Source organism: Gymnoscopelus braueri (genome assembly GCF_963280865.1).
Source record: "Gymnoscopelus braueri genome assembly, chromosome: 20".
NCBI lineage: Eukaryota > Metazoa > Chordata > Actinopteri > Myctophiformes > Myctophidae > Gymnoscopelus > Gymnoscopelus braueri.
This window is the reverse complement of record NC_137622.1, coordinates 28,476,860-28,621,038: the sequence shown is the minus strand read 5'-3', so window position 1 is coordinate 28,621,038 and position 144,179 is coordinate 28,476,860. Positions and strand designations below refer to the sequence as shown.

The 144,179-nt window shown below is 41.8% G+C and overlaps 2 protein-coding genes across 2 annotated transcripts; one reads left to right on the top strand and one right to left on the bottom strand.

Moving 5' to 3' along the window:
- Nucleotides 1-49,212: 49,212 nt before the first annotated feature.
- On the bottom strand, nucleotides 49,213-93,917 carry LOC308075961 (complexin-1-like). The gene is made up of 4 exons (XM_080416009.1): nucleotides 93,824-93,917; nucleotides 92,757-92,872; nucleotides 52,577-52,758; nucleotides 49,213-49,625 (listed from the first exon to the last, which is right to left on the bottom strand). The coding sequence occupies exons 2-4, from the start codon at nucleotides 92,785-92,787 to the stop codon at nucleotides 49,428-49,430; spliced, it is 411 nt and encodes a 136-aa protein (XP_080272135.1). The 5' UTR covers nucleotides 92,788-92,872; nucleotides 93,824-93,917; the 3' UTR covers nucleotides 49,213-49,427.
- A 31,979-nt stretch (nucleotides 93,918-125,896) lies between these two features.
- On the top strand, nucleotides 125,897-127,090 carry LOC308075641 (NSFL1 cofactor p47-like; the record flags this gene model as incomplete). Its single annotated transcript, XM_080415589.1, has 1 exon — nucleotides 125,897-127,090. One exon carries the CDS (start codon nucleotides 125,897-125,899, stop codon nucleotides 127,088-127,090), a length of 1,194 nt encoding a protein of 397 aa, XP_080271715.1.
- Nucleotides 127,091-144,179: the final 17,089 nt, after the last annotated feature.

The window sequence follows — 144,179 nt, the reverse complement described above, 5'->3', positions numbered from 1 at the left end:
CATCACCAGACGCAAGATTTTCTCGGTTGAAAATCTAACCGGCCCAATGGGGATGGGGATGATCCAGTATGAACCACTCGCCAAAGAGTCCCACTTTTGCCACAACCCCTATCTCAGAAAACGGTTGCACTGAGAGGCCTATCAGACTGAATAAGGGAGTGAAACTAAATGAAAATTCAGGCTGAGTGTCAGCAAAATGTATTTCAATAACAGAGAGGATCGAGTTGTTATACATGATCATTTTATTGAATGGAACATTGTAGGCAATTATTCAATAAGCATTATAAACATTTTGGCGATTAGACTCCGTTAACATTTATCGTACATATGCAACATACATATGTATAGGATATGCTTAATAGGGAGAACCCCCCCTGTACATGAGTATGAAATATGATTAAGGGGAGAATTCCGGGAGTCTAGACGCTGGTGGTGGCAGTGCGGAGACGAGACCCTCCTTCCTTCTTAACTCTAGGCGCTAGAGACAAGGTGGAGTTCGGGGATGGAGGTGGGTTGCTTGCTGCATGCTGGAAAGAGAATGACCAGTGTGAGAGGCAGTGATATTTAAAGGCGGAGTCCAACCGCCTGATTGGCTGACTGCAGATTGACTGCAGGTTGGCAGATTGGCTGCAGAGCATATGAACAACTCTAGATCTCCTTTATTGAATTTGCGCTGTGAGCTACATTTCAATAACAGAGAGGATCGAGTTGTTATACATGATCATTTTATTGAATGGAACATTGTAGGCAATTATTCAATAAGCATTATAAACATTTTGGCGATTAGACTCCGTTAACATTTATCGTACATATGCAACATACATATGTATAGGATATGCTTAATAGGGAGAACCCCCCAAAACATCTTACCGTGGCTAGGTGAGGCCTGAATGAAACAGAATAACCTGTTGATTCCTGACCTTCGGGAGTCCTAAGCGATGTCCGCTGCTGTGCGGTGCCCCACCGCGACTAGGATCAAGGACGGCTCGTGATGAAGAACTGCATATGTTCTTGAGCCGTGATTGAGTGTTAAGCAGGGAGTGACACCAGATTTTGAGACGGCAAGAAAGGCTAGAGGCCTTCAAGGCGACTTAATGACGTGAGAAACCGCCACCACCAGCTATATGTCGCTGACGATGGAAACCGTCAGCGGTTCTTAAGCATGTTAAGCTTAAGCAGATGAACTGATCTTAGGCATGTTAAAGTGTTTTAGCTGATAACAGAACAGGATAAATAACGAGGCAAGGCAGGGACAGAAGAACACCAATCCATGGGGAGGAGAGGTGAAGTTATTTACAATGCTGAAGTATTCCTATTGAAAAGGGATGGCCAGAATTCACTGAAGATATGGGATAATCCGCTATAGAGATACGTGTCTATCTATGTGTTCAACAGGCCTGATGAATGCAGAAACCTGTTGATTCCTGAACTTCAGGAGTCCTAGACGGTGTCCTAAAGCGATGTCCACTGCTGTGCCGCATCGCGAGTAGGAGCGAAAAGGACATTCTATCCATTCCTTTTTAAATAGATCTGATGAATATATATAGTTGTGTGAAAAATCTATGTGTAACAGCATCTTGCTGTGGACCTCGGCATTTCATTATTTAACTATACTAAAATAATGCAGCATGCATCTTAAAAGAGGTCATCCTACAATTAATGAGAATGAAGTCTACTACCATGTGTAACGGCAGCGTGCTGCAGACCTTTCCTAACCGCACGGATAAGAGGGATGCAGCATGCATCCGTATATAATCCGCTATAGTGATACAAGTAGCTTAGCGAATAAGTTGGAGCAATTCCTGACGCCGACTGGCAGATACCCATCAGGGGTGGTTGCTTGGTCGCCGACTGAAAGGAGAATGAGAGGTTAGAAGCAGTGATATCCTAAAACATGTAGCTTGATGTTAAAGTAGTCATTCCTGAGATGCTTGCTGACTGAGAAATGACAGATTAGATGCAGTGATATTTTGTGGACTTGCAGTGGAAGTGGAAAAGTACTTGCATTACACATCGTCAACATGGCTCGTCTGTCTCGGGATTAGCGAGTCCTAAGCGCCACTGACACTTAAACGTACTTATCCGTTGACATGACCTTTATCCAGCAGTACGTGCATATAAATATTTTTAACACAATCCTACTATGATTCTACGAAGCTCTGTAGAGCGAGGTGAGGCCAAGTTCGGACCTGCCCTGTTCTCCTCAGTGGCTGGAGCAATTGATCTGAAGTTGAACGCAGCCATTGACCATTACCATGAGCGTGGAACTGCGAAGCCCGTTTTCGATTTCGCCAATTCTCGGCTGTTTAGAGTTTGTGAGAAATATGATGCCATGGTTACGGGGCTGCCCAGCTATGGGACGAACTGCCTCCCGGGTTGCCAGATCGTGTGCGCATATCCCTCCACGGATGTGTCGACCGGGTGCGGACTAGATTATTATAATTCTAACAGCACTACAATTTCCTTTCATTTGATAAAATGAAACCCAGTCGCTGACTGCAGATAGGGAGCAGAGCCCTATTGATTAGGGGTGCTCGTTTAGTGACATAGATGATGCGAGGTGCTACGAGCATGAAGTATCAGATCTTTATTGAATTTGCACTTGGAGCTACATTTCAATAAAGAGAGATCATGCTACTTGATACAATGCAACATTATCTAAAATGTACAGGTTATGGCGATTTGACTCCATTTGCATTTTAATCAAGCAGATTAGGAATAGGAGAGAAAGCCCCAGAACAAGGAGAGTTAGGTTTAAGGGGAAAACACCGTGAAGACAGAAACGAACAGCGAGTGATGGGCTAGAGAAGCCCGGACATGAGATGACACTTAGCGAGGAAATGAGCGTGGCCGGAGCCCGCCACGGCAGAAGCCAGGGAAAATTTAGCCAGCAATGGAAGGCTAAGGAGATGCGTGGCCACCGCGGCCTTTAGAACGACAAGAGAGTCAGTGCGAGCCGGCAAGAAGTCAGCGCGGTTAGCTGTTTTCTTCTTTCAGCTCTTTAGAACGACAAGAGAGTCAGTGCGAGCTGGCAAGAAGTCAGCGCGATTAGCTGTTTTCTTCTTTCAGCTCGATTGGCAGTTTGCTTGAGAAGTCAGCGCGGTTAGCTGTTTTCTTCTCTCAGAAGTCAGCGCGATTAGCTGTTTTCTTCTCTTAGCTCGATTGCCTGTTTGCTCGAGAAGTCAGCGCGGTTAGCTGTTTTCTTCTCTCGCAGTCAGCGCAATTGGCTGCCGGCACAGCGGCCGTTTGCAAGTCAATTGAAGTCAGCGCGATTAGCTGTTTTCTTCTCTTGAAGTCAGCACGTTTGACTGCAGTCAGCACGTTTGACGGCTTGCACATGAAGCCGTGTTGGCAACATGACGCCGCGGTTGGCGATTTGAAATTAGAGGTGAAAGAGAAATTAGAGGGCCATCGCGGCTCATAGACTGACCCATTTTGTCAGGTGAAATTTAGCCAGTACTGGAAGGCTAAAGCTACTAGAAATAGCATAGACTGCTTATACGCCAAATACAATGTAGTCGCCAAGAAGGCTTAAGTTACTAGAAATAGCATAGACCCTTTGAGTCAGGAGAAATTTAGCCAGTAATGGCCATGTAGTAATGAATGAGAAAATAGATAAAGAAAAGGCCTGCTAGGCCAGCAGAAACGGCAACTTGAGCATTAACATTGTGATGATGGCAGCAATTTAGTACGGCAACTTTAGCAATAACGTGAAGATTTGAGACGATGCAGCCATTTAGTACGGCAACATTAACATGATGAAAATAGCATTAGCTGTATTGGCAAGTAGTCGGCCGTGTTAGCAGAATCATGACTGACTGCTTTAGGGATTTAGCAGACGTGAAGCAGCAGGCTGAGTAAAAGTTGCGTTAGCTCATAGCAGCACAGATGAAATAGCATAGCTGTAATTCTTAGCAGACATGTTAACAGCAGTTTGAGTGATGGTAGCATTAGCTGTAATGATAGCCGACCTGATAGCAGCAGGCTGAGTAAAATTTGCATTAGCTCATAGCAGCAGCTGTTGAATTTAGCATGGTTGAAATGCTTAGCATACGTGATAGCAGCAGTTTGAGTATGAGTAGCATTAGCTGTAAAAATTTATGATAGCAGCAGTTTGAGTATGATTAGCTGTAGTTGCGATGCAGTTGGGAGCATTTAGCGGACTCATGGCTGACCTTGAGTTTGCAGTAATAAAACAAATAGCATTAGTAATAGCAAGCAATTTAGAAGCATGGACATGATAGCTCAATTTCCAGCACGCAGCGATGGTTTGCTCTCATCTATCCCTCCTAAAGCTGAAATGCAGAGAGCAGCATGAGCAGACCCATTACTAACCTTGAGGTAGCAACGGTTGAAGTAGTATAGTTGAAAAGTTTTGGACATGATGGCAGCAGACTGATTAAGAGTAGCATTAGCTGAAGCTGTAGTTGCAATGCGGTTTAGACTGACCCTTTAAGTCAGATGAAATCTGGCTCATGACTGCAGCAGTTGACATTGCGTAGTTGACATGATTAACAATAGCCTGAGAAAAGGTACCATTAGCTGTGATGATTAACAGTTATGTTAGCAGCAATTTGAAAAGTTCGCATTAGCAGTAATCATTGCAGACATGAGTTAGCATTAGCTGTAGCAGCAGTAGTGAGAGCAGTCAGCATTAGCTGAGTCATTATAGCATTCATGATAGCCTCACAAACTGTTGAAAGCAGGGCTGGAATGAAGGCAGCCATTGCACCTAAAAGGTGTGTGGCCAGCTTGTTGGATAAGGCTGAAGCACCAGCTGGTGATTGATGGGAAAAAAAAAAAACCTAGTCATGGAAGGAATGAGTTAAAAATGCGAAACGTCAGATCTAAAGTAACCCTGAAAAATTATTGAGAAAAAGCTGATGAGCTGCCGCTTGGAGCTCTGTGTGTGTAAGCTGCAGAGCATGGAGAGCGCGCGCTTTGTTTGAAAGCTCTGTGTGTGAAGCCACAGAGAGAGCATGTTTGCATGCTGGAAAGAGAATGACCAGTGTGAGAGGCAGTGATATTTAAAGGCGGAGTCCAACCGCCTGATTGGCTGACTGCAGATTGACTGCAGGTTGGCAGATTGGCTGCAGAGCATATGAACAACTCTAGATCTCCTTTATTGAATTTGCGCTGTGAGCTACATTTGCTGACTGTCTCCTTTACTCACCAGCCGTGTGTGTGTGTGTGTGTGTGTGTGTGTGTGTGTGTGTGTGTGTGTGTGTGTGTGTGTGTGTGTGTGTGTGTGTGTGTGTGCTCCACCGGGCTCTGCCTGGCCACTGCCAGTGGCCAGAACGGCTTGCAAAATGACAATAATGAGAAAAATGTTGGTTTGTTCGGTTTTTAAATCCCTAAATGGATTCACTGTTCTGCTAACTCCACATTCTTTCCCGCAGTTACTTGGGTCGTCCTCTGGACAACTCCTCTCAGTTCCCCAAACACGCCTCAAAACCAGTGGTGTCTGGGCATTCTCTGTAAAATCCATTTTAAAGACTCACTTTCTTTCACTTGCTTTTAGTTCAGTCTGACGTTGCTTAATGGTTTTGTTTGTCAAGTCCACTCATCGACTCTTGGTTGTTTTTAAATGTGCTATATAAATAAAAGCGACTTGACTCATTGCTGCCATAGACTGTAAAATTAATGGACAAAGCGAAGCCATTGGTTTCTACATACCGTTTTGAAGCCACTTTTTCGGTGAAGTGAAGTCCGCCATCTTTGAACTTCCGGTCCCAAAATGCTGGAATGGAAATGACTGCTATTGGCTGCAACCGCATTGAGGGTGGGTCTTTACTCGGTAGAACTAGTAGAAACCCTAGAAACATACCCTACTTTATCATAAAAAAATGCAATTAATGGGACCATAATTTACTAAACTAGCGAATGAAAACATGTGTTTATGAAAAGGTTTACTAAAGTAATAAAATCAAGTGTAAAGTCTGCCAAAACCTCATTCACTTCTATTGAGATTATATTATACTAACTAGACCATACCCGTAGGGGGATATGAGCACCCAAGCCCCGGTGAAGGGCGCAGGCGAAAGTACAGACCTTGCTGCTTGTTTCTCGCGCTGTGTGCAAAATCAGATCAAGTGCTCCAGCCAGTGAGGAGAAATGGGCACACACCAACCAAGGCCACAGAGGTTACTAGAATTATAGGAGGTTACTAGAATTATAGGAGGATAGGAGGATTATAGGAGGATTATAGGAGGATTGCGACCGGTAGAAGGTGAAAGAGCGACATCTGCTCGGCCATTAATAGGAACAGCAGGCTGTAAGAGAACCCGGAAGAGAGCTTCAATTCCAGCGCAGATTCCTTGGGCCTTGATTGCTATTATCTTGGGCCCTATTACAGGGTAATAGGGCCATTTGGGGTAAACTACTGTTTGAACGACAACAAAAGTGATAGTGCAGGATAAGATATCCTGGAATGAGCATAAAATGAGGGGGAAAAGGAAGAAGACATCTTTTATATTGGCAGCATACTCTCAGTCCTCTGGATTAAAAAGAATAGTGTTAAAACGCATATTTTTGTAAAATGTTAGTGTTGTAGTTTACAATGAAAACTAAATGAATGAATGTACAACAGGTGTGCCTTCAGCTTTGTGTCTCTGTAGCTTCTATCCTCCATGGGCATCAATGGCACAAATCCTTTGATGCAAGACATAAAAGAAAGCAGATGCTCTCTTGTGTCTTTCATCTGTCTTATCTGTCTTACGGTATATGTTTTATTGTCTCTCTGTCCTTGAAATAAAGATGGTGTTTTTCTTTTTTATGTCCACACTACAGACAGACAGAAAACATTGATATGGCTGACCAATGCCATGGGGAAAAAAAGAAACGGCAAGGGAGCAGACAGCCGGAGAAAATTCTGAAGTCAAGGGGCCAAATCAAAAGGCTTGATTCAAGCATTTTCCAAACCATTTGTTTTTCTTTATTATTCCGATGTAAGTCATGATAGTCATCATTATTGTCATCTTTGTTTATTCTGAACTTTTCAGAACAGAACAGAACAAACGGGATAGAGCAGGGATGATGTGCTACAGTGTATCCCTATTAATGAGGTTTGCAAAGAATAAAAAAAGATAAAGGTTTTTTGTGCGTTTCTTTTTTCAACAATTAACTGGAGACACCAGGGTGCTCCAGTTGCGTATGTTAACGGTGGGATCCTCTGTGCTTTTGAAGATTGAGTTGTGGATTTCTAGTAAGAGAATTTCTGATAAAGAAAATAGCTGTGTAATCACTGTTGTGTCTGGGAAGGAAATCTATCATTTACAGTACTTTCATAGCACTACGAATTTGGCATTCACCATAAAGTTATGTTTACATCTGACTGAACTTGAAGTCAGATCTCCCGACCCACTTTTGCTTCCTGACTCCACTGGTTGAGAAACCACCGGTTGACTGTCTGCAATGTACTAACCTCTTCTTGTCATCTATTCTATTTGTTACTTCTTTTACCCACCATGTATTGCAGTACTTGTGTTTTCCTCACCCTTTGGCCTGTGTGAATTCAGTGTACGCTCTAGAGACATTTAAAGTTGCCATAGTGATGCATGCAGTACTAAGGTGGTAAGAGGCATTTTGAGGTAAAAGTGGGGAACCAGGCCATTGTACATCATTGTACATTCGAGGCCACCATTACAGAAAACTGTTATTACCAATTCGCCAACATTATTTGGACCCTCAAAGATGCTTCCAGTCTAGAGCCCGACCGATGACAGATTTTTGGGTCCGATGCAATCTCCAATTTTGGAGAGTCCACCAATTACCGAGATTTTGACAGAGATTTTGTCTAAAAGAGCCAAATCTACAAATCACGGAGTCGTCAGCAGCGGGCTTTGCACGCCTTGCTCTGCGACACGTCACAGGGCCCAAGCCCGCAGCTAACAGTGGGCCTAACTTGCAACATTGAGATACAACGTATCAGTTGTTTGCAGAAACATACAATGGTAAACGTTTCTTCTCTGGCAATTTTGTTGACCTCACAGTGGATCCAGCCATAGTCAATCCATCATGACTTCTATTCACCTCCAGTCTCCTGAGAAAACTGCATCCATTCAAGTAATCCCTCAATCCCTTGCTTTGTAACGAATGTACTTCTGTCAGGGTACTGTTTTTCTTTCTGTGTGTGTGTGTGTGTGTGTGTGTGTGTGTGTGTGTGTGTGTGTGTGTGTGTGTGTGTGTGTGTGTGTGTGTGTGTGTGTGTGTGTGTGCTTGTGCGTGCGTGCGTGGGTGCGTGCGTGTGTGTGTGTGTGTGAGAGTGCGTACAGTGCACTCTCACACACACATGCAACTGTGTCCCTTCAATGCATGTGGGCATGCATGTGCACGCAAATGCTCATTGTGTTCAAATGGGCAGCTTTGGCTGTTTGTGCAACTTTGTTTCTGCACACATGTATGTGCAGGCAAGCATGCACATGCTCATATTTATGCAGGGAGTCTCTTGCATGTGTATGTGTGTGTATAAAGCCAGTGTGTGCAAGCACTCAGGCTCATTGTCATAGCCCTTTGTCTGTAATCATGAGGTATATTGTTGTCATCTGTTATTGTCATCACTCATTTCATACCTGCATCTCTTTGTGTCTCCATACTGATAATCACAATCAAGAGAACCCAGATGATCATTCACATCTAATCTCAATCAAAATGCTATATACACAATGGACAATATCTCAAAAAGAAACAACAGAATGCTACTAGAATAAACAATAGTGGCTCCTGAACTGGCAGAATCATACCCATAAAACACTGCATGAATTGCCAGAGCTCAGCGAGCTGACATACGAAAATTCAAGTATAACATTGAGAGGAAGAAGAAAAACAGTCCAACAGTCCATTCTGGTGTAACAAATGTTAAAAAGCCTGTGTTAGATCATAGCTGACACCTATGCAATTCTATAATAAGCATAAAATAATAATAATAATAACCTATTACAAAAACAGGACTACAGTATACTGCTGTACACCACAGTCACCACCTCAAGCAATTGAGCTCCAGGTGTGTGGCAGGAAGACACCTGAAGCTTGTTTATGAATTGTACATAGTTCTGCAACTTGTACTCATTATGTCTTTATTCATGAATTTTAATAACTAATACTTGAGGGCATATGAGGATATAGCATCAGTGCTCATCTTTTTTTCTTCTTTGGGTACATACAGTAAGTGACTAGCAAAGCCTTAGCATCATTTATGCGCAACATGTTTGAAATTTAAAACCTAGTCATTTCGTATAACCTTCAAAACCTGGAGACATATTATTACCCATGTTCCAAATCACTGCCTTGTTTTCTTGTCTTTTGCCACTTCACGGATACATGCTTTGTCAAAACACACTATGACTGTCCCACGATGCTGCGTGGTATACGTCACAGCCACTTCATAATGTGGCCTTTAAAGAAAGCTGATTTACAACGCATAGTGTCTGACCGCATCCTCAAAAGAATAATGTGTCCAAGTTGTGTGGTTGTCTGTCAGCTTGGTTTTTCATCAGAAGCTACCCCATATGTGTTCGTGACTCATGTCCCCATTCCTCAGAATACTGTATAATGCATGTATTCCCAGAGAACAGCCTCTTTAATCTGTATGCACGCAATCTCACTGCAGACAGCCTGCCTACTGTCTGTTTCCTCCATTGAATCTCATTCTTCTGATTTCCTTTTCTCTTGTTTTTCCTACCCCTGCTGTGCTCTCTCTCTCTCTCTCTGTACTTTACTCACTCCTTCTCTGCACCCTTCTCTTATTTGCTCAATCTTTCATTTAATTGTATTATCTCTTTTTCTCAAACACACAATCACTCTATCTCTCTTACTCTCCCTCCCTTGCCCACACATTTGCTTTTACATGCCACTTTTATTGCCTCTCTCTGTTTGCTCACATTCTTACTCTCCCTAGCTCACGTCTTGCTATCTGTCCCTTTTCTCCTCGGCACTCCACTTTTCTTCCCCACCCCAGCTGCCTCCTACCCTCTCTTCCTGCTTTTGTCTGCATATGATCGACTGTGAAATTAATCAGTGTTTCAAGCACAAATGCAAACTCAATGCTCTGTATTCGGTGAAAATAAATGGAGACAAATGTTTTCATCCACCTAGAGACTATGCTCACTTGAAACACCAGGAAGGAGCCCAAATAGTGTACCTCAAAAGACTAAATGATATTTCCGTGAGGAAACATAAAGAATAGGAGCTTTGAGGATCCACATCGTTTCATCTGCCTTTGTGCTCAGATCGCAGTGAAAGAGGTCAGAGACGCTGCTACGCTGCTACCTCTTCAGGCCGTGAGCACATAAGAATTAAAGATAACGCATAATGCACCTAGACACATTGGTTGCTGGGAAGTGGCAAACAGTGACACGTGCTCAAACACACATGGCAAGCAGCGCGAAATGGCTGGTGTGTAATTTGCAAACATGTTTGCAGGGGTCCCCTCCGGTGTTTAAACGAGGTGTAATGGCTTCCGAAGCAGTGCAGATTCCCCGAAATAAGGTCTGTAATGGCAGTCCTCCAGTGGGATTTATGGACATTATAGAGACGTGACCAGAGGCACGCCCTTGGCTGCTAACACGGCCAGTGACCTCTGGAGCAGGCCAGCTCATTAAGATGGCCATGTCCCTCCTTTACCATTTCACCCAGCTAGGGGGAATCAGAACTGACTTAGATGTTATCAGATTTCCACGCTACGCTTACCACAATTGTATGCTTTTGAGGATACTTTCTTCCCCTCCTATACATACATGAAGGGAAGCCTATCTTTCCCCCAATTACTGTGCTATTTCTGGCTGTGACTTGGAAAGATGGTGTTCGAGAAAGAACTGTGATTAGAATTAGCTTTCAAGGTAGCCACAGAAGACTGCTGGCCTCGGCTCAGTGAGCTGCTGATCGCTGCAATATCAAACCACCACCAGACTTCAAAAAAGTCCTGTGTCGTCATCAGAAAGAATTCCCGATTAGGTGTAGGCGCTGTAAATCTCCCAGGTATAGAGAGGTTTCTCCTCCTCTCCCTGACTCTTTCTTATCCAGCACAAACATGCATTTGCTCACTCAAACTCGTATTCTTTTGTCTTTGTCTCTTTCTCCCTTTCCCCTTTTCCTACTTTACCCATTACAACTTAGAATACAATGCTGTTTCCATTATCAGGGCTGAAACATGGGCAGGCCTGGGTGCAGGCATAATGTAAAAGTAGTTCTGAAGCATGCAGGAGACTTGCCACATACAGTATAAGCTTATAATGTACCGTAACTTCAATTAACACCCTATAGTATATGGCATACATACATTTTTGCATAATTTATTTATATCCATTTTACGTTTTACAATTCAAGGGACTGGCATAGACATTCTTGGATAAATGCCATTGATCTGAAGTGTAGGCCAATGACATTTTAGTGCTCTCCCTAGATTTATCTTGCACAATCAGCAGTCTGCGGTGTCAAGTCAACTAGACAAATTCACGTTCAGTGCAGAGATGTGTGGATTTTAATTGGGTAACGCAACATAAAAACACAACTGGAAATAAAAATGCACAGTAAATGAATGGGGCTGGATGCAGGTAAAAGTCACATCCTATCCTATACTACTACAATATATTACATACTAATATCCTACTATTATCCCACTATCCTACTACTGTATATACTATTAATCCTACTATGGTGCAAAGTTCAGAAGGACTTAAATGCATGGCAAGCAGCAGCAAGGCTGCAGGGCTGGGCTGAGCTACACGTAGTCTTGGTGCACCAATATGTGTAGCCAATGAAGTGCAGAAGCTTTAATTACAAATCGGTGGAAGCATATAGTGGACAAAATGTTAATGAAATTGCAGTTTTGAAAATGCACTTTAATTAAAATGTTGTCCATTATATGCTTCGGGAGCGTACCTATGTTCCCTCAGCCCTATGTTCCCTCAAAACTAACACTGACACTAACTCAAACCAACCCTAACCCCGAGCCTAATAATAAACTGAGGGAACATAGAGCTGAGGGAACATAGACATGACCCCTATGCTTCCATAGATGACTACAATGTAATGTCTTCCAAGCCATGTAATGCAAAACCTTTCAAACTTAAAAACGCTCCAAAGGTCCCATTATACTGCAAAACTCTACCAGTAGAGTTAATTAGTGGCTCATGCAGTACAGGTGAATGGAACATTCTGAGATGAGTCTAGTGTGCAGTGTGATGAACAGTCTGCTGTGCTGTGGGGATGAAAGGGACTGTCCCTTGTAAATAAACAGCCTGAAAGAGAGACTATCAGGACGGCAATTATGTTCTGCTTCAGGCGGACAATTAACATTTTGTACGAGCCCTGGCATCTCTCTCGCTGCGGTGTTCACAACGTGATACGTTGTGAGCTTGTAGATCGGCTATTTTCGGTACAAGACACAATGTGTGACCAAGCATAAATAAGGCATCACACGTCACTGGTCTTATGTCCTGGGAGGTCAGATGTATTAACAATATAAATAAAAGCAGTGGCTCCTCTTTGTAGTCCTTTATTTAACCCAGGACTTGTTTGCAAAGCACACAGGCAGTCCCTTCTTTCTGTTACACATTCATTCATTCACCTTCATTCACCTGTAGAAATGCAAGACTCTTGGGTAAATCTTCTACTCTCACTGAACCAGCTCCATGGGAGTAATTGGGGATTCAATATCTTGGTCAAGGACAATAGCAACTGTTGGGATGTTTTTGATTGGCGACATTGGGATCGCTAAGCCAGTTCAGCCAAATACATAATATTCTACACAATCTATCTATGAGCTTACTTGGCCAAGGGCTTTAAAACAGCACTCGCCCTGACAGGAATCCAATCTTGCACTGCCATGTCAAATGACGGACTTAGGCTAACACCTCAGACATTGCTACAATTTGAGTCCGCATAATTTGACCCTTGGGGGCTTTCTATCATCATAATCTGTTTAATGTCCGCTTTCCAGGCACCGCTGGGTTGGACTGGATTCTCGCTATGGCTTTCTTCCACCGGGAACGGTCCATGGCCATCTCATGATCGATGCCGAGTGCTTCCATGTCAGCCAACACAGTCGTCTGCCAGGTCTTCTTAGTCCTTCTTAGTCTTCACCTAATCATTCTTTTCCTTCCTTACTACATGTCTGTACCATCGCAGTCTGCCTCTCCTCACCACATCCACTATGGCCGCCACTTCCATCTTCTGCCTCAGCTCTGCACTGGTCGTTCTCTCCCTCAGTGACACACCGCACATCCATTAGTCAGCGCTGTTAACAAAAAAATGTGGACACGGCTGACAAAAGCGCCAAATTTTTTCTACATGCTCTCCATCACCATAAGTTTCATTTTGGAAGGGGAGCCACGTCATCAAGATGGCAGAAGGCGGCCATCTTGGATTTCAAAGATGTCCACCATGTAATATCTATAAGTGCCAATATCTCGGCTTCAAAGCCACTTAGAAGGTCAATCTTGGTGTCAAAATATACATTTTCTGGGTCAAGGAATGCAATAAAGCTATTGAGAATACCACTAGATGTTTATTTGTGCCAAGATCAAATAAATATGGTCATTCTAGCAACATATTTACATAATTTTCAACTCGGTTAGCAGTCAGACACATGGAGCATGAAGTGAATTGACATTCAAATTATCTGTCACATTGACAACTGCAAAGATCTGTGCAATTCCAGTGTGCCTTCTTGCATGAGCACCTTGCACCACAACCACGTTTACAACCGCACTTGACCAGTTCATTGCAGGCTTTTGACGCCATCGGTAGAATGCTCCACACAGGAAGCCAGACCTGGTTGTTGTCATCCAATGTCCACCCCCATCCTTCTGGACTGGGTGTCGGCTGCTGGGCCAGTTCAGACGTGGCCCGATCCCTGACTGGTAGGCAACTCGCTTCACGTCTTGCAACAGTGAATCTTGCGTTTTGTTCTTCTGGCAGAACAACTCTCGCCGTGCTTCATTGACAGATTCCAAATCACTTGTCTTATCATACATGATGACTGTGAAACGCTCAAGAAGCTGGAAGTGTTGGGCATCTATGGTCACTGAAGTGTATGGATTTTCTGCCATGTAGTTGAAGGCCTGGGTGACCTCAGGGTAGGACTTCCACGCCACCCATGCTGACTTCTTCCCTTTCCCGCAGAATGCTGATGTTGTGTCACAGCCTGTGTAACAGTGGAAGATGGGAAGTGCTGTGGACTTGTCTTTGCCCAGAGCATGGCAGATGGTGTTTATATGAACATAGGTGTAGTTCTTGCCAGTGCCAAAAGCAACCCAGATGTGTGCAGCTGGATAATTGGTGAGCAGGGCATGGAACTTGCCGATGAGGATAACGACAACATCCGTATCCACAGTGCGTATCAAGCAGGTAGAACAGCCATGTTCCAGGGCATCAAGCAGGTGAATCACTATCCTGGTGTCGGCCTCTTCGTGGTTACATGGCAGCATGGAGTGGCTGGTGTCTGTGCCGACCACTGTGATGCCAGATGTGATGAAGACCAGCTTGCCCTCTGGCCAGGCGGTGGATGCAATCTTCCCAGAGTGCTTCAGTGGTATTTTGTTGGCATATTATACACAATGCCCAATCCATTGTGTGCACAAGACAAGATTGGCAAGGGGCAGGCAAAAATCTAAACTGTGTAAGGCAAGGGGTCGAAAACCAAAGGGGCAGTCAGAGAAGGCAGAGGTACCGGCAAGGGCTGGGCAAAAACGTAGTATAGAAAACAGAATAGAGGTCAGTAAGGTTTTGAGATGCTTTTCTGAGAAGATTTTGAACAATGCTTGAGAGCTTGGGTAAACACAAGGCAATCTGGCAAGAGACTGGTGAGAGACTGAGGCTTAAGTACTGTAGGCATGATTGCAGGTGAGTGAATGCAGGTGGTCACACTGGCAGGAACCAGATCCAGACACACCCACACCCTTGGGGACTAACAGGACACAGGTGGAGATAACTAATAATCACAGGGAGGAGAGACAAGGCAGGTAAACAGTAACTAGGTAGACAGGAAACAATAGGAACGATACTACAAAATAGATAGGAAAAATAGTGTTTAATAAAAACAAACACACACACACACACACACACACACACACACACACACACACACACACACACACACACACACACACACACACACACACACACACTGAGACTGAGATGTTGTGCATAATCTAGCCGAAGCATGCATAATTGTGTACATATATTGCCAGAATTTACCAAATGTTTCTAATATTGGCTGAATTAGTCACTTATTTATATTCCCTATAGTTTTATTGCTTTCCTTGTCCCAGAAAATGTATATTTTGACACCAAGATTGACCTTCTAAGTGGCTTGGAAGCTGAGATATTGGCTTTTATAGATATTGCATGGTGGCCATCTTTGTAATCCAAGATGGCCGCCTTCTGCCATCTTGATCTTGTGGCTCCCCTTCCAAAATGAAACTTATGGTGATGGAGAACATGTAAAAAAAAAATGGCGCTTTTGTCAGCCGTGTCCACATTTTTCAAAAATCTGGTCTTAAGCAAACAGACTATTGCATAGTTGACGATATTGCACATTTTGCACTGATATTGGTGGTTCAGGGGTGAATGTGAAACTTTAACTGGCATTTTCTTGTGTGGGCTACACCAGCTATAAAAAGAGCAATCATCACATGTTTCATTTCAATAACAATAAATAACCTTAAATCTATTTTGTAGAAGGTTTTGTTTAGTTTCCACACACATTTTTGCATTAATAGTAACAAAGAAACAAGTTTGTATCACAGGTTGAGGTGCATTTAGTCCCTGGCCCTTCAGTCCAGACAATATTTGTGCAAACCTGTGCTCAGACAAAGTGCAGTGATAAAAAAGTATGGCTGTTTCTGCCTCATCCTCCTAGCCTTGTCTTGAAGCCAGAGAATACATTGCTTTCTCTTTTATGGCTGGGAATTGACTGCTCTTACTTCATATGCAGGTTTTTAACCACTTAATACTGTACCTCTACTTTGTTAACCGGGGTCCCCCACTCCCCAGTGGTCTATACTTGCTACCAAATGTTCACGTATACATATGCCGAATGTTCGCCGATTATGACATGGCCAGGAGGGATGCTAGGGTTCAAGTGTTTAATACATGTTTGCTATATTAACGACAATGTGTCTGCCCTGAGGTTGAAATATTGTGTACTGATCCTTGAAATAAAGATTATTACTACTATAAATTCTTTGACGCTGCCACAGCATGAATATAACTTATTTATTGGCATAGTAGACGGGAAATACAATATAAAAAAGTAATTTCAATGTTAAGAGAGTGAAATGAAAGAGAGAAAGATTAAGGCATTTAATCATTCCTTCTCTGTCACCTAGCACAATATATGAACAAATATTGTTCATGCAGATTAAAATCTTATTATAGTGATGCAGACATTTACTTTCAATTATAGTGTCATTGCCCCCACACAATAGTTAATAATAATCCCAACCGGCTTGCGCAGGTGCAGTATAACGCCATAGCAAGTACGGTGGCTACCGAGGCACATTAACTACGGAGCAAGCATTAGGCGAATGCTCTACAGGTGTGAAAATTATTGGAATTCGTCCATTTGTAAGCTTCCAAACGTTTCACTCTCTGGAGGGGCAATCCAATAAGTCAAAAGTATTTTTTTCCAAATACAGGCTTATATTATTTTATTTGTCTGAAAACATTATTTCGAGGGTATCTTCTGTCATGCTCTGACGTTCCAAGGGAGTTGAGTGGTGTTGATGGAGGGGGGCGGTGGTTCTGCCCCCTTCCATTTATTCTATGGGTCTCTAGGCAGAGGAGCTTGTTTAGCGTTTAACACTATTTCCAGACTCACATCAGAATGTCCACCCGAGTTCGAGCATATAGATGAGGAATTAGCATTTGAATATGATGGCCGTCCCTATTTATTTGAGCCAGAGAGGAATATGGAGGAATACAGATGCCACGGGAGACTACTACAACAAAAACGTTGTATTGTTGTTGCTTGTTGTTGCTTGTTGCTGCTGCTACTGTACGTAGCATTGTCTCTACAAAAGAAGATAACAAACAATGGTTAATTTTGCACATTCCTAAATTGTGCCATTATTATTTTAAAGTAATTTGCTGTCTTTTCCCCCATCTAATAAAGGTAAAGAAAATAAAGTACAATAAACAGGAATACAGGAATTTGTCATATATATTGTGTATTGCTGTCCATAGTACTTTGACATAGACACAACATATCGGCATAGTAACTGTACGATGCATAATGCTGTATGAATCTGCATGTGCATTCAACGTGGTCTGTTTTGTTCATGATAGCATTTATTTGGCTCTAATACTGTACCATAATTATGTCACACTGAATGCATATGTTTTAAGCCAGTAGCCTGAAGATCAGTGTGGATGCCTGAATGAGAAAAGTCTGGGTGCTAAAATGAATGCAGGAAGAGATTTCAGTCCCTGTTCACCTACCAGCACACTGAGCACAGAACTGAATCCTCAACAGTTCCAGTGGAGATACTCAGTGCAAGACTGTTTTAGTGCTGTGTACAGCTCCCAGCTGTGAGCACTGTGTATGTCTTTTACGTTCCCTGCAACTATACCCAGGGACCTGCTACAGTATAAAAACAAAGCGTTCTTAGTCATCTTGCCTGGTTGGGGTTAAAAAACAAAAAGGTATCTTCAACAGTGAGGACCTATATTCTCCTCCTGCTGCTTCCAGCATCTTACATGTCTCTTCTCTCCTTTTGTCACCTTGTTATCTCAGCAGGCTTACTTGCCTGCCAAACTGATGTGCTGTTTTACTTGCCTGCCAAACTGATGTGCTGTAGATAAATACCCGTTTCTCTCCTCTATTGAATGTGACAGAGGAAGGACAGTACTGTCTGATGATTCTAGGGCTCTAGGCTAAAAACTAAGGGCAGTCGGGCCTTCACCATCAGGGCTCCTACACAGCAAAATCTGGAATATTGATTTAACTTTCAGACTTTAATAATTGACCCCTAAGTCCACTAATTTTAGGCTCATCACCCTGTGGGCTTTGAGCGCCATTGCTATGAGTCATTTTACATTTTAGACATTTAACTGACGCTGCTACTACTTATTAGTGACTAATGATGTAGAATTGGCCTAAATTCATAGACAACAAATCATTAATTAGTCCATACCTGGGGAAGCGCACACCAGAATTATGTGCAGGCTTGAGACTTGGGACAGCAGTTACCACTGCTACCGCCACATATAATAAGGATAGACATATAAACACATCAAGCTTCAAAAAGAAATTGAAGGAAGTCGTGATTAGTAAAATAGTTAGATTTAGTTTGCTTGTTTAATGTTTGAACTATGATTAATTGGACATATACTATGTAATCATTTATAGAATTTGTGAAGCGAAATCTTCAATAAATGTTTTTATTATGTTTTAATTGGATTGTGAAGTGTGAATGTTTGGACCACAGGAAGAGTAGTCTTCACATGGTGAGGACTATTGGGGATCCGTAATAAACAATAAACTACAGATTGCCATAGGTATAAATCAAAGTCCTTTATAACTTTGCGTAAGATTTCAGACGTGGGATAAGCAGACGTGTCAGATGCACTAACTAAACTAGAAAAAGTGGTCCTCAGAGCACCTATCGCTGCCAGGTGAGTGGAATCTGTCAAAGTTGAGGGGTTAATGTTGACGAAGTTATTGCACAGACACAATATGTTGATTTGTGGGAGTTTAGAATAAAATTTTGTGTTAGAGTTAATTGTATTGTTATTAATGACAGACAATCTTTGGGTGGCGGTTCAGATGCTGATTGGCTCTTTCCCAGAATCGGACATGATTTGAGATATTTTGTTCAAAACGGGCCACTCCTGCAAACTTTAGATCAATCTTAGCCAATCAGGATGGAATATGAAAAATCTGACAGGTTCGTCTTGATGACATTACTATACCTATTTGCGTGATGTTGGGGCAAAATCTGTAGGAGTAATATTAAAACAAATGTTTTGCAAAAGTCGGCCTGCTGGTGGCACTATAATATGCCGATGTGAAAAGGGTGGCATTTCTTTCCTCTGCCTAGTGGGAATGTGTGCGCAAAGTTTCACGGCAATTGGACCCTGCGTTCATGATTTAAGGCATTTTGTTCAAAACGAGCCGCTCCTGCAAAACTTTGGATGCCAATCTTAGCCAATCAGAATGGAAAATGAAAAATCGGACAGACCCGTGTTGATCACATGACTATAGAGATAATGTGTACCGATTTGCATGATGTTTGCGTAGCTGCTCACAGACGGACGGACGGACAGGGAGTAAAACTTAATCTCGGCCGCTTCAGCCTGGCGGAGACAGTAACCGTCTTGAAAGATTGAAGCAGATCAATGAATTGTGTAATGTAGTATTTGAGCTACTGAGCACTTATTTTCTGAATATAAAGCCACATCTCTAAACGATCTGGTTTAAATAATGTTATAGAACAGTACAGTGAACAACAGTACTCTGCCCGATGCCCCTCCAGTCATAGGTCACAGCAGGAATTCAGCAACGTTTAAAACGCTAGACCCTGAACGCTAGTCAGTCTACTTTCACGGCAACCTGCCACCTAAGCATCATAACCGTACACAAAACACTGCAAACAAAGCAACAAAGCTTACCAATTTGAATTGTGGATTATGTCTCTGCAATACATTTCAATTCATCTTACAAAAAACTGTGGATCCGACTAAAGAAACATATGTGGGTAATTACTTCCTTGGGCTATTGGCAGTGTGCACAAGACATTTTGGGGCTGATCTGTCCAGTGGTTTGCGAGATTGGCCACGGACACATGCGTACAAATGCATGCACGTCAGTGGTGAAAAGTAACTAAGTACATTAATTAAGTACTGTACTTTAAGTATTTGTACATTACTTGAGTATTTCCAATTTCCAATACTTTTACTTCTACTCCACTACATCTCAGAGGCAAATATTGTACTTTTACTCCACTACAATTATTTGAAAACTTTAGCTACTAGTTACTTTTTAGATATAAATTATGATATTATGAAAAATACATTAACCACTTTAGCCCTATTTTACACCTAGGCTATTTGAAAATAGCCGATCTTAAAGGAGAATTTTGGACTAAGTTTTTCTTACCTTTTCTATGATGTTATGATATCTTAGGATGAATGGTACAGTAGAACATTTTCATAACTCCATCCTTGGTCCGCCACAGCTTAAAAGGTGCGCGGATAGGCCTTGCGTTTTTTTTTAGATCTGACATTCATAGTGACAGAACACTGTCCAAAAAAAAAACAGAAGTCTCGCTAGACGAGATTGAAATCTCGAGATTTCAATCTCGTCTAGCGAGACTTCGATTATTATTATTATTTTTGGTTGCATATGAACGTCAGATCTCTCTCTCAAAAACAAAACAAAAAAGGTATTAAAATATGTGATCTAACGCAAGGCCTATCCGCGCACGTTTTAAGCTTTGGCGGACCCGGGATGGAGTTCTACCGTACCATTCATCCTAAGATATCATGACATCATAGAAAAGGTAAGAAAAACTTAGTCCAAAATTCTCCTTTAAGTAAAATATCTGAGTACTTTTTCCACCACTGATGCACGTGCGCTCACACACGCACGCACGCACGCACGCACGCACGCACGCACGCACGCACGCACGCACGCACGCACGCACGCACGCACGCACGCACGCACGCACGCACGCACGCACGCACGCACACACACACACACACACACACACACACACACACACACACACACACACACACACACACACACACACACACACACACACACACACACACACACACACACACACACTTCTAGACTGCTCGCCCCCCAGGAGCCACGTCATAAAAACAATAGAGATACCATCTTATAAGATAAACCTTTATTTATCCCTGGGGAGAATTCAGGATATATACTGTAGGCTGGACCTGTCAGATGATATGCGAGATTGATCTCAAATGCCATATCAGATATTATATGAATATGAAAGCATGGCACAATTATCTGATAGAGAAAAAAACTGTGTGTGTGAGTGTGTGTGTGTGAAAATTACAAATAGCTCAAAATGTGTATAATCGTATTAAAATAGCCAATCTTCTCAAAACGTGCACATTAAGTACATTTATACTTAAATCAGGGCTGTGGAGAGACATTGCAAGGGCAGGTGCTCAACTGAAAAAAAGGGCACCCTTTCCCATTCCCAAACCTCACGGAATTTTTTTTTTTTTTGGCAAGAGCTAAATGTATTAGATCAATTACGTTGATGCAAAACAGGCAATCTGACAGGTGCTCGGGCACTGGTTAGCTCCCATGTGGGCAGTGGCTCATGCCTGACATAAATAGTTAAGAATGTGCATCATCATAATTATTCACGAAGGTTGGAGGCTTGAAAGCAATCTCCCAGAATGTCTCTCTAGAAAAGAGAAGAGATGAAGAAAATAAATAAATAACAAAGAAAAGCTACAGTATATGAGTTAGCCAAAACAGTAAAAATTTTACAATTCACCCCCCAAAACTGTGTGGACTTTGAAACAGCATGACTGAGAAGATTAGCCTTGTAACATCACTGTCTCCTTTTAAAAAATGTTTGAAAACATACATTTAGAGGCAACTTTGTTATAATATATATACTGTATAAAAAATGTGTGAAGGCTGCATGCCATGAGGTGTGCATTGTGGTCCATCTATTTCTGTAGCCTGCTCCTCGTTGCTATGACAACCAAATTTCTCCTCATCGATCATTTACGTTTTAATATAACTTAACTTAGTCCCAACTCTTGTCACATATTTAATATTGGCTTTCCTTGGTACCTGTCAAGAGGCATGAGTTGCCCTTGTAAATAAGAATGTGTTCTTAAAGGACCATATGGGGTGCAGTTAATCGAATAATAGATTTTGATTAAAAAAATAGATTTAGAGGGATCATTTTTAAATGTAGCTTTTTTTTTAATAGTGAAAATAGCAAATCTACAAGCACACAATGCGCAAAGTGAGTTTGTAGATCGTTATTTTCGCTATTTTTGGGTGACACCATTGTACAAAGAAGTATTAACTAGGTAAGTAAGTGGTTAATCAGACTAATCTATTTACTTGATTATAAAATAAAATACGTTTTTCACATTGATTCATTGATACAAACCTCAACCGTGCCTCTTGATTATTTGAGTTATTTAAAAAGTAAGTAATCGATAGAATAATCACTAAGAAAATAACCGACAGTTGCAACCCTAAAGGACCATACCGGTGTTCAACCCTGCAGGTTGTTAAATGGCTGTTTGTTGGCAACTGTGCAAACACCTAGCGCACATTAGTCATTGTTTCCCTGCATTGTTTACAGGCTTCAGTAAAGCCTCAGTACTGTACAGTATATACAATGAAAGTCATTATACTGTAGATTAGAACAACCCCTTAATACTATTTCTACTCAGCTGGACATCATATACTCTTGTGGAACACCCTGGGGGACTAAAGGACATTGATCCAAGCAGCTGATACTAGAGAGCTGTCACTGTAATATAATCCATCACACCTTGAAAGCTTCTGATGCATTAAATTGAAGACAGGATGAATCACACAATGTCCCTGATAAATCAATGACATCCCCTGCCATAACAAATTGTAAAATAACCCATTAAGAGCTGAGGCCGATTCAAAAAATGCCATCTAAATGAGTAGCTCTCACACTTTCACGATTGTTCTAAAATGTTCAAAAACTGCGAGCTTGTATATCTGCTATTTTTGAATAGCCAACGCAAAAATCTAGAATGACACAGATGCTTTCCCAGTTTTAATGGGATAAATGAATTTGAAATAAGAGACAAGAGCCTGTATTTCTAGTGTTTTTTTTCTTTCTTTTTAGAGTCTACCCAGTGCTGTTCTGTTGGCCCCTGAGCAGCAACATTCTCAGTGTAACTCTGAGAGTGTAGATATTGACCTCATAGTGATCTCATAGTTTACTACTTAACCCAATATACTTCGTTGACCAGGGTCTATATACCCTCCTTTTTCTTCCTTCTATTTTAGCCGAACGTTCACCTATTATGACATGCTCAGAAAGGGATTCATGTGGTTAAGCTAACAATGGGGGTTTTCTGTGTTTGCAGCGAGGATGGCAGATTAGGTGGACTAGCTCAAGGCACCATGAAACTAGATGTTGAGAATGTGGGGTGTGTCTCTTTAAAATTTCTGCACACAGATCTTCACCAGCTGTTTGACCTTTAGTTCATCTCTACTGTACCTCAAGTATAGTTTCTCGATCTAGTTTCTCAACTATCACTACAGCCATTTGAATCTTACGGTCAGATGGGCAAGAGAAAGGGTACCACACTTGCGGATTGGCGGTGCGACGTAGGTGTGAACTCTAGAGGTCATACTGTATAGTCTGTTCATATAAGAAATAACACTGTGAAATACTTTGCATAAAATACTGCTTTGTTCTTTTAAGTCACCCACCTCTATACAAAATCCCGAAACATAAGTAAATTGGGTCGACATTCGTGGCCGTGATGCTGGCCTGCCGTGCAAGTCGGTGACAGATACCTAAATTAAAACTCCAGTAAACCAATCACAGCAGTCTCTGAACTTCACAAAGATCATGTCATTAATCTAGTGTGCTCATTTGTGTCCAAATGCATCTCTGGCAAGCAGTTGTAATTGGAATGCAAAACAACAACACCTCCAAAGTGAGCCATTTCCGTTCAACCTTGTCTACCATCCCTGCACATTATTAACCTATATCACATACAACTTTGATTAGTGTGGTAGAGTGTGAAGGTCTCGGGTTTGAATGTCAGAGTGAAGGTAGGAATAATGTGGAGGTATGTATATGTTACAGTATGTTACAGGTTCGGAAAACCAGTCACATTGAAAAAGGAGTGCTTGTTTTCTTCAAGTTCACCTCCCGCTCTCCCCCGCTTGCTGGTGGGGATATGTTTTATCCCTGCATCTGGTAGACTAAATGTAAGACACTCTTGATGAAGGTCCAAAGGGACCGAAACGTCATGTCAATTTGAATAAAACTGATGCTGCTGAGCAAGAGCAGAGTGTGGGATTTTTGTTCATGAATGTTTGTTCATGATTGCTTCAGTGGTCAGACTAAATTAAATACATTCATTTTTTGGTCTGAAATGTTTTATATTTATGTTTGATAATATCACAATTTAACAATTTGATAAAAAATTATGTTAACTACATTTACCTCGACATCCCTGTTTTTGGTAAATTATTATTATTATTTTTTTCAAATATTGTCGATTTTGTTTTAAATAATAATAAAAAAAAAGAAGCTAAAATGGCCAATCTACAAGCTCACAATGCATCACAATTTTTGCTATGTGTCATACAACTTAGTATTTAGGGCTTAAGGCGTAAGTGGTTCCCCCTCTGTTTTTTATTTTTACCCATCGAACCCTGTGTATATCCCTCTCCACAACAGAAAATAGCTTTACATTTTTTTGGTACAGTACAGTATGCACACCTCTCTGTCTGATGGGCATCCACTCACTCCTCTTTTGGGGATAAAGGGTCAGAGGGAAGATTGATGCACTGCTGTCTTTCATGTATCACTGCCTCCCACGCCTGAATTGTAATCCTGCCTGTCAAAAAACAGACCCAGGCAACAGAGCCAACAGACATTGTCAATTCCCAACTCAAAGGGTTCCTCTGCTACAGTGAGTCTTGAGTGACAACTCTCTGTCCAATGGATGATTTCAGGCAGCATTTCATTGCAGTTGAGCAAATCTATCTACTGTAGAAGCTGGGCGTTAACTAGGGATGGGTATTGGTAGGTAATTCACAATACATATACGTATACGAGTGGCGGAATTGCAATACGATATGTATTATCCCAATATGATACGGATCCAGATACAATCTAGATCTCAATACGATACACATGGGAAAGTATGTAAATTTTGCTATTGAACAAAAACGTGCTACCCTGTGGAGCTCTGATGTCATGTTGACGTTATATCGATGATGTTAGTCTTTCCCAAATATGGAGGGATGGCGGGGTGGTGGATCTGAATTCAGAAAACTAGCGACTGAAAGTTTTCTGCAACCAGCAGAGCTTAGGCCATTAATGAGAACTGCAGTGTTTGCAGTACTCTCGCATTGGCCTCATTTCTTGCAGCGAATGGTTGCCGCCTGGTTCAGCGCCACGGATAGCTCAGGTCAGGGTGTGTTAAGCACCATGGATAGCTCAGGTCAGGGTGTGTTCAGCACCATGGATAGCTCAGGTCAGTGTGTGTTCAGCACCATGATCGGTCAGGTCAGGTGTTTTCAGCACCATGGATAGCTCAGGTCAGGTGTCTTCAGCACCATGATAGCTCAGGTCAGGTGTTTTCAGCACTTTTCGGCATTTGGCCCCATCCTACGTGAAGGTAACTTGGCTCCGCCAGATGCAAAAAGCTTGCTTCACACACATTTGTCTTGGGGAACCTGGTTACTCAATACCGCCCCCATCTCGCAGTCAGGTTAACTTGAAGGCTCCTTCCCCCAACATAATTCCCCCCAACTCCTCCACCTCCATAACCCCCAACCCTCATACCCCCACCCCACACCCCAACAGTCACCCCACCCCCACACCCGCATACAACCCAACTCCCCCCACATCTATACCCCCCACTCCCATAACCTCCACCCACATACACCCCACCCGTACTCTCCCCCTATGGGCCACACGTACACATTTTAAATAAAAACATGTAGCTCTTTCACTTCACAAAAACATTTCAGGTTTATATTTAGAAACATAACTGGTAAACTGGGGAACTGGGGTATCAGAGCACTTCCCTGTGCTGTGATGATGTCTCAGAACAAGTGAAGACTTTGTTGACACACTCGTTACTGGAAAGTTTTGTAGTTTTCAACCTCTTTTTCAGCTATTTCAACATTTGTCATGGAAACGGTAGCTTGTGGTACATTGGATGTACTGGAAGTAAAGCTGTTAGTGCACAACCAGAGTGCAGTGCTCTTTTCTTTGAAGAGGAGACAGAATGTAATTATCCCCTGAGGTCTTCATCCAGGGCGAAGTTGTCAGTTTCATGGGCTGCTTCATTCAGTACCAAATAGGCCTCAAATAAGACTTACAAAGTCTTTAACTAATCTTCTATTATTATTATATACAATTAATCTCTGAATAAATAATAATGCATCATGGGTGGTCCAAAAATCGATAGTACTATTACACAAAAATGTGTACATTGCATTATTACAAAAATGTTACGAGATATATAAAAAAATGTTTAAACTTGACTTACAGTGGTCTGAAGTTGAGACGCGTTGAGTTATGAACTGCTCAAAGGTGTCTACCTTCTTTTCTTACAACAGCAATGGCAGGGTTTTAAATGGACGTCCAATGATGATCACTTGTAGAGCAAGGCTTTGTCTTGAAAAACGTTTAACCATTTAAACCCCAGCACCCGTATTGTGGGGAAAGCTTTTGCAGAAAATAGCAGATCGACAAGCTCACAACGAGTCGCAGCAAAAGCTTTCCCCACAATAACAGAAAACAGAAAATACACTTGTATAGAGCCCTGAGGGACTCCGCTCAACCATGATGTGGGGTTTAAGTGGTTAAAAGAAGAGTGAGGGAGAAGAGGATAGATCGGTACCAGAGGAGAGCATGGTGGGCATTGGTCATCAACGGCGTCATGGAGCCAAGTTGCGTCGCAACAATCCATAATTTTGGATGTCACCCTTTCCAAATCTATCACAGCCACCTAGTATTGACATGCAGAGTGACACATGGTCAGTAAGGTCTTGGGGGAGGTTTCATTTAACAGCAATAGCACAATGATTTTTTAATGAGTTTCATAGACAGACCGCACATGCGTTCTCTCCACACTCCAGTCTGGTAAATAATTTATTTGCCATGTTTCTCTGTCGTGGTTATGTATATAGGCCAACATGTCTGACAGCGCAGTTAAAGACCCCATTTCTATTCACCAGTGGCAAATCCGTGCTCTGTGCTACTATAACATACGTTTGATCTCTTTACATATTAAGCAGCTCTCACACATTATCTGTCACGATCCATGTCTTGTACTGTATCCCTGCTGTGTGTTCTTGTGTTTCTTAGTTATAGTTAGTGTTTTACTTTACAGTTGTGTTCCTTTTTGTATTGAAGTAATGTATCTTCCTTGTTTCTTATTTTTAGGAGGGGTTTTACTTTACACTTGTGTACCTTTTATTTAGTAGTATTGTTCCTGACTGTTTTCATTAGTTATCTGTACCTGTCTTGTCTAACCAGTCCTGTGATTTGACAGTGTTTCCACTTGTGTCGTGGTTAATCCTTTTTCCTTGTGTATTCCAGTGTATTTCTCAGTTTGAGATGCCTTGTGACATTTCCTAGAATTCCTCGTGTTTCCCTTGTGTGGGTTTTTGATTATAAAAACCTTGCCTCTTCACTACTCTGCCTGTGCCTGTTCGTTCTGCACTTGAGTCCTACACCACATTGTGACAGCTAGTATCACGTTTGTGGCTTTGATTGTAAGTCTGTCCACTGGCTGCTTCCTATAAAGAGCAAAAGCCTTGTTAGTTTGACAACATGTCTCAGTTCAGGTGGGTGGACATAAAACAATACATCTCCTAGGTGAAGACCCAGAAAAAGAAAATTGATCAAAGGTGCATGCCCAATCTGGGCACTCCCCTCTGTTGTTATTTGCTTGTCACTTTACAGTAGTATGGCCTTTTCCTGAGGCATGTTGTTGGGTTTTCAGTGACAATTTTGAAGACAGAAACTAAATGTCACCTGCTGTGCGGGGAAAAGCCATGCACATGCAAATTTGGACAGTTTTTCTTGTTGATAATGGCTATTGTACGGAGAGAAGCCTGTGACTCATTTCCCTTGAAACCCATTAAAATGTCATGTATTCACTCGAAGGGACACTTAATTGTAAACTAAAGCTGATTTTATGGCTGACGTGTATCAGCCTAGTAATTTCTATGCAGAATTGATCATCCTTTTGTGTCAATGAAGGACACAATCTCCCCGTAAATGATGTGAATTTCAATGCAGTTGTGGAATATTAAATGTCATTTTCTATAGCCTGCAGACCCTGTAATGCTGTAGGCAGTGCAATATTCTGTTGATTTTGTCCTGATTCGGTGCCTGCTAAGGCACTTAGACAGGCTCTTGTAGAGGCATGTACTGTATAGTCTGTCAACAGTCGTATTGTTTATGCATACATTCACATTTGGCTAGCATGACACAGTTTCAGCAGGGGATACTGTCTTAATAATGTTTCCAAATAAGTACGCTGTTTTAATAGGGCTACAGAAAATAGAAAGACTGCGCTCAGTAGAATATAGCTCTATGCTATATATATAGCTCTATATAGCACTATGCTGGGCTCTATGCACAGCAGCCATATTGGAAGAAAATTGGACCTCTTCCTTACTTACTTCACAGGTGTTACCAATGATACTTATGAAGGCTCAGTTCCGTTTATTGTAGCACAGTGGTTCTTAAACCTTTTCGTTTCAAGGACACCCATAACTCTGACAGTGTACAAATAGAACCAAATGGACCCGCAACACACCCGTAAGGGTGCATTTGGAACCCCCTCAAGGAACCATGTTGGCAGTTCTGGAAAGTCCTTGTGCAATGGTAAACGGCTGTGGAGAATGTCTGAAGAGTGAAAACTGACTGTGGAAAGTGGACTGACTAAGTAATCAAATGGCAGGTGTGGGGAATTTGACCAAATCAAGCTAGGCTGGGGTTGCCATGGCAACCAATTGGCTCATTTGGGCCACGGCCAGAGCCTTTTCTGGCGGTTCTGGACAACCGCTTATCCTACGACTCGACGCTGGGCACTGCACTCCCTCGGGTCGTCTGTGACGTATGTGGCGAATTTGAAGTCAGGCGGTTGAACGGTTCTCGAGAGACGTGGATTTCAGACATACGTATATACATAGATTCTGTGTATTTATTGTAAGATGTTTCAACAGCTGTTGCACTGAGATCCATTAGCTGCCATGAAAACAAGATACCGAGGTTTCAACAAGACAGTCACATACTGCATTGGCTGAACAAAGACCACTGCAGTGAAGACTGATGATGATTGTGCTCTGTTCACAATTTCACGATATTGTTTCAGATCGTGATTGAAGAGCTGTTAAATGATCACATCTGTCATACTGTATCTGTCATACTGTTCCCAAGAGTGTTGCTTCTGGGGGTGTCCATTCTTCAGAGAGATCAGAGATGCGGATGATGCTAAACCATGGTAATTAAACTCATTGGTGCTTCAGGGGATGTACAGTAAGCTGCGAAAACAAGCATTCTAAAGTGGCTTAATTCCAAAAACAATATGAGTTTAGAAGATAGAAGCTGACTTTTTATCAGCACAGTAATTGCTGGAGCATTGTCTCCTGTTATGGTAAGCGACTTTGAGTACTTAAATAAATTCTAGATATTATTATTATTATTATTATTATTATCATTAACTGCCTGGACTCAAACCACATGGCTTTGCAGTAGGTTTTGAAAACAGGCCAGTTCATCACACCACAGAGACACTTGTCAAAGGGACTTGTCATCTTAGGGATAGGCAGTTACATATGAAATCGTTGGGTGCTGCACTGTCTCAGATATTTGTCAGTTTGAATGGGCACACTATGACATATGCAGGCTTATTTTTTTCCACCAGGGACGAAGGTAATGTGTCACTACACTCCCTGACCCTTTTAGTCCAAAAAGTGTTGCTCTTCCCTCTATCAGGGGATTCCTTCAGTCTCTGACAAGATAAAACTTTGACAGCTGTCAAGTATCATCAGGGAAGAAAAACACTGTATGGGATAACTGCGAGTGACAGTTTATTTAACACTTTGAGTGAGCTTGCAGATTGGTTATTTTTGCTATTCGACAATGAAATATGTACAGCTTAAGTGGTTTTTAATGAGTTCTTCCCTGCACAGCACCACAGTTCTGTCACATTTGTACTTTCAGTGGTTCAGCGCTCTTGCTTGGGGATCTTTCACCAGGTAGTCTCATTATTTGTGTTTATAGCTAACTATGGCCCACAAGACCACAGTTAGCCATATGTTTCAGTAGCTAGGATGACTGCACACAATGCATGAAGCAGTAATCAATCTGAGCAAATATCAATTGCCCAGGCACATCTGCAGAAGTGCTATTTCTGGTTGAGGACACCCACCACATAGCCTTCTTTAATTGAAATGAGATAAATAGTAAATACGGAGCTAATGATTTATTGAGCGTGACTGTGCCTCACTCTGTCATACTTCAGCTTCGCTGGAGGTGATTCAAAACCATGTATGTGGTACCAGGGGGGCGCTTGCACGTGCGTCTTCCACACCACATGCATGTTTCAAGACCAGCTCACTCCAACGGTCCCCTGAGAGACTTGGAGTACTATGTATGTATGGTAATTATGCAAAAGACTGCCCAAGTGAGCGGCTACGTCAAATCTGGCATCTGCTCTCTGTACTGGAGGACTACCCAGTCAAAAATATTTCATATATGTACTCCATTGCTGATTAATAGTCAAATGCATTAATGTTCCAGTCTGAATGTAACTACTGTATTAAAGAGGCTGGGTTTCACTCACCCCCCTACAGCATTAATTACATGTGAGTGTTTAACACTTGATTATAATCAAGATAATTATGGTTGAGCTGAATATTTTTGAAGTCCAATGAATAAAGAATAGGCTCTCCGTCGTGTTGAGTAAGTGCCAGGTGGCTTTTAAATCAATGGGACTCATTAGATACCTTAAAGGAGTAGTTCACCCAAAAAGATACTTATTTTCTATCAATTACACACCCCATGAAGCCTTGAATTCATGGATATGTTTTTGTTTTTGTCCCATTCCTGAGCCAATCATTTCATGACCGGGTCATCGGTCAATAGGAGACTCAGTAGGAGAGTCTTTGAGACTCTTTGAGTCACTCTGGCGGTCATGAAATGATTGGCTTAAGAATGCGACAAAAACAAAAAAAATCTCAATGAATTCAAGGCTTCATATGGGTGTGTAATTGATACAAATTAAGTAATTGTTTGGGTGTACTACTCCTTTAAGAGTATTTTGCTCATGACATCGCTGAGTTACAGCTGCCACTGTCCACTGAGTCCTGCTGGCTTGACTCCAATATCTTTGTTGAACTTGACTTAGAACAACAACAGGTTTGTGCTGACTGGGCGACTGTGTCAGTATTAATGTTGTATGATTAGTTATTCAATGCATGTTCTGTTTGTTAACATTCTCTATACCTGTGTTTGACTCCTGGTAAGTGGTCCTGGAGTCAAACAGCAAATCTGTCCTCCCACAATAAATATTATTATTTGGCACTAAAAGTTGAGCGTCTCAAAGTGCTTCCTTAAAACTACACAGTGTAGCCTTATGATGTTATGTCAGTAACCTGAGATATTTGGTCACAGGTTCAATCCCCACTGTAGCCAAGTGTGCTGATGAAGACACTAAATGCCCACCCATCTCACTATAAGTGTGGACAAATCACAAAAATGTCTCAAATATATATGTGTACATGTAACTTTGTATAATAAAAAGATGCATAACACGTATAACTGTCACAGCGGCGTTATCAGACCATGAAGTCATTGTTTTGTGGAGCAGTATATACAGTACAGTACAGTATGAAGAACCATATGAGATGGGAGAGCTCCCTGGTGACTCAGGGATGTTTCCTGTTTTGCAAAACAAGAATCAATCAAAAGTGAGCCTCAACATGATGAATAGCACACCCCTAAGCAGCGACAAGCGATTTAATCGGCTTTACGGAGATGCATGCTGGAATGGGGGTTGTTCTGGGGGCAAAGAAATCGAGATAGAGGCCCCCCGCGAGATCTGTCCGCACTTTCAAGGAAATCCAATTAAAACAGTAGCACTGAAAGAGACAAATACTTGGCGGGGGATCTATTGTGTAACACTCCTTATGTGTGGGAGAATAAAAAAGGTAATTGTTCACCTGGAGAAACAAGGCTCAATCCCCCCTCTTTTGTGCCACAAAATTGCAGGGCTTTACATTGTGTTTATCTCTTTAATTTGGTGTTTTTCTTTTGAGGTGACGGGATTCAACAAATTAGACAACACACTGAAACTGTACCACCGTAACGGGAGAACGTTTCTGTATTGATTCCAAATAACAACCCAGTCTGAAACACGGAAACAACATCCCTGACACAGCCATCCGGCAGGGGCTAACTGGTAAGACCTGTAATGGATAATTTAGAATGCCAACCTGTTCTTCTATCATTTCTGTACTATCTAACTGTATTTGAACTAAGGAGGTTTAAACTCACAGCAGGGGTTTTTAGTCAACGACTCTTCACATGAATATAATAATATTCCATTCGGATTAAGTTTTCATCATTTATTAGGAAGATTTCAGCAGAGCAAACAGCATATGATACAGATCATGAGAAGCAGGGCTCCGGCCCTGCTCCAGCAGCCCCTCTGGGCACCAGCCTCCTGAAGTGTCATAAGCGACACCTTTTATACTCAAAGATCCTCTCCCCTAAATGTAGATAAATATAAACAGTCTATACTAAGTAACAGTACCATAGAGAGCTGACTGGTTAAATTAGCAATGACCATGTATAGTATCACAGGACAAATTACATGCTGACACAGAGTATGTGGAAATAGACCTTTGTATCAATTGTTGAATGACAGGAACAGAAGCTGTGAAAAGAACCCTGCTGTGTGGCTACCATTCTAGGGCCAAAATACAGATAGATACATAAATGATTTAGAACAGGTTGGCATTCTAAAATATCTATTACAGACCTGCGGTGGCAGGCAACCAATTTATATAAACAATGACTGGTGTGCGAACGCTACGGCAGTCGCAACGCACCGTTCACCCCAGCTTGAGTTTTTAGTGGTGAAGTGCATGTCATTTCATTTGCCGTGGGAATTCACCGCCATTAGTGAGGTAGCAGAAGTACATGTGTACATTACCCCAGCGCTAATGCACAAGCTCTATGGCACCATGAAAAGAACAACTGACTATTTTTCATTGTCGCCGTGGACTTCAACCATGCTAATCTACAGATGGTAGCACCCAATGCATAGTTCTACAATGCATAGGGTGACTATATACATCAATAAGCTGTAGTTGAAAAAAAACTGTTGGGGCAATTTCAGCAAGTGATTAAAGCAATAGACCACAAGCAGCCGTGGGTTTTACAACAGCTAAGATGTGAGGCCCAACACGGTAAAATCTCGGTAAACCACAGCCTCCCGTGGCTTATTGATTTTCTAAAACGGTTACTACAGTAAATATGGCAACATGAAAATCACAGACATATCCCAATTAAAACTGTTTTACTAACAATTTCACTTATTTTATATTGTAAACAGGACAGTGCAGTGATACCGATACATGTGGTCCTAGGTGTGTGTTTATCAAGTATCTATCAGCCAATCGCTATCAAGGAACTGGAACCATATCCATCTCAGAAACCTTATTTTGTTGCTCTAACCCTCTACCTTCATATGAAATGGGGGCAAAAAAGTCCAGTGTTTTTTAATTAATTACTATTTCAAACTTTTATGGAACAGCTCAGGAGCCATAGAAAATAAGGGACTGTGAGGGATTAACTAAAAGAAAGGAATAAAAAACAAAAATGTTGGTTCCAACAAACCAGCAGTGGCAAAGAAACATGGTGCCAGGTTAACTAAGTAATACCAAATAAACTATAAAGGGTTCCTATAAATGAACACAGCGTGGCACCAGGGAAGTACCACCTGGGTGGGCTGGGTTTATGCAACCGGAAGACAGTGGCAGCTGCCTCCAATTCCTTGATTGCCTCCAGCTCCAATCAACCAGGGACCAGGAACACCGAAAGACAAACATGACACAACACACACAAGCCTCTGTAAAAGCCTGGAGCCATCACAACATACCCTGGTTGTATTGAGTCCTTACTCGACGGAGAATCCATAATTTCACTCCAGCTCAAAATAAAGCTACACTAGGCAACAGTTACAACCCTCTGAATAGTCCATGCACTGTTACCCCCATCCTGCATGTACATAGCTATGATAGTGTGGAATCAATTTCAAAGGACTTCCAGATGCTTCTTAAACTCCCAATAGTTTTGCAGGGACTGTACAGGCTGTCGTGTCTTGATTGCTCCCCTATTTTCCCCTATCCCAATTACATAGCCTCTCAACGCTCCTTTCTCACTATTTTGGCATCAGTTTAGCAAGTGGAGCATGACAGTTTCACACCCATGCCCCCAAAAAGGTTAACCATTTTTAGCTCATCAGTTCTTGGCCTCATTTTATTTAAATTGGTACAATGTTATCTCACATCTTATTACCCTCTGTAGTGTTTCTTTCTTTTTTTGTTAGATTAAATTTGAATTGAGAAAAATCTCCTTAGTTGTGCTAATTGAGAAAATGGCATAGGTTTCAGGTCCAGTAGCATAGGGTAATGAAATATACTCAGTAAACTCAGACAATTTCTGTTTCACTGATCTAATGAACCATCTTATCTAGGCCTTGTCGTAATACATTTTTCATATGAAGGGATTAGGGATGGGTATATTTTATTTTTGTAAACATTGACTAGTGTTCGCAAGTACTGTATCTGCAGTTAACCGTAGCATGACATACTGTATTTAATATTGAAATGCAAATCATGAACCTTGAACACAGCAACTGTATGATATACATTATGTAGCGCAACCAAGTCAGTAGTCTACTTGAATGCAGCAAATGAAGGCAATTTCTTTTTAACCGTAAATGTTTTCCACTGTTGTTTCATTGTTTATCTACGATTTCAGAGCAAAGCATTTGGTTTATTTTAAAAGCCAAGCCATCATAATTGAACCTAGGTTTCCACTTGACATGCTACATGTTTTAATAAACGAGAGCCCAGGGCTGCTTGAAGCCTAGCTTTGAATAATGCTGCTACATCGTTGTGTATTGTAGACAAAAGCTCCAACCTGAGCGCAGCAACGTCCACAGTCCACAACAGGAGACGGCGCAATGGCTGCATCATTAGCCTCTGTGGGCGAGTCAGAGCCACTGGGTGGCGAGGAGGCGGTGTGCGCTGTAGGCCAAAGTTTTGACTGAGAGACATTAGCAGTTTTGCTCGGTTTACTGGGCTTGGGTGGCATTTTGGTAAGCAAAACAAAGTCACCTATAGTATATTAGAAGATTACATTGAGTTTAAACTGTAAAAATAGAATGCAAAAGTGCCTAATTACATAACTCTGCAGGAGTGCTCTAACCTGCGACTTGCAACCATGCTCCACCAAGCTGGAAGTCGACAGGCCACTTGTTTTGAATTGTTTATAGATTCTGTGGTGGCCAGCAACATTGGACATTTGGTACATGTCATATAAATCCAACAGGATATAGTTAATGCTAATATTACCCTGTGGCTCTGGAATAAGTATTGTGGTTCATCCATCACTAGCGGTGCACTTTTAGAACTACCGTAATTAATGTGTTGAATCCAGTCAGAGAACTGCAGATGGACTCTTTGAAAAACAGAACGAGCGAGTTAGACTGCTGAAGCAGAACCATTTTGTCTGAGTAACAATTTAAAATGGAGGCAGCCTTATGTCCCCTCCGCCCTATGTTTTCTCAGTTCCATCGGGGTTCTGTCCTGTGCCTGTTATTGTGTGACTGCTTTATTTGCAGGACTTGGAGGTGGGCATGACAGAGACTCATCAGCAAAATGGCAAGACCTGGGCTCATCCACAACACTGGCAGCCTGAATGCCAGTGTCCCGTTAAAAGGCACTCTGAGTGCTATAGTTCTCACCTCCCTAAGACGGATGCTGTCAATGCACTGAATGGGACATTATCACGTTGAATCAGATGATTGAATGGTCTAAGTAGGTGAGATACTGACCTACCCACGTTTAATGAGACTATTGATTGGGTCTAATCAAGAGACGGAGGTGTTTTGTATAAAATATAGTTTTGGACCGGGTCGGAGGCACGCCGTCTCAAGCCGGCGGTTGAGATTCGGCTCGAGTTGTTGGATACAACACTTTCCCACTCATGCACTCACTTATACTGCACATGATACCGACTACACATGCCACTGTTACTTTAAGTTTAACTAATGCTGTTGTTTTCTTTTAATTAACATTAGTAGTTAATTGACTTGTTGTGTGCACATACCTCTTATCATGGCTGCACGGCCCCAGTGACAAATGATCTTTTTAAAATATATATGAGCTATTTAAAATCTTTGGTTAATCAGTCTTAGGTGAATAGTGAACCGTGTACCTACAGTACCCCCATGCATAGAAGGCATGTGTCATTTGCTGTATGAGCTCTCCTGTAAAGTGTGCAGCCATGGGATGACCATCTATTTGCTGCACTAGGGATGTTAATTTAGAAATAAATTCTTACCTATAGCCGACCCTCCTTAACCGATCATTAACCATTACCAGACAAGATTTAAATGTACTATTTAGAATGGAGAAATGGGTCCAAAATTAATATCCGGCAGGTGGCAAATGTGGGTAAATGAGTCTTTGGCGAGTAAATTACAGAGACTAGCTGTCACTCTGGCCTTTAACCCTTAATGAATTTCCTACCCGTACTGGAGAAAGCTGCTGGTTTGCTGTCACTTCAGACTACTAGACCTACTGTACCGTGCCTTAAATTATTTTCTCGAATCAGCCTCATGGTGGTGCAATAACAGGCCGCTTTACGTTTGGCCTAGGAAGCCTGGAGTCATGTGATCAAGATGTATCAGTCAAACTTCCGAAATTGGGTGGGGACCGTTTTGCTAAGAAAATGCTGCAAATCATGAAATGGTCTGATCTGCCCCAAATTTGTATCACACATTTGAGGGGCCTCTAAACAACGCAGAGCCAAAAGCTATTTCACTTCCACCATGGTGGCAAATGGTTTGTTGCTAAAATGTCCCCCACCAAATTAGACACAAAATGTTCTTGTGAGTAAATTTGACAATGACTGTTTGCCTGTAATTGCCTTCACAAATGTGTGGGCAGGGTGTATTTCTTACAAAAACTGGCAGATATCATGAACACAACATCCAATCACACCTAAATAAAAAGCCATGTTGTTGGGCCTTTATAGAGCGCACCTCCAAAACCACTTACACCTCTGCCCATAGGGGTCACCACAAACGTATACGCAGTTTGTACAAACTCTATTTCCGCTGCAGCTTCCTTTCCGACGACTGACATAGGGTAGGCCTGGGTCTAAGCAATTAAGCATCATAAAACGAACATTAAAATCCCTGATATCAAACATACAGTATATTTCCCTCTTAGGGTCATAATAACCAGGGGGTGGGGTTCCCGTTCAGTTTTACTCTCTCTCCTTCATGGCCACTGCCTTTAGAGAAGGAATTCAGATGTCAGGTTAAGAGCATTAGCCTCTGTTATCAAATTTCCATAGACAGCTGGCAGTTCAATTTTTCAGCTCAGCAGAGCTTAATACACAACAGAGCGCTCTCTCTCTCTCTCTCTCTCTTTCTCTCTCTCTCTCTCTCTCTCTCTCTGGGAAGAGTCTTTCTGGGAAGAGTAAGGCTGGAAAACTTACCAATATTCTTCAATATCTATTGCGGTTAGGTTAACAGGTAAAAAGAAAGTGTTTGTGGTGAAAGAATAGACCCTGTGGAAATTAAGTCTGTGAAAACGGCATGCTACGGATGGGCATGCTTTATTAGTGTCATCTAAATGCATTATAGTTTATCAGAGAAGCTCTGTCTAGGAGACCGAGCCGCATTATGTATGTTTGCACCGCATTACATGATCCATCTGCATTATAATTTTTTCAGCAAAACCAAATAGACCATGGCGTTAAACTGCATTAGCTGAACGTGCCACTATATGATATTGGGGGTTCTTTATGAACGTGTCAAACACCTTGCTATTGCTAGTGATGATGCGAAAGACCTACTACATATTTAATGGCTTTTGTAAAGAAAAGTAAATAAATTACACCACTAGTACATTATGTAGCAACTCAGAGAAAACACTTTTGAAATGTAAAGGCTATAAGCTAAATATTTATTTGCATAAATTAATGGACCAAAGCCAACATTGCACCCTTATTGACAGGACAATTTCTCTTAAAGCTGCCAAGTTTGGAGAATGAGCAAAAAGTCTTTGGACCACGAGGACTCAGAATTTGATTTTCCTAAGTCCTTTTGGCCAGAGACCGAGTAAAGACCGAGTAAAATTGCAGGCAAGACCAAGACGAGACAGAGGGGACCGAGAACAGCACAATGTGGTCAAAATGAGGCCAAGAAAACCTGAAATGCCTTCTGTTGTGAAAGTGAAACATTTGGTCATAGTTGAAAGTTGGGTCATGGTTGCAGATCTATGCATACAAACTAGAAAAATGTGCTCCTCAGAGCACAGGTCTCCACCAGGCCAGATTGTAGATGCCAATCCTAGCCAATCAGTATGAAATATGAAAAATCGGATAAGTCTCGATCACATGACTATAGAGATAATGTGTACCGATTTGCGTGATGTTTGGACAAAATCTGTAGCAGTAATATAAATCAAATTGTTTTAGAAAAAATCTACCTGGCTGCTGGTGGTGCTATAAAAGGCTGATATGTAAAATGCAGCAAGTTTCTGCTCTGCATGGCATTCAGGGAGTGTGTGTGTGCACAGTTTCATGCTGATGGGTCCAACGGTGGCAGAGATTAGCTGTATACGGACGGACACGTTACGGACGGACTTTCGGCTGGACGGACAGGGGGCAAAAGATATAGTCTCGGCCACGCCTTCGGCCGGGCGGAGACAATAAATATGCCATTCTCAGTTACACCAAGCTGTACCAAGCAAAAATGTTCAAGTATTTATAAAGGTGATGGCTGTTTTAAGCAGTAAATTACTGCATTTATATAGCTCCATGGCGTAGCTGCTTAAAGACTACACAGCGGACATTATGTAATTTTAAGTCTCTGGAGGAACACTTCCCGCAAAGCATTGTGGGAAATGGAGGCGCATTCTGATAAAACACTGATAAGGCATAAGGCAGCCATAAAACAAGTGTTTTAACTGTGTGAGGGAGGCCACATGGTTTGATAAAACTGACTTGCCTTAGGGGAGGGGATGTAAAGCCAGAGCACGGCAAAGCAAGTCAGCTTTATCAAACCATGTGACTTCCATAGGGAATGAATTGAAATGGTCTTATGCCTCACGTAAGGCATAAGGCAGCCACAAAACACTTGTTTTAACTGTGTGAGGGAGGCCTTAGAGGTTCAGTGTCCTGCTCAAGGATACTTTAACATGCTGCCAGGCGAAGCCGGGGATCGAAACGGGAATCTTCAGATTCCAAGACACTGCTCTACTTCCTGACTTCCTGGGCCACTGCCAACGTCACACCTGGCCTGAGTTAAACTAACTGGACTCAGAGCTTGGTGTGACTACACTAATCGATGCACACAAGTCGATGTACACAACATAAATCAGCCATCTCCACGTGCAACTTTGCCACTGAACAATGCATTGCAATTTGTTTGGGTTCGTTCACGTTCACACACAGTGACAGCACACATACTGTATTGATACTTCCAGATTGGACTTGGTCTTGTTTTTTTGTTTCTATGGAGAGCGGTTAACTTTGACTTGACATTGTATTCCCAATGAGAGAGCGGAATTATGACAAAATTATATCTGGTGTAGAATTGGTTCACCGCAAACCAGATTATGACTTTGAAACATGACATTTAATTATACAACAACGTTATGTTTATGGCGTGAATGGCTGTGTGATGCTTGAGGATGTCTTTCAAAGAGAAGAAAAACAGCATTTTGGAACAGTATGGCAGTGACAGCTTCCATGACGTAGATGCTAAGTTGTTGAACATCCGCCAGTATTTAAATGGCAGAGCACATTGTGTTTACTGTTTACTCTCCACAAATCTCTTATGGATAAGCATGCAGTATAGGCTATTCATATGCCTGGCATATATCATCTATTTATGGTAGACGTTTCATAACCCAGTGCATGTCTCATGGGGGGCTCAAGTTAGCTATGGCATATTAGCCAGAATACCACACAGGCACAGGCGTTGCCGCAGCTTAAGGCCTGTGATGTGTCATTCTCTCTCCTCATCGTGCTGTCTTAAATGCCGTAGTCTTTAATGTCTTTAATGTCGTAGTCTACATTTGTGTGGAGGTTTAGGAGGACACACTGCACAGTATTTTAATTTCAACTCTACCAGGGCCCACCAGACTCAGAGGAAGCAAGCTCTGTAATTGAGGTCAGGAGGGCTTATGAACGGAACTTCATTTTTAAAGTTCCTCATGGCCCGTTCACATGCTCCTTTTTAACACAATGCAATGGAGAAAAGTCCTCCTGAGGATCCCATCTAAAATTAAATGCTCTACAAGACAACAGATCCTTGACACAGCTGCTAGAGAGACAGAGAGAGGAGAGGTGTCTCAGAGGATGTCCTCTGTCCCTGATAGTGACAGAGGAAGATGAAGATCTATGAGCTGCTATATTCGTTAACCAGGGATCATTATAGCTTCATTTGCATTATAGCTTCATCTGCACTTGCCACTTATGTTCCCATCTTCTTTCAATGGACTTGTCAATCAAGGGTCCCCAGAAAGCTGTGGTACCTAGCAAGCTTCCCTGGACTTGGAGAGTTGATGGTTTCAGGTGGAAAAGAAACCTTACAGCATGCCACTCTGATGACAGTGAAATGGCAGTATGATGGATTTTAAATGAATCATGCCTCCTCTTTTGATTGCTCATTTGCATCTAAGTGTAAAAGTGTCCATTTTTGACATGCTTTGAATAAAAAATAAAACCTATTTTCTTTTTTTTCAGGAAAACTCGCTAACTCTGAGCATAATTGAATACACTTCCCTAGTACAGTAGGCTGTACACTGTAGTGTACTGTCCTAGTATAGTAGACTGTCTAAACATGAGATGTACTGTCCTAGTATATGAGGTGTACTGTCCTAGTATAGTACACTGTCTAGACATGTGTACTGTCCTGATATAGTAGACTGTCTAGACATGAGGTCTACTGTCCTATTATAGTAGACTCTCTAGGCTAGACACGTAACTAAGCCTTGCCGAGCCCTGAGGCCGGAGCCTATCTCCTGTTTTCTTAGCGTGAGGCAGCTTGATGTACAAGTATACCCCTGGACATGACGCTAGTGTCGTAAGGACTTACCGAAAATCCAACCCGTGATGCTGACTGCCAAGCAGGGAGGGATCGGGTCCCATTTTTAGAGTCTTTGGTATGACTCGACCGGGGATCGAACCCCGATCTCCCAGTCTCAGGGCACGTACTGTCCTAATGTAGTACAAGTAGACTGTTTAGACATGAGGTGTACTGTCTTATTATAGTAGACTCTAGACTAGACACATACTGCCTTATTATAGTAGACTGTCTAGACTAAACATGGAGTGCAGTAATGTCCTCCTAGTACAGCAGACTGTCTAGACTAGATGTGTAGTAGGCTACAGTATACTTAGTATACAGTAGTAAAGTGTCTAGTAGTGTATTGTTCTAGTAGAAGACTGTCTACACAGCTGCATAGACTGAAAAGAATTTGCAGCACAAATGGAAATATGATAACAAATTGGAAAATATCTCCAGACAAGGGGATGATTTGAAGGAAGCTCTTCTTCAACTTTCACGGAATTAGAAGCTCCTGCACCTGTGAATTAATCTGTGAAGAACAGGTTTTGAGTGCTTTTTCTAGGACTGTTTTTGAGTGTCTCTCTATGAGGAACTGATTAAAAAAAATCTATTATAATGACATGCCCAAAATAGGGACCCCAGAGTTCATTGGTGAAATGTTTTTCTACAAGGAATTGGATTTGTCTATGATGAAATGGGGAGTGTTTCTCTGAGGAAGTGATTTTGAATCTTTTTCTAAACATACACTGTTTCTAAAAACAATTAGCATGTCTGAACACTACTGATGGAACAAAACAAAGTGCCCTTTTGAATCCCCCCTCTATCCTCAGGTTAATGTAAATATTGTGTTTGTGTGATATTTGTTTAATTGTCTCGTAAGTGGGCCCATTCATGTCAATACTTTTATGGAGTTTTTTAAAACACAGTATATAGCCTACTGTACAGTCTGATAACACAAATAGATTGAAAACATTTGACTCCCTGCTCACTCAGCACATCAGAAGACAGCCATTGAAAAGCAGGGAGATATATATAAATACCTAGGGGAAAACAAAAGCCTTAGGGGGAAGCTGAGCCCACTGATGGTACTAGGGTGGTGGTGGGAGCTACTGTAACAAACACATACCAAACTTCAATGACACTGACAGCAAGAGGAAAAACAGCGATGTCTTAAAGCTATAAACAACCAGAGGTGTTTTTTCCCCCCATCCTCCCAACGCAAATCCTGTATCCTGGAGATATTGGTGACCCATTGGTGACCCATTATTATTATTATTATTATGAAAAACTAAGAATAGACAACTATTTAACACTTATTTTAACAAAAACTAGATTCTTAGTCATGACAAATAGCAAAAAATGTCTATCTACAAGATCACAATGCCACAATAAAAAAAAGGGAGAACATTTGAATTGCCATGATTGCAGCAACCGCCAACGGTTGGAAATTCTATTGAGCTTCAGTGCGGGTGCACTTAACACCAGCTGTCTGGTGTGAGGCCAATGGAAAATGGATAATTGACATTGACTGTTTTGTGTTCCACAGGACCACGATAGGAGTATTGGTCCCTCCTGCAGGGTGAGTGGTGCTTAGAGCACAGGAAGGCAGGGAGCTAGGGCTGAAAGGCTGTACTGGACAACAAAGCATGAATGTTTTATTTATTTATTTATTTATATTTACTTATTTGCACTGCAGTCATACATTAAACCCTGGCGTCCCTATGTTGGGCATGTCATTATACTGTACAGTAGGTCTTTTTACAAGATTGCCTAAGCTAAAATAGCCACACCGCAAGATAAACACAAAACAACAACAAGACAGCAAGAGACGACAATACAATCAACGAAAGCAGTAGCTGGCATGGATACTAATAAAAGGTATTCCTACCCCAAAATTACTACATAGAGACCACTGGAGTTTTGCAATTGTTTTACCAAAGAAGGGCCAAGACTCTCAGACACCGTGACTTTACCTGTGGTGGTGACACCGGTATGTCAGATGATCCACTTCGAATCGTGCAGACCAGGAAATCTCATTTCCTCTTTCAGGTGGTGGTTGCATTTGTTTAGTTTCACTTGATATTGCTCTAACAGGCACAGAGAGAGCGAGAGAGAGAGAGGGTGTGGGTGTGGGTGTGTGTGGGGGTGTGTGTGTGGGTGTGTGTGTGTGTGTGTGTGTGTGTTACGGGGGTGTCGCTGCTCAGGAACCGGCAGAGCATAGCACCGTGGAACATCTGCTGCTGCAGATATTGTGAAAGATTTGCTTTTTCCCACCTGTGCTCTTCCAACCTTTTTGTCCCACTAGTACTACCTCTGACTACCAATGAGTGTGATGTCTTGTGGAACTGAGACTGGAGCTATCTCACGACTTAATACTGAAACGAATTTAGTAGATGAAATAATAATGTACTTATTATTTAGCTTTGTATTCCCCCAGTGCGATAGGTTAGGACTTTCAGTGTGTGTAACGTTACACAGTAAAATCCTCATCCAATTTTTACACTCTGATTTAAATGAACACTAAGGATTTTACTGTGACACAAGCGTACAGGACATTTAGGGTAAAACGGCACCTGACCTTTAAAATTTAAATATTTTATCGTGCACCTGAAAGGTACATAAAAGCAGAACACTTTTTGGAAACCGTTCTGAAAATGTCAAAGCGTCACAATCGATTGGTTTCAGTCCTAAATGTCTTTTCTGCCAATTAACCCAATCCAGAACACCATTGGCACATCCCTAATCCTCGATCATCTCTCCAGTGGATGTATTTGATGTACTGTACGAGGCCTCCCCAACACCCCAATGACACACTTACTTGCAGTATTTGTGTAAATGCACACCATTCAGAGAGAGAGATTGCATTTACAATTGCTCTGATGTTGTCCCTGAAGCTTGCACATAGTGACATGATTACCAGTTACATTTCTGGGGTTGTTTGTTTTTTTTACAGTGTTTTACTCAGAGGCGAGCCTTCTAGAAGGGGGTCTGTCAGTCTGTCTGTCTGTCTGTCTGTGTCTGGGGCTAATCTCGCAAACCAATCAGCGCTAATGTCGTTCTTGTGCATGCTGCCAGTAGGCCAAGGAAGTAAAACCCTGAACATTTTTTCACACATTACGTTTTAAACTTTTGGAAACTTACATTTTATACTGGAAGAGGAAAGGCATATAACGACATGTATGGAAGTCAATATGACAACACCGCGATATTACGCCACAGTGTCAGTATGGCGTCATCAACACGGCGTCCAAGATCTACATGGAATCCACGCCATAATTACACCCAGTCTTGTTTTATTCTGTCTATTGTCATTAAAGAGAGAGGGGGTGGGGGGTCCAGTCAGGATTTGAATGACACAGTGCAGTTCGGTTCACAGCCCTTTCACTTTTATTGAATAATATAAAATTTCCTTCAGAAATAAAGGTGGGGGGAAACATATGCATCACAGCCATGTTGAGATGAAAACAGAGGATTGCCCTCCAGAGACTTACAGAAACAGTAACATGTGATGAACACTGAACAGTGAACACTTATCTTTCTTTTTTCTTTTTTTGCACATACTGTACTGTAAGCTGCTGTACTTTCCTCAGTGAATGCCATGCAATGGGAATAATGATCCGAGGCTGAGGCATGATCCCCGCCGTTACAAACGGATCGTCTCGGCACCTGCTTCAGAAATACACTGTACTCTCTGCACCATTGCTTTATGGGAATTGTCTTTTTGTTGTTCCACAGGGGGAGCGATAATCACAATCTGTTAGAATGTAGAAACACAAGACGATGAACAATCATATGAAATCACTTTATTCTTAGTGTGTGCCGGTGATTCCATTTTTAGCAGGAATGATACAGGACTAAAATCTCTGTCTGAAAATGGCATGCAATGAGGCTAAAGCGCGATTTATCCTTCGTTGTACGACGTTGCCGTGCGCCGAGAATAGCCGATGTACAAGCTCACAATGCATCGCTGATGTGACACGTTGTGAGCTTGTACGTTGGATATGTTCTGCACGCAACACCGCCATTCGACAAAGTATCAGGCTTAACAGGTGAAGCTTCGAAAGAACATAGAGGACACAAACAATTATATTGACAACCTCACCTACACTGCACACCATCAGCATGCATACATTTTGTCAACAAATAGAGAGATAGAGAAAAGAGGAAGAGTGGTGGGAGTAGATATTACAGTACAAAAGAATAAACTACAAAAATACAAAAAAACAAGTTACAAACCACCAGGACACAGAAAAAACTGGACTTGGTTACAGACAAGGAAAACAAACATACAAACAAACAAAAAATAAATTTCACTAGAATATAAAACATTGTCTCAGCACATAAAACAGAGAAAGACAGATGCAAAGAGAAACATTGGACAGTTACATTCAAGTCACATCAAAGGAATATCTGGTTTTTGATATATATTTCGTCAGGCAGTTTTCTTTTTGACATATCAATGATGAGTGATGCGAATGAGTGATGTAAAAAATACAAATAATAATGCTTTCAAATTGAAAAATAACACTGAATGGTGCTAATGGTTTTCTGGGATGGCATTGGTCACAAGTAAATATATTGATCACGCATGACTTGGGCAGTTTATTTGGGCAGTGGTCATTAAGCCATTTTAAGCGCAATCAATAAGCATTTAGTTAATGATGATGTATGTGTTTAGTATGACTGGCATGATGTGACACAAGGTCATTTGACTTCAGAGCACACCATTCTGGAATAGATTTATGGAAGAGCTACACACACAGATGATATTTGTCAACTATTAATTTAGTGTAAAATCCTATATCATAAAAGCGGGTTGACTAGGCAGTAGTCTTAGCTTTCTGCAATGTTCAAGGGCCAAAGAAAGTGTATGTCACTTGTAAATAAAAAATGGCGTGTGTTTGGCAGGGGCCCAGGTGATAAACATTTTCAATTTCATCACACAAAGGATGTTATGGTCAGATCTACTGTACTCCACTAACAAAATATAAGGTTATAAAATGTAAACATGTTAAAAACAAAAGCTACCATACCTGAGAATTCCAAACTAAACAAGACATGCCAAAAATAAACCATAACCGTGTTAATGTATTAACAACGCTATTCTTTGGTTAGATCGGATAACTTCTTTTGAGAAATGATGGATTTGAACACTGCAGATGCATGCAAGCATCGAAGACTAGCAAAAAGAGGTGCGTTTAACATAGACTGTTTGTCGCTATATCAAATAAATGTTCGTACACTGTCAGGCCAGAGGGTATAGAGACGGCAGTTTGCAAAGCTCACATTAAAATCACAGGAAGTTCAATAAATATACTCTATAATTGGCCTTTACCACTACTAGCAATATTTATCACAACTGTTTTACTGATTGCTATGCTAAAAGCGCATATACACTTTCCTTCAACAGTATGTGGGATTATAATCTGTACATGGCAGGCAACACAGCTATCAACATTTACTTGGTCATGTGTTGAATCTTTCCATATTTATGGTGGTATATCAGATTCAAACTCTTAACTCTGTAGATTATATGAATTATAAGTTCCAGGCTACTAGCCACGATGTACTAGCAACACATGCGTCAATTTAAAACCTCCAAGGTTCTATGAAGCCAGCGCTGAAACCAGGTCTGGTGGAATGTCTGAAATATTTGGAATGTCTGAACAAGACACAAGACACTACGGAATAAATTATCATTGTTTTCTCTTTTGTTTTTAAGTAATCTTCCTCCTCAGCTGACCACATAGCAAAATTGTGCTATTCCACTAATTTGGCTGCAACACATTACACAACATATGTTTCTTTAATTAGTACAGCATGTCTGCAAATGTATTTGCTCGTGCTTTATGTCTTTTGTAACTTTGAGCTAGCAGCTTTGCTTTTTTATGTGTGGTTTAGAATTCACAATTGAGGCGCTTCCAATTTCATAATGTGACAATACTTTTTATGACATGAAACTGTCCCACCTTCCCTTTTTCTCTTTTTTTATTTTGCCTACAAAGGCATCACTGCTACTATAGACGACACTGTGTCTCTGACACCGACTAATACACTAAGTTATAACACACAACAACGAAGATTGTCTGTTATTGCTGATTCGGGACCGCAGTCCCGTAAAGTTAACCAACGTACACAGGACAACCTCTCATTAGAACAATATATTGCACCATTGTCACTGTCTGTTCACATATGTGTTCACAACATTAGTTGTGTTTGTGAAAAAAGCCAAATAAAGATATTTTTTTTTTCTTTTTCTTTTTCTTTTTTTTTACAAAAAATAACAGAAAATGTAAATGCATAAACCCTATACATGGAAAGTAATTAGCCTTGTCTAATCCTCATAATAGTCCAATAGCAAAATTGGAGCAGACGATACTTGCTACAGGACATACGTTTTTGCTCATAACACCAACATTTATAGCAGGTGAATCGTGATAGGAAGGAATTGTCTCAAATTGTTTCGCGACAATCATCTTTTATCAAGAACATTTACAAAATCACCATGGAAGAACAGTTCACACCCAAAGTCGTGTATCAACCACTGTAGGCTACACGATAATGAAGATGTCATAGAAATAAAATGGAAAACCAGCATTATTGCCTCAAATATCAATGTATTTCGCGTCATCATAAACAAAATCCTCTCCTTATACTGCACTTCACAAACGTTTACATTTGCATGCTAGAATGAAAAAACTAAACAAATCTCTAATTGAATAAAAAATAAAAAATCAGCTTTATGTTTTTACAATTGTTAGTTTTTCACTTGACCAGTGCTCACATTCACAGTAAATCAACACGAACATGAGGGACAGTTATCGAATTAATGAGCTCTTGTTTTGGAGAACCAACAAAAATGCCATTTATTTATATACACTATATGTATCAAATATTAGCAAGAACATAACAGGATAATTCAATTAAATTCTGATATGATTTGGATAATTTCTTACAAGTTAAAAATATGGCTTATACTCTTAGTCATCTGGTTATGTTATATTTTCTATTTCTCATATATAGTTATCTTTTTTGTGATTTTCTAACCCAAGGCTATTTACAAACAAAACAGGTGTACAACAATGGATATCTGCTCTCATTCTAAGACCCGAACACTTTGTAAAACATGGCATCAGGATTTGTCTTGATGTTAACCCATTGAGGCCTGAGGTTCCGATTCTGCAAAATGTCTTCTAAATCCTAAACGGTTTTCTGAAAAACGTATGTTTCTATATCAGTGGTTTTCAAACATTTTCATGTCACGGACCCCCAAAATGATATGAATTTGGCCACGGACTCCCATCTCAAAATATGTTGTTCCAGGGACGCCTAGAAGCAGTGGCGGAACAACTCAAAGCCGGGCCGGGAGGCACAGCACAGTGATCAGGCCCCCCCTGCGCACCCACGCACGCGGCAAAATTTTGCGGGTTTTGTTGCGGATTCGGTCACTTTTTGGGGGTCTTTTTGTCACTTTATTTCGGTTTTAGGGTTAGGGTAGGGTTAGGTTAGGGTTATGTTGTTTAATTCTTATTTTTGCCTGATTTTACCGATTTATTATCTGACGGCACGGACCCGCGGCCGCCTCCCTGGCCTCCCCGGACGCTCCGCCACTGCCTAGAAGCAAAGATTTCAGTTAATGTTCGCTTTAAAAGAATATATATTCAAAGATTTGCACACATGTTCACGATCTTTCATAAATAGCAGATCTACAAGCTCATAGCGCGGCACTCGGTGCCGCGCTATGAGCTTGTATATCTGCTATTTATGAATAGCCCAAAGTGTAAAATAATGCTTTTTTTAGCTCAAATCAAAAAGTGACACAGATACGTTCCAGGTCTCAATGGGTTAAGGTACTTTATCTAGGCAGATGTTACATAGATTTGTGCAGTATATAGTGATAGGCTAAATATCAATAAAGGTATCAATAAAGATACTCTGCTCAGACCAAAGAGAAATATGTAACACCTTCACAGATCAAAGAGGTTAAATCAAGGACAAAATCATGGCACCTTGCCCAGTTCCATGGCACTTAGAACTTGGTGTGGGCGGTGGGATAGAGGTGGTATGAAAAAAGGGCAGTTCCGCAGTTGAGGGGCAGTGGGATTTGTTTGGTGGATGACATTTGCCTTGTTGTGGTAATACCTTGATTATGCTTAGTTGTGTGTGGGTGTCGCACACCGAAAATAGCAGATCTTGTATTGTAGATCTAGTATTTTTTGGTGCACAACACCCGTGCGCAACTGCATATAACTCAGGTTTAAGAAGTTAACAATCAAAATCCCCTCCCAAAAAAAGTGAGAAAACCAAAACAAACAAACAAACAATTAAAAAAACTGTTACTTTTTAGAGAACATATCCATGAGGGGGCCCGGAAGGAATTTCATGACGGTGTCCACGATGCTCTCCTCCTCTTCCTCGTCGTCACCACAGCCGGTGGGCACGGCCTTCTTGGGGCGGGTGAGGCTGCCCTCGGCGGCCTGCTCCAGGGCAGCTGCAGCCTCTGCTTCCTTCTCCTCCTTCTTTTTGATGCCATACTATAGGAACAAGCGGGAGACAATCAGAAAAGATGCAGCCATTTTAGAGAACTATTGTTTGTCGTTATCCCAAATTTAGACATCGCCAGTCCCCCCTCCCCCCTCCCCATGTGTACTGTGGTCCTCCTCGTCACTGCCAACCCCCCCCAACTGGCCTGGGGACGGTGTAATCCACACGCCTCCTCCGGCACACATGGAGATGCCAGCTGCTTCATTTCACCTGACAATGCGTAGTTTCACGAGGAGAGCATCACGTGCACAGAGGTTAGTGATATTTTCCCCAAGTTCCACACTGAACAGGTGCCCTGGCTAGCCAACCAGTAGGAGTCGCCAGTGCAGCGACAAGGACACAATCCCCTGCCAGCTTGCGGCCCGTGAACTCTGCCAAGTGTTCGCTGAGAGAGAGTTTGACCTCTACACCACACCGACAACTTTCTAGAGGATTTCTCGATGCTACGTATATTACAAAAGATGCGGTGTGGGTATGCTACAGTGTGGAACAAAGATCTGCAGGATAATCAACTCGATCCATTCAAATACTTAGTTTTTCATCTCCACTTGTTATGTCAGTGCATCTGTTTGCCATTCAATTAAAACCCCTAAGCATCTACCCCAATAGTGTCAGTCAGACCTAAAACCCCATTTTTCCTCAAGCATTGATATTTCCTAAGATGCCTCACAGGAACATACTGTACGGGAGACTCACTGGAGTCCTTTCTCTTCCTTTCAGAGATCGCTCCTAGCCATCTGTGATAGAAGCCAGGGTATTGAGGCAGATGCACAGACAAGGACCAGCAGACAAGGATAGGGTTACTAGTCCAATGCTTTGAAGAGGATACTTCAGTTCTAATCAATGGTTTCCTTTTTCCCCCACATATATAGTTTATTTTTTATTCTTTTATAGTGAACAAATGAAACTCTTCAAATATTGATTTGTGACACAGATCTGCCGGTTGTGGATTTAAACTGCTTTCAGACTACAAGAGTAAGGACAGATAAAATGTGTTCTGTCATTATCTACTCACCCTCATGGCAGCTGGCGCACAGATACAATTCCTTTGTCTGCACAATACAGAGTGTGCCAGATAAAATTCATACACTAGCAGCTTTCACCAAAACAAATTATGTCAATGGTAATTAGTTCTTTGAATTCCAAAAACTCCATATAAAAGTTCCATAAAATGACTCCACACAGCTTGTACAGCATATTCCAACACATTGTATTGATGTTTTATCTGGAATAAGGGTGAGTAGATCATGACAGAATTATAATTTATTGGGTGAAATATTTCTTACGCCCTTTTCTGTTGATGTCAAGAGTGAAGAAATCCTCAAACAGTATGCACTGTTATCTCCTGAGCTGTGTCGTTCTAGAGGAAATAAAGACGTCCTCTCTTCTGACTAAAGCTGTTAGAGGTCAAGTTTTATAATGTCATGCCAAGTAGCTGGCAAACAATCCTACTCATTCTCACTCCAAGGCCGTAATAATGGTGACAATTACATTTTTGACAACAATAAATCATGCTTGACTGGGGTATCATCTCCTTACCATTCTATCTTGTCTAGCTCCCCTCTGTTTATTCTTTGCTTTCTCTCTCTCGGCAGCTATCTTATACACTCTGTTACACTACGTCTCCCTCACTCTCTCACACTCTATTTCTTTCGGGCTCCTGCGACGGCAACAAAGGCCTGTGTCTGTGACAAGTGAAGTGAAGACAGTCACACTTAGTGAGCCCCCTCTCCAGTTCTCTATAATCAAACACTTCCACAAGACACACTCTCATTTTGCTCTCTCACACTTCCACCCTCGCCCGCCTTATGTCTCCTCCTCTTGCAGTCACTCTAATACAAGTATCCTCAGGACACAGTGTCTCAAAACTCAGCCTCAAATTGTCTCAAAGTCGCCTTGGGGGGGGAGTGTACTCGTTGCATTCACAAAGTTAGGAGGAGCACTTCATTGCAGAGAGCAGACACATTAACACCATCACTTGTGATCGTGATTAGTGTATGAATAAAACATGTACCGTAGGACTCATTCAGTTAACAGAAGGAATTGTGAGGGCCCAGAGGGGCGAGAGAGAAATAGAAATAAATCTCAGTATTTGCTGGTAACTCAGTGGTCCACAGTACTTACTTTATCCCATTAAAACCGGAAAGCATCCGTGTCATTTTAGATTTTTGCGTTGGCTAATTAAAAAAAAATACCAGATATACAAACTCACAGCGCGTCACGCTGCAAGCTTGTACATCTGCTATGTTTTAACATTTTTTGAAAAATCTTGAAAGTGTGAGAACTACTGATTCAGAAGGCATTTTGCAGAATCGGCCTCAGGTCTTAATGGGTTAAACCAGTCCCCACAAAAGTATTTACAATATGAACTGAAAAGAAACTGTTGAACTTTTTTGTTATGTCAATGGTTTGGAGTCTGACTCATTAGTTGTATCGCATGTCGTCCTCTCTCTCCATGTCATCTGTGCTCTCATCCTACCCTCTGTTGTCCTTCATGGTCAAATCCAGAGTGTTCATTTAACCCATTAAGACCTGAGGCGATTCTTTAAAAAAAATCTAAATCCTAACAGTTTTTTGAAAAAAAATTAAAAAATATTTTTTCACGGTTTTAAAAAAATAGCAGATCTACAAGCTCGTAGCGCGGCACTCGGTGCCGCGCTATGAGCTTGTAGATCTGCTATTTTTGAATAGCCAAAGACATCTAAAGTGACACAGATGCGTTCCAGGTATCAATGGGTTTGTACAGGTCCAAAATGGACCTGCTCACTTTCAGAGTTAATTTAATACCCAGAATTTTGCTGTGTACTCCCCCAAGCTACTGATAGAAACACGGCTGCTGTTCTCAGCCAGCTGGTCCTTGTCTACTTAAATAAGAGTAATACATTATCATGTCTTTTCAATCATAAGCTTCGTGTCACAGTGTGCCGGGAACGTCGTTTACCTTTTCCCTGATGCCCTGTCGGACGCCCTCTCTCTCCGCTTCCATTTTTGCATATTTGGACTTTCGCTCGTCCTCCTGTTGCCTCAGCGCCTCTTGCCTCTCTTCCTCTTTTTTCTCTGCGTCAGGATCCTTCTCGCTAGACTCCTCCCCGCCGAGCATCTTCCCCATGTCTTTGGTGGCCCCTGTTTCATGAGAGAGACAAAGATTAGGATGGCTGAAGCATGGCAAGAGAAAAAGACGGCGTAGCGTATTTATTTCAATTGGTTGACATCTGTGTCAATCAATTTGTGTTTTACTATGTCGCTAAGACAAAGCCCGGCTGTATCTGTCCATTCATGATTGAACAATGGGCACTATCTAGCAATAATACAATCATTACCAATCCTCTTGATTGCTTTTATACTGCTCTCTTTTGATGTCGCTTGCTCTGACAAAACAAATACAATGTATAGCAACCATTCCATCAAGTGGACCATGGGTCAGGGCTGGAGAACAATAGGTTTCATTATGGCATGGAATCCCATTGTAAGGCCTATTATGAACAGATAATGGAAACCATCCCGCTCCTGATAAAAGGATTTTCTTCACACAAATGCAACACACATGCAATATGCATGCAACAGGCTTTTTCCTTTCGCAATAACATTTATAGTTGGGATATAAAAGCAAGTCTAAGTCTCATATTCAGGCAAGGTGTCAGTTGAAGGAGCTGCTGTGGTCTGTACGGTACATCCCCGCAGAGCCATGGAGCCTGTACACGCATAAGACATTTTGTTCTCACACCAGAGGTCAGAACTCTCGTCTCCTCTTCCTCTCGTCTTTCCGGCCGAACAGCTGGAAGCAACTGCCGACGCTCAGCCTGACGAGCCCTGAATGTGCTACTCAGCTCGGTTCTAACTCGCTGGAAATTGATTTTTAATGACAATGGGGTCATCCCAGCCGGTGAGGACATGCATGCAAAATGTGCTGTACCGCAACTTCCTCCCCTCAATGAGTCTGCCACTTCCTCGTTTGCTACGAGCACCTCTCCTGCTTTTACCCCAAATTTGTGCATCTGTGCTCGTTGTGTGGTTTGGGGACATGGCAGCCAGCCTGCCTGTGCCTCCCAGGAGAAGAGCCAAAGATGCAGCCATCTGTTTCAGCCAAGAAATTGATGAGACAGCGATGACCTTGGGGTCTCTGGCTGTGGTCCACACTTTACTCGTCGACCAGCCAAAACAAGCCCCACACTCCTTAGTCATAATGAGTGGGTTTGAATGCTAATTAATGAATAAGCAGGCATGTTGGTGTTTTCTCTGTGTTGTTAATAGTTTAGTGTTGGCAAACAAATGAGAATTGTTGGCATGTCTTATAAAGACCGCTGTAAAGGCTTTTGAGTATAAAGGGATAGTTCACCCCAAAAAAATGTTTTTTTCTATCGATTAGTCACCCCATGAAGACTTGAATTCATGGATATTTTTTAGTTTTTGTTGCATTCCTAAGCCAATAATTTGATGACCAGCGGACCAGTAGGCAGCGGTTCCGGTAGGAGATACAAAGGAGACTCTTTGTGTCTCCTACCGGAACCGCTGCAGGTGAACTATCCCTTTAAGAAAACCTCTTGACATTTAATGTCTGCCTATTTGTACCCCAGCCACAGCAGCACGTACACCCCGAAATGCACTGCACCATCCCAATAGTTTTGTTGTTGTTGTATTTTCTTTTCTTTATTAGCACCTCCTCCTATGAGTCAGAAGGCACTAAGGCAGACAATGATGACTGATGCCCAAGGCTCCACCAACCAATAGACACAGCTGGGTGAGTGATTAATGTGATGCCGTTTGAGAACTTGTAATTAAGCAGAGAGACTGAAGACCATGCGTTGATAAGCATTGAGAAGTGAGATGCTGCAGGACCACTCTGTGCCAGAGGTGGCCCCCCATCAACAATCCGTGTATGGATGGATGGATTGGATACATTACATGCCCATCAAGAGGAAGCAGACCACTCCCATTTCCAAATGTTCTGATACAGGACTGGCTGTGATGAACTTGACGTGGCAATGAGCAACAGAAACCAGTGGAAGCAGAGTGTGTCTCAGATTTCGAGGGGACTCGGAGGAGGATGATACAGTCTATCAAAAGTGAATATACTATATCACTGAATACATATGTAGAATCTATCAACAGTCTGTCAACAGTGAAAATACATCATGAATGGATTATGTGAGCATATGGATGAATATAAAGACAAAACAAACTGTAAAGACAAAACAATACAGAACAATCCGTTACAAACACAGTGACATGGGATCCAACTGTGTGACACCTTGTACGTAATTGACGTCGCAATTCAAAATGAAGCTTTGCTGAGCAAGGATGTGTCATTTGACAAATCGATTCCTCCATCCTCACAGCTCATCCTTGCTTCTTTCTTATCCTTGCATCTCTCCCTCGCATCATTAAGTGGGAGGAGCTAAGCCACGAGGAAGGGACGCAAGTGAGGGATGGAAAAATAGCTAGTGAGAGCCCCAGGCATCATTACTGCTCCCTACCGACAGCGTGGCTAATCTTAGTGCTCAAGGCTAATTAGCTCGTCTGATTGTGACAAAGTTGCTGTGTAGCAAGCAGCACAGTAGTTGTTCCCAAATCTTTTTACTGGCGTCAAAATGCAGGCTGTTGTGAGTGTGACTAGGAACTGAAGAGAACTAAGAGTCTGAAATAGGGTTTTAAAACTACCTTTAAAAATTGAAACTCTGCAGTAAGATGCATAGTTTGAAATCACAAAAGAAAATGATGATGAACTCCATAAGACACTGCATCAACTTGGGACATCTGTCATTTTTCAAAGTGATCATGTGTGCATACATTTTTGCATATACTGTGAAAGTCACTACCAAACCATTTGAGCTACACATTCCAATGCTAGTGCTATTCTGAGTCATGACCAAGATTCCAAACTCTATGCCGTTATCAGTGTTTCAAAAGCACTTAGACAAACCTGAAATTTACATCACTATTGTGGCAAGCTAAGACTCTTAACCACTTTCGGTAACACTTTAGAATAACTATTCGTTATAAGTAGTTAATAGATCATTCATAAACTGTCAGTTAATGAGTTATTAATGACTTGTTAAGCATTTGTTAATAGTTAGTTAAGGATTAATAACAATGCCATATAACTGCTTAATAGATCATTTATAAACCATTAATTAATGAGTTATCAATGTCTTGTTAAATGTTTGTTAACAGCTAGTTAAGGAGTTGTAACCATGCCTTATAGATAGTTAATAGATTACTGACAAACAATTATTTAATGAGTTATCAATGACTTGTTAAATAGGTTTTAATAGTATGTTAAGGATTTATAAATATGCCTTATATATAGCTAATAGATCACTCACAGAGTATTAGTTAACTGACTTAATAACTGTATGCTGATTATTTATAACTATGTCTTATAAATGCCTTATAACTAGTTAATAGATCATTTATAAACCATTAGTTAATGAGTTACGAATGTCTTGCTAAATATGTGTTAACAGTTAGTTAAGGAGGTATAACTATCCCTTATAGATAATTTATATAATACTCACAAACTATTAGTTAATGACTTGTTAATAGCTTGTTAAATATTTACTACCTGTACGCTAATGATTTATAACTAGCCTTATATATGTTCAAATGATTATGAACAAGCTATTAGTAAAACACTTACTAATGGCTAGTTAAGTAGTTGTTAATAATTAATATATGTTATTGGGTAGTTATTCTAAAGTTGCAACTATTCCTCATTTACTAACATGAGTTAAGTATTTGTTAATGGTTAATTTATGTTATTGGGTAGTTATTCTAAACTACTCCTCATTTACTAACATGAGTTAAGTATTTGTTAATGGTTAATTTATGTTATTGGGTAGTTATTCTAAAGTTGCCACTACTCCTCATTTACTAACAATTAACAAATACTTAACTTACCTTTTACAAATCAATTGTTAATGATTTGATTCTCATCTACTAATACCAAAGACACGTTGTACAACAGCAAATGGGGGGTACAGAAATTTGATGTGATACTGTGGACATATTTCACATTTTGGTACCTCAACCTTGTTCAATATTTTACAAAATAAATACCACAGATGAAATAATGAACAATGTATTTTTAATTAATAAAGAAAACAGTACAAAAATAACAAATGCATCAATCTAAAATAACAATAGCAAATAAAGACATAGTCATATCAACAGTAAAACAGAAATTAGAAATAACCAAAAGGAATACCTTCATAATCCCATCATAATCCGCCTTTACAGTCCAGATTACATATTGCTTTATCCAGTGGATATACAGCACACACATTAGCTTTAGCGTTATAGCAGGCCTTCTGCAGTAAGCAGTATGGCCACAGCAACACCATGTGCTAAAATTGTAGCTATGCTAATATTGTAGCTAACAGGCTAATAAGTGTTCCCAAATTATAAATCTTACTCTTTTTTCATCAAACAAACAAAAACGAATTATTTACATTAACTAATAAACACTACAGTCCATACAGTTTTCATGGTTTTGCACTACATCACCTGAAATGCATAAAATAGAATACCCAATGTATACAGCCCCTTCTCTTGTGTCTTGTTCACAATAACTGAACAACATCCTGCTCCTTTCAAAATAAAAGGCAGGTCAGCTTCAGAACTCCATTGAGACACACTGCCATCTACTGACACAAAGTGGTATTGGTACTACACTAACACTACAGACTAGTGTAGTTGCATGAACTGAACTGTATAGGAGAATAAGATAAAAATACATGGATCATACATGGAACATACATGGAACATACGTGGAACATTGCCAAAAAGGGTAGATAAGAAATGACAGATCTACAAGCTCACAGCAAGACGCATTGCAACTTGTTGTGAGCTTGTAGATCTGCTATTCCTGATCTGATATTTCTGGCGAATGAAGAGAAACTGAAGAAAATAATTGCAACCTCACAAATTTCAAATTGAGGGTTATTGCTTCTAAAAAGGCCCAGTAAACACCCAGGGGTCAGTTATGAGTCCATTTCTAGTCATGGTCTGGAATATTGAAAAGGGCCATTCTTCTTGAGTTTTTCTTCATTCAGTAGAAATATCAGATTAGAAATAGCAGATCTACAAGCTCAAGTGTGAGCTTGTAGATCTACTATTTCTAATCTGATATTTCTACTGAATGAAGAAAAACTGTTCAGTTCATGCAACTATGCTAGTCTGTAGTGTAGTACCAATACCACTTTGTGTCAGTAGATGGCAGTGTATCTCAATGGAGTTCTGAAGCTGAACTGCCTTTCATTTTGAAAGGAGCAGGATGTTGTTCAGTTATTGTGAACAAGACACAAGAGAAGGGGCTGTATACATTGGGTATTCTATTTTATGCATTTCAGGTGATGTAGTGCAAAACCATGAAAACTGTATGGACTGTAGTGTTTATTAGTTAATGTAAAGAATTCGTTTTTGTTTGTTTGATGAAAAGAGTAAGATTTATAATTTGGGAACACTTATTAGCCTGTTAGCTACAATATTAGCATAGCTACAATTTTAGCACATGGTGTTGCTGTGGCCATACTGCTTACTGCAGAAGGCCTGCTATAAAGCTAAAGCTAATGTGTGTGCTGTATATCCACTGGATAAAGCAATATGTAAGCTGAACTGTAAAGGCGGATTATGATGGGATTATGAAGGTATTCCTTTTGATTTTTAATTACTGTATTACTGTTGATATGACTATTTATTTATTTGCTATTGTTATTTTAGATGGATGCATTTGTTATTTTTGTACTGTTTTCCATATTCATTAAAAAATAAATTGTTCATTATTTCATCTGTGGTATTTATTTGTAAAATATTGAACAAGGTTGAGGTACCAAAATGCGAAATATGTCCACAATATCACATCAAATTTCTGTACCACCCATTTGCTGTTGTACAACGTGTCTCTGGTATTAGTAGATGGGAATCAAATCATTAACAATTGATTTGTAAAAGGTAAGTTAAGTATTTGTTAATAGTTAGTAAATGAGGAGTAGTGGCAACTTTAGAATAACTACCCAATAACATATATTAACCATTAACAAATACTTAACTCATGTTAGTAAATGAGGAGTAGTTGCAACTTTAGAATAACTACCCAATAACATAAATTAACCATTAACAAATAATTAACTCATGTTAGTAAATGAGGAGTAGTTGCAACTTTAGAATAACTACCCAATAACATAAATTAACCATTAACAAATACTTAACTCATGTTAGTAAATTAGGAATAGTTGCAACTTTAGAATAACTACCCAATAACATATATTAACTATTAACAAATACTTAACTAGCCATTAGTAAGTGTTTTACTAATAGCTTGTTCATAATCCTTTGAACATATATAAGGCATAGTTATAAATCATTAGCATACAGGTAGTAAATATTTAACAAGCTATTAACAAGTCATTAACTAATAGTTTGTGAGTAATATATAAATGATCTATAAGGGATAGTTATACCCCCTTAACTAACTGTTAACAAATATTGAACAAAACAGTAGTAACTCATTAACTAATGGTTTATAAATGATCTATTAACTAGTTATAAGGCATTTATAAGACATAGTTATAAATAATAAGCATACAGTTAATAAGTCAGTTAACTAATACTCTGTGAGTGATCTATTAGCTATCTATAAGGCATATTTATAAATCCTTAACTTACTATTGAAACATATTTAACAAGTCATTGATAACTCATTAACTAATAGTTTGTTAGTAATCTATTAACTATCTATAAGGCATGGTTACAACTCCTTAACTAGCTGTTAACAAACATTTAACAAGACATTAATAACTAATTAACTAATGGTTTATAAATTATCTATTAAGCAGTTATAAGGCACTGTTATTAATCCTTAACTAACTATTAATAAATGATTAACAAGTCATTAATAACTCATTAACTAACAGTTTATGAATGATCTATTGACTACTTATAACGAATAGTTATTCTAAAGTGTTACCCCACTTTCAACTGGTTGTCCCTAATTTGGGCATGTTTCGATACTTTTCAAAACTTTTAAAAATTCTTTAAAAATTGCAGGTCTACAAGCTCACACCTCGACTATATTTGCAGAGCAACACTATTGTATACTTTTACTATCACAGGTCAGCCAGAACCCAAAAGGCCATATTCAAAGGCAGAAGAAGACTTATTTGCATTTGGCTTGAACAAGCAAAACGATTTTAACTTGAACAGAACCAACGAGAGGCTCAACTTTAGAATGTTGAAGGGTCACGGCAGTTTAAACGATGCAGAGTTATGTAAAGGAGAGCGAGGAGGGTTTCTGAGAGTGTGTGTGGGTGTATGGAGATGGCACTGTGGTGATAGAACAAAACCAGAATGCACTTCTGTGTGTGTGTGTGTGTGTGTGTGTGTGTGTGTGTGTGTGTGTGTGTGTGCGTGTGCGTGTGTGTGTGTGTTTCGATTTTTTTGTGTTTTCGGTTGGGTTTATGTGTGATGCGATGTTAAATGAGTGTCCTCCAGGTCTGTGGTCTATGTGGCCTCCTTTGTGTGTTTCAAGCATTTGTTTTAATACAGTAGCCGTGTGTGTGCGTGAATGTACGTACAGTATACACTGTATGTGAGTGTGTGAGGTTAAGTAAGGTAGCGTGCTTCTTGCCGGAGGACATGAGGGGAGGATAGATTGACGACACATGAACGATGTCCCCTGTGAGGCGGGTTGTGCGAAATGGAGAAAGAGAGGGAGAGGGAGGAGAAGAAAAGAGAGAGAGAGAGAGAGGATAAGAGAGGGACAGAGAAAAGACAAAAGAGAAGCAGAAGGAGGAGAGAGATGAGGAGAGGAAGTGTGAGCAACTGTACAAAAGAAAAGAGAGACAAGAGAAATATGGAAGAAGAGAATGATAGACATCGAGAAAGTGAGAGATAGTCATATTCAGACTTAGAGAGAGGGAGATAGAGAGTGCAAAGGAGAGGTACTGTATAAGCGAGTATGAGTGCAAAAAGAGAGAGAGAGAGCGAAAGAGTAGTCGAGTAAAAAAAACAAAAACAGGATCAGCTCAAGGACTCTATGTTCCTGCTCTTCCATCTGTCACACTTCCTCACGGGTCCCAGGACTGTGGCCCAGCGTGTGCCTCCCTCCCTATCTCCCCATCCCTCCATGGTCCCACCACCACCACACCACCAGCACCACCACCACCCCCGGCTGCTCCAACCCTCCACTGTCATTAGCCTCCTGTGCCCCCACCCCCCGCCAAGCCAGCATGGTGGCCCCAAACACCCAGTGGAACGAGCACTGTGACAGAAGTGCTGCCGCAGTGTAACACTGAAGAGGAACAAAAACAGCAGGGCTGGGTAGAGGAGATAGGAGACGCTTTCTGTCACACAGCTTGAATTTAAAACGCCATGCCAATCAGCGGTGTCCTGCTATCGCAGCCAGTTACTGCACATTCTGTACCTGCATAATATAGGCACAGACCTAATGAAGAATGTTGTGGGTGCGGATCTGGTCTGTTTCTCACTATCATTCCCCCACTGTTTCGCCTGATTAATTGTAAATGACTCAAATCATTTATCAAAACGGCTGAAATTCTGTCAAGGGACAAAAGGAAAATGTGTGAAGTCCACAGAAGTGAAGTAGAATTCTCACTTCTTAGGGGTCAGTGGAAGGTTGTGGAAACAACTGGGCGCTGTGTTGCCAGTGTGCTGCAACAGCTCTCTGTTGCTAAGCTTAAACTCCCACACAAAGTCCCTGCTGTTTGCTGTGAAGGCTTGAAAAGGTAAAATATCAGAAAAACAAACCCTTTGCCAGAACAGCTATGAGTTATGTTGAGACTAAACTGCCTGCTGGTGTATGTTTCTAGCATTGGGTCCTCGGCGATCTAACGATCTCCCTTCACTCAAAAAGAGAATTTAAGTCAGGTTATAGTGGTGTCCTTGAAGCGCTCTCTGAACACATTGCCTCAGACAAGAAGAGAACACAAAGCTCAAAGCAGTTTGTTTCAGTTAAGTTTGAGGTTGGTGGTGATTTAAGTCCATGTAATAGCTACAGTAGTGTGTTTGTCATCAGCTACTGTATATTGCTAGGGTGCTAGGGTCTGCTGCATGGCCCTACATCTGCCAGATGTCTAAATGAAGAATAACCAAGCAACAAGCAGTCGAGGGATGATGTATGAGAGTTTAGATTGTGCTGGGCTGTGGCTTTTGGGAAGTGCATAAAGGACTAGGGAACTGATGTGGAGTGTGATTCTACTGAAAGAATCAGTCAATCAATTTACCTTCAGATTTTAGTTCATATGCTTATTTGGAGCAGCGTAATAGTGAGTGAAAAGGTTTAAATGGCTTAAAAGTCTAGACTCCTTTTCTGTTGTTGTTGCCTGTGCTGTCTGGCTAATTACTGTCATGATGCGGCTGCCATTTTGTCTTTCATGGGTGAATGGATGTTTCTTTTTCTTCGAAAAGAAAATAGCAATAACTCGGTCAGTTAAATGGAAAATCAAACCTCCAGAGATAGTGTGGGTTTCTTTCCATTTAGAGCAGAATTGTGGATCAATTTTCCATTTCAAAATTCCTTCAAGCAATTCCTCACAGCCCATCACGTCACCGCATATGGGTCACGTGAACCCTCTCAGTTGTAACAGCCTGAAATGGGTGAGTGACCACTGAGAAACTGATGGTACAATTGGGAGCTGTAGATTTATCAGCAGGAGGGTAATAAAGAGGGAGGCGAAGCAGGGACATAAACGCAGTAACGCACATGACTGGTTGGTGTGTGAGCTGGGTGGAAATAAGAGAGGGGGAGGGTATTTTATGGGCTGGAAGCGAATGGGCAAGTGGATGCCATGTGTTATAAAGTGGTGCGTCTGTGTGTGTGTGTGTGTGTGTGTGTGCGTGTGTGTGCGTGTGTGTGCGCGTGTGTGTGCGTGTGTGTGTGTGTGTGCGTGCGTGTGTGTGTGTGAGTGTGTCTTTGTGTGTACATGTGTGCGTGCGTACATGTGTGCATGCGTGCATACACCTGCGTGTGTGCATGCGCATGTGTGTCTGACCACCACCATCAGTTACTTAGTAAATCTTCCAGGGTTAAATGGGAAGCAGAGGCAGGGGATACTCCTCCCTGTGCTTGATCATCCGTTGGTCGCCATTATCACTGGAAGGCAGACCCACAGGCTCTGGCCTTGGCAAAGGTTTTCCAGGGACAGGCCACAATTTATAACCCAATCTTGGCACCAAGGAGACCAGCCAGGTAACCGATCCATCCACCCTGGGAAAACCCACACCCTTTTATAAAAGAGTGTTGGCAGTGCACCTCTCTGTGTGTTTATTTCTTATTGACATAGATGGTGGGAAGCTGCGAGGAATGCAGTGGGGAGACATACATGTATGAGGCAGGCTCTGGTGGGACTGTGATTGCGACTGTGATTATGGAGGCAACGATCTTAATCACTGTGCCATCATCATGTTGTTCTCTCTTTGGTTTAATCTTTCCAATAATTTGTTCAGGATTTGTGCAGAATCCAGACCGTGAATAAACTCATATGCATCTTAAAACCCCCAAGGGATAATAGCGGGACCAACACTTCGATCAGATTTTATGTGGGAAAATGTATGCATATATCAGGCTTAAATCTAATAATGTTACAATTTACAATAAACAAAGTGCCCATACAGTATGTACAAGCTTTTGTTAAAAGACAGCAGGATCATTTTCCTGGTAATGTTTCTAGGCTCATTTTGCGTGATGAAATTACATCTGCTTTAAATGTAGTTCAAGGTCCCATAGCTCGCTGTGGCTCGCCAGATGAAGCTCTATGTTTAGCAGAGCGTTGCTCTAATGACCCCAGGAAGCAGTCAGCCAAGTGCCAAAAATCCCAGAGAGCGATCAAGTACAGTAGCTTCACGACTGATTATGCTTGAGTCACTTAGATAACCAGTTAGTGGAAGCGACAGGGCAGTGGGCAAGCACGCATCGCAACCCCACGACACCAAGACGTCAGAGAGAGAGAGAGAGAGAGAGAGAGAGAGAGAGAGAGAGACAGAGAGAGAGAGAGAAAGGCACATCCTCAGAGATATTTGAAGGGGATGAAAACACTTGCAGCAGAGTATACAGAGTGCCATCAGCTCGTTCCAAGTCAATCATCTTGTAGTTAAGACGTGATTTGTCTTCACTTTTTGGATGTCAACTTCGCATTTGCCTGTCTCTGCTTGTCTGTGGTCAACACCATCAATGTACTGTATGATTATGTTCAGGCCAGGGTATTGTTTTTTTTTTCTGAGACTATATGCATGTTGATTGCAATTACAGTATCTTTGTCTTTTCCAAATCTATTGTTTAATTCCATAACTTCCATTTTGGTCAGTCAGTTCAGATCAAAATGTTAGCTATCCAAGTGTAACGTTTTGTGTAAATACTTAACAGTTAGGGGTGTGCCTATATATCGTCCCGTGATATATCGCGAAAAAAATAAATAAAAATTACAATATCGTGTATTGTATCGTGAAATTTGTGTATCGGCATTATGGTGGAACACCAGGTCTTTCATTTCTTTTTGGAATATATGATACTTTTATGTTCACGGGACACACGCATTTACAAAACACTTTCTGTCCATAACTAAAGAAAGATACGTCATTCGGATGGTAGGATACTGTTCTGTCATCCAGTCTTTCCGTCATTGAAATCTTTAAGATTAAGAGTATTTTGCTAGGTGCTACATATGTCACACCAATTGTCTGAAACTTATGTCACACCTCTGCAATTCTCTTCGACGCTGTAGTCTGTTCTAATTATAACCTTATTATGAAGTACCTGGGGTGATGGTTCCAACACCTTAACATTCCATCATGTGCATGCTAAGATGCTGGAGCCAATTAGCAGGCTAACCAATTATCAGGTTCCTTTCCACAATTCCATCCAGCATGCTAAAAAACTCACAAAAAAACTAAAGAAAAAAAAGGATCATTAATACAGTTACATATGGGAGTTATGTATATATACCCAATTTAGTGACAGGCACTGCTGGGCACTGAGCAGCTCCCCTGGAAATTGGGGGGTTCAATGCCTTTGCTCAAGGGCACCTTCACAGGTGCTCCCAGTATTCTATTTTCTTGTATATATTATGTGTCTGCTGTGGATGAACTGTTTAACAAATGTGTGTAATTGTATAAATATGGAACGTTTCCACTACTGTTTTGCTTTATACACGAGACAAGTCCATAATTCAATTCTATTCTAAACTATCCTACTCGTAGCGACACAGTAGATGTTCTTATAACCAGGATGAGTGAGCTAGAGTTCCAAGCTGATCTCTTGCACATGCATACTGTACCAATGGCAAAAGAAGGTTTTGTTTGAACTCGGCAGTCCAGAGCTATGATTTAGGAGGAGCCATCAATCCTAGATTGACATTTGCTGTAATGATGTTTTCTGCATGACTGAGGATGGTGGCACAGCTCCCATCTTCGCTCTGCTCCACAGCGAGCCTCACTATAGATCCATGCACCTGCTTTGACGGCCACTGTAGGACACCTCCCCTTTTTCGCAGAGAGGACAAAGGCGACTCCTGACACGGCTTTTCTTCTTTGCGATTTTCAAAGCTGTCGCTAAACGGCTTAAAGTAATGGCCCTGGCTCTTTCCTGACGCCATTCTCATCTGTCTTAAAGAGAGTTGGGCCTGAGCCTGGAACGTAAGTGATATAGAAGCACTGTTAGTATGCATCCCTGGTGTTCATGTTAAATCCAACTGCAAATCCTTAACCAAGTAAAGAAGAGCTAAGTATTTAAACCCGAAGGCACACTGTCATCTGGTAGATCAGAGAGCACAAGCAGCAGAACTTTACTAAAGTCCAATTGAACTGAGTGTTCCGTATACCTGTCAACTATTCACTTATTTTGTTTGGTTGAATTACTATTATAATATCATTTGGTATTTCTCACTGTGTATAATATACAGTGAAATGTATCCACAGGGGGCACAGCACTTAGGGAGCAGTTAAGTATCATTCATAGTCGGACGTAAGGATACGTAACTAGCGCCAGCGCTCCTTGCGTCGTCGTTTTTGTCTCCCCCTCCGTCACTTACGGCTCCAGGATTTCCGTCCGTGCAGTCAACATTCACCGTCAGGCCGACGTACGTTCGTTTGTACGTTGGCTGTAGTACCAGTGGAACCCGTTGGCAGTATAAGGAAAAAAAGTTTTCCTCGGGCCCTCTTTCTCCAAAAAAAGACCCACGTTGGTTGGTGGAAGTACTTGAGTAAATGTACTTAAGTATAGACCCATCGATCCACGGTCTGTGACAATATATAGCATATATAGCACAGTGCAGTAGGGGTCGAAACTCACGTTTTGTAGACAACCATTGTTTTTGTCTAGTTTGTGGACTAGTTTGTGTCTTTTATTGCGTTGTTTTGGCTAGATGCTACAATGGTAGCTTCATGTTGTTAGCTGCGCTGATGCCAGCAGCTGGCTGTGTTGCCAGGTTTTGTGAGAGAAATAAGCAACCAGGTCTATGAAAACAAGCCCAAAAGAATCGACTAGGATATAGCAGATCTACAATATATGTTTGAGAATCACTGGTTTAAATAATAATTGGCCCAAATAAGCAACTACACTTTAGAAACAAGCCCAAATAAAACCGCAACCACCAATACAAAATTGCTTGTTTGTTTACAAGCAACTTTACAGAAAAAGAAGCCCAAAGTCGCTTATAATAAGTAGACATGGCAACATTATGGGTACGGCGGTACATACTAGTGGCCATCTAGTGGATGATAGGTGTATTACGCCTGTACACTTTAAAATAAATAAAATAACCCCTAAATAACGTGAGCGACTATGCATGCGTCCGTAAAGAACGGACGGAATCCCTCACCCCCTGACGCACGTTTTAGACCCATCTAGGGACTATGAACGGGCCTTTAGGGGTTAACTGTCTTGCTCAGGGACACTCCGACATAGACCAGGACGCGAACCAGGGACCTTCTTTTTCCCAGGCTGCCTCTTTACCCATTCAGCTATGGCCGCCCCTACATTTTACAATATTCATGTGGTAGCCTGCTTTCCTATCTGCAGGGATGGGAAACCCCACTGCAACTGTGAGGAAACAAGTTGCCTGGGTAGCATGGATGTAGCACAAACCTGACTCATCACGTGATTGAGACACGTGATGTGAAACTTCCATAAAGTGTTTCACCCTGACCCTAGATAAAAGGAAGCAGCCTACATTGGATTCAAAATGAGGCTATGACCTCTGAAGATGTGATCTTTTGTCTCCATAAAAGCCTCAGGGCTCCTTTGAGAGCGACTGGATTTTAAGTTGCAATCTCACCGTCAATTATATAGGTATTATCATAAACCCTATTGAACTAACCCGGCTAAGATTCGTGTTGGATGTGTATTTCCGATACATAATGTAACCACATTGATTCACTGAGCCTCAGGGCCCCGCTTCCTTCCCACCACTAGCCCTGCACTTTCAACTCCAATTTCCACTTCCTCCATACCTCCGTGCTAATAACGGCTGCCGTGATTCAATCCGTGGTGGCTCTCCTGTGGCTTTTTGCAGAGCCTCGCCCCTATGAATTAGTACGATGCATTTGTGGCTCTTTTCCCTCTGCTGCACGTTATCATAACGCATCCCCCACCCTCTCAGTTCCCCTCTGGTCTCAGAGAGTACTCATCGATCTCACCGGTGGGGCTGGGGTGGGGGTGTGTGGGGGGGGGGACAAATCTGATTTCAAAGGTAACCAACAGCATTATTCAAACATGAGATTGTACCGCCCTCTACTCACCTCTCCCCAGGCATCCGAACCGTGCAGCTCAGGTTGGCGTGTCACTGGTTAAGCGTGTGATATATGAAAATCCAATTTATGCCAAGCCCTCTCATAGCGTGAAGGGGGTCGCACACGGTGAGCATAAAGGCCGTTACCCGCTGAACCGGGATGGTGGTTTGCTTGTGTGCATTCTTAATAAGTAGCCCACCTCAGGAGACCCGCGGCTGCAGCCTCTAATTGCAGATGTACGGAGAGTGTAGAGAACACCTTACTAATACAAACCTAAAGTCTGATAAGATCCACCCATCACACAAGTATCTCTCCATCTATCTATCTATCTATCTTGCATTTTAATGTTTTATTTTTCATATAGGTCATTTTTAGAGAGACAGGAAACCAAGGCAGAAAGAGAGGAGAGACATGCGAGACAGGATGGGGGTCAGATTTGAACCCTGGTCCTCACACTCACAAGATGATATAGTGTGCACTAACTGGCTGAGTCACCAGGCACCCCATAAATTATGTATTTTTGTATCCCTGTGTACACAACATACTATATGATATATGGTTATAGCAAAGTCTGGGGGCCATTTCACCCAGCAATTATTCATCTCGATCAGGTAGCCAGGTGACAGGCTTGTAATGGAGTAGTAGCAACAGTCACTAGCTCTGGGAAAACACACCCAACCCGTGTGAGCAAGGATTTGCATTTCTATCATGGCACAAATTGGAGGACACATCACAGAGGCCCGTGTTTTCACTACACATCCCCTTTTGCTCCACAGTTCAGTGGAACCATACTGTCTTTCATGTTGTTGGTTGAAAGACAGTGTGCTGCAAGTGATACTGATGACAGCCACGGATTTATGTGCATCATACACAACAGGAGTTGCTAAAGACACTTGATATTATCAAACATGATTGATTTGCTTTTGTTGTAATGCTCAAGACATGGAGAAGACGTCAGTGATTATTTCACATTAAATGACAATTATCGAGGTTAAAAGTCTCAGAACTTTGCTCCAGCATCGTTTCTTTTTTCTTTCTTTCCTAACCGCAAAGCTGCTGCAAATATTGTTTTCTATCACACAGGCCACGAGCTATGTCCTCAAAATCTCCCCTTCATGACAGAAGTGGTGCAACCAATCATGGATAATAACTTTAACCTGAATTCCATGTTAAATCTATTTTATGAAATAGCAGGTGGTCCTAATGTATTATACATTAGGACCTATGCGGTAGTATAGTATAATATCACATTACAATATTACACTTCAATGTCTAGCCAATCTTCAACACTGTCTCTCAGAGGAAATTAATTCAGATGGATTGCATACTGATACAAAGGACATAAATACATACAAGTGTAAAGAAAAGTGTTATAAATCCTATCACTGTTAGTCTGCTATATTTCACAAGATTCAATTTCTGACTCATTGGCCACAATACATTCTGGAAGAACGGTGACAGTTGGAGGTAAAATATAGCCGAGCTGATTCATGCTGTGAATTGCCCTCTGTCTGTTGAATAATAATTGCAGTCTTCCTCTCCCTCCCCTTTATTTCAGAGACACGAAACCCTCCATTGTAGTAAATGTGATGCTATGAAACATTTCTTTAATAAAAGGTGCCCACATAGCCTACTCTAAATTATTTATGTTCATGAATCGATGCATGGCCTCTCTCTACGCACTGTCATTCCTATCATTCTTTAACCACTTGAACCCCAGCATCCATATTCTGCCAGGAACATTAGCCCAAAAATTGGAGATCTACAAGCTCACAACGTATCACAACGATGCATGCCCTCTCTCTACACACTGTCCTTCCTATAAAGTTGTAATAGCCTCTATAGGGATGCCTTGAAATATATTCATAAAAAGTACATACTGTAGGTGGGAGTTCTAGAAAGGGGATATTCAGGATGTGCTGGGTGTGTGCATCCTTATGTATCCTTATGGGGATGTTCAGGGTGCGCTGGGTTTGTGCATCCTTATGTATGTAGGCATCTAAATAGAGACGTTAGGTGAGAGGAAACTTACAGTGTGAGATGGTGATGCCTGGAGGCTCCAGGCTGGAGCACTTGCCCAAGCATCCATATTTGATGAGTTGGAAGAGGAATTTGTTTTGCTGGTAGCTCACTGGTTAGTGATAGCTGGAAACCAGTTTTTCTTTTTTTAAGATTTATTTTGGGGCTTTTATGCCTTTATGGATAGGACAGTAGGCTGACTGGAAATGGGGAGAGAGAGATGGGGAGTGACTTGCAGCAAAGGCCGTCGGGATCGGGACTCGAACTCGCGACACGCTGTCAGGCTACATTGAGCCTAGGTGCCTGGACCGCTACGCCAGTGGTCCAGGCCTGGAAACCTGCTTTTGTTGATCACCCCGCTTCTCTGCCCTTAGTTTCCTGTCTCTCTACACCGCCGGAGGTCCATTTCTATTTACAGGTATGTGTTACCTTAACATGACCATTATAAAAATCAACCTTAGCTACTGTATCATTATGCAGTTTAGTTCGATCAAACTACCTTTCTAGGCATGTAACTGTGCTTTACCTGTCTTACTAGTGTAAGCAAAGTGCAAGCAACAATAAGAATGAAACCACCTCAGCTGTAACTTGAACAATGCACATGCAAGCCATTGAAGTGGCCATTGAAGTGTCTTCGGTTTGGCATGCAATATGTACAACTGATAGTGAGAGAGAAAATCCTTCACGCCTTTCCCGACGAATTATTCTTGTGTCACACGCTCTGGCACACTTTAAAGCTGGGAGTGATGTAAGGGTGCTACTTGATTCGCGCAACATTCACCCGCAACCAGACCGCTAGCTCTTTGAAGTGAATCTCCTATACTGTGTGAAACCAGTACGAAGAAGGGGGATGAGAATTGAGGTCACCGTTTGATTCTCTGAACAGTTTTGCATAGCCCTCTGAGCTTTTTTGTGCTTTGGCCTGACAAACACACTTGGTTTCCATTCTTCCCATTTTTATTGCTGTTGTCTTCTTGAACTTTAAAAATGTTAATACTTTTTTTAATGTATTATATGCATGTACTGTAGTCTGTTTCCTGTGACACACACTGAGATTGACTGCGTGACTCATCTCGACTACTCGGGATCAGTAAAATCCATTTGAGTCCTTCTGCAATGCTAAGGTCTACTTCTCTACCAGTAAAACTCTCAAAGCCCTCTGACTATTAATGGATGGCTGATGTACGTATCATGGGAACAGTCAAGATTAGGGCAGTGGGGAGTGGGACTGAGATGTTATTAGATGGAGAACAAAGACAGGGCTTTCTATTATTGGATGAACTTTCATTGCCGGCAAAACATTAAAACAAGTTAATGCCTGCATTACTATTGTATATTGTTCATTGTTTTATTCTTTTGAAAGTCTTGCTTGTGAGTCTTGCTTAAATGCATGCTTGTGAAATTATTGTGGTACTTACAAAAGGAAATGTTTTCAAACTCCGACATGCTTTGGAATTTTTTCAGCTACGAGTAGAAGCAGAAGTTTAAATACAGTTTGGTAAATACTGTAGGTTGTTTACAGACACTAGAGTCTTGTCTTATAATATAATATGGTTCTACGGTGTAGTGTTACGTAAATAATTTCCTGCAATCATAATTCCGAACAGATGCTGGATAAATGCATCAAGATAGATGCATTACCAACAATAGAGCTCTACTGTACCACACTCATGCAGGATATTTTTCAAATCAGTGTGGTTACTTTGTATGATAAAGTTATCATATTCTTTCTCTAATGTTTTTTTTTTCTCCTTCATTTTTAAATTTCTTTCCCAATTTAGTCGTTATGCCAATTCCCATGTAGTCCCTGTCACTGCTAATCCCTGTTTGGTCTTGGGGAGGGTGCAGACAACCACTTGTCCAATACACGTGACGTTCGAGCCGGTTATTTTCACCTGACAGTGAGTTTAATCTGGAGAGTGTAACACATGTGGAGGAAGATTCTGTTCTGCCTAGTTTCTCTCCCTGCTGAACAGGCACCCTTGCCAACCTGTAGGAGTTGCAAGTGCAATAACAAAAGACACCCTCTCAAAATGGTATAGTATTCGAACCCCAGTCTCCTCAGTTGTGGGCTTTCTCCAATGTTTGTCTCTTCTCCCTCGCAGCCGTGCTATGATGGTCCAATTACCGGAATCAATTAATCTCATTGCAAATATTCATTTGGCAACTTGTCAATCATTTTCAGTTTTGTGGATGAACTATTCCACTGGTTATGACATGGCAATGTTGTTAACCTGACTTAATATTTCCATTTGTTATGACAGTCAATCCTTCCGCGGAGCAAATGCAAATTACCTCCATGACTGGAGACTTGAAAATGTACTGTTGCAGTTTTCAAAAGAACAATACAAATCCACCAACAAGATGGGAAGATAGATAAGAGAGATAGCTGAATAGCATAGCTTAAATTTAGTCTTCCTTTTATCCACAATGTTCTATGCCGTATTGTACAAGTGCTTGGAATAACAAAGCCACAAATGTGCCACAATTTTTTTTGTTTGGCTGCAGAGAGTGGCCTTGAGCAATGACAAATCCCTCATTGACTCTGTGTGGTCTATCATAAGGACGTCCCTAGAGAGAGACAGAGAGAGAGAGAGAGAGAGAGAGAGAGACACACACACACACACACACACACACACACACACACACACACACACACACACAGAGAGAGAGACAGAGAGGGGGGGTGTCCCTGCTGAAACGAGCCTCAGGTGTTTGCTAACACACACACGCACACACACACAAAGGCAAGGCCTGCAAAAACACGACACACAGGCATACAGTATACTCCGATCTCATAACCACAGCAAAATCCGGAGTGTTGACTTAATTTTGGAAGTGTAAAAAAGGACCACTTTTAGACTTCCCGAGTTCAATTGGAACTACGACTTTTATATGAGCTGTGCACCGCCCTTGTTGCCTCTGGTTAACTCTGTACTCTCAGAGCTCTGGACAGTGATGGCGATGACAGCATGGGGGTTCTGATAAGCCTCTTTTGTGTCTCAGAAGTAGCATCTGTTTGGCTTGACTGTGTGTCTGACTCATAACAGAGAAAGATGCACTCAGCCTCTGTGTCCATAACAACATATCCAACAAATCCCTTCACACGCGCATGCACACATATACAAACACACACATCCACTATTCCACTGTGCATGAATCACTACTTTAATGCATCTGACAGGAACTGCTCACTTGGAAAATTAACCTTTTTATCCCCTTCCCCTGTTGTGGACTTGTACTGTCTGTGTGTGTGTGTGTGTGTGTGTGTGTGTGTGTGTGTGTGTGTGTGTGTGTGTGTGTGTGTGTGTGTGTGTGTGTGTGTGTGTGTGTGTGTGTGTGTGTGTGTGTGTGTGTGTGTGTGTGTGTGTGGCTGTGCATTATACGGTATACATGCAGACTATGTTAACCTTATAGGAGGAGGAGAATTCTGTGTGCACAGAGTTTCTTAGTAGTTATAGTCTGCTAAAAAACTCCATCTGGGATGTGTCAATGGGGAGAGAGATCCAATACCATAACAAGCTAAGATCGGTCGGGCTCACTGGTGATAAAGACCATGGTGGTGTGAGCAACGGTCAGCCTGGCTGGTTGACGGATCCCCAGGCTTTCGACAGAAAGCATGAGTAAGCCAACATAACAACTGATCGTTTTGGAGTACTTTTTCTTTATTTATGTTTAGCTTTATTAGGACAGTGCAGTGGGACCGGAAATGGGGTTGGGGAGCTCAGTTATGTCCACTGTGGTCAGTAGACATGTCAATGTCTACTGTGATCAGTAGACATAACTAATTATTATACACATGATTATACGTTATATTATACGTTCGATCAGTGCTGCAGTAATGTGTTCAGCAGCAAGACACTGAACCCCTGTCCACACCACTCGTGCTTTATGTTATTCTACATAAGACTGCCAAATTAATAATTACAATGCAATAAAACCTCACCACTCTCATGGCCCAGCTAAAAACAGGTCTAAGATCCGTTTTTAATTTTTAACCACTCTCAAATTCCAATAATTTCCAAATATTTCCACGAAAAAAAGTGTGAAGTGATGAAATATATAGGGCTTAAGGGGTTAACCTTCCTGAGTTAAAAGCAAAAACCAGACCCTGCCTGGGTAGACATACGTACTGTACTGTACATGTGTTTTCACATGCAAACAAATATCACATCCAAAGTCAAACATGTGCAGCATTTTGGTTCATTCTCACTCTCCGTCTGTTTGATTTTCAGTAGTTTCATGTAGAGAAGGCTACATTATCATACTCTCAACAGGCTTAGATGTGACAAACCTGTTGACTCATTGTTAATTACTGTGAGCTATCGCAAGACCGCAGGTGCTGCTGCTGAAGTTTGCATATTTGCTCCAGAGTAAGAAAAAAAGATTTAAGACTGCTCACAGCACCATCCGTTCTGTTTCCATCCCAAATGGATTCATTAGTAATTAGCATCAGATTCACCTTTCAGCATACCACCAGCACAGCGCTCCAAATTAGCCTCTTTCTAATTCACAGAGACTCTTATTTGGCTGTTTTTAGAGTCATTAGTTTCACTTGATACTGGCAATAACCCCAATACTGCTGTGATTGGCTAAACACCCACATGAATTAATTAATTTACTTGTAAATGCGAACTCAACTGCAAGAAGTATGGTCAAATGTATTGTACAAAAATACTATTAATCATGACTGCAGTGGTCATGGAATGTTCTGATTTTTGTTAAATTGTGATTATGTGAAATTCATTGTGATTAATCATATCATGTTAAAATGGCGTGAAATAAACATAGTTTCTACTCTAAAAATGACTCTATTGACTAATACTGCTTTGAACATCGTCATGTTTGGCTCTTAAGTGATCAGTCAAACTTGTTCTACCTCTGTGATATTTATCCTGCCCACATGCATGCGTGGTATGGTATTGTAATAGCGTCTGTCTGTCTGTGAACAATTAGTAACGCAAGAATGAATTGGAGATTTTTAGAGCTTTGAGCTATAGTATACCTGCCATGACAGGCTTTTTAAATCAACAAAGAGTGCAGCAGAATTATGGAGGAAAGTGGGAATGTGATTTTTCTGGCATAAATATCACAATGTTAACTAAACTATTATTTTTGTAAATATTGTTTGACAAGTTAGCAATATTATAAGTCTATTTGTGCTTATTTTCATAACCATTTTTGGAAAAACATATTAAGAAAGGTTGGCGAGAGATTTTGTCACATCTGTGTACTAAATCAAAAAGAAAAAGTGGATGAAATCAAGAAATTGATTGCCCTTCATTTTTGTGCCATTGTGGTCATTCTTCAGACTGGGCCTCATTTATGGTCATTACATCTCAGTGGCTGCATTATGGCAAAATGAATGGCCGCGATCAAACCTTGTGGATTTGCCAGGCTTTTTGCATTTTCATTCATTTTAGTTAACGCTTCTCTGCAGACAACCCACCCAAAGCAACAATTACTGTCCCTTTAAATGTAATTTTACTGACATTTCAGGCCAGTGGATTTGAAGCACACATGGTCATGGAAAAGGTCAGGGTATTGGAAATCAATATGGCAATTTCATTTGGTTTCATTTGGTTTTCTGTCACGTTCCCATCCATCTGCCTCGCACATTTACTGTCCAGACAGCTGCCATATGTCTGGTCAACGTGATTCCCCTTGGCCATTACAAGATAATGGTTAAGCACGAGAATGTAGTACAGAATGCATCTCGCATGGAATTTTGTCCTACCAGAGGGGACACATGCAAGGCTGCAACCATTTATGGACCCTACTTACTGTACATCAGCCTCATCAATACCTTTTCAGCTGGTGAAAAAAAGACACAAATAATTGTCAGTAGGCTTTTGTCCTATAGGACAAGGCCTCTTTTGTAACATTGTAGATATGGATTAAGAGGATAGCGCCTGGCTGTTGTCTCACCGGACAAAGACTGGCATTGATGTCAGAGCTGTGCGGGACTATAGCTTAGCTAAGCTGTCAATTCACCCTGATGTGATAATCATCCTTTGGCTGTGACCAGGGCACCGCCAGCGCCCCAGGCACCCAGGAAGCTTGACCTCAGAGGAACTGACTCTCAAACTGATGGTGGTGTTCAGTCATTTATTTGACCACCAGTGACTGAATGTGCTAGCATGACTTCGTCAGCACTGTCACACTAAGTGAGTGTGATGCACTCAGATCACGGTGTTGTGTTATTAATGTGGGATGCAAGTGGGCAGGCTCATGTTATTAAAGGAACTGTGTTATTTGCACACCTGTGAAAAGAGACCTGTGCTTGGGGGAGGGCCTGAACACATACAGAACAAACAAAGAGATGTTTCACAATGTTTCGGTCCTCAGACGTTCATCAGGCACATCAATAATAGGCATCAATAATTACCTGGTAGTTGCCGGATGCCTGTGTGTTTTTCTCTTTAATAAATGTTTTAATTGCAAGTATAGTGTGCACTGCATGAATATTTCCGTTTGATCTGGCTAATTATCTATCATTTACGCTCCGACACCAGTGACACATTTATGTTAAGTGTCCCCCCAAAAATCAATTTGCCTTCCTATTCACATCTGCAAACTAATTAGTTCTACTGTGTCAGCTGGCAGTTTATTCCATGTGTCTCTCTTTTTTTCTCTATAGGAGTTATCTGCCTTTGCAATGGCTTCTTATCTCAACAGAAATGAATGTTTTCTCATTTCCATAAATTGGCCGTGAGCGGATTTACTCATCCCGTTTGTTTCCACATGAGCTATAAGCTCCGTGAGACTGTTGAGCATGACAACATGAGCTTAGAAAGAATCTAATTTCTCAAAGTGTGAAAGTGAGCTGGCCGGCCTCCATTCATAAAAACGTCACCTTGAAGACCCGTTTCTCCTAGCTGTACATTAGAAAGATTTGCCAAACTGTTCTCATAAGAGAAAGCCTAGCACAGAAGAAGTGGATCTTGAAAATAACTTTTCACCAACCAGTAACAGCACAGCTTCACCCACCATGTACTAGCTTTTATAAACTTCATAAAGCATTTTATTAGAGGGCAGAATTTCTATAGACTCTCACCTACAGCAACACAGAAGCCCTTTTCTTCAACACCCACATCTCCGGTGCCTCGTCAATGTCTCAAAGAAAATCGAATGGACACAACACAAGACCTTCAGCTTAACAGCACCAACTTCTTCTATTCATGTTTGTCAGAGGTGGGTGGAATCACGATTCAAAGAGCCAGAAGGAAAGGGCATGGAGCAGTGATCTCTCACCAAATAGTTTTGTAAATGATCACCCAGCTTGCAGGGTGATCATTATTTGTGTGGCCGAGCAATGCAGCCCGCACCCAGCTACACCCTGAGCTCCTGCACCAGTGGAATAGAATATGTCTACACACTACACAGTGTTTAATATGAACATCCAAAAAGGCAATGTACTGTATACAGCATTAACACCTGTAGAATGCTTTACCTGACTTGTCCCTGTATCCACATTGTTCACGGCTTAGCATATAAATGAAGCGTGTAAAAAAAAGAGGTATTTCAGCCCTTGTAAGCAGCAGCTGCAAGGCTATAGGACCTGAGATATCTTTTATTCATACAAAGACACAGTATAGACACAGTAGGTGATGTCGATAGAAGATGGAAATTACCACCAGTGGTAAATAACTTTCCACCCTCTGTTGCGCTGATGGCTTATAAATATTGATAAGAGCTTTGTTGAAGGGCAAGGTCAGTAGGAGTATAAACAATACTTTAGCTGGCAGGAAAGTTGATGACAGAGTTTTGGATCACCTCTGTGTATTTTCCTTATCATGCAGTGGCAGGGTGATGGTAGACTGGGGGTTAGAGAAGAAACAGGCATGTAATTGTAGGATTGCTATTTTTAACTCCCTGAACTGGCTGGGAAAGTCAATGAACATTTAGTGAATAATTAAAACTATCCTCTTCTTTAATGACCCTCTCTGAGGCACTCTTGAGCAAGGCACTTAATCCCCCAGCTGCTCATTTGGTGACTGACAGTAGAAGCCTGTGATGTACTGTGGTGATTATGTTTCTTCTTTGTTGTTGTTGCTGTTGTTGTTGTTGTTGTTGTTGTTGTTGTTGTTGTTGTTTCCTTGCATTTTTTTTGTCATGCAGAGGTGAAAAACTCTCCAGTTTGTAGAATCTGCAACAGGATTGGTTGACGTAAATCTCCTGGAGATGTCACCTGAGCTCAGGAGTTAAGTGCCAGATGGGATGAATCATCACTTGAGTCGTGACTCAGCACTCATGGGACAAGTGCTAAACTCTGCTGCTAGCATATACACAACAACAACACAAATCTCCAAAGGGATCTATTACTAGACACAACTTGACTCTCCAGCTCTCTACTCTGCCCCCTCAAGGCATCCAGAACTTTTCCAGCTGTTCGATTAAAGTAGATAACAAGAGACAGGCTATATGTCCTTTAGCTGGAATACTTTATATGTAAAAGGTCAGGAGTGGTACTCGTATGTTTCCGAAACTGATTTTACAGATAATAATGTCATATTCTACATTGTGCAAGTGATGCATTTTTGTGACATATTTTGAAGAAGTAGTAGTTCTGGAATTGTTGACATTGTAAATTGTGATTAATCATATCATATTAAAATTACATAAAAATTACTGTTCCGTAATACTGCTTTGAACATATATTTGTCAAGTGACCAGCCAAACTTGATCTAACTGCGGTGATATTTACCCTCTGAATTATGAATGCGTGGCAGGGGTATTGTAATTGCGTCTGTGAACAAAATAACTCAAGAATGAATGGGTGATTTTCATGACACTTGGTGGGAATGATCAGTGTGCTGCCCTGACGTGGTAGAAAAGGTCAAAGGTCAAGGTAAAAATCAAGGTCAAGCATAAAATTACATAATTGGTAGTTGTATCTGTGGAACAGAGAGATTTTACTCTACCTCCAGGTGCATAAAAAAAATGGTATTGCAGAGATTGCATGCAAGCACGATGATTGTCAATTTAGCTTAATCATTTAGAAAGTAGAATGCAAGCAATAGTCAAATAATTGACCAGATGTAGTTCTGCATTCATAGTTCTGGAACTGTTGTCCTGTCTAATCAGTGCTAGAGGCTCTCATTTGTACAATATAGGCTTCTAGGAAGACATACAAGTATGATTGAATGTGTTTTTTTTTTAACCTGTCTTTCCTGGGAAAGTCTAGCACCAGTAGAACAAACACACATAGATTTTTGTTAACATGGAAATGCAAGATGTATGGTGGGAATCCTAGTGTAAACCTGCTTTTTTTCTGCTGATTTCCCATTTTCCCCTCCAACTGTCTCTTGACATAATTATCCCGGCAGTCATTTTAGAACCTGTTCGGAAGGAATCTCCCCTCGGACAGATGGCGCGTGATGCAGTCCTCAGCTTTTACCAGCACAGTTCAGTGCATTGCTGTGCCCTTTCTACCCCCCACTTTAGCCACCATACCGTCGCCCACATGTCCCTCTCACTCCCATTTCAAAAACCTGTCCACCAGGCCAAATAACAAAAAAGCTTTTTGTTGGACATGTTTATCTGAAGCACCTTACAATAACCATGAGTATATCAGCTTTAGTTGAGGGTGAACCTCAGAGGCAACGACACTCTAATCTCGGCAGAGCCAGTGGTGTGTTCTAGACGTTTAGCTACGCAGGAACTGGAACCCCTAGCAACTGGCATACATTACCATCGAACGCTAACCTTTGAGCTACAAAAGCCTATTCAGTATACAAACAACCAGCCGTGCACATTGACTGGAAATGGAAAGCACACAGTGAGCCATATGGGGATCCATGTAGAAGCTCAACAAACTGTACTGCATCTTAATGACTCCCAGGACCAGTAATGGATGGATTATGGAGGTAATTGAATTGGAGACTCTTCGCCCCTATTGTGAACCGTAGCGGGTGGGGTGTGGGCTGCCTCGTTGAATAATTCAGATGACTGCGTCTAGTTGGAAATTAAACTGAGAGCAATCGAGAGCACTGAGTATTGTCCATGACCGCTATTGTTGTTGTTTTTTGTTCAGTGGTTGTTTCAAGATAATGTACTTAAAGTATATTGATAATAAAGAATTCGTGCTAAGCTAGGATGTACGCACCACATTCACTTTAATTCAATTTGCAAAGTCCATAGGGTGTTGGCGAGGGTTGAGAAAGCGAGCCTTGATGCATGGAGCGAGAACCCAGTGGGGGGTTTTCTAGTGCAGAATGCGTTTGATTCACCACGCCTTTCATCCATCCGGTTTGACCTTGCACTGCATTTCACACCAATCGTACCCCCCATCCCCATCCCCATCCCCATCCCCATCCCCCTCTCCCTGATGCTTCACGCCTCTCCACACCTTCCCCATCTTTCTCACCTTCTATCTCTATCTCCTTTCCAGCACGGTACGCCCTCGCATGTGTGCACATTTGCACGCTCTCTTAGATCTTTGCACACACACACACACACACACACACACACACACACACACACACACACACACACACACACACACACACACACACACACACACACACACACACATCCGCCCACACAAAGCTGACAGTATTTGCAGCAGACAGACAGTAGAAGTGATAAATGGGGTCCAGCCAACCAGATTGAGTGATGCTGCTTAATGGACCTTCAGACGCGACGCTGGATATAATTGATGAGCCTATATGTTTGTGTTAGGATGGCGTGCGTGCGTGCGTGCGTGCGTGCGTGCGTGCGTGCGTGCGTGCGTGCGTGCGTGGATTTGCAGTTGCTTCTTGAACCACTGTCTCTGAACTAAGGGTGACGTACACTTTCAGACGTGTGTGTATAAGGGGTGATGGGGCTAAGCACGCACAGAGTGACCGGGCAACTTATATGGAATCACATAAACCTCTTGTTACGTTTACTGATGATAGATGCTTAGTTTAACGCAAGCCCTGGAGGGAATTGGCCATTTTCTGTTGTGGCACTGGCACCGATGACATATTGAAGAGGTTGTCCATTTTGGATGGTGGTCAAGATTTCCACAGTGAGGGTCAGCTGGTCACTGGCAATAACAGGGACCTTTCCTTTCCGCCCCTTCTCTTCTCTAGGTTCCGCCTCATTCCTTTCTGTCGGGCCGGAGAATTACATACACTTTCCCAGTAAGGAAACATATGGTATCGGAAACCCCCGAGTGGAAGATCGTGATTATCTAACTGGGGTTCAGGCGTCATAAGAGCCTATTTTAGACTGTAGAGGTTCCTTTACGTAAAACAAGTGTTTGCATTTTTAAAGTGGCAGTTCACCCATAATGAATACAATTTTTGAACAATATTTTGTCTGTATTAATTTTCTGAGTGATTTTCATTACAGTCTGTCGTTTATTATGACATAATTTGGTTGTAATAGTGTAGTGAGGATTAAAAAGCCCATCGCTATATATTCCCAGCACTATGTATCAGTGATGCTTTTTAGACCATGAGATATTTGTTGCAAAAAGCAATTCTACTTTGTATTTAAAGCAACTTTAAATACAAGCTTAAAGCAGTAGGCCTGCTACACATTACTGTTTTTATATTATTTTTCAAGATATGATATGAGAGCCCTACTTTTTCAGAAGAGCCTTCTTGAACTAAACCATTGAAGCACTATGTACGTTACACTAAGATAAAAAACATCAAAGGACCACAGGGAACACCACAAGTCTACATGTTAGAGATCAGAGGAAGATGAAATCAATCTTATTCTTTCTTCCAAATTATATGGTACGAACCGATGCTGGACTGAATATACTGAGTAGTTTACACCACTTATTTAAGCTCAGTAATTTCAAATTCTTTACTTCAGATATGATTTTATCTAATGAACGACATAACACACACACTGAAGTTTTTTCATCATGGAATTACAGATTTTGCCTCTTCGATATCATTAAAAGCCCAGCTTCAGTTGAGGCCAACCCATTAACATCAAAGAATCCCAGTCTTTTAGTCCTTCCCAGAACCCTTCTTATATTCTAAAGTGTTACTGATATGGGCTAATATTTTGCAGCACTGCTTAGCGTTAACTTGCCTTGAGGGGCAATGCCAAGCAATTATTAACGATAACATTTCTTTGATGGAATTTAACATGGAGCGAGAACAGAGGAGTTTCAAGGTGCAATGGTTTCATGCAATAATTGCTTAAATTGGTTCCCAGAAGAAAAAAAAAGACCATAGTCTGTGTAGGAATTTTGTGACAGTCACTTTTCCGCGCTGAATTCCTCCATCAACACTTGGGGGGGATTCTAAGGCACCCCCAGGCTAGCTGCGAGATGTACCGTACGAAGTCCAATTACTTTGGAGGAGCAGCAGCTTGACTCCAAGGTCCTCCAAACTCACATGACTTTGAAACATGACAATGGAATTAATATGACTAATCGTTAGTAACAGAGACAGGGGCATATGAGAACATTTCTCCTGGGCTTACGGTCACCTACAGTACTGCAAATATCCTGTCTACTGTAGCGAAGTCAGCAAAAGAACAGCAAAGGCATAGAACATTTCAGAGGATTTGAAGAGCCTAATAGAGGCCATAGATCATACATTTTACAGTTTAATTAATTTTGGGTGGCCAGAGTAATGTCACAGGGTGCAGACGTCTTATGCCTAATTTATACTTGGTTGCGAGCCATGTTACGCACCAAAAATAGCCGCAGAGTCGGCTATTTTCAATGTGTAACATCAGTGCACAGCAAAGTATTAATCAGGCCATAGCAGTTTCATTGCACAACAGAAGTCAAGAGGGCGGTGCACTGTACTGTATTTTTTTTAGATAGGTGTTTTAGGCAGTCCACTCTGTGTCGTGCCTAACAACGCCCCATCACTCATCTAAACTCACTGTAAACCACAGCCTCTTGGGGCTTATATCTTTATTATCACTGATCAGAGCAGATTTCACAGTTCAGTGATTAAGTTGCTTGAATAAGTTGTTTTCCTTCTGATCTAGTGTTTTTTTTGTATCACTTCATCCATCCCCAAAGTTATAGTTAAACTACTGCTTTACACTTTACTCACCTGAACTAAATGGTGTTTGTTTGATGTTAAATCACTGTTAACACTGAGGGGAGGTAGACAAAGCACTGTGGTTGTGTAACTCAGGTGCAGCTATTCAGGCCAAATAGATGACTCATTTCCTCAAAGCCCTGTCACTGCAGAGGAGGCAAAACAACCAGACGGGATCTAATAACAGTGTGGCTTAACGTAGATCTCTGTCTATTATGCGTCCAGTCTATCAATGATGTATATGTATGATGTAAGACTCCATATTTGGGCACGGTTTCAGCCCGATCCGACCGCCACTGACCTCCTCCATAAAATGAAAGTTAATCATTTAAATATAATATAAAAAAAATTGAAAATAAATTCTTAGCGGTACATCCTTGGCCTACTGGAAGCGTGCATAAGAAATTTGACAGTGAACGGTCCAACAGCGAGATTAGCCCCCCCCCATACACACACACACACAGACCCGCTTCTTGTGTGTGTGTGTGTGTGTGTGTGTGTGTGTGTGTGTGTGTGTGTGTGTGTGTGTGTGTGTGTGATGACATGCGTGTGAACAGTGACAGGTGCTGTGTCTCTGTACAGCAGGATCCTTAGGACAACACAGCAGGCTGACAACAAATGGTCCTGGGCCAACAGAGGACTGGCACTGCTAGTGCCAAAGTGTGCGTGTGTGCGTGTGCGTGTGCGTGCGTGCGTGCGTGCGTGCGTGCGTGTGCTCTGACTGCAGCATGCCTGACCTACCTATAATCTATTGGTAGGCCTATGTCTGTCTGGTTATTAATTTCACTGTAATTCCATTCACCTGGAATTATTACAATACAATAAATGCATGACTATTCTGGCAATATCACCACCATGAATCTATTTAACGTGCAATAGCGACATGTAGACAATTGAATTTCAGTCCATGACTTAATGAACTCAAATGACAGCAAACGCAGGGGGCACCATGAAATGCACAAATGAAAGTGGCCCTCGTGCATTATTGAAGCCTGTTGATGATGTCACAGATGGATGACTTACATCCCACCTGCGTGAGAGATAGGCCCTTGCCAGGGAGTCCATTAACCTCCACACTAGCAACTATACTGCACAGCAGCTTCACCTCAGCACTCAACCCCGGCACACCAAGGAGAGAGACAGTGACTGGCATAATGCCACCTGGCACTGACACAGACTGTCATAGATTGTTGGCCGTCATCATCACGTATGTACATGGTTGAGAGATGTCTGGGGGCGAAGGGGTGGGGTGTGGGGGATTAGATGGATAGATTGCCATGAATTGTAGACTATTTACAATGTATCGCCAACGGCTTGCAGTGGTGTTAGTGGGTCTCCTGTCGAAGAGATCTTGAGTTCAACCACCTCAGAAATTTGAGGGATATTTGCAATACACAGATGAAAGTGCATGCATGGATACACACATACACACACACACACACACACGTACGTGTACGTATACACACACACAATACAAACACACACACCAGTGGTGGAAAAGGTACTCAAATGTTTTACTTGAGTAAAAGTATCAATACTGCAATGTAGAAGTACTCTGTTACAAGTAAAAGTCCAAAATTCTAAATTAACTTTAGTAAAAGTACAAAAGTATTGGTATCAAAATGTACTTAAAGTACCAAAAATAAAGGAACTAAAATGTTTGAAAATAGCAGATCTACAAGCCCACAACGCGTCGCTGCTATTTTCAAATAGTGTATAAAATAGGGCTAAAAATAATTGTAGTGGAGTAAAAGTACAATATTTGCCTCTGAGATGTAGTGGGCTATAAGTAAAAGTATAGACATTTGGAAATACTCCAGTAAAGTAAAAGTACCTCAAAATTGTACTTAAGTACAGTACTTGAGTAAATGTACTTAGTTACTTTACACCACTGACACACACACACACACACACACACACACACACACACACACACACACATACGGTACACGCAACATAAACATGAACCCAAACATCCGAACATGATACTGCGTACACACTTAGAGTTCACACACACACACAAACATTCTCCAGAATTCTGTGCATTTTTCTTAATCATCCGTCCTCTCCCCGTCATGTCATTAAAGCCTCATGAGAATCAATAATGAACGGTAGCAGAAGTCCTCAAGCATAGCAGCGTATACGCTTGTCTCCCAAGGGTCACAGGGAGATGTGTATTTGATTCCCTGCATGGCCTCCCTCCCGCTGGGAGGGGACAAAACAACACATTTGGATATCTAATTAACAGCTAAAGGACTGCTGGCGTCGCTGTCGGATGGAAACCTTGTATGTCCAAAATGGTTACTCGTCAGGAAATGAAAAAAAAACAAACATTTTGTGTTCCAAATGGATCCAATTTCTTTTTTTTCTCTATTTAGGGAAATAAGCAGATCTTGTAGATGTTGTAGATCACCTAGTTTAGCTACTTTTGCATGAACAAAGAAGTAGGGCTTTAATTTATGGAAAAAGTTTAAATGTGAAGAAGATACAAGGTTTCTGCCCGGCAGCAACGATATGTAATTAACAGCTAAAACACTGTTTGTGTGGGTTATGTGGCGAGAGATGCTCATCTGATTAACGGATGGCTGAGTGAGGGTCCTGTTTGCGGTTTGTACAATACGTGTACATGCGTGTCTAAAGTATGTGTGCATACCTTTGTTGTTGTTGCATGTGTATACATTATGTGTTTGTACATGGATTTGCAATGCTGATAATGGTAATTATGGTAACACCAGAAGAAAGGGTAAATGTCAGTGAAACTAAAGTTAGCCCCTGCCAATCAAGATCTTTTTGGATTTATGTTTTTTATCATTTTGGTCATGTACTTTACATCGTATCGGCAAAGATATTGTACCAGGATACGTATCACATTGTGACTCCTGTACATATCGTATTGTGAGCCCTATTTTGGGATATATATCGTATTATGAGTCCCGTTTCCTCATACATATCATATCGTAGTGAGTCCTGTTTCGGGATACGTATCGTATCGTGCTATGTCCTGCATGTCTCGGGATACGTATTGCATCAGGACTCCTCTTTAAGGATACGTATCGCATCATGAGCTCCTGAGTCACCTGAGTTACCTGCCAATACCCAGCCCTATTCAGTGCTTTGTGGGCAATTATGAACAACTTCCTCAATGATTTATATTGATTTCTATTCCTGGATTGAAATCAAGGAAGTCATAGAGGGATTTTGTCATTGAAGAGATGTGGAAAAAGTGCTGTATTGTCATAGTAGTGTCTCGAACCAAAGCATATTAATGCAAATAATTTTGGAGGGAGCGTGAATTATAATTAAGAGCCTCACTTTTAATGTATGTGTTAGCAACCCTGCTGAAAAAAAGCTTCTGTAGCTTAAATGAATACTTTGACAATTTCATTTAATTTTTAAGTAACTAATTTCACCCAAAAATGGTCTAAAGGACTGATGACCTTCATGAGAGATTGAAGAAGCGAAGGCGATCTACTGTGATGTTTGTCACTATGAGGCTTGTAGTCTTTCTGCATACTCTCTTTGTGGAAATGCATTCTCTCACGTCTCAGAGAACGTTATTTCACCCTGAACGTGTTGCTAGGGGCCCGCTTCACATTGAAAAGATGAGGTTTGACTGACAGCCAATCAAACCACTTGGGCATTCCCTCCAAGGTCATTGGTCCATCCCCTCCCACTCCCCCCATTTTATCATTGTTGGTTTTTGCAGGACTGAAAACCCCCTCAGGTTGAAAAGTGTCTGTCTGCCATGATTATTACACAAGGGACACACACGCACACACACACGCACACACACGCACTCACTCTCACACTCTCTGATACACACACACACACACACACACACACACACACACACACACACACACACACACACACACACACACACACACACACACACACACACACACACACACACACACACACACACACACACACGTTCTAGCTACGTAAGAGACCACACACATGCACAGACAGTATGCTTTGCTCTTTACTCTCACTGCGAAACAATACCCAGTGCATTGCGCGCACATGCGCACACACACACGCTCACACACACACACACACACACACACACACACACACACACACACACACACACACACACACACACACACACACACACACACACACACAGAGGGTAGAATGTAGCACTGAGAACACGACACTAATGGCAAATCTACTGCCAATACATCAATCACCATAAGATCAGTGTTTCACTTTAAATTGCTTTAAATTGGCCCCTTCGGTACACTTGACTATTATTTCTGGAACCTGGAAATAAGAATCGTTATAAGAGTTATTCACAATGTACACACACTCCCATGTTCTAGGACCTTGGTTAACCATATGCATTTTGGTGCATACAGTGGGTTTGAATCCACCGTGGTGCATCCGGCTTTGTTTGGGCGTCTATGCGAACACAATTGGGGAGGGAAGCCGGGCGGGGGAGGGTGATAATTGTCACTGCACGTACTCCTACGGTGCTGGGGGGCGGCACCTGTCAGCGGGGAGTGTTGGGCAGGAGGAGTGGGACGAAAGCTCTACGTCCTCGCGGTGGGGGCTCCTCACTAGCAGGTGAGTCAGTAGGATACTAACAGCAGTGACAACCCAGAAATGTGTGTGGGGTGGAATGAATTGGCATAACGACTAAATTGGGGAGATAAAGGGGGTAAAAACGTATTGGCTACAAATATAAAATATATTATATAAATTTATACTGTATGCATTTTGTATACAGGAGAATGATGGATGGATTTGCACACAAATGGATGGATCTCTTCAACCCCCCCAACACACACACATTTGCAAATTTGCACACACACACACACACACACACACACACACACACACACACACACACACACACACACACACACACACACACACACACGCACACACACAATTACTGCGCTCAGACCTTCAGGGTAGTTTCCAAGGACAGCTAACTGCAGACGTCAACTGCAGACGATGATACATCAATCATATTTAGGTCGGTGTCATCTCTTCAGATTGACCCCTCTGGATACACAGGACTAAAACACAAGTTCAGGACCTGATGCTATTACCTTAGATACATTCATCCCAGTCATGTTCTCATATTGACTTGATTCCTTTTACTTTTTGTTTAGGTTATGGCAGTATGTATAATTGCCAATTTGCATAGAACCAACAATTATTTTCAGTTGATTAAGCTACCTTAACATGACATGACAAAACATCACTGTATTACAAACATCACCATTCTGTTTTGTGTGCATTTTTGTTTTTGCTCTATAGGCGAAGTGTTGCTCTCTGTAACAGATCAAAATATAGGTTGGTGCAGCAAGGGTGGGGCAGGTGTATGGAGAAGACTAAAATAGGTCAACCAGGTGCTGCTAACCACTTTCAACCTGAAGTCCCTATTTTTGGGCATGTCATTATAGCTAATAATGACATGCCCAACACACACACAAAATAATTTAAACCATTTTTAAAAAATGCATAGCTACAAGCTTATACAAGCTACAAGCCTGTAGATCAGGTATTCTCAACAACAAAGGCATCAGTGGTTAACCATGTTGTTGAATACCTGTGCATAACTGCACAGCTGAGGGAAGACTGGGGGACCACAAGACACAACAGCACCATCATATAGTTGTAAGAGAAGCAAACAGAGGCAGAGAATAATTTACTTGTGAAAGGAACCATTTCAAATCGCTCATGTAAACTTTTCATCCATGTGGAAAGCATATTCACCAGGATGTATGTGATTTATGCAGAAATTGTCATGTAGCATGAGATTGGGATTAAATTGTGAGTTCTTACAAAGCATGTCTTATACATTGGCAGGCTTACTGAAATACGTGTAGTCCATGTACCACATGCACAACCGCTATGCTATGAAGCCCAACGTAAGTGGGTCATGTTCAGTCAAAATAGTCAGTACAGCACATACCCTTCTACCCTCTTATCTACCCACTTTCTATTTTCTACTCCCACAAATATTTATACTGTCCACTTTCTACTTTTGTCATATCAACTTTTTCTTTTGCACTTTCATAAGATCTGTTTCTTTTCAACTTTCTACTCTCTCCAACTAACTAGGGTGGCCATAGCTGAGTGGGAAGGCCATCTAGGAATCGGAAGGTCACTGATCCACCCAGTCTGTGTGTCGAAGTGTCCCCGAGCAAAACACTTAAGCCTCTTTTCGTTTTAATAGTGGCCACTGATCCTAATAGGATGGGTAAATGCAGAAGACAAATTTCACATACTGTGGATTTATCAGAGTCTGTGCCTTAGCCAGGATTTTAGCAATACTGATTTTGTCAGTTGAAGTGGTCCAGTCCACCTCAACGTAGATGTTTATGTCCATATTGTGGAGTTCCAATGTTTGTTTTGTCCCCTGGTTATGAGATGAGCATTTTGTGTTTGTTTTCTCTGTATGACCTGAATGCAAGACCATGTACAGCTTTTGCCACGAATATTGTGTGCAACATTAAGTGTGGTAGGACCGCATCTGTATGGTTATTTATGGCCCTATGTGCATGCATGTTTCTCACAAATGTGTGCTTGTGTGAAATGTGATTATACATACAGTACATTACTATATCTACATATTTTATCATGGTGTGTGTGTGTGTGTGCGTGTGCGTGTGCGTGTGCGTGTGCGTGTGTGTGTGCGTGTGTGTGTGTGTGTGTGTGTGTGTGTGTGTGTGCAAAACATGTGATTGCTGGCCTGTGTGTTTGTGCATGTGTAATTCCATATATTTCCTGCTGTGACTACAGCTGGGCAGGAGGACTCTGCCACAACACTGATTATGCTAACACCATGTGTGTGCATGTGCATGTGTCTGTGTGTGTGTGTGTGTGTGTGTGTGTGTGTGTGTGTGTGTGTGTGTGTGTGTGTGTGTGTGTGTGTGTGTGTGTGTGTGTGTGTGTGTGTGTGTGTGTGTGGGGGGGGGGGGGGTCTTTGTGTGTGTATGCACGTATGCTCAGTCATGTAGATCTGCTCTGTGTACTCTGTGTTTTTATTTGCGTCACTCTTATTTCATCCCAACTCAGAAATACACTCACATTCTGTGTGTCAAAAGTATCTTTTCATTACAAATGCTATTCTTACCTGTGCCATTTTACCAACCAATATATCCCCCAAATCCCTATCCCTGATCCTGATCCTAACCCCATCCTGAATATTTTACTAAATGTAACATTAGCTCTAAAAGCTCTGAAAATGAACCATTCTCTCAAAGGGACCTAATGTCTCCTCAAGGTCAGAATTGACTGGTATCACTATCCTTGTGGTGATTTTGGGTACCCACAAGGATAGACCACAGAAACACACCCTCTCTTTATCTTCTAATTGTGTGACCAAGGTCTACAACAGATATCCACCCTCTTGTTATTTCTCCTTTACTCTCCTCTAACCTTATCACAGTCTGTCTCTCACACACGCACGCACACACACGCACGCACGCACGCACGCACGCACGGGCACGCACGCACGCCTCCCCCTCCAAACCGAGGCTAACTTCCCCAGTGGCAGGCTGATTGAGATTGCCTTGCCTCACATCCCAACCCCGAAATGTACCGTATAGAACAAAGGAGAGAGAGAGAGAGAGAGAGAGAGAGGTGAGAGGAGGGAGAGAGAGACAGAGATGACAGGAGAGAGAATGAGGGGGGGTTAGTGCAACAGGGGCATGGAAGGAGAGAGAGCAGGGGAAGTAATGGAGAGAGGCAGAGAGGGGAGAGAAAGAAGCGGACTGGGAGAGACTGACAATGAGGGCAACAGAGAAGAGGCAAAGTGTCTCCCATTAAGCTGACATGCTCTCTGACCAGAGGGCAGCGCCTGGTTTTATGACCAGCACCATCAGCCACTGATGATATAAGGCCCTCCTTTAAACGTCAATTTGTCACTTGCCATTCCCCACCCTCTCCCTCCTGCATGCACTGCAGCCAAGGGCAGAGAGATGCCACCGTGTTGATAAGAGGGAGGGAGGGAGGGAGGAGGAGGAGTACTGTGGTGGTGGTTGGGGGGGATGGGGGGGGGGGGGGTTCATGCTAGGAGCAGAAGAGCGAACTGACTCCTATTTTGTACGACCCATTTCGGTGATGTCAGCCACAGTAAATATTTCCCCTCTCCACACATACACCTCATAATGACAGGAACACATGCACATGCATAGGCACGCACACAAACACACACACTGATGTTAACAGAAACACTTTCTAGCTACTCTTCCCAGTAAGAGACCACACACATGCACAGACAGTACACACAAATGCTTTGCTCTTTACTCTCACTGCGAAACAATACCCCAGTGGATTGCACCAATCACTTCCTCATTTGTCCTCCTGTGAGGAGTTGCCGGAATATTGAATGCACTTCAGTGACAGAGAGGGTCGCACGGGGATAGAAATGCATATTACACCGACAATCCACACGACCTTGTGCTTCGCCGTGTAAGACAAGGACGAGAAGAATTGCTGCAGAAATGAGAATAGATGGAGTGATTCTTTCTTTACAGCACAGAGGGGAGAGAGATAATAGCCGGAAGCTAATCCACCACACTGCACAGAGGAAACTCATTAGTCATATGATGGGAGGCGGGGAAGGAAGTGGGGGGCAAAGTTTGTTCCCTATAATAGAAAAGGGATAAACTGTGGTCAAAGGGAGGACCGTGGCATAATCTGGCCAAGTTTCCCCAAGTGTGAAATTCCTTTCCTGCACTGTTAAGCGGGTGTAAGTCATTGTTGCCTTTATTTTTGGGGAGATTTGTGTGTGTGTGTGTGTGTGTGTGTGTGTGTGTGTGTGTGTGTGTGTGTGTGTGTGGGTGTGGGTGTGTGTGTGAAATCAGACAACCTCATGCTATACATTAAGTCATGTTATTAAATTCTGTTTTAATGGACAGGAGGTGAAGGGTGCATGGCGTTTCAGGCATGCCCATGCATTTGTGTTCGTCTCTCTCTCTGTAGGGCTGATTGTGTTCATGTGTAGGCTATACTTGTGTGTGCTCATGTGTGTGTTGCGCGACCATGTAGGCTACGTTTGGCGTGCTGTTTTTACTCGACGTTTTGGCGGATCAATCTGCTCCTTTCTCCGTGAAAACCACTTGAGCTATAAGTTAACCTTCCAGTGCCCTTGTGCCTTATCTACATATTCATGTATGATAACGCGTTCATTTCCTTCAAAATGCATTACTCCGCTATGATAATAACAACGTCACGCACGGCGGAGTCGTTGCAGGCAGCCAGCCTAAGCAATTACCGAGCCGTTCGCACGTTCAATCTCTACATGCTTTATCAGAATTAAATGACAAAAGATTAGGTTGGTCCTTGATCCGTCATTTTCCCCACATCAGATGATAATTATGTAGGCTACTCTGCATGCCAAGATAAGAGAGGCGGCCAAAGACCATGATGTAGGCCACTGTTTCCCAAACAGTGAACTCCGAACCCATTTGTGGGTCGCGGGTCCACTTTTATGGGTCGCGAGTAAATATCCCTTTTCATTTCCCACATTTTGTTTTTAAGAAAAAATTAATTCCATAAATTCGAAAACAAATGTTTAAGAAGTAGTGAAAATAGCCAATCTACAAGCTCACAAGCACGATGCATTGTGAGCTTGTAGATTTGCTATATTTTCATTAGTTTGGGTCCCGGGCAAACGTCTTAATTTCTCTTTTGGGTCTCCAGCTAAAAAGTTTGGGAACCACTGACTGTAGGCTATAACCTACAAGCTCTAAGCTACACAGTCCTACATAGGCTACATCAGAGTGAACGTGCAACACCTGTGACTAAGAGATAATGTGCTTTTGGCCACACAACTGTTCATCCCGTTACAAGTCACCACTGTGTTAACGGTAAACGGCCTCCTCTCGGCCCCGGAGGCGCTTATGCACCATGTGCGCAGAGCGGCGCAGCAGTCTGCAGACGTGAGAAATGCGCAAAACTACTAACCACAGCTGATGGCCGCAAAACAGGGAATTAGCAGCGTTCACAGATCCGTCCAAAAGCAGGGGAAAGATATAGGATAAGATCTGCGTGATTTCTTTCCTTTTGTTTCCTCCCCCCATGTTTTCCCCCTCTTACAATGCCCTCTGAAATTGCATGGGCTAATCAGTATTCTCAACAAGTCCATTTTCGCACCAGGGAGGGGGGAGAAAAAGTGGAACAGAAGTACAATTTAGAAGTCTCAAAAGAGACAATGATAGCCATAGTTATCAATAAAAACAACTGTAAAACAAATACTGATTCCCAGTAATCAATCAATCAATCTCTCTCTCTCTCTCGCGCGCGCTCTCTCTCTCTCTCTCTCTCTCTCTCTGCCTAATCTTTATACAGTATCTACAGAAATATTATGGTAAAAAAAACACTTACCTCCCAGCGCTTGTTTCATCACGAAATTCATGACGATGGCTTTTAATTCCTTGCCTTTCTAGCTCGAACGATGTTACATTCACTTGTTACTCGGAAAAGAAGGCTGGCTGTCAGATCTGTGAGAGAAAAAAAAAACAATAGCACAAAACAATTAAAAACTGTTGCCTAAATCACCTCCAAACACCAAATTGCCTGGTTGCCTCTCAGTTACTTGTATCTGTATTGTCAGCAGCGTGCGTGTGCGTGTGTATCAGTGGACCTCTGAGTATTTGGCTCCTCTATGCACCAAATGAAGGACATTAAGGTCATGGTTCATATGACTTAACCTAGAAACGTTGACACAACCAACGATTCACAGGTTGTTCCCCGACGAGATGTCACTGTCACTGTGGCAAAACATGTTGGTGTTGCCTTTTCTTCTTTTTTTTTGGAAACTTTAAAAAGATTTCACTCCGCGTTGTCAGGACTCGTATAGTTGAGTAGCCTATAGTTGACCTGAATGGAGTGTGATTCTTTCTCCCCTGTCAAACAGTAGCCCTCTCACTCACTGCTTTTAATTTCCATGAAAATGTTTAGATGGAATTCATCATGTATAGCTCCAGTGGTGGGCTACATTAACATAACAGCATTCGTGGTCGTGTAAAACTTTCCATGACCCAACGGGAAGGACGCGATATCCATTCCATTCACGGTGTCTTGTGCGCTTTGTTTAACCGCGGCATGCTTGCATGCATGCATGCATTGGCTGTTCGAAACGATGCAAGTATAAACGCAAACATCCGACGTGACAATTGCGTTTGTATAATGCATAGAAAACACCCCGGTGAACGGGAAATAACACGAGCCACTTCCTAGTTTGGGGATGCCTGTTTCAGCACCATCGCTAGTGGCCAGCTTCCTACACAGTCAGCTGGTTCAGCACCACCGCTAGTGAACAGCTCCCTACACAGCCCAACAGAACACCAGTCAGTCGGTTCAGCACCACCGCCAGTGAATAGCTCCCTACACACATCCACGCAGCCCGGGTACACGCTGAGCCTTTCTCCTCTCAAGCGGGTCATAATTACCTGTCCTGCGATCGAAATCTTCCTCAAAAAACGGGGATTACCGGCCGGGATATAGACTTTTTCCGGAATGAAGCTGTCCTGTAAGAGAGGTGGGCTTATCAACTGTTCGTCCCTAGCATCTCCGGCTCCTGGGGTATATAGCCTCGGAAAAGGGGAAGGACGTCCTTGGTGCTGCTGCCTGCCTCCTCCTCTTATTGTCTTCTTCTCCTCACACAGGGCTGCGCGAGTGTTTAGCGACGGAATTGCAGCTGATGACGGGAGCCACTGAATCACAAGAAAGGTTTCGCTATTGAAAAACGTCCCAGTACGTCCACCTAAGCGATAGAAAGATCAATTATTTTGCTCTTGACGTTCCGACCCGCCCACTTCCTTCATCGGCAACCGGATAGTTCTGCACTTATCCCGGAGTAGCCTATAGCCCACAGAACGCACGGCTGTCTTTTTAACCGTTGTATGACCTACATTGTGTAATTTCCCACGTGCCAGTTTCGTCCAGACTATGGCTTGTTTCTGTAGTGAATGGTTGCATTTAGATGGATGTAGGCTTGTGTATCTATTTTTAGAAATAGAGATGAATCAACGTTTGAAGCACACAGCTTGTGTGAAAGCTCACTCTCAACTGTATTAGGTCGCAAAGATAATTGGGCCCAGCACAAGTCGATTTAAAGCATTGATCTGCACTGTGATTAAGAGTTGCAGTACATGTTACTACACTGCTATTACCCCTTAGCTAGGGTTCATAGGCTATACCTATCTGGGCTTATGTGCAACCCTTATGTTTTACCATGAAACACGTGCACATTGTCTTATGTTTGAAATACTTTCAGTTTGAACTGACAATATTAACTCCAACACATCATTACCTGCGTTCTCTGAATCAAAAATGTTGCAAGGTAAAATAAATAAATGTCTTCATCTCCTCTTCACTGAAATTGATCTGCATCATCAGTTATTTTGTTCTTTGTAAAAATTGGCATTCATGTTCTTAAGGTGCATGCCTTTTATATAGAAAACAAGTCATTTGTCCTCATAGCTGTTGCAGCTAGCATACAGTATCTTTCCTATATTAACATTGCCTAATGGGTGGGCCAGCTGGTGGACAACATGCACTGATTCAGACAAATAGAAACCGTTGCCTCACAACGCAGATTTGCCCATACCTAGTGGGTGCATCAACGTGGTCTTTTGTCTTAGTTTGAGGTAGACTTTAGAGGGACAGCAGAGGGTACGATTTGGATATTCTTCCAACAAATTATGACATGTGCCCATAGTGGCACCACAAAGGGGGAAGAGTTACAGTTCCAAGGGCCCTGGGCAAGAGAAACTCTAAAGATGTGGTGGTCAAACATTGCACTGAAACAGTCTTCACGGTAAAGCATATTAAGGTTATCAGGACAACTGCTGATCATCAGTCCAGTCTCTAAAATAAATCTACCCATTGCTTAGATGTTTGTTCTCTGGTGGTCATTTCAGTGGTATTTGCGTTTCATTGCGAGTGAGAACTGTGCAGAGGATGATTTGAAATTGAAACGAAACCTCATTTGTAAATCCATGGCCAAAAATGACCCTTATTGTACCTTTGAAAGGGACATAGTATTGCTGTATCTTCTGACAAAGATTGTAGGAAAGATTAGAGACATACTGTATGCAATGCATGATATAAACTATTGTGTTTATATCTATATGTTGTGAGAAGAGAGAAAACATGGTATTCTGCTATGTTGATCATTGTCTCCGCCAGGCCGAAAGGCATGGCGAGAGAGTATGTTTTACCCCCTGTCCGTCCGTCCGTCCGTCCGTCCGTGTGTCCGTCCGTCCGTCCGTCCGTCCGTCCGTCCGTCCGTGACCAGCTAATCTTCGCCACCGTTGCCTTGATCGCAGCGAAACTGTGCACACACACTCCCTGGATGCCAATTCCGAACTTCTGCCCCAAATTTTTCACATGGGCCTTTTATAGCGCCACCAGGAGGCCAATTTGTGCAAAACATATTTTTTGACAGTACTCCTACAGATTTTGTCTAAAAATCCCGCAAATCGGTACACAGTATCTCTATAGTCATTAAACAAAACTGGTCTTTCAGATTTTTGATATTCCATCCTGATTGGCTAAAAATGGCTTCCAAAGTTTGCAGAAGTACTCCGTTTTGAACAAAATGCCTCAAATCATGAACACAGCATGCAATTTCCGTGAAATTTTGCTCGCATATTTCCACTATGCCGAGGAAGAAATGGCACTTGAACATTTTCAAATCAGCCTCATGGTGGCGCTATAACAGGCCGATTCATGTTTGTACCTATAACTGCACCGATCTGTGTAAAACTTTGTGTGCGCACTCCCTAGAGGTCAAGGAAAAACCTTTGCCCTGCATTTTTCACATTTGCCTTTTATAGCGCCACCAGGAGGCCGACTTACGTAAAACAATTATTTTTAAATTACTCCTTCCGATTTTATCCAAATTTCACGCAAATCGGTACACATGATCTCCATAGTCATGTGATCAAGACGGATGTGTTTGATTTTTCATATTCCATTCTCATTGGCTAAGATTGACATCTAAAGTTTGCAGTAGTGGCTTGTTTTGAACAAAATTCCGCAAATCATGAACGCACCGTCGGATTGCGGTCAAACTTTTGCACGCACCTTCACACTATGTTGAGGAACAAATGCCACCCTTTTAACATTGGCCTGTTATAGCGCCACCAGCAGGTCTAATTTAGCAAAAACATTTTTTTGCACAAAATGCCTCAAGCCATGAATGCAGTGTCCGATTGCCGTGCAAGGCCTAATAAGAAATGGCACCCTTTTCACATTGGCCTATTATAGCGCCACCAGGAGGCCACAATAACCTACCTGACATGGCGGAGACCTGTGCTCCGAGGACCACTTTTTCTAGTTCTACTATGTATTTATTTATGCATGTATTTGTTTATTATTGTTATTTTATAAATTGTATGATGATTGACTGGATGTGTGTTTCATATTATAAAACCATTGGAATAATAATAAAGGTACATTACATTGTGCATATCCACATACTGTAAGCTACAGTAGCTCTCCACATACAAGAAGTCACCAGTTCAATGGCAAGAGCCAGTTTGCAGAAAAAGCAGCATTGCAGCAGAAAAAGCAGCAGGGTGCCATGATTTCAAAGTACTGCTGTTTCCCAGGGCCTGTTTCAAGCTGCTTTCAAACAGACACACTGGCAGCTACATTATGGCTGTGTATGTACGTGTTTTTGATGAAGTAATCCTAAAATGCATAAATTGCTACAATTCTGTCACTTCCCCACCTAATTAGGAGTCTGAGTAACCCATGACTAAATCTATACGTCAGGAAAGATGGGGCTCAATCATACATAACAAACATCCCTGAGGACGATTACTCACAGAATTAAAAAAAAGGAAGTGCATACACCATGCAAAAATGAAAAGTCTTCATGAAAGTGGCTTCTGTATGACACAGAAATAAAGGAGTAAATAAAGTGGGACAATACAGTAACAGTTAAGCAAATATCAATGGGATTGGTGTTTAAGATACTCAAAGGGACAATGCCCTCATTCTTGTCTAACTACCGCCACAACACCAGAGGGAGCAACCACGATCTGGTACCCCCAAAATTTAGAACAAACATGGGAAATTTCTCATTCTACTACTCTGCCACTACAACGTGGAATGCCCTGACATCAAAAAACTAAACACATCTATCAGGAGACCACAAGGGGAGGTAGATTTAAATTCCCACCGAAAGGAGGCCGTTTTCCTTTTTCTACTTTGTACATAGTTGTTTGTATTAATGTGTTAATATTATATGCTATGTTGATGAATTGAATATAGAAACAAGTCCCCAGGGCTTTTTTTATTTCCTTTTAGCCTAAATGTCTTACTGTACCTCCGTGCTGTCTACATTTCTGACTAATGAAATATTCAAACAATCAATCAATCAATCAATTTAGTCATCCAGTACAGGCAAAAAAAACGAACTAAACAAGCATTTTTATGCCCCTTTTGACTCGCAGCCCTTGCCATTCCTCCTTATACCGTATTACAGTATAAGGGAAATCCAGCTTGCTAGGGTAATCTTTTCTGTGACATCAAACAGAATACTGTATTAGACTCTGTCACGGCAGTAGATGTGGGTTCACAGTTAGGCAAAAGTATAACAATAAACTTCAGTAACTCGTGCTCTTTTGAGCCATTCATGGACACTCTCATTGGGGAGGATTGGACCTCTTTCAGTATTTCACTGAAGTTCCTTCATTTGCATACATGTGTAAAAATCACACTGATTTGAGTCTGCTCGGTAATCAACTTTAATATACTTGACATGTTCCCTGGAATTAGGCTACATGAATAGAATTTTAATCCTCTCTCTCCCCTTTTATCTCTCCCACTTGAAGAATCTCAATAACAGGGCTGAACAGCGTGCCAAAGCCAGGTAATTAGGACTCCCCTCTGAGTGACTCCAGCCCTGTGCCTGGAAAAGAGATAGAGTTAAGTAAACTCATACATCATCATTGCTTCACATGTGTGTGGCTGCCTGACTTAACACCTACAGTTCAGTTCACAGTTATCCTCGCTGGGCCTTTAGTTATTACAGCCCCTTATTTATTTAGTTAGAACCTCTATATTTAATCTTAATGTGCCTTTGACCATTGGTACATTATATACCACCTATTGAGCTACATAGCGAATTGTACCAACCTTAGAGGAAATGGTACTATCCCTTGAAGGACCACAATACTCCAACTTAAAGTCTTTACTGTATAAAGGTATCCTGCATCTGAAAACATGTATGATTATTTATCTGGACACCTCCTTTGAACCTTTCACTACCAGGACAGAAGTGATGGGACCACGACTCAAACTGAATAGGTTACACTGATGTTGTTGAAGCAGCTTGGGTCTTAAAACCTCTCAATATATTCAATTTCTGCCACTGCTGTAAACTCCCCAGGAGGCCCTTAGGGGCCAAATCAGGGGGCATCTGGGGTCAGCCATAAAACATCCACAACGTCAACTTCAGCTGTCCCCTGAGATGAGCATCGACCAGTTTCAGGGATCAATTCTGGTCACCATTAGCTGATTTCTTTTACCCCTCTCACTCATTATGATGGTATTGCATTGCTGTCCACACACGTACCTATGACAGGGGTCGTTTTTCCCGATCAATTTTATTGATCATCACTTTTCTATTACAGTGCTGTAAACACAACTACTGTACAGTATGTAGTGGTGCAGTAGCACTATAGGTGACCCTGCACTCCGGCCTCTGTTCGGAGATTTCAGCGTGCGTGCGTGCGTGCGTGCGTGCGTGCGTGCGTGTGTGTGTGTGTGTGACTTGGAGGCATACACAGAAATGTTGTGGATAATCCACACTCAGCTGTGCAGTTAAAAGGCTAATTACCCCCCCCCCCTCTCTCTCCCCTGACACGAAGCTGTAAAAGGTCACATCTTTTACCACAACATCAACAAATACATTTTGTGTTCCCCTGAAATCCATGCTGTTTTAAGAGTTTGGAGCTAATGTTCATGCTTAAATAACCATTAATACTTTGAAGTGCTCATAACCACTTAAACCCTATATACGTAGTTGACCGGCTCCCCCAGGGCTCTATACTTTTTTCTCTTTACTCCAAATCTCTACTGAAAATAGCCAATCTACAAGCTCACAACATAGCCTGTGAGGTTGTAGATCTGCATTTTTTCCCCGACTGTTCCCTGAATAGGGATGCTTGGGTTAATTTGGTTGAAAACACATTCATTTGGAACAGTGATGAGACCAACGCCATATGAAAGTAATGCACACCCTCCAACCAATCGGAATAGAAGAGTATCCTCGATGGTCATTGTGTAATTTACAATGTTAAGCATGCATCTTCATATTATACAGAATTTCAGTGCAGTGTGTTGTTTCTAAATGATAACACCCCTTTTGCTTTTGTTAGTTATTTAGGTATTTATTTTTGGTTAATTTTGGAAGCAAGTTCCATGTATAGAGACATTGTAAGAGAGCCAACACACACACACGCACACACACACACACACACACACACACACACACACACACACACACACACACACACACACACACACACACACACACACACACACACACACACACACACACACACACACACACACACACACACACACACATTGGCTATATTGTACACTCTCAGGGTTAAATGAGCACTCATGAATTGTTACAGTGTGGTCTCTGAGAGCTGAGGGTGTGCACTCAGCCTGTTTATGTGCCCTCCACTCTCAGCTCTTAAACCCTATACTTAGTTGACCGGGGTCCCCCAGGACTTCTTTTCTCCCTCTGCTGTCTGCACCAAATCCCTTCGCTGAACATGGCCAAATGTTCGCCCCCAGAATGGGGACTCTAGGGTTCACATAGTTAAGCCTGAAGAAACATGGCCGTTCGATGCATCCAATTGAGAGGAGCCACCGCTGATCTGACAGAGCTGATCAGTCAGTGAATCTTGGTGGAAACAAAGGTGGGAAACAGCTCACTATTGATGTCTTTTTAAGTATTCTGGCTAGGTCTTCCCAATCCTGTGTCCAGCGATCTGTGCTGAGGCCTGAAATTTCCCCGGAGACAAGGGGAATGCTGGGATACCAGTTGAAGTTATTGGTGTGGATGCGTGTACAGTATACACGTGTCTGCACATCAGCATGTTAGCTAATGTCTATGATTCCTTGCGTCAGCAATCAAGTAATTATATGCATTCCCACGTACACATACTGCGCTCGCACACACGCGTGTGCGTGCACGCACTCACACACACACACACACACACACACACACACACACACACACACACACACACACACACACACACACACACACACACACACACACACACACACACACACACAATAGTAAATCAATATGTGTCAGTTTCTGCCAAAATAGCCAATACCAAAACCCACTTTTACCACTTAAACCCAATAGACTTCATTGCCTGGAGTCCCTCAGGGCTCTATAGTAGGCCACCTCCTTTCCCCCCATACTCTTTGGTAAAAATAGCTAATCTACAAGCTCACAGTGTATTGCAGCAATGTGATGTGTTGTGAGTTTGCAGATCTGCTATTTTTGTTGAATGTTCCCCCCAGAATAGGGACACTAATATAATTTGAATACTAATTAAATGTATTAAATACTAATTTAAATAATTGATATGTACATTTACTGAACATAGATGCTCTTTTTAGGCTGTCTCTTTCCTGCTGTCTCTCCCCTCAGACCAGTCCCACATTTCCTTCCACTTTAGCTCATTCCCCTTAGCAAATCTGTGTTGATTGTCCATTGTAATCACCTGTGTCTTGTTAGCCCTTTTGTCTTTAAAAGCCCTGTCCATACAGTTCTCTATGTCAGATCTTGTGTTGTTGTGAGTCGGTTGTCTGTCTTGGTAAGCGTGTTTATTTTACCCTGTGAAGAACTGTCTGTTCATTCTGTTGTCTCCTGCCTGTTCCTGTTGCCTGCCCGTGTTTGCCTGTGGCTGTGCTGTCTGACTGGAGAAGTAAAGTTGGATTCTCCACTAAACTTCCTTTGGCACTCTCCTGAATTTCGGTCCAGCTTCACAACCTAACAAATGCAGGTGGCTACACTTGAATGCACTTTCTCAATCAAAAACACATGGGCTAAAATTCATATGAAAGCAGACTCGCTGATTAAACTCGGATCCAATGGTCAAGGTACATGGCATTAGTATCTGCCATGACTGCCAACCCAGCCAATGTAAAACTAATTACTGAAATCTAATCCCTAAAGAACTCCAATCCCAGTGGTGTCTATCTCTTTTATTTTATTTATTTTTAAGCTTGGATCTGGGGAGACTGAAGCTTTATTAATACTTGTTTAAAATAATTGAGGTTGCATTATTAAATTATACCCCTTGAAGTGTTGCTTTAGGGCTGTGGCTCCTCAAAGTTATAAAATGTGCAACTGGATCACAGTATGATGCCTCAATAGCTCATTGAGTCAATAGTATTATTCAGCTGACTGTGCGGACAACTTCTGTAAAAGGAGCTGATAAAGTACTATGCAGCTCTGCTATAAGCTGTGCAGTCTAAATAAGTCAAAAACAATAAGACCTCTGAGAGCGGTAAAGTAGACTCTGCCAAAACTACCCAGTGCAGGTTTTTCTTACAGTTCCATGCTGGTGCTAATGAAATGTCCCATCAGTAATAGACAGTCTCTAACCCCTCACTGTGGATCTGTCAGCAATGTTCTTTTATCAATGTGCAAGTTTGACTACTGCATTTGCATCCATGAGGATGCCTAACCGGCAAAGTCATATAGGCTATGTGCATAACTGCAGTCCCAGGTTTCCAGAAGGTGGTATACCCGTTTTCATGTTCCGGTTCATTTTCCCATAGCTTCGTCAAAGAGGTTCCATTTTGAAGACAACCTTTTGATCAATTCTCATGTGTGTTTTCATTTCTTTATTTCCAGCTCACGTAGTGATCACGTACTGATCATCGGTTTTGCCAGAATGTATGATGAACTGGAATGAATCAATCCGGTAAGAAAGATCTTTACACTGGATACTCTTTGTCCAATGATATGAGATTCAACTGTTGAAGGACAACATATCTACATTGTAGAGCATCAATGTTTATTGTGTACTTTTCCATATCATACTCTACATGTGTGCCTTTATGTTCCTTTCGATATCCTCTGGTCACATTATGTGAACCATGATATTCTTTGATATACAGTATAGGGTTATTAAGAAGAAAAATACCTGGGCGCTTCCAAACAGACAACCCAAATAAAATACTAGAACACCTGACTGGGACGACACGTTTTTATTATTTTGCAGGGGTGACTGACGTTTCGACTTGCGTCTTCCTCAGAGTCAAACAGAATAAAGGAAGAAGGTTGTGTATATCTTTACCCTCCCACTTGATGATGCCAATGTCAGCCATTTTGCATGGAACAAAGTGAGGCAAAAAAAATACAATATACATATAAAATAATAGAGACATCCACCACCATAGATAAACACTTGTATAAACACATGAACATACAATATATATACGTATATCATTCAACAGCGTTCCCCCTATGTACAGCTGATCTAAGCTTTAATCTTTTATATCCCACTTGAGAAACACTGTGTAGGCTATGAAAGCCAATTCAAATCAATATCAATATTGACAAATATTTACAAACCTTGTTCAGGATATAATTTCAACAAAAGAGCCTAAAGAACCAGGATACTATTACAACAGGAAGAGGTTTGGTTTCTCGTTTACTTCCCCAGTAGATGCTGCATTAAGGGTACAAATCCAAAACGTTTTTTAATGACATTGCCTCCCCTAGCGGGTAGAGTAACTTTTCTATAACAATACATTTTTGGGATGCAACCGAACCGTGGTTTGCATCCACAGGGCATTTAAGCGTATATGTGGGTAGAATACAATTGATAGAATATTTTATTTCATATTTGGTTCCCTTATATAAGAAGTAATAGAAGAATGTTGCTTTGTAGGAGCTAGAGCAATGTGAGCAGTGACCACAGTCTATAAAAACAGCTATAAAGCTATAAAAACCGGCAGGTGGACGTGGCAGCCAGGTGTTTGGGGCTGTGGGGGGGCATGAAACTGTGTACCACCTGGTCTCTAATGTTGCGTGGTCTTCTGAATGATACCAGTGGGTTGTTAGAGGTGATGTCTTTGAGCGTAGGCTCACTTTTTAAGTACATGCTAGTGTTTTAGAATATGGTATTCTTTATCTGGCCAGCAGAAGGGTTATGTTTAGTTGAGAAACAGATGTGTATGGGTGATATTTGTCACTGCACATAGTTCTAGCTGGGGCAGCACCTGCAGCAGGGAGTGTTGGGGCGGAAGGAGTAGGACGAATGTGCTACTGTACGTCCTCCCGTCCTGGTGGGGGCTCCTCACTGGTAGGTGAGCCAGTAGGGTACCACAGCAGGGAAGACACACAGTGGTGTGTGGGGGAGGAATTAATTGGCATAACGACTAAATTATGGAGAAAAAGGGAGAAAAATAATTGGCTACTCTAAATTGGGAAGGAAAAAAAATACACTGAGGATTATACTCTGTACTTCCAGTGCAGTTCTTGTAGCAGTCGGCTCCTAGGAGTTGTTGCAGTCACAGTAGGGACACATATTTATTGTGTCAGTATAGGGACATATACTGTATCACTACGCAGAAGCCCATTGACACAGAAGGCCCCTTCTCTCTGTATCTGTTCCACACCACCTCCCACGCAATGTTCTCAGCTCGTTCTATAGCCTGCTTCATTATTTCTGGGCCAAACCCAATCTCCTCACCTTTTCATTGTACAGGGACATTATTACAGGACCCTGTGTGGCATGCAGCTACCAGTTAATATAGGAGGACATTGGTCATTATTATCCATTGTCTTTCCCATTATCTTCTTGGTATTTCATTATTTATTATATATACGCAGTAGTTCCCTTTTCCCCTCTTTTTAAAGTGAGAATTCCATTCCTATTTATATTTCTTCTTTACTATGGCTGATTATTTGGACAATCAGAGAGGGAAATGGGGCCAGGCAGTAAATAAGACCCTGGCAGGGTTTGTTGAGTAAGGGAGTCACTAGCCACTACATCATGTCTGAGCGCAGATGTATTTGCTATTAATGATGAGACAGCTGAGTCATGGGTGATTAAACCCGCCAGGTGGTTAACATGAATTGTGGGTAGGCATCGAAAAGGTTTGGCACTCTCGGCGTGACTGTGTGTGTCAGTGTGTGATGCGTGCTCGTGTGTGTTCAGAGATAATGCACATGTGAATGTGCGACAGATGGTGAGCATACACTCTAGAGAGCAAAGAAATAATGTGAAATGTATGCTTTTATAGTATTTCAGCAACCATTCAAGTAAAACTTCCCCTTCTTCCTGGCAAGAGAGTCTGTACCGGTTCTCCACTCTTACACCATTATGAAGCTCAGTATAAAAGTTAACCCCATCATACCCTACCTAGCGGCCCTATTCTACATATTTGGCAGAAATAGCAGATCTACAAGCTCATACTGTAGCGTGGCTATTTTCGGCAAAGCAGAATTGGTTTAGAAGGATCTATTAGCAGACCTAGTATAGAGCCCTGGGGGACCCCAGTCAACTAAGTATAGGGTTCAAGTGGTTAAACAGCCCAGCATACCATTGTCAATACAGATTTTAACATCTCGCAAACCAATTTTGTGTTTCAACCCCCTGATTAAAAGCCATTTTTATATTTGAGTGCTCCTCGGTTTGCTGTATTTTGAATATTGTAAGTCGCTTTGGATAAAAGCGTCTGCTAAATTACTGAAATGTAATGAATACAAATAGATCACAGAGTAGTCTATATAGATAGAACACTGTTCTGCCACGGTTATACAGCAAGACAATGAACATCTCTTACAGTACCTGCTGCTCCCTCACTCACCATAAGCCGCTCTCGACGACAACATCAGCTTATAGTGCCTAGAATGTAAAGCCTGGCACGTTATCGCTGAACAGAATGGCATGTCATTGGAAATGTAAACCTTCTTTGCATTCATCAAACACAGATATGAGATATATCTAACACATGGCTGTGCCTGTGTTATGGTGATTATTCTGATTCTATTCCGGCATCAAGTTGGCATGCGTGTTGCCTTAAAGCAAATGTTAATTTTTCTGTATATTTTTTAGTAAGTAATTTGCTAAAGCTACATGTTTCTATTTCTGTTTACAGCAGAAAAGCTTGCAACTATTATATTGTGAAGGTGTGTACCTGTGCATTTTATTTTGAAAACTCTTTGTATATAAAGAGTCACTTCCTTCCTGTCATGTACAGGGAAGACAGACCTGTTTAGAGCTGTAAGCCTTAAAATCATCTAATCCATTTGAAAGCATTTTAGACACAATGTCGTAAGTTGTGTTTCAGTTATTGTAACTTTCTGTGACATTTTGTCAATGTTTATTTGGAATTTGGGAAAAGATAATTATTTAACCATGTCTGCAGTGTGTAGGCCTACACAGGTGTATGTCATCTAGCTGATTACTGTGAAGTGTGTATGTGATTTAGCTACTCGCCTGGTTTCTTTTTACTGTGAAATGTTTGCAATGCTGTCAATTAAGAAAACAGACACTGAATTTGTATTGTTTTATTATTTTACAGTTTTCACTGTCATGTTAATGAGGAAGAGGTCAAATCTTACTTCGACTTGGTGTTTAGTGACTACACTGCATGAGAAACCCACCGGAATGCAAGCATACAACGTGAGTCAATTCAAAGTATGATAAAATGGTGTAATTTAATGGTCCATGTGAGTTATGGTATTTTTTTTTACAAATACACCATTTAACACATCCACTGTTTAAAAAGAAATGACTCCTCTAACAAAATCACTGACTGCACAAAGGGGCGCAGGTAGGAGAGCGGCTGCTTGGGAATCGGAAGGTTCCTGGTTCGATCCCCGGCTCCCCCCATGGGTTAGTGTCGATTCGAAGTGTCCTTGAGCAAGACTCCCGATGACACAGGTTGGTGCCTTGCATGGTTTCCTCTGCCATCGGTGCGTGTGAATGAGTGTGTGTGTGTGAATGGGTAAATGTATTGCACATTATAAAGCGCACCATTTACCCTGCCCGCACATCTCTTCTGCCCCCCTCCCCACACACCGGATGGATTGCAATAACCTGCCACAAATACATGTGGACAGATGTATGATGAATTGTGACCATTTTTACAGACCGGATAAAGGTCAAGAAATTCTATTTGCCTATTCAGATAAAACACCAACAAATCAAGATTATACCCATACAGTATAACCTTGTTGTTTATACAGCTAGTCATGAGACCAATCCATAGCTCTACAATAGTGTGTAGTCTTTTGGAAGCAAGCTCTTCATTTATTTTCTCTCCACCATGTCTCAGGCAATTTCTTCATCAGGGCGCAACAGGGAGCCCATGATGCAACAATATATCCTCCATATTGTTCTCAGCCCAAGAGAATCTCTCTCTTCTTTCCAATCCATCTTTCTGTCCTCCTTTATATGCTCCTCATTTCCATCTCCCCGCTCTCATTCCGCTTCAATAAGCAGTCCATTTTACCAGCAAATGTCCACAAACTTGGGAAGCATTTGAGAAACAACCGATGTCTCACTCTGCTGTGTTAAATAGTGAGTGGGTGGTGTTTATTAGATGTGTAAGTGGAGTGTGTAATTGGTTGCTGGTATTGACGAGGAAGTGAGATGAGGGTGCCTGGTGGCTCAGCCAGTACGGATCACATGCTCCATGTCGCGAGGACCCGAGTTTGAATCCGAATCCCATCTTGTTTTCTTGCATGTCTCCCTCTTCTCTGATCTCGGATTCCTGTCTCACTCTACACTCTACTATCAAATAAAACCAAAGAATCCCCCACTAAAAACGTGCCCTGGTGGGAGAGGCTGAATGGACCCATTTATTGAACTGTAGAGCAATATTACTTCGCCATTGTGCATCCAACGGACGTTCGCACAGGAATTGTAAACACATGCATCGTTGCAAAGTCTTATGGCTGTTTTATACTTGGTTGTGCATTCTGTCACACACCGGAAATAGCTGATCAAAAAGCTCACTATTTTCAGTACGCAACACCGGTGTGCGACCATGTACAAATCAGGCGTCATAGTGCTGTTCACCCTCTGTTGCTGCAGCAACTTTTGCCTTGATTGGCTTTTGTTTCTAGATCTTTATTTAGATTCAGTTGGAAGGCTGAGAGGGAGAAGGTGTGTGTAGGTGTGTAGGAAAGTTCTGGCAGGATTCAATCTAAAGCTATTTGGAGTCTGTGTGGCTTCTAGGGGTAAGCAATGCATCTTAACCCACGACACTACTGATATTAACAGACTTTGAGATTTCAGTGATTCTGTCGTGTACTTTTCTAAAAACGTGAGCCCTTGGGACCTGTTTTTATCATTTTGTTTCAAATTTTAATTCCACAGTTTCTGCCTCGAGCTGTGAAATCTGTCTACAGATGAGAGGCTTCTCTGTCATTATAAACTAGTAAAGGGTGCTCGCAAGGCGCATATCTTCACCAGGTTGGGCTTCCTTTTCAGGGCTGTGTACTGTACATAATGGGTTGCAGCCGTCAGGACTCAGGGAAACTGCGGGGGAAATAGCATTGCTACAACATACGGTGCAACTTTTTGCATTGTGAAAACACTAGAAGTTCGGCCCGCTGTGCGGGCCTTGCCTCTAGCGCCCGCGCCCACGTAGCGCCTATCAGTGGCGTAGCGTCATGAGGGCCAGTGGGCCATGGCTCGGTCAGTAAAGACCCTCTAGCGCGTCTGATATCTGGCATAGAGGGGCGGATTAAAAAACTCCAGAGAAAACATCCGTGGGCTCCAGTGGAGCTGCTTAGTGGCCAACAGCATAAGACTGTGGTTGTACTAGTCAGCTCCCAGGTTTTAATGTGTCTGTCTGTCTGTGTGTTTCTATGTTTATGTGCAGGGCGTTGCTGAAAATGAGCACTTGTGCTCAGCTACTACCCTGGGTAAATAAAGAACAAAAAAACAAAAAAAAAATTACATCGACAATGTACTAACTGAGCAGCAATATTAACATTCACCACACTAACGTTAATTGTTGACAAAGTGATTTCACAGCTGCTTCAGCCACGACAACCACGTTAGCATTAGCTACATGCTAACGGTAAAAGTGCGTTAGCGTTAGCCGCATGCTAACGGCTCATGTTAAGCACCCCTGGGCACTAATCCTTCAAATACAACGAACGCTATCACAGTAGTGGACATAAACATTGATTACATTAGTAGCAGGCTGCAGTGACCTAAAAGTCTTGACAATATGAATGACAGGGCGTTTTATTAGAGAAATGACGGTGATTGTGCTATGTCCAGCTCAGATCGCACAACTATGACGGAGCCCTCGTTGCTGCGTCTGACTGTGATGGCGGCAGCGAGCTGTGGGACCGAGTATTTGATGCTGGCGTCTGGAAACTGCCCTCAGCATGACACGACCAATGAGAGTTAGCGCTTTCGTTGCTGCTAAGATACGGTGTATGGCCCATAGCACGTCTGGCCCATAGCTCTCTCGCACATGATTGGCGTAACCTGCGTTGCCAGCTTGTTCGTGTCAAAGAGGGTGCTCACTTTTTGTCGCAGATGATGATGATTGGCTGTTGAAACGGACCATCCGGAAGTAAATTGCGAGCTGAAATATATAATACTTTATGATTATTAGAAAAGGAGACACATGTGAAGGTGGAAAATAAAATAGATGAGATTATATACTTTTGCATGAGCGATTTTTGTAGCAAGTTGGGGGAGAATTGGCCCACTCCTGTGGCCGTGGGGTTCAACATGCAATCCCAAATTGGGTTAGAATGGATTTTGTGTTCATGATATATGGAGTTTTTTGTAATAAATAGGCCCATCCCATTTATGGTTTAAACCAGTTACAGGCAAACAGTATGGAATATCAAAACCCTGTTTCTTGCTCATTGTCACGTGACAAATAAACTATACAAAAATCATGTTTCACTTTTGTAGTATTTGTGGCACCTCCTATGGGTCGAAGTAAAATTGCAGACAGTCTACTTCTGACAAGTATACTGTTTACTGCCAAAAAATACATACTGTTAACACATTCACCGTCACCACCAATCACGTAGAGTAGCAGCAGCTAAATAAAGCGGATGCATAGTACCTGGCGGTGAATGTGTTAATATATTAAGGATTCTTGTGCTTGCCTGTTTTGTTTTTTGTTTTGTATTGTTTTTCTTTGATTGTTGTTCATAAAACGCATAACTAAGGATTTGTTGTTTAAAAACTGGGAGTGAAGTTAAACCCCTGACTTTGATAGTTCTCACTTGAATTGCAAGTCTACAAACCCATTTGTATTATGTCGACTAAGTTTAATGAGCCTCGGGCTTGTTAGAACCTGTTAATTAATCCTTTATTTGTATAACTTCAAAAATACACAGACATCAGTGGGGGAAAAAGCTTTATTTTCTTCTTTGTAGAAGACAGAGCAAACTTCAGAGGGCACCGGCATTTCCAATTCATGCCTTCATCTCTTGAGCCAACCCCTCCAATATGTGTCTGAGATTTCGACGTGAGTTCACTGCGCTTCCCCTACAGTTTTTGCAGGTGCTGGGCATTTTCATCTGTAGTATTTGGCATCTATATTTTTAAAGCAATTTTATGTTTTAGTTATTAGGGGCTATGCTACTGGTCCCTCTTGCATTTCATATTTTTCTATCTTGTTTCATCAAATCTGCCTTTCCATGCATGCAAATAAACAAAACAGGCGTGTGTGGGTGTGTTTATGCATGCAGAGTTATTTTTTGGCTTTTGTCCAAGCTTCCATCATTTGTAGTTTTCAGGAAAGGTAAGAAGAATAGAAAGAAATAACAAGGAAAATAGGTCTGTTGTTCAAATATTCCTCATATGAGTAAAGTAAAATAGATTCATATACAAACAGGTCAGATATTGCAAATATATATAATAGTATATACATACTGTACATACATGGTGTTCAAGGCGAGCATGTCATCAGCAAGGCAAGTGGCGATTATTGAAACATTTCACTGGCTTTATTCAGGTTAAGACAGAAGTGAAAACAGGAGTGGCGTTTCTGGCCCCTCAGGTTAGATAGTGCAGACAGCTCCACAGGTGGCTGCCTTAATGATTAGGCTGTGACATAATAGCCTGGGGATAACACCCTGGGGTGCGTAAGGCAGCTCACTTTAGTCCTGTACACAGAATGCACTTTTCCCCATTTAATTGTGGAAGACATATAAATGACCATTCATTACAGTGTGTCTACCTGAGTTGTTTTTTTCTTCTCTCCTTTTCTGTAACTATAGTGAGGTGTGCGGCCCTCACACCTACCTCGAACCGCCGATCCGACTGTCCTTGTCCCTTTTTGCCCATATATGGAGATCTTTGTATCTGTCAGTCCTTGACCCTTTATGCCCATATATGGAGATCCCTGATGTCATCAGTATATGCCCATATATGGGCATGCCCCCTTATGTGCCCATAGATGTAGCTGTCTGATTTGTTTGCGCATTGCACCTGATGCCATGACGACACATTGATGTTAGACAACACACTCCATATTAGATGCGTACAGTAGCTGCATCGGGAACTCTTTATATGGTTATGGCTGAGTCATGGTGACATGACTCAGAGGTCCGCCGGCCAATTTTAACATAGGATGCGTGTTTCTCTTTCATTCTGTATCTTTTCTTCTTGTCTTGTCACTTTTATTTAATGTTGTAAGTGGTGAATTATACATTGCTTTGTTTAGTTTCATCTCCGTTGCCAACTCAGGATTTCCTGCACTAGGTTCACTGTAAGTTCATTCTGTGAAGTCACAGACTTGAGAGTATGTGAAAAGCCAGGAAACCAACATTTGAAGAAAATATGGCACAAAAAGTGTAGCTGGAAAAAAAATGTGTGCAAAAAAGTATTATGCATCTCACCTACCCCCCAGAGAGATCACACACTGTTAAACACAGCATGCAAAACTCAGGGTTACGGATGTAACCCCGGTTTCTTTAGAATTCGGAGTAACATACTCACTATCCCATAGTGAGTATGTTACGGAGAATTTGACAAGAAACCTGGTTTAATCCCAGCGTGCCTACCATAGTTAAAACACATGTAGATTTCTCTATTTGCCAGATGCTTGAAACTGCCATTCATTCAAAGGCTCCGGCTCATGATAAACAGCAGTGTTCTGTCTCTCCCAAGTGTGCTCTCTGTAGAGATTGTCTCAATTAAAACAATAAGGTAATCAAAAATGGAATCAATGCCCCGGGGGGGATTCAAGTTAAGGCAACGATTAAACATACTCACATTCTACTCCAAAGCAAGATATCTCAAACCTCTACTGGCTACATTTAGGGTATTGCGGTCGGTGGTTCTGGACAACCTCCATATACGCCTATATATGGGCTTATCGGTCGGATCGGCTGTTCTGAACAACCGCCTATCCAAACAAACCCTCAGACAGACAGACGCAGACATTTCATGCATTGCTCTGTCAAAGAATGGACTTCTAATGTGCACGCTACCATTTGTATTGGTGCAGCGGAACAAACAAAGCTTGGCCAATCTGTGATGCCGATGGGTCAGGGAAGCTGATGCCTATATCCCCACACACACACACAGATTCAGTGTGTCCTCCACAGACCCGCAGACAGACCTCCAGTCTGACCAAATTCCCATGGCACAAACCATCCCCGGTTTGTTCACAACACTGGGATTTATAGATAGATAATGGAAGTCAATGGGGCTCTGATCGGGCAGAAATCTTGCCAAAGTTGGAGTCATGTGTCACAGATACCGTATGTCATAGACAACTGATGTCATAGACGACTTATGTCACAGGCTGGCCACATGAAGTTTGATAATCCCATTGGAGCCACACCGTTCCCATATATGGATCCCAAGATTCCATTTCAGTTTTTCCATGCGCAACAATAAAACGTATTTTTCAGAACATGAAAATCTTTTCACCATGGCATATTTGCACACGACTGCATACCTTTTATGGTGCTGACAAGGCCTACCTATGCAAATCAACATGAGCAGACAAGCACATCCAATTTAGGAACAATTGGCATTCATTTTCTCACACACCTGGGGCATGCACAAAATTAAGTGACTCAAGTGGCTTATTTCATGAATCCCACATGGGTGCTTTGTAGGCTCTTTCTCAAGATCTTAAGAGGAATTTAAGAAAAGGTTTGTTAATCAGGCCTAATGTAATTCTTGATTACATAATACAAAGTGGTGTGGACTGCCATGTCTCCCTTTCTTTTACAGAATACTCATTAAAGCCCATATAATGTTAATTTAGAACTTAATTTGTATAGCACTTAGCAAAACATAGTGAGAAAATGCTTGATTGACAATAGAACAACCATCAATAAAAGGTGCTATGAGTAAAATGCGTTACACTGAAACTGTTATGCATTTGAAATCACATTGTGAACCTATTACATTAAGGATTCGGTGACGATACTGAGACTGTATTCCTTTGAATCGGACTTTGCTCCCGGCAGTACATTTAAAGGGGGGGCCTCACTGTATTAATAAATGATGGGATACTTCCAAGAGTTGGAAAGAATCTAGTTGGCCTGGACAACAAAGATTTCCATAGATCAGACATCCAACACGATTGATTGTATTATCTAAAAATAATTAACACAATACAATCTATTAGCAAATAGTAATTATACCAAAGCCTTCAACAAAATATAAAGATGGCAGTAATGGAAGATCACCTATTCACACAATTGAAAGTCATACTATGATCCAACAGAAAAAGTTGTTTCAAATTATCTAAAATCTGTGAAGTGCCAGCCCTTCCCCAGTTGCTTGAGCACCCTGGTGGGCTAAAACCCAATTGAGATTCCATACACACTGTCAGCCTGGAGGAGGCACTTGTACAAGGGGTAATCTATAACCAGCTGTGCAGTGATGCACTAGGCATTACTTTGGTTCCCCGAGCCAAGCTTAATTAAAAAGATCAATCTGGGGCTCTGCAGAGTTTTGGCTAATTCAAGCTGTGCCCTCATCTCACATTAATGGCTATGATAAATATTTAACGATGAATTGTGAGGCCTAGACATTTGGGTGGGGTGCAGGTGCTGGACAGAAAATGTAAGGGCTCAAAAATGCATTATATAAATGTTTGTATAAAAGAAAAGGTATCGCCCCCTGAAGGTTATTATTCAGTATAATTCATTATTCAGTAGCTCTGAAGCTTGGCCCACACTACAGGCTTTTTGGCTCCAGTGAGCACTGATTGACAGTTCTAGACTCATGTACGAGAAAAAGGATGAAAATCCCCAAGTTTGAGAAACAATTGATATGATTGGCACTGCAGAGTGCAGTGTGAGGTCATGTAGTTAATCTGTACATCCTTGGTGAATCGTTGAGATTCCAGAGAGGCCCTAGTTATGAAAAAGAAAATAAATTGTATACAGGTATAGATACTGTATATAGCCCACTAGAGGTTCGGGCAAAGTAAAGGCTGCGCCACTGTAACTAGTCGCAACTCCTTGTAACAAAACAGTTTTAAAGGCACTGCCATTGGGGATAATGGTTGCAAAGTAGTTGCAATGAGTTGCATTGGTGTAGACTGGCCTTAAGACCTAACATGATAGGAGTAAGACAGGAGAGCAATGAGATAGAACCATGAAACTCATTATGCATATTGTCTGTGATATACACTTTCTTCCTGCCAAAGGACAAACTATTATTGCATACTTGTCATATTTTTTTCTGCCAAGACACATTTTTGAGGTATTAAAGTAAACATTTTCATCTACGGTATTTTCCTCATACTGCCTTAACCTTTTAATGTCTATGAATTCAAATCTGTCTAGTTTTGATGACCATTCTTTTGAATCACATTTTATATCTTTGTCAAATGTTCGCTTTGATGTTTTCAGCCAGCAGGATAACTGTCATGGTGGTACGGTTGGGTCAATTATTATGCTGTGTGTACAATTTACCCCGTCACCATCAAACGGTGTCTGGCTTAGTAACAACATGAAAATAGATTATTTTGTTTGTCAAATGTCAGCTAGCTTCCGTTGTTCGTAGCTAGCAAGGTATAGTGGCACGGCTGGGGGCAAATAATGTATAATGGATCTTTTTCATGGCAGCCATATTGACAATAGTACCAATGATACTAATTAAGGTTCTGTTCCATTTAATGTAGCAGAGCCTTTCCACTAAGCCATCATGTACAATATTGATTCATTGATTGAATACTTTATTTGTCAGAAATGTAAACAGCACATGGTACAGTCATCAGACATTAAGGCTAAAAGGATAACACAAACAAGTCCTGGGGAGTTGTTTCCATTGTGGTCACCCTAACTATGTTTGAGAGAATCAGAATCAGACCCCACATACTGTACACACATAGATAAAAACTACCCCAGGTAAATCAGCATATGGAAGCATGAACGTAATGCTAGTGCAGTTCCCATGCCAGGCTGTGACACAGCCTTTCAGAAAGACCTTTTAATTAGTATAATTGGTGACACCAGTCTTTACCCTAGTATTTTCTGTTAAAATATCTCTGTTGAATGTTGTGGAGATAGTGTGTTGTGTGTCAAGTGTGAAGTCGATAGGATGAGTGGTTTAAGATAGGCTATGAGTGCCCGCTGCGAGTGGGCCAAGCTGATTTCTGGAGAACCGTTGATCCGAGACATCACCTTTTGACACTGCACTTCCGTCGGTCCTCAGCAATACACCTACTAAATGTGATGGATGAGCAGTTCGCAAGATGTCTGTTTGGAGAAGTCCGGGCTGGTTCTGGAGAACCGTTGATCCGATGACTTCATACTCAACACTGCACTTGACTGCCTGGGGTCAACGGCAGTTCAACTGGTAAGTGTGAAGTCGATAAGATGAGCGGTTTTGGAGATATGCAAAGGACAGACAGACAGACCCACAGAGATTTGTGGAATGTATACAGTACATTTGTATAATTATATTCTTGTGAGTTTATTGTGGTCCTTGGTATTTATATGAAGGTATTACATGTGTTGTTACAATTGCCCCCATACGCTATGCTGTTACAATTGCCCCTGCACATGGGAATGGGAATTTTTATCATTTGACTTCTAGTATTTAAATTAATATTGTGACTCTAATATTGCTTGTAAAAACATATGACTTTTTACAGGTAGCACTGTACAAGTTACCCACATGAAAATTGCACCCAAATAGTTCAAGAGGTTTGAGTGATTAAATCAAAACAATTTTTGTACAATTGCGCCGGGCTCCCTCTAAAGACCAGCAATAAAAGTAGCAACACTCACTTATGAGCAATATTTCCCCGTGCTACTGTATGTCTTGTCTTGATACTGATAGTTGATAACAGCATTTTCTGTGTGCAAAGTTTCACCACAATCTGATGCTGCATTCATGATTTGCAGCATTTTGTTCAAAACAGGCCACTTCTGCAAACTTTAGATGTCAATCTTAGCCAATCAGGATGGAATATGAAAAATCAAACAGAACCGTCTTTATCACATGACTATAGAGATCTTGTGTACCGATTTGCGTGAAATTTGGATAAAATCTGAAGGAGTAATATCAAAAACTGTGTTTTACATAAGTCGGCAGATGTGAAAAATGCAGGGCATTTTCTTTGGCCTCTAGGGAGTGTGCATACAAAGTTTTACACAGATCGGTGCAGTTATTGTTAAAAATGTGAATCGGAGATATGAACATTTTCAAAAAAGGTTGGCGAAAGAGCCTTTCTGTGTGGAGTTTGCATGTTCTCCCTGTGTCCCCTAGGGTAGGCACCCTCACAAAAAACATGGGGTTTCTGATGGAGGGGAAAGGAACTGGTTGGAATGACATGTTCCTTCCACACGCTACGTTCAACTGGGGAAACTCCCCCCTGTCAGGTGATAAGAAGCGGCTTGCTAGCTCCTCATGCATTGAAGGAGGCATGAGCTCAGTTCTGGGATCTCCCTAGGCTGGCAGAGGGAGAGTAGCGCCCAGGATTACATGGGCAATTGGGCTATAGACCATATTCACACGGCGGCCATGTTTCTATGAAGTCAATGAAAGTAGCCACCCCGGGTGGGGGCACTTTCAATGTTAAATTCCAATATGGCCGCCGTGTGAATTCAGATTAGTACTTGGGGGGAAAAATGGAGACGGACTGAGTTTTGTTCATTTTATAATGGATGAGCAGTAAAAGAAAATACAATATAAGCGACATAGGCCTAGGCTACTTTATGCCAGGAAGGCATCACCATCAACGTCTGAGATGGGGCAGGTGGGATGAAGGGTGCACCATCCTGTGCAACTCATTAACGGCCCTAGGTTTCTTAGACCACCCCACACCGCACATTATTTGACTTGTGAGGAAAGGTGAAATCGTGGCATGCCTCCTAATGAGACAAAACCAACAGCAGAGCAAGTGCCTGTCTGGCACTTTCTGTCTCTGACATTTCTTACTCTGTCTGTCCCCACCTCCCCAGGGACAACGATGAGGTTGGGAATGAGTGAAGTGCAAAGAGAGGGGAAGTAAAAATTGCCCCAGGAGCTGAGGATGTAGAGGATGTGTCAGTGGGAGAAGCGGCAGAAAGGGAGAGCAGGGCTGCTAATGAGGGACGACGCCATCTTCTTCGCCAGAACTTCACTGTAACAGCGTCTCTCTGAGGTCAGAGTTAGCGATGGATTTGGGTGTGGCTGCGCTACAAAAACTAAGCTTGGGTTAATGAGCTACATGTAGTCACCTACTGTATATATCCACATTTAACATTAAGTGCATTAGGCACCTATATCGTCCCTTTTCAACCCATATATTATGAAGATCACTGATTTCATCAATATGACATCATTATACTGTAATAGAGTAGCTTCTAAGTACGATGGTAGTGGGTACAGAGTCTGTGCACTCTGACAATGGGTGAAACGAATGCTCTAGTACAACGGGTATTGCATAAACGGGTGGGGCAAGCATTCCGGTTCTTATAGTTCTTATAAATAACATGTCATATGAAATATGGCCTTCTCTCTACTCTGTTGACGGTTCTGGTTGCACAACATATAGGCAGATTGTGTGTGTGTGTGTGTGTGTGTGTGTGTGTGTGTGTGTGTGTGTGTGTGTGTGTGTGTGTGTGTGTGTGCGCGTGCGTGCGTGCGTGCGTGCGCGCGCGCGCGCGCGTACACACACAAAATAATGTTTGCACAACAGCATCCGCTGTATCAGTCCTGCCTCCCATGCGGTAGCGGTTCCACTCGGATGAATACATATTATATTACCTCTGACATAGAGATGAGAAAATCCATTAAAACGGGTTATGTCAGGGGAAATGATAAAGGCACGAAAGAGATGGGATTAGAGGACAGGGTCAGGAATGTATCTGTCTCTTTCTCTCTCGTCTCCCTGTCTTTCTCTCTTTTTGTCTACCTCTCGTCTGTCTCTCTCGTCTGTCTCTCTCTCTCTCACTCCATCCTCTTTCGGTGTTCCTCGTGTTTCCCTCCCTCGGGCAATTATTTTCTTCTCAGATTGAGGGCATGCAAAACATTGGAGATCATCTGATAGACGGCAGCTATGCTACTATGTTTACATGAATACTGGAAAATTCAATCAGCCCACCTTTTGTACATTGTAGATTTAGTGAATTTTAGAAAAAGTGTTTGAGAAGAATGAAACACTTTGTAATACTGTATGGCACTAGCTTACTGTATTGTGTGTATGGATGGGGGGGGGGAAACAGTCCAAAGTAACCTTACTTGTGTCAACATTACTGTACAGTATATATCCCCACCAAAATGTTGGAGTTACCGCCTTTTCTTTAATATAAGCCATGGTTGAGGTTAACCTGCTTTGTGGCAACAGGAGGCCTTCACATTGCAGTAAAGTCAGCAGACGGCAGCCACACATCCCTGACTGTTTGCACTGTCGGGCTCTGGAATGCGTCATTTTTTGAATGAGGGATTCCACCCTCTGCTTGAGCCACTGAACTTCAGCCTCCCAGACCTCACTGAGAACAGGTGACGAAGTCTCTCTGAAGTGATGCAGCAGTTGAAATGTGAGTTACATAGACTGTTACTACTGCATTCAGCGATGCAATCATACAACTCAGTTTGACCAATTCCAGCTGCTGGGCTACTCGGACATTATAGTTTGATATTTTGTCATTCATAACCCAGTTAACCCATTAAGACCTGAGAAGATTCTAGAAATGTCTTCTAAATCCTAACAAATTTTTGAAAGAAAAACCCACATTTTTTTTCCTAGATTTTTCAAAAATAGCAGATCTACAAGCTCGTAGCGCGGCACTCGGTGCCGCGCTATGAGCTTGTATATCTGCTATTTTTGAATAGCCAAAGAAACCTAAAGTGACACAGATGCGTTCCAGGTATCAATGGGTTAAACCGAGAGAAATATTTCCTTGATGCCTACTTAGTTCTTTAATCATATCCCATGTATTTATTTGCAAATCAATTACTTTGTCTGTCACCCCCGCTAAATTGGAAATATTTAACATGAGCAGTGTGAGTGTAGTATAATGAAATGTAATATTATTATGCATTCGCGTTTTAGGCATTTGGGTGATGTTCAGCGGCTTGTGCAACGCTTTAATTATTACCTTACTAACGTTACAAGTGACTAATGTTAATCATAATCATCAGTCAAATGCCTGTTATGTCATTTGTTTCATTATATACTAGTTTTCATTTTGCTTGACAAAACTGTTGAACGCAACTCACAAACTAAGCAGATACCATGAAAGTACCGATTGTACCACTGTCCATTTCCAAATGTTAGCCTCTTAACAAACATCCTAATGAGCTTCATGCTGTTTTAATGGGGGATTATAGTTTCTGGGAACAGAATGTGATTATTCTTGTGTGACAAATGACAATGCCTCGTTTATTTCAATAGTTGATATGAATTCTGTGACTGTGTGCATGTGTGGGTGGGCATGTGTGCGTGTGTAGCGTCTGTTCAAAGCCAGATGGAACACCTACGCTTGCAATAAGTTGGCTATAACAAACTTATTTAATTTAGAACTTTAGATACAGGAGGGAGGAAAGGAGAGCGCACATAATTCAAACAATAACAACTATCCATAACATCATAATATTTTGAGTGTCACCACCAGGCCTATAAATAATAATGGTAATTTAGTTATAAACCCACCAGATGTTCTTTAAACATGTAGCTAGAGGTTATGGATTAATTACTGTTAGTTATTATTACTGTACTGAGCCGGTCTGTCACGCTGTTAGTGACAAATTGTCACAGCCAACCCATCAAGTTTGATAAAAAGCAGTAACATAATTATAGTTTTGATGGATGTACAAGTAACCTTTTACTCTGACATTCAACCAACTCACTGATGGCTTTAGAAAAGGTCACGAGCAAGTGAAATAATTGATGACTCAAACACTTATACCATATACGTATTAATTATCATAAAGCAGAAAATAGATGTGAAATGTTCCAGAAAACCAGCCACCTCTTATTAATTACTTTATATTTTTAACAAGACTAATAAGGTCTAATAACGGCATGGCATCCCTGTGGATCTCTGACGTGATGTTGATGACGTCAGTCTAGCCCAAAAATGGAGGGTGGAGGGATCTGAGATTATGAATTCTCAAAATATAAAAATTATATTCACACACACAAGCAAATGAGCAAAATGTAAAAGATATATTCAGCTTGGCCTACTGGCCATGTGAACAAGAAAAGGGACACGGATCAGTGTTTGGGGGATTAGTTGCGGACGGATGGACACATAGAGGGACAGACTTCTTCTTTTGGCTTGTCCCTTAGGATCCAGGCCGTAAAAGACACAATAAAATAGCAATACTGTTGGTGAATTGCAATAACCTTTAATTCTATTTGGTTATAGGCATACAACTCAAATAGCATAGTTGATTCTCACATGAGACACTGTCTTTAAGTTCTGTCATGGAAGCTATATTATGCAATCCATCAATTCAAATTGATGGATTAGATTAGAATCTGATTTGTAATATAGACCTCTATGCTAAATGTGCCTTTGGCCTCTGCTCTATTCAATAGAAATCACAGTATTGTCCTTCTAATAAAAAAGCAGTATGAGAAAGAAAATCTTTATTTTACAAATAAAAGTATTTGTGGCAGTGAAAATGTGTCTCTGTCTCCATCAGTTTAATGCATTCAGCATCTGTACGGAGTACCAATGAAGGAGTATTATTTTGCCAAACCATAACATCCTCCATGCACTGTATCAGACACACACAGTTATTTAGGGTGTATAGCCTACATCGGTGGCACAGAAAACCTTCCACCTGTCTCTTTCCTCAAAAATACATTTTAAAAAATGCAATAGAAATGAATGAATACATAGCAATTTAAAAAAGAAATCTTCATTTCCATCCATTCATTGCTTCTAGACATCCTTATTATTATTCAAATTACGGGGCCAGGCTCTGCAGAGCAAGGCTCTGTTTTGTTATTGGCATTATTCTGTTTCTTCTTCTTCTGCCGTTTTTGGCAGTTCTGGCTTAACCGTGCATACGCTTTTTACGAAACTCGGCCATATGGTAGATGGTCATGAAAAACTGTTTGACCTACAGCCATGAAACTTCGATACACGCATGCGTCTCTTCATGCCCGACAACTTTCGTGGACTGACTTTTGACCTCTGACCTTTAGATCTCCCACCATTTTGAATTATATGAAAAACATTTATTGGCTCTTAAAAGCTTCATTCTTTCACTTACGGAAAATCTGCCACTAACGTTGTGTCGGCAAAGGTCCAAAGTTCATGTGTAAAAAGTTTCGTGCAGATTACTCAAAAATCCCAGGAGGAGATAGATTTTAACTATTGCAGTTTTATTAAAAATTATTCATCTGCGCCTAACACATACATGCAGACCATTTTTGTACAATACATTGGTATGAAAAGCTGTATCGATATCACAAAATTAAATAAAGTTAAAAATAAGTAAAACTAGAGAAAGTGCTCCTCGGAGCACAGGTCTCCGCCAGGTCAGGTAAGTTATTGTGGCCTCCTGGTGGCGCTATAATAGGCCAATGTGAAAAGGGTGGCATTTCTTCCTCGGCCTAGTGGGAATATGCGTGCAAATTTTCACGGAAATCGCACGCCGCGTTCATGATTTCAGACATTTTGTTCAAAACGGACCAATCCTGCAAACTTTGGAAGTCAACCTTAGTCAATGAGGATGGAATATGAAATATCGAACAGATGCGTCTTGATCACATGACTATAGAGATACTGTGTACCGATTTGTGTGATGTTTGGGTAAAATCTGAAGGATTAATATCCAAAAATGTATTTGACATAAGTCGGCCTCCTGGTGGCGCTGTAAAAAGCAGATGTGAAAAATGCAGTGCAGATGTTATTCCTTGGCCTCTAGGGAGTAGGCGTGCAAAGTTTCACGCAGATCGGTGCAGTTATAGTTAAAAATGCAAATCGGCCTGTTATAGCGCCACCATGAGGCTGATGTGAAAAGTTTTAAGTGCCATTTCTTCATCGGCCTAGTGGGAATGTGCGTGTGCAATTCTATGCAAATGGCAAGCTGCGTTCATGATTTGAGGCAGTTTGTTCAAAACGGACCAATCCTGCAAACTTTGGATGGTAACCTTAGCCAATGAGGATGGAATATGGGAAATCAGACAGATCAGGGTTGATCACATGACTATAGAGATACTGTGTACCGATTTGCATGAGGTTTGGTTAAAAACTGTAGGAGTAATGGGAAAAAATGGGTTTTGCACAAATCGGCCTCCTGGTGGCGCTATAACAGGCCCATGTGAAAAATTTGAGGCAGAGGTTCTGAATTGGCATCCAGGGAGTGTGTGTGCACAGTTTCGCAGCGACCGGGCCAACGGTGCCAGAGATTTGGTGCTAACACACAGACAGGACACACACACGGACGGACGGACGGACACACGGACGGACGGACGGACGGACGGACAGGGGCGAAAACATACTCTCTCGCCATGCCTTTCGGCCTGGCGGAGACAATAAATAAATCAATTATAACTGTGAAGAAGAGGGAAAGGGAAGGGGGGGAAGTATGACCGAAACGGTTGCCAGACTATAGTATACTTCCGAGTGGAGCCTCTGATCGTATATTTAAGCTGTTCAAGTTTAAGATGTGACATAACATCCGCCAGCTTCTAGACATCCTTAACCACTTTCAACGTTTCCAATGCGACGAGTTGTGAGCTTAAAATAGGGCTTATGTGGTTAATGTTCTTCCTCCCTACCTCCTGTGTTTCCACATCTGTTGTTCGTCAGTACCCCTCTGCCCTTCACCCCATTAAAAAAAAATAAAAAATCCTAGACTTCAGAGAGGCAAAGAATCACTGCAATCTACTGCTATTTAACCTGGCCTATAATGTACTTATTATATTTGATAATAAATAAATCATCAGGAAAGTGCATACATTTCTGTGAGTAGTTATAATGGGAAGAGATGGGTCTGATCGTTCCTTATATAGGGGTGTCAAACTCATTTTATGTCACGGCCAGCTGGGCAAACGCAACTTCACTTTGTTGTGCACCTAGCTTGTTTAGTTTTTTTATGAGAAGACATTTATATAGCGCCTTTATCTGAACCTTACATTTACCCATCACACACTGACGACGTAGGAAACCATGCAAGGCGCAACTTGCGCATCAGGAGCAGTTAAAAGAGCTACAGAGCAACAATGAAAATATATAGGCGCATATTGGCATGAAAGGACTTTACTAAAGACACACAGACATGGTTGAAAAGTGGCGAAGCCATCCTTTAACATAGGCTACAAGAAAGTTGTGATGAAGTTTAAACATTTTGCTATTTTGGCTCTTTCCATGAATAACTCATTTTGAATCAAAAACATCAGCTGACACAAATGTAGAACTAAAGAAACAAATTGTAAATGCAGGCTATTGCATAATTTCTTTTTTTATTATGATAATAAAGAGTTGAAGTACATGAATCCAGCACATTAATTAATCGTGCATAGCTTTTGTCAGTGGTGACAGCAAAACAAACAGACCACCAGCACTCTCGGATCCGTCATCTTCCATTTATTGTGGGCAAATGTTTCAGCTATAAGCCATCCTCACCGTCATGCTGATGATAATAATTCTGGATAAAGCATGCTTATGTTGACGGCAAATGGCAAGCAAAAGAGTGATAATTCCTTTACACAAAGACACAAAGACGACGCTTTTCAGCCATGATATCTTTTCCATGTACCATTCCATGTAATTATTCCCATGAGATCGATATCCAGACTGCAAAGAGGGGAATAAACTGGGAGTTGACGAGTTGCGGACAGTGAGTGCTTAACTACCTGTTAACTACCTTAAAGAGGTGGTGCCATGGGGGGGGGGATCACTGAAAATCACGGCACCCCGTCTTTAACTACCTTTTATTGTCTCCGCCAGGCCGTAGGCATGGGGAGACTATGTATTGCACCCCGTCCGTCTGTGTGTGTGGGTGTGTGTGTGTGTCCGTCTGTGAACAGCTAATCTCCTCTTTTTCACATTATAGCGCCACCAGGAGGCCGTTTTTTGCAAAACACATCACGCAAATTGGTATAAAGTATCTAGACATTAAACGAAACGTGTCTTTTAGATTTTTCATATACCATCTTGATTGGCTAAGATTGGCTTCCAAAGTTTGCAGCAGTGCTCCGTTTTGAACAAAATGCCTCAAATCATGAACGCAGCGTGCGATTTCCGTGAAATTTTGCACACACATTCCCACTAGGCCAAGGAAGAAATGCCACCTGTAAATGTTCACATCAGCCTCATGGTGGCGCTATAACAGGCCGTTTTTACCTATAACTGCACCGATCTGTGTAAAGCTTTGTATGCACACTCCCTAGAGGCCAAGGAAAAAACGTTTGCCCTGCATTTTTTACATCTGCCTTTTATAGCGCCACCATGGGGCCGACTTATGTAAAAAAAAAAATTAATATTACTCCTACTCCGTCGGTAGCGCTGTCGCCTCACAGCTAGAAGGTCCTGGGTTCGATTCCCGCCAGGGACACTGTGGGCGCTGGGGGTGTGTCCTCTCCTCCGCATCACCAGCGCCCATACCCTAGGTGGGGTTGGCGAAAGGGCCTACTCTGTGTGGAGTTTGCATGTTCTCCCCGTGTCTCCTAGGGTAGTTAATACTCTCACAAAAACATGTAGTAATCCTGGTCACTATACTGCCTCCCCCTGGTCAGCCGGGGCACCTGATGGAGTGGAAGGGAACTGTTTGGAATAACGTGTTCCTTCCACGCGCTACGTCCAACCCGGGAAACTCTCCCCTGTCAGGTGACAAGAAGGTCAGTTGGCTCTCATGCATTGAAGGAGGCATGAGCTCGGCCCTGGCCTCCCTAGGCTGGTGGGGGGAGTGTAGTGCCCAGAATCACTTAGCAAATTGGCACCGGGTGAAAAAAAGGGTTACAAAATCGAGGGATACATTTTTTAAAAATATATATATATTACTCCCTCAGATTTTATCAAAATGTCACGCAAATCGGTACACATGATCTTTATAGTCATGTGATTTAGACGGCTCTGTCTGATTTTTCATATTCCATCTTGATTGGCTAAGATTGACATCTAAAGTTTGCAGGAGTGGCCGGTTTTGAACCAAATGCCGCAAATCATGAACGCAGCGTCCAATTGCGGTGAGACTTTGCACGCAGATTTGCAGTATGTTGAGGAACAAATGCCACACTTTAACATTGCCCTATCATAGCGCCACCAGGAGGCCGTTTTGTTTATATATTACTCCTATACAAATTGTGACCAAACATAACGCAAATTGGTACACATTATCTCTATAGTCAAGTGATTAAGACGGATCCGTATTGGCGAATTCGGAACATTGCTGGCCCACAATAACCTACCTGACCTGGTGGAGACCTGTGCTCCGAGGAGCACTTTTTCTAGTTGTTTTCTTAAGTTTCTACTCAAGGCACGCTGAAGCACAGCAGTGGTAGGGAGAGAGAGTGGCAACTGTCAACAGTTATGTCTGTATGTCTGTCGATAGACACAGAGATTAGTGGATGACATATAGATAGAATAGTTGAGTTTGTGCTGTTGCCCAGCATTGCATGGTTTAAATAGGCACAAAGTACTCAGTGGCCGTCAGTGATCTGCAACGTCACATCTACAGTACGATGTCAGTACTGTGGCGTTGGCAATTTACGTATTTAAGCAGAGTTTAAGCCAAAGCCACCTCTTATTGACTTCAGGTGTAAACATATTATTTAAGTATAAGACATTTAATAAAGTTTACCATGACCTTCCCTGGATCATAACACACTGCCTAAGGAAAGTTTTGTCCCAATCCAACCTGGAGTGCGGGTGTGATGGACAGAAAGACAGACAGACAGACAACTTTAATTTAATAGAGTAGAGATCAATGGATGTCGGTTTGGGCTAAAATAATTCCTCAAATATGGATATGACTGGCGCAACATCATGTCAATGATGTCACAGATGACTGATGTATTACATAAATGCCTGATGGCTTCCATGTATCTGTGCTTATTTCACCCACGCAACGCCCAGTACTAGAGAATACAACAAAATGGCCAACCAAGAGGAGTTGTTGAGACAGTTCGTTTCTGTAACTGACGTTGACGAAGAAAGAGCCAGATTTTTCTTGGAGTCTGCAGAATGGAATTTGCAGCAAGCAGTGACTACCTTCTTTGAAGAAGATGGCGGTGAAGATGGTGGTGAAGATGGCGGTGAAGATGGTGGTGAAGATGGCGGTGGTGAGGATGGCGGTGAAGATGCCATAGTGACACATCCTCAGCTAGAGAGAGTATCCTCTGTGTTCCAGCCCACAAGTCCCAGTGTTAGGCCCAAAGTGATGACCTTTGGATTTCTTAGATCTTCGGAGATGCGCCAGACAGAAGAGGAGAGTGATAACGAGGAAGGCCAACGTTTCTTTGCAGGAGGGTCAGAGCACAGCGGGCAGCAGATTGTCGGACCTCCTAAGAAGAAGAACTCTGATGAAATGGTGAGTGATCTGTACAAGGGTTTCAAGGAACAAGGGGTGCCTCGACTGGCAGAACCCAGTAGAGCCACCATGGCGTTTGTTGGTGGAGGTCACAGGCTCGGAGCCAGCCCTGAGGAGGAGTCTGCCCATGTGGCTGCAGAGAGGCTATCCTCCAACAGGCAGAAGCAGGATGCGCATCGTGTGGTGCTAAATATGTGGAGGACAGGCTTTTCCGTGGACGAAGGTGAGTTCAGAAACTATACCGATCCTGCAAACGCCAACTTCCTTCAGATCATCCAGAGTGGGGACATTCCTCCGGAGCTGTTGGAGCGTGCTCAAGGGGGCGCGGTCAACCTGGACATAGTGGACCGCAGGCACGAGGACTACATCAAACCCAAGGTGACCTTCAAGGCCTTTGGTGGTGAAGGGCAGTTGTTGGGAAGAGCCGCCCCAGAGCTGGTTTCAGACCCGGCAGGAGCCCAGCAAGACGACCAGGCCACCAACGAGGCCAAAGCAAGTGCCTCTGTGACCCTCGACCCCTCCCAGCCCATCACTAATATTCAAATCCGATTGGCCGATGGTGGCAAGCTGGTGCAGAAGTTCAACCATACCCACAGGGTGTCGGACGCACGCCAGTTCGTGATGGATGCGCGGCCCGCCATGGCCAGCAGAGAATTTGTCCTCATGACGACCTTCCCCAACAAGGAGCTGACAGACGAGAGCCTTACGCTGCAAGACGCCAACCTACTCAATGCTGTCATCATCCAGAAGCTAAAGTAGAGGAAAAGAATCCTACTCTCACTCCCTCTCCCTCCCCCTGGTCTGGTGGAATAACTGTGGCCCTTCGAACACCCCCACCTTCCCTCTTGACAGAGGAAACCCACTGACTTAACATATGGACTTGTGATTTATTTCATCTCTGCCAGGTCGAAGGGGGGGATTATGTTTTAGCCCCAGTGTCTTTCTGTCAGGCCGTGGCTAATCTAACAAACCACTGGACTGGTCGACGGCAAATTTCTTGTGCATGCTGCCAGTAGGCCAAGGAACATATTTATTTTCCAATATTGTGTTTTTTTTCTCCCTCTGTGTATCTCTTTCACATTGTGTGAATTTATAATCTTAGATCTACCTTCCCACTGAACCACCGATCAAGATTGGCCCAAATATGGAGTTCCACACAGACATCGTCAATATTAAGTCATCAATTTGACTTAAAAGATTCTCCGACAGAGAAATGGGCTCCACCGAGTGCACCTTTTTATAGTTTTTTTTTTCTTTAAGCAATGCGTAACATTCTGAATATCTCACTCTCCTTACTTCTCATCATCAAACTACACTCGGGTTTGAAACAGGATCAGGATATAAAAAAAGAGGGTACCGTATATGTAATTTGAAAAAAGAGAGTTACTGAAAGAACGTCTATTTCATGTTCATGATAGAGAGAAGATGGAGAGTTATGTTGTTAACACGTAAAAACGACATTACTGAGAACATAGCGTTTTTTCTTAATGTGACCAAGGTGATGACGACGACGATGCCGGGCTCCCCGCGAAGTCCAGCACAAATGTCACACGATACCCGGCACAAACGTCATCCAAAGTCCAGCACAAACGTCTCACGAAGCCTGTCCTAACAGTCGAGGAATCTGACAGACCTACAGTAGCAGAGAAACCTAGAACCGATGCCTCCGCCTCAGACCTCAGGATTAAAAAAGCTCCTCGATCCTCAGGCCCGTTTTTGGATCTTTTCGGTTCTCGGGATCCATTAGCCCCTCTCAATTCCCGTACTGCAGGTTCCATCTATAGGTCATCTGAAGCTCACACACCAAATCTGAGAACATTGGTCTACCGCACTCCGAGTTATGCCCCGGACAGATTCTGTACGCAGACATTTTTCTTGGGGCAGAGACTTATAGTATGATGATGATGCCTCCTCCTCAAGCCTGTTATTAGATTTTTCGGATCTCTAGGTCCCTAAGCCCCTCTCAATTCCCGTTTGGAACGTTTCATCCGTCATCTGAAGCGCACACCTCAAATCTGGGACCATCTGGTCTATTGCTCTCAGAGTTTTGCCCCAGACAGAGATTATGTACGCAGAATTCTTTCTTGGGACAGAGACTTAGTGGCTTATAATGTGATGTTGATGATTTATATGGCACTTTCAAGATACAAAGTCGCTAAATTAATCTCAGACGGAGAAGCGATGAACATACAACACCAGTGTCCTCTCATGATCAATCTGTTAGGTGAAAACGGGGGCAAAGTCTGACATATTTGAAGCAAATTGTCTCCCCACAGAGTTGACCAGAAAGATTATTATTATTTTTTTTTAAATACAATAACAAACTAATAAACATTTCAGGAATCTCTGTCTATGTCTGTGTGTCTGTCTCAATATGCCCAAATGGAGATCAATGATGTCATACTACTGACATCACAGACTGGCCTCTTACACTTTTATCCACAGTACTGTATCTGTCGATAGTCTGTGTGTGTGTGTGGCCCGCATATCTCGGCACCTGTTTGGCCGATTGACTTGAGACCTGCCGTGTGTATCACCAAAGATCCAAGTGGAAATTCGTTCGGATCAGCGGGTCAGAAATATCTATCTTCTATATCTATTAATTCACAAGACCTGTGTATGTATGTACTGTACTGTATGTCTGTGTCCTGGACATAACTCGGGTGCTTTCCAACCAAATGGCCTCAAACTTGACTTGTGTATCCCATACGACCCGGGGGCTGTGCAGTGGCAATTTGATTTAAAAAATCACACCCAGTGTGAAGTGGGCGGTGTGGTCATCACAGTGGTCATCATAGTGATGGAAGCTCACTTCCAAAAAAAAATTTTTTGGAAGTGCATAATCCTATTTATAGGTTATTAATGTCATCATGTGTCTCGCTAGCCAATCACAGTGCTAAATAGAGTCAGCCAATAGTCAGCCAATCACAGTACAGGAAAGTGGGCCAAGTGGGCCAATCACAGTGCAGGAAACTAATACTAATGAGGTGTCCCAACCCCACTTATAGGGGCGGCTCCACCGCCCAAAAACCACACAAATATCTCCATCGGTCTCCGGAGGGGAAGTGTATTAGGGGTGGGACGATATATCGATATCGTGATATATCGCGATACTTTCTCCCGCGATAACTAATCGATATACTGCCGAGAATTATCGATATATATTGTTTTTTTTTTTTAAATCTTTTAGTTTGTGATACGTTGTTTTTCCTACTCTGTATTTGTGTAATGATGATTTTGAACTGTTTGGTGCTATTTTATGTGTTTATGAATTGAATACAAGGACTATCGTGATATATCGTTGGTGAAATTTCATGCAATATATCGTGATGTCGCAATATATCGATATTTTCAGATATCGTGATATATCGTTGGTGAAATTTCTTGCAATATATATTGAATATCGTGATATCGCAATATATCGAATATCGTCAAATATCGTGATATATATTGTTATCGTGGGCCTAATATCGTGATATATATCGTATCGTGAGGTACCCATATCGTCCCACCCCTAAAGTGTATGCATTAATAGGGAATGGGAGCCGACTTTATGATTGGTTTAATTGATGTGACGCACAAAACAAACCTATGGGCCAAAAACATGACTCTGGAACCGTTGGTTTCCAAAGCTGCTTAGTGCTTACCAAAGATGAATTCAGAGACTAATCACAACCCTTGCGCCAATTGCTCCCTTACTTTGTGCCCAGAATAAATAAAATGCCATTATAAGAGTTGGACACACACCCAATGCATTTGTGCCCTGTGTCTTAGACCAGGCGCCACCTTGCACCATAGATCCTCTAAATAGGGGACAATGGGACACTCAAAAGGCCTTCTCTCTCAGCCCCCCCCCCCCCACATCTTTAATAAACACCGCACACAATACGCACACAACCTGTGCTGATTGAAAGAATACTAAATTCTCTTTTTCATTTACTGGTTGTGAAGTTTATGACTTCTTATCCAGGCCCTGATTAACGCACACGCTCACAGGGCTGCAGCCCAGGGACCTGAGGCTCCAGGGGTCTAGCCCACAAGCCTCAGTCAATCAGTTCCTGTGTGTGTGTGTGTGTGTGTGTGTGTGTGTGTGTGTGTGTGTGTGTGTGTGTGTGTGTGTGTGTGTGTGTGTGTGTGTGTGTGTGTGTGTGTGTGTGTGTGTGTGTGTGTGTGTGTGTGTGTGTGTGTGTGTGTGACAAATCAGACAAATCCTTGTTTTGTGTAGTTGCAGCCGTATTGGAAAGGATGGGTATTGATATTAAAAAGTAGTAACACATCAAGCGTGTATAAGGGTTGCATTCAAGCATAACGTAGATTAAGCCCCCTCGTTGCTTGGCCCCATGCATTTAGTTGGAGTGAATATGTTAACTGCTGCCTAGAGACTGAAGGGGTATTTTTGTTCTTTCAGTTCCTTTATTTCTTTCTCCAGACCAGACACTGACAAAGCATCTCAACCTAATGAAAGTAATCGTAGTTATAGAGACACTCAATTCTCTTTCAGACATCCGGTGTACTGTTAATTATGAAAACATAATCCAATCACTCCATGGCATAAGTGACGATCGGATGTTATCCAAAACCTGTTCGATGTGTAACAGGGCATCAGTGCTCTGACATAATGAAGTGGTTGGAGACTGCATTCTTATGCACATATCCGAGCTGTGTGCCACAGCAGTTTAAGAATGTAAGCAATGCTTCTACAAGAAGCTGCTCTTGACCTTATGGACATCTCAGCTTGAAAGAAGAGTTTGAGTGCTATTGTTGATCGTTGGTGTGTGCGTGTGATGTACTGTAATAAGGGTTGTTGGAAATGACTGCGCTGCCTGTGCTTTCCTTCATTGATTGGATGTTATTGTATTATTGTGATATTACTGCCTTATTTTATTGTCATTAGTATAACTTGGACTGGTGACATTTAATGTAGCTGACTGAAGTTTATGTGATCGGAAAATTGGCCTATACAGGCTGCCTTGGATAAAATAAAGGAGCTGTCTATGGTTCTGGAACAGAGTTTCTTCCGGTGGGTGGGGTTGTGGCTTAAGCATTTTATTTATTGTAGAATATTAGATCTAGCTTATCTGAAGTCAGAATCAATTCCTTTTCTCTTTTCATATATTCCTTATTTATTACTTTCCCCCTTAACATTTTAGGTTAATAGGGGGCTCCTGAGCTGTCTGATTGTTCTGGGAAAAAGCTATTTTGTAGCCTTGAACCCTGAGAGACACACAGACAAACCCTGCTCTAGACAGCTTGTACTTTGGCCATCGTAAAAACAACTGACTTCCTTGATTTTATTTCATCTACAATGTTTTTGCAGTTCCTCTTAAGACCTGCAACCGCCTCAAGTTCTAGCAGCATTCATTAATATTCAATGCTGGCCATTGGCCTTTTGACTCAAAGAAGAAGAACTAAAGGTCAAAACTATTGGCAGGATAACAATTAGGTTGCCATAGCAATGACACCGGCTATGTCATCAGCGCCATCTGGACATGATCTGCATTTAATGGTTTTGCTCGTTTCCATGACACCATTATCGTCACATTCCTCCAAGTATAAGCTCACAAATCGCTGGCTGCTCAGAACCTTTATCAACAATGGCTAACTAAGAAAAGTCAATATATGGATCAGAACTTACAAATCATACAAACTAGGTCCTTAGAGGACCATATAGACTGAAAGGATGTTGGTGCATGTTTTTTTTAGTAGTAGTAATAGTTTCTTTCGGTCATTAGCCATGTACAAATATGACACTTCATACAACAAAACAAACACAAATAAAAAACAAATTTACAAATACAGATTTTTTAAATCATTTTCCTAGCTATTCCATTTTTTTTAAATCTCTTTTGCAGATGCACATTGCTATTGGGTCTGGCCCCAGTTTTTAGCTCACATAGTGTTTTGTATTCATGTGGTTGTACTGTACCCAGTTCAACCACACGTATCTCCTGTCGGCCAGTGAGCAACTAGAGTATTGAGTGATGTTAGGTTAGCTTTGCTCAAGGGAATGTTCTGCTCAGACCTTTTTAAATAAGTCCTGGCAGAATTGTAACTGACATTATTTCACGAACACAAACCTACGCAGGTTTCTAGACTTTCACCATTCACCACCACACTGATGAAAACGAGTCACTGAGGCACTGTGTGGGAGTAAGACTATAGCGAACCAAGGGAATAGTTGAATGATGTGCTCCGTTTCTGCCGTGTGGGGAGATTGTTGCAAAAGTTGGTTGGAAGCTCGATGGAAACCATGGTGTCTACTAGAATCACATTACCCTGCAGTGCGTATGTGCCTGTGAACCAAGCATGACGCTTCTTTCTGTTTGTGTGCGTGTGTGTGTTCTGTTTTCTTTAATCTGATGCCTTAAAGGGATAGTTGACCCCCAAAAATATTTTTTTCCTATCGATTAGTCACTCCATGGACACTTGAATTCATGGATATTCTTTTTTAAAGTCGCATTCCTAAGCCAATAAATTGATGACTGGCAGCGATTCCGGTAGGAGACACAAAGAGTCTCCTTTGTGTCTCCTACCGGAACCGCTGCCTACCAGTCCGCTGCATCAAATTGGCTTAGTAATGTGACAAAAGCAAAACAATATCCATGAATTCAATTCTCCATGGGGTGACTAATCGATAGAAAAACAGTCATTTTGGGGGTGAACTATCCCTTTTAATATGCATTGTCATAAGTGCCACATCTCTGTTGGAACTGTTACCCCCACGACCCGATCCCGGATAAGCAGTTGAAGATAGATAAGTGCCACATAAATTGCCAGATTATCTAAATACATTTGCAATGTATCTGCTAGAAAAACTACAATTTAAGTCAACTTAATTCATTATACACTGCTGGCATGAACATTACATTTTAGGTAATGGTGCTATGCTCAGATTTTTCATGACTCATTGACTTTTCTTTATTTATGCATTTTTTATTCTCCCTGTTATATAGAACAACAGGGAGAATAGAAAATGCATGATTTTACTCTTACATACCTGTACCCAAGATAACAATAAACACACCTTGACTCTTGAACCTTGCCAAAGCACCAAACTTTAACTCTCTCAACAATAGCTTGAGCTTCTATCCTGTTCTATTCCATTCCATTCTCTTCTATATTCTGTCTTGAATTAAGCGAGCAAATAGATGACGAAATTCAGCATAGTCACCGGTAAGAACAACCATGGGCTGAATCAGCCTGATGAAGTATTGATTTTTTTGTCTGGGTTTGGTAATGAAGATGACTTCAGGCATCGACCAAAATGTGTAAACAACCATTTGCAGATCGCTGTCTGCCTCAGTGGCTTTTTGGGTCCCTAAACGTGATGGTTGCTGAGAAATGTAGATTAATTAATTTTGGATAACACATTAAATTGTATGATGAAAACAAACTGATCATAATTTTTACTTTATATTCCTCTACAATAGTATGGCTGCATTGTGTACAATAGCAACAGTCTTGTTGTATTACGTTACAGTTTGAGCCCCCCAGCACATTTGCAGACTCATTTCTCAGGATCTAACAAATGTCTTACTGTGATGTTGAAGCCATGTTACAGTTACAGGGTACCAGATAGTGTATTACGTGCACATTGAGACTGTGCAGGCAGAGACAGTACAGTGGATGAAACTAAATCTTTGGCGCAGTATAACTGAACGTTTAGCTATTATTAATTAAGTTATAAGTCAAGTTGTACTTTATTGGTGAAATCAGTGTTTTTTTCACTGTCTGGCACTGGGTAATTGCCCCAAGCCTTGGAGAACAGCAAGTGATCATGTGCCTAAAAAGGTTGCACACTCCTGATCTACGTAAATAATGCAAAAACTGACTATAAATAGCCTCTTAGGGGTGTGCCGATATATCGTCCCGCGATATATCGCGATACGTTTTCGTGACGATACGTTTTTTTGGGGGGGGGTTTTGATTTTTTTTTTTTGCAATAATAATAATAATGCAAAAACATTTGTTTGCATTTGCTTTTTTCCCCCCCATATAATTTTCATAAGCTCCCCCCCCCCCCCCCCATATATTTTTATAATAAAAAAGTGCCATATATCGTATCGTATTGATATAGTGAGCCCAATATCGTGTATCGTATCGTGAAATTAGTGTTTCGGCACACCCCTATACATCTGACCAAAATCTGTGAATGAATGCATTGCAGCAGATTGAGTTTGTGTTTTTTCCATAATGTGGCCTAAAGCCAGCAGGGCAATTCCCATAAAGGTCAAGAGCTGCTACCAGAAACTGCTATCCTCCTCCTGGTGAGTGTCTGTCATTTATAATTGAACTATTGAATATTCCTGAGACATTCTGAATGGGAAGGGAATGGTGTCAGTTGTTTGTCTCTCATGACAAGGCAAGCTGTGCTGACAGTAGTGTGCGCAGACTAACTGATTAACAATCAAAAAGTGTCAAAATTGTTTACTTAAGTAGCCGATCTACAATCTCACAACGCAGCATCACATCACATTGTGAATGGTCTTGTGGGATAGTCTATATAGTTGAAGTATAGAATAGGCATAAGTGGTTAAATTGCCACTGCTCAGTGATCCACAATATACAGTAAGACAGTGGTTGTAACTTTACTGTAGGAGAGTACTGTATAAGCACTCAGCAACATTTTTTGGAGCAAACCGGTCAGTAAAAGAATGGACAAATAATCATAACACACTCTGGGATTGTTTTTGTTTTTAGATTGAAAAATATTTTCCAGGTAGGGGTTCCTGAGCATGCACACTCTTTCTCACCAATAAAGTGCCTCACATTTATAGGGCTACACACTTTACACCTGGGATTTGCACAGTACAACTACAGTCTTCCATCGTGGGCCGCTGGGAGCTCTCAGTTGATAACGAAAATGTTCTTGTGTTGGCCACTGAGAGTTCAATAGTGTTCTAGTTTGTTATTCTACTGTTAGACACTCAAAAAGCATCTCCTGTTCCCCCACTCCATCTCTCACAAGTCCACTTATATTGCTTGCATCGATCTCACCCAGCAAAGCGGCCCAAGTAGACTACTCGATCACAGTCCTTGCTGTGTCCACATAGCCTGCATAGCCCCTATACCTGTTAAATATTTTAAGAGGTGCACGTAAGGTAGAACCTCTGTGTACAGTACCTACACTTACACCCCAGACACATACATTATGGAGACACCTCGACACCTCGACACAATTCAGCCTTTACTCTATATCCCGCACTTGAACTAGACTAGAGTATAAGGGAAGACTCCAATAACTTTAGCTGGAAATTGTTACATTGCAACATTGTTAACTTTGTTGTTTGGAGTCGCAAAGGTGTTTTAGATTAAAGTTTGTTGCGTTCCATACGGTGTTGGAATTAAATGTTTCCAGGGGTGTACAGTATTTGATTAACAACCTCATCTACAAATGCATCAATTATGTGTTTTAAAATTACCACCTTTAATAATAATAATAATAAATTTTATTTGTATTGCACTTTACATTTGAAACAAACCTCAAAGTGCTACAGTACATAATAAAACAAGATAAAGAAACCATTTGCAAGAATCAAAAAAAAAAAACTTTGTGCACATTATAAATGAATTAATTCACTCATATAAAACAGAGACACAAATAACTCCACTGAAGCACACATAATATAAATGAATGTGTTTTTAATGAGACATCATTTCAGAGCACAAGCCATAGAACATTTGGCACTAGGTAAGAAACATGGTAAGAAGGTAAGAAACATGAAATCCTTTTTTATTATTATTATTATTGTCATTATTATCTTTTTTTGTGTTTGTTTGGGGATTGTTTTAGATGTATACTGAAATTGAAAAATAAAAAAACATAATAAAAATGAAATCCTATGATGCTGTCATCTGAGCTGCAGTATTGCAAACACAATTATTCAAAAGCCGTTATGCGCATAAACAGGTTGCACACACGAGAGGAGGCAAATATGTAAATCCAATTGACAATATGGATTAGAATTGTTCACGCCTGTGAGCATTGAGTATGTACTGTACAGTATGCGAGCTGGTGAAATGTGGGTACTCAAAATGTCCTTTTAGAAGATTTTGCAAGGAACATGTGTGTATGTTGTAAAAGCTAATCTGCTGCTACGGTTATTCAAAACCGATTCATGTTGGATGGCTGTTTAGTGTCGTTCATTTTTCAGTGTTGTAGCATTTCTGCATTTATATCAGACAGTATAGCAGAGAAAAAAGGGGAATGGTACATGGTAAAATCCAACCCTTACGGGGTCCTTTCTTACACTCTCATTGTTAAAATGTTTGTGTGCGCGCAATCTTAATATGTAAATTGTCCTGAGCCTGTGAGTGTGGGATGTGTTTAAATACTATAGTAGGTGTGTGAGGGGTGCTATGTGTGATGGTGCGTAGCTGCCTCTAAGTGTGTGTGTGTGGGGGTGTGTAGGTGTGTGGTAGTGGCAGTAGTAGTAGTAGTAGGCAGACAGACAGGTCTGTAGTGTCAATGTTGCCTGATTGCCTGGGGGAAGTAGCTTTTTCAGAGCCAACTATCCTTGGTCTTGTAGATGCGAAATCGTAGTATATGTTGTATATATCCTGGATGGAGGGAAGCTCGCGTTGTGCAGTACAGTTCACGTATACTAGGTGGTGATACAACAGGTCAGGATGCTCTCTGTGGTGCCTCAGCAGAAGGCCTGTAGGATCTTGGGCCCCACGCCAAACGTCCTCAGTTGCCAGAGGTCAAAGAGGTATTGTTGTGTCTTCTTCACCATGTTGCTGTGTGAACAACCCAGGAGAGGTCCTTGGTGACGTGGACACAGAGGAACTTGAAGTCACTGACCCTCTCCATGCAACACCATCAAATAAGATAGGGATATGCTCTCTTTTTGGCCTTCTTTAGACCACGATCACCTCCTTAGTCTTATCAATGTTGAGAGACAGTTTGTTTTCCTGGCACCATTGTGTCACTTTCTAGACCTCTCCTGTGGGCCATATCATCGTCATCAGTGATCAGGTTTCTGACTGTCATGTTGTCAGTTAAATTAATCACTAGGTTAGAGCTATGCACGACAACGCAGCCATGGGTGTACAACCACAAATATTGCAATTAGCCCCCTGGGATGCTCACTGAAGTCCCTCCAACTGATACAGAACGCTGCAGCACGCCTGGTCTTCAACCTTCCCAAATTGTCACATCTCCCCCCATTTCTGTTCCCTTCATTGGCTTCCGGATACTGCCTACACCCAGTACAAAACACTGGTGTTGGCCTACAAGGCAATCAAAGGCATGGCATACCTTGAGGACATGATCCAACTGTACATCCCTCTCGCTTAGATCAGCTAACACAGTAAGACTTCCCTAAAACACCCTGGACAACGCTCCACGTGGCCTAGTCTCTTCTCCCTCCTGGCTCCCAAACTGTGCAATAAACTCCTTCTTGCAGGCAGAACTGCAGACTCAATTTTCCACTGTAATCTGAAGACTCCACCTCACCCCCTAGCGCTCCTCTTTTCTTCTATCCCTTATTTAAAAAATGTCTCGATAGATGCTAGTTTGCAAGTTTACTATGCATATACTGTATGTTGGTTACTTTTTCTCATGTTTTTTTGTTATTTAGATTTGTTTTTCTTGAGCACAAATGATAAGAATGTTATCTGTCCATGTTGTTTGGACAGGTGTTTCTTTGAGGCACTACATTGTTCTCCCTGCACTCTACTTACGTCTACTTAGCCTATTCTTTGTGTTCATTCTTACTCCAATCTCATACTTGTAAGTGCATCTGGATAAGAACCCTAAGTTGCATTTGTGAGTGGATGAGGGGTTTCAGTACCCAGCCCTGAAGGGCTCCTGTGTAGAGGGTTGTGGGCAGAGATGTTGGAGCCCACGCTCACCATCTGCCTTCGATCCAAGAGAAAGTCCAGGATCCAGCTGCACAGTCTGGGGTTGAGTCGGTCAGTAGGGCCTTGGTGTCTGGAGGGGAGTGGTAGTCTATAAACAGCATTATTATCACCTTCTTCCTCTCCAGGTGGGTGAAGGCAGTGTGGAGTGTTGTCGCTATGGCACTTTCTGCTGATCTGTTAGAATTGGTGGGGGTCCAGGGTGGGCGGTAACGTGCTACTGATCAGCTCCTTGACATGCTTAGCATTTACTCTCTATGGCAGTGAGGGCAATGAGACGGCAGTTATTTAATCCTGGAATTTAAGGGTTAAATTAACACTTTGCAGTGTACAGTATGTGCTGAAACGTGGACCGAGCAGAACTATTCGCTGGATGAATAAAGGTTAAAACCAATTATCTCTGGGCTTGGGGTCTTCTATTGATTTTCTTTCAGTACGCTAAGTCTTCTTTTTATCTCCACCAGGAGGGAAGAGGTCCTTGCAATCCCTTCCATGTGTCTGTTTGTGCACGTGCGTGCGTGCGTGCGTGCGTGCGTGCGTGCGTGCGTGCGTGCGTGCGTGCGTGCGTGCGTGCGTGCGTGCGTGCGTGCGTGTGTGTGTGCGCACACGAGTGTGTGTGTGTGTGTGTGTCAATCTGCAACTAATCTCAGATTCTACTAACCGAATCAGCGTCATATTCCATAGTCCACGCTGCCGGCAGGACAAGGAACATAATTCCCCAGTATTTTTCACATTTTGTGAATTCATCATCGGCAGAACTATCGTCCCTCCAGGCTATGGGATATTCGCCCTGCCAGGCTATAGACCAGAAATAACCAATCGCAAGCTGTCTGTCCAGAGTATGGGATCTACTACTAGCTAATTACACTCCTATACCTCCACCACAAGTCAGAAGGCTGCTAACTGAAACTCTCAAGTTGCATTGTAGTTGCTGCAATTCCCTTAGTTATACCGACATTGTGCTTGTGTAGTAGTTTTGTCCCAAATGGTGGAGTTGATGAAGATCTGTATGTGTAGTAGTAGTAGTAGCATGACCAGGTGGTCATACTGTATTCTGAGGTCCGCTATTGCATCATTTTATTCCACACAGGCCCCTAGTGATGATAACATGCCACACTACTTTTTGATGTATTTACTGTCCAATGATGTGTCTCCATGCATCCTGTCACATCACATAATGATGTAAAGTTCCTTTTATATATTAATTTATATCCCTGCCCCCCGATTTCCCAGTCCCTTTTCATACATGCGCACAACCCCAAAACATTGTCATCACAGCGAGATTATTGGGGCATGCCTCCTGATGGAGTTATGTTTTAAAGCAATAAGCTTGGTGGAGTCTGCCACACCACAGTTTCAGTGCTCATACACATGAGTATGTGACAAATGAAGTATTTGAATCCCCAATGGGCCATGTTTTACAATGAACCCCCTTGAATCTGTTCATCTGTTCTAAAATCTCTGTAAACCATGGCCTCAAATGGCATATTGCTTTTATCTAAATGGTTAATACATATACCTGGCAAGGATTCATAAAATTAATCACAGCAACAAAAAAATGCAATAATTTATCGATAACAGCAAACAGCCTGGAAACAGCAAAAAGACTATAAAGTCTGTTTAAAAACTCCGGGATCCCCCAAGGCTCTATCCTTGGTCCGCTCCTTTTTCCCTCTACATCCAATCTCTTCTCAGAAAATAGCCGATCTAGAAGATCACAACGCGCCACATTGCGATACTTTGTGAACTTGTCGATTGTATGTTTTCTGTAAAGCACATTGAATTGCCTTGTTGATTAAATGTGCTATAATAAACTTGCCTCGCTTATTATGACATGCCCAGAATAGGGACGCAAGGGTTGAAGTGGTTCCCCTGGCTTCGTTTCTTGACATTTCCAGCTCTTCAGTATCTCTCATTAATTTCAGCATGTCTCCTTCCTTTTTTATCTTCCTCCTCTATCCTGCCCTTCTCTTTCCAACACTCATCCATTTGCTAGCACACCCAGTAAATCAAAATTCACAACAAAATATGACATTGTAAAATGATTTGGTATTTGGAGTTTTATAGGGTTAGGAGTCAGGGTTTGGAGTAACAGCTTATCATAATCAAGGATTAGAGTTTTCTGTTTTATGATCAGTATTTTTGCATCCCTTTCACATGTTTGCATCCATTAGTTTCCCACATTTCAGAGGTTTGGGACTGATAACTGTGACTATGAAAATAAACTTTTGTCTTTCTCTCCATGAGGGCACAGGATAAGACTCATAGGAAAAGTGTCATTGTAGATGGTGAGCAACCTTTGTCCAACTCTTGTCTAGAGCATCACTGACAGTTGATGGTCAGATTGGATGCATCTAGTTTTATGACCCTGTGTTTGTTTACACATAAAGCTGTTAGGAGACGTGTGCATACGTAGGCCTTTTGTGTGCTTGCTTGTGTGTGAGTTTATAACTTTTTTGACCGCGTATGTGCACTCTGTGGACATGAGGTATATAAAAGATTCAGGTTAGGATTAGGTATTTAGAGGTTAGGTTTAGGTGCTGGGGTTAGAGATGTGCCTGATGTGTCTGTGTCGTGCACCCAAAATATGTACAAGCCCACAATGTGTCGAGCTGTGACGTGTGAGCTTGTACATCTGCTCGGCACGTATAATTACCCAGGCTTCAGGGTTAGGCTTACAAATGACCGGAAATATAGGATGTTTATTTTATTAATTATTGAACTGCACAACAGTGAAGTTGTTCTATATTCAATTTAAGTCAATTTAAAAGTCATCTGCACCAGGGAGAGCAGCACATATTGTGATGGTTGTCTTAATTACAGTGGACAGGAGGGGGTTACTGTAGCTACTGAAATTTGACTGAATGTCTTTCAGTTCAAACCACTTTGGCAGGGTTGGGTTAGCTAGCAGGCTTAAACTTTGTGGTGTTTGGTCACAATCTAATTTGAAAATAGTATGACTTAGTGATGAGCGGGCCGACCCGTAACCCGCGGGTCAACCCGCGGCGCGGGTGGTCGAGTCAGGATTTCAGAGGCAATTATGCAGGCTGCGGGTGAGTGGGTCAGCCGCTCTCACACGGAAAAAAAAACAACAACCCTATTTTGAACAACATGCTTGTTTATTTAGCCCATGACAATGTTGTGCTACTGTAGACATTTAAAGCGACTTTGGGTACTTAAAAGAGCGCTATATAATATATATATATTCCCACCGCGGGTCGCGGGGGGGTTGAGCCATAGATTTATATATGGGTTCGCGGGGCGGGTTGAGGCGGGTTGGGTTCCGTGGCGGGTTGGGGCAGGGCGGGTCATGAAAAAACCTGACCCGCACATCACTAGTATGACTGCAAAGCCAAAAGCACAAAGAAAGCAAAGACAGTGAAGGACAACTATGTCACCTAGTAGCATTTATAATTTCTCAAATTAGATTTGGGTGGTCCATATTGTTTTTTTTTAAATAATTTTTATCCCATGATTTTGTAACCCTTATTTTTCACCCGGTGCCAATTTTCTAAGTGATCCTGGGCGCTACACTCCCATCACCAGCCTAGGGAGGCCAGGGCCGAGCTCATGCCTCCTTCAATGCATGAGAGCCAACCGTGCCCCCTTGGATGGTCCATATTGTAACGGCACGAAAGCAGAACACAAAATGAGATTTTTATTTTGTCTGACTGATGTTTGTAATTTGTTTATTTAATGAGTTATGCAGAGAATGTAGACGTAATTTCCTCTGCTGCACTGTAGCATACAGCAATAAAATAATGAATTTAAAATCTACAGTTTGGCTTTGACTTGCCTCAAGCACATTCATTAACCTAGCCTATCCTGCCTGGATCCTTTCATATACTACAGTCTGTTACATTAAATCTGCCACTGCACAACAGTGTGCTCTGGCCTTGAGGTAGAACTTCTAGGGGCTCACTGGTGTACAGTCGGCTCCACTGGAGCTGTGTGCGAATAATCAAGGCAATCATCTGAAAGGTCATCTAATGGGAAGGATTGAGCCTCATATGTTTCCCATTACTCTTCACCCCAGGACACCTCGCTGAGCAGAGAACAGACATGCTTCCTGTCAAAACAATAGCTTGTGCTAATTGGCTGAAGCTACCGCCCACGTTTATCAGTCCAATTGTGGGCTCGTTATAACCAGCAAGAATTACAAGCAACTTAGTTACTGTACAAACGCACTAAATAACTGTTATTATGAAGTCATTATAGGATACAGAGTGATGTCTTCAAGTGGTCATGAAAAGCCCTTGATTATGACACTTTTTGTTTTGTAAAATGGATGGATGGATGAGATGGATGCTTTATTAGCTATACACAGCCAAGGCCGGTGTTTCGCTACAAGTTGTATAAAAAAGCACTGGTAACACAGATATGATGACACAAGACATCAACTGTTGAAGAAATCTCACCAATATTTTTGAGTGATCATCACAAGGTAACTACCAAAATGTAAAACAAAGCTTACAGTTGTGCACTCGGTTTTCATACATACAGCAGATTACAATGGCTACAAGTCATAGTTCATCCATCAGCGTTAAAGGATACTGAGAGATGCCTCAACTTCTAAGGAATTCCATATCAAAGCGTTTTCATGTCCTTTACTTTTGTGAGGCACTTGCAGGGCGACGATTACTGTAGGTGTCCTTGGAGCAAGTGATTTGCCTTTTCATCTATTCTTTTAGCGAATGCGAGAAAGGTCTTTATAGATTGAGACCGTTGTGCATCGTAAAGCTTTCCCTTGGTTTGAAATGCAGCACTAATAAGGCTCTATCAGTTTTTTTCCCCAAGCTTAATAATCCTTTAAGAAAGCGTAGCCTCCAAACGTAATGACTCCCATTTGAACTTGCCCTGGAACAGATGGCCATTTTATGTCTCTGGTAGCCTATATGAGTCACGTTCCCTGTTTTCATCAGCCAAGTTGATACTACATAAATTACACTAATCTCTTGAGACTGTGGAGCAATGCCATCATTTTAAGATGAATCACAAGGGGGGGGGGTTCTTTTTTTCTTTTTTCGACGACTGTGTCCAATACTATCAGAAAAGCTCTAAATTGAGATATCCAGCATTTGAAAACATTTAATGTAGAAATGAACAAAAAGAAATGATTGATGGTACAGTAAACCATGACGACTGCATTTCCCTTGTGGAATCAGTAAAAGTCTGTCTGTCTAATCCAGGGGTCTCGAGCTCATTTTGGGGTCCGGGCCACATTGGTCAAATGGTGACTTGATGTGGGCCGAAACCAGTTACTGACGTGCATGCGCGCTCACACGCATTCAGTTCAGTCAGCATCTGTTGTCTCAGACACTGCCACTTACTACGTATATCACTTTTTTTAATGTATTAAGAAGAATAGCTACTTTAATTATTGACTTTAAAAACAAACAATGCAATTTGTAAGGAGCCCCAATAAACCATTTTAAGTAGAATCATTCAATTTGAAGTTAAACAATACCGGTTGTGTGGGTGGTTAGGTAACGATTACCATGTTTTAAGCCACGTTTTCACTACAGTGAACGGTGTTTTACCGGATTTGTGATGCTGTTGAAAAAGCGTTCTCTCCAGGTAGAGTTGAATGATGGTGATGGTCCTCTGTATGCTAATGACCTTGGCTGTGGCTTCACGGCTTGGCCATTGTTCTTCTCACAGAACAAGTTTGTCCAGTATTCAGACCCAGCCTCAGTGCATAATTAAGAAGCTACTGGCAGCCGTTTTTTTGGGGGGGGGTTTTCTCTCGATTTTTTAGTAGTATCAATTTACTATTTTTAAAAGTATTTCACGGGCCGCCATGGACCTTTCCGCGGGCCGCCAAATGCCTGCAGGCCGCCACCTTGACACCACTAATCTATCTAATCTATCTATCTATCTATCCATCCAGCCATCCTAAACTCTTTCCCTCAGTTTTTCTACAGTAGAAGGACTCCTGTCATGAAAGGTTATCCACTTTGGGACCATTAAAAAAACGCACGCACAC

What these genes read in the sequence shown, in the direction of transcription:
- LOC308075961 (XM_080416009.1), bottom strand. Translation starts at nt 92,787, where the DNA reads ATGAATTTCGTGATGAAACAAGCGCTGGGAG. An exon ending in GATGAAACAAGCGCTGGGAG is followed by an intron (nt 52,759 to 92,756) that starts GTAAGTGTTTTT and finishes CTCATGAAACAG; the next exon opens with GGGCCACCAAAGACATGGGG. An exon ending in GACAGGGCATCAGGGAAAAG is followed by an intron (nt 49,626 to 52,576) that starts GTAAACGACGTT and finishes TTGTTCCTATAG; the next exon opens with TATGGCATCAAAAAGAAGGA.